This window comes from Carcharhinus amblyrhynchos, chromosome 1 (genome assembly GCF_965287045.1).
Source record: "Carcharhinus amblyrhynchos chromosome 1, sCarAmb.v2.hapA, whole genome shotgun sequence".
Taxonomy (NCBI): domain Eukaryota; kingdom Metazoa; phylum Chordata; class Chondrichthyes; order Carcharhiniformes; family Carcharhinidae; genus Carcharhinus; species Carcharhinus amblyrhynchos.
The window spans coordinates 172,177,421-172,310,682 of record NC_137324.1 but is presented as its reverse complement, the minus strand read 5'-3'; the positions used below and the strand labels follow the sequence as shown (position 1 = coordinate 172,310,682).

General features: G+C 44.7%; 1 protein-coding gene across 1 annotated transcript; it reads left to right on the top strand.

Moving 5' to 3' along the window:
* The first annotated feature begins 27,163 nt into the window (after positions 1–27,163).
* LOC145350834 (alpha-synuclein-like) lies at positions 27,164–125,407 on the top strand. The gene is made up of 6 exons (XM_080200191.1): positions 27,164–27,358; positions 27,457–27,593; positions 29,672–29,713; positions 50,165–50,310; positions 120,387–120,479; positions 124,771–125,407. Exons 2-6 carry the CDS (start codon positions 27,473–27,475, stop codon positions 124,801–124,803), a joined length of 435 nt encoding a protein of 144 aa, XP_080056317.1. The 5' UTR covers positions 27,164–27,358; positions 27,457–27,472; the 3' UTR covers positions 124,804–125,407.
* The last annotated feature ends 7,855 nt before the right edge of the window (positions 125,408–133,262 follow it).

Below are 133,262 nucleotides of genomic sequence, written 5' to 3'. Positions count from 1 at the left end.
TCTCCTTGATCTACTAATGGCTTGTACAGGGGATAACAATCTTAATAAAGCACATCTCCTTAAATTGTTATGTCTTTTCCTGTTCCTTTTTCCCATTCATTATGAATGTTGCCCTGCATGGAAAAGCACCTGGCCACCTAAGTTCAGCTGTCGCGTTGACATCTCTTTGGTTAGACAATTTTTGTAACAATTTGGGGGTGCTCACTGTAATAATGTGGATTTTTGAGAATATTTGAAAGGATTAGGCACTGCAAGAAAGTTTTTTGAAGTTTATTTATTAGTGTTACAAATAGGCTTACATTAACACTGCAATGAAGTTACTGTGAACATCCCCTAGTCGCCACATGCTGGCGCCTGTTCGGGTACACTGAGGGAGAATTTAGCATGGCCAATGCACCTAACCAGCATGTCTTTCGGACTGTGGGAGGAAACCGGAGCACCCAGAGGAAACCCACACGGACAACGTGTAAACTCCACACACACAGTGATCCAAGCCAGCATACAAACTCGGGTCCCTGGCTCTGTGAGGCAGCAGTGCTAACCACTGCCACCATACTGCCTCCAGAGTCAATAACCCTAAGCATTTTTTAAATTAGAACGCTAATTCTTCAAAATCCAAGACTTTCATAATCCCTGGGTCCCAATCACACACATGCCTTGATATGACTAAAATTCGCTGCATTATTGGTGTTACAAGAGAGAGAAAATGAGAAGAAGGTGAAATTCAGGGCTGTCTGTTTGGGAATGCACAAACCTTTGCAGTTGCTGAAATATAACTAACCAACAACTCCCTTTTATCTCCTTGCACTATTTGTCAACATTAAACACTGCTATATTGCAGGTTAGTTTTAAGATTGCAATGGGGTTTTAAATATATTTTAGATATATTTTAGATGTATTCCTCCATTAGGGAAAAGTATGTTAAATGTTCGTTTTATTCAAAGTTAGGGCGAGTGTTGTCCCCAGGATCCTAGGTTAGTTCTTCAACCATAAGAACTGAACACAAGCGCAGAGAAAGCTCGTGTTAAGGCTAAGAAGCAGATAAGAGGGGCTGAAGACCTGAGTCTGACCACTGAACTTGCTGCATCTTGGGGTGAGTGGGTGTTTCCCCAGTTCTGGATTTTGGGGTATAAGCCAGAGGTTAAGTCTCAGCAGTGTAGAACCGGGGAGGACAGATATAAACCAGTTTGTGTTTTTTTCATTCATTCGTGGGGCATGGGCGTCGCTGGCTGGCCACCATTTATTGCCCATCCCTAATTTCCCTTGAGGAGATGTGGTGAGCCACCTTCTTGAATCGCTGCACACCACGTGCTGTGGGTTGATCCACAATGACATTAGGGAGGGAATTCCAGCATTTTGACTCAGCAACTGCGAAGGAACTGCATTATATTTGCTAGCCAGGATGGTGAGAGGCTTGCAGGGGAACTTGCAGATGGTGGTGTTCCCATATATCCACTGCCCTCATCCTTTTAGATGGAAGTGGTTGTGAATTTGGAAGGTGCTGTCTTTGGTGAACTGTTGCAGTGCATCTTGTAGATAGTACACACTGCTGCTACTGAGCGTCAGTGGTGGAGGGAGTGGATGTTTGTGGATATGGTGCCAATCAAGCAGGCTGCTTTGTCCTGGATGGGGTCCAGCTTCTTGAGTGTTTTTGGAGCTGCACATATCCAGGCAAGTGGGGAATATTTCATCACACTCCTGACTTGTGTCTTATAGATGATGGATAGGCTTTGGGGAGTCAGTAGATGAGTTACTTGCCACAGTATTCCTAGCTTCTGATCTGCTCTTGTAGCCACTGTGTTCATGTGGCAAGTCCAGTTGAGTTTCTGGTCAATGGTAACACCAAGAATGTTGACAGTGGGGGATTCAGTGATGGTTACACCATTGAATGCCATGGGGCGGTGGTTGGAATGTCTCTTATTGGTGATGGTCATTGCCTGGCATTTGTGTGGAATGAATATTACTTACTACTTGCCACTCCAAGCCTGGATATTGTACAGATCTTGTTGCATTTGAACATGGACTGCTTCGGTATCTGAGGAGTTGCAAATGGTGCTAAATATTGCGATATCATTGGTAAACATCCCCATTTCTGACCTTATGATGGAGGGAAGGTCATTGATAAAGTAGCTGAAGATGGTTGGGCCTAGGACACTATCCTGAGGGATTCCTGCAGAGATGTCCTGAGCTGAGATGACTGACCATCCACAACCACAACCATCTTCCTATGAACCAGGAATGACTGCAACCAGTGGAGAGTTTACCCCCCCGATACCCATTGATTCCAGTTTTGCTATGGCACCTTGATGTCACACTTGGCCGAATGCTGCCTTGATGTCAAGGACTGCTACTCTTACATCACCTCTGGAATTCAACCCTTTCGTCCATGTTTGAACCAAGGCTGTAATGAGGTCAGGAGTTGAGTGACCCTGGCGAAAACCAAACTGGGCATCACTGAGCAGGTGCTGCTTGATAGCTCTGTTGATGACCTTTCCATCACTTTACTGATGATCAAGAGTACACTGGGCAATAATTTGTCGGGTTGGATTTGTCCTGCTTTTTGTGTACAGGACATACCAAGGCAATGTTGTAACTGTACTGGAAGAGCTTGGTTTGAGAAGCGGCAAGTTCTGGAACACAAGTCTTCAACACTATTGCCAGAACGTTACTAGGCCCATTGCCTTTGCAGCACCCAGAGCCTCCAACCATTTCTGATATCATGCGGGGTGAATTGAATTAGCTGGAGACTGGCATCTGAGATGCTGGGGACCACTGGAGGAGGGCAAGATGAATCATCACTTGGCATTTTTGGCTGAAGGTTGCTGTGAATGCTTCAGACTTATGTTTTGCACTGATGTGCTGGGCTCCTCCATCATTGAGGTTGGGGATATTTGTGAAGCCTCTTCCTCCAGTGAGTTGTTTAATTGTCCACCACCAATCACAACTGGATGTGGCAGGATTACAGAGTTTAGATCTGATCCTTTGGCTGTGGGATCGCTTAGCTCTGTCTAGCACTTGCTGTTTGTGCTGTTTGACATGCAAGTAGTCCTGTTTGGTAGCTTCACTAGGTTGACACCTCATTTTTAGGTATGCCTAGTGCAGCTCCTGTCATGCCCTCCTGCATTCTCAGGGTTGATCCCCTGGCTTGATGGTAATAGTTGAGTGGGAGATATGCCGGGCCAAGAGGTTGCAGATTGTGCTGGAGTACAATTCCACTGATGTTGATGGCCCACAGAGCCTCATGGATGCCCAGCCTTGAGTTGCTAAATCTGTTCGAAATCTGTCTCATTTAGTACAGTGATAGTGCCATACAACGCGATGAAGGTTATTCTCAATGTGAAGGTGGGACTTTGTCTCCACAAGAATTGTGCGATAGCCTCTCTTACTGGTACTGTCATGGACAGATGCATCCGCAGCCAGCAGGTTGGTAAGGATGACATCAAGTATGCTTTTTCCTCTTGTTGGTTCCTTCACCATCTGCCGCAGACCCAGTCTGGCAGTTATATCCATTAGAACTCAACCAGCTCGATCAGTATTGCTGCTGCCAAGCCACTCTTGGTGGTGGACATTGAAATCCTCTCCCTGAGTATTTTTTTGTGTCCTAGCCACCCTCAGTGCTTCCTCCAAGTGTTGTTCAGCATAGAGGAATGCTGATTCATCAGTCGAAGGAGAACGGTACATGGTAACCAATAAGAGGTTTCCTTCCCCCTGTTTAACCTGAAGCCATGAGAATTCTTGGGTCTGGAGTTGATGTTACAAGGCAATTCCCTCCCTACTGTATACCAGTCTGCCAGTACCTCTGCTGAGTCTATCGTGCCGGTGGGAAGGGACATATCCAGAGATGATAATGGTGGTGTCGGGGGTGTTATCTGTGAGGTATGATTCCGTGAGAATAACTACATCAGGCTGTTGCTTGACTAGCCTGTGAGACAGCTCTCCCAATTTTGGCACTAGCCCCCAGATGTTAATAAGGAAGACTTTGCAGGGTCAACAGGGTTATTTGCTTTGCCGTTGTCTTTTCTGGTGTCTAAGTCGATACCAGGTGGTCCATATCGTTTCATTTCTTTGTTGAGACTTTGCAGTGATTGATACAACTGAGTTGCTTGCCACACCATTTCAGAGGGCAGTTGAGAGTCAACCACATTGCTGTGGCTCTGGAGTCATATGTAGGCCAGACAGGTAAGAACAGCAGATTTCCTTCCCTAATGGGCATTAGTGAGCTAAATGGGTTCTTCAGACAACGGTTTCATGGTCATCAGTAGATTCTTAATTCCAGATTTGTTTATTGAATTCAAATTCCATTCAAATTCCACCAGCTGCCATGGTGAGATTTGAACCCAGGCCCCCAGAACATAAGCTGAGATTCTGGATTAATAGTCTAGCCATAATACCACTAGGCCATCGCCTCCCCTCTTTGATTTGATTTGGTTGATTATTGTCACATACATTGGTATATTGTGAAACATATTGCTTCTTGCATGCTATACGGATGAAGCATACCATTCATAGAGTACACAGGTAAGAAGGAAAGGAGACAGTGTGCTATGCAGACAAGGCAGACCGTACATAGAGAAGGAAAGGAGAGGGTTCAGAGTATAGTGTTGCAGTTATATCTAGGGTGTAGAGAAAGATCAACTAAATATAAGGCAGGCCCACTCAAAAGTCTGATGGTAGCAGGGAAGAAGCTGTTCTTGAGTCAGTTGGTACGTAACCTCAGACGTTTGTCTCTTTTTCCCAACAGAAGAAAGTGGAAGAGAGTATGGCAGGGGTGCACGGGATCCTTGATTATGCTGGCTGCTTTTCCAAGGCAGCAGGAAGTGTTGACAGATTCAATGGATGGGAGGCAGGTTTGAGTGATGGACTGGACTAAATTTACAACCCTTTGTAGTTTCTTTGTGGTCTTGGTCAGAACAGGAGCCATCCCAAGCTGTGACACATCCAGAAAGGATGCATTCTATGTTGCATCTGTAAAAAATTGGTGAGAGTGGGAAGAAGGGAAGAGGAATGTGTCTCCTGCCTACTGCCCAATGGAAAATAAGGGGTCATATAATTCTCCATCCTTCTTCAAACCGCTGTTTGGACACTGCAATATATTAAATCTCACTTATGCAGGAATACAATCATAACTCACCAATGTGAGGTCAGCTTTGAATCATTGAACGCGCAGTAAAAAAGGGACATCAATTAGTTTTCTTACATGGGATTAAAGTTAGTTCTGCTGCTTCACCTTAATTGACAGGAGATACTTTAGTTTGCCCTGCCCGCATTTCCACAGCTAAACTTTATGTAATTAATCTCTGGGCTGTGCAAAGCTCAGGGCTTTTTGTCAGGTTTGATTGCTTATCAGACATCTACTTAAGCACTGTTTGAAGACGAATGGTGCAATCTTGACATTTGTGGCAGGATTACTGTCTGATTCTCCCACAAATTGGAGTGAAATAAGCTGTGGGATGTAATAGATGACCTGCTGTTACTTCATGGAACTGAAGCTGGGATCGTGCAAGTAATTTTAATAGGAAATGAGATTGCCAACGACCTTTTGGAGATCTCTTCTGAACCTGGGAATTGATTCATCTGAGACTGAATCTGACTCAGTGTCACGTGCTCTCTCCTTTGGTTGTGTCAGGGTACAACTGGGACAACAACAATTTGTCTGAATGTGAAAGCGCCTGTCATCTCATGTTTATCATTCACCAAGCGTCCGATTTTCACAGAATCATCTTGACTTGGCCAAACCTCCAGGAGGGTAGGTGGGGATCTGGATGTGGAAACCCTAAAGCCATTTTTGCCGGAGGCAGGGGAAAAGAGAGCAAGGTCTGAACCAAACACGAGGGAAAACTGAACTCAACAGGGCCATTTGAATTCAGCGCTGAGTTCAGGCAGACCCCACTTTGGCTGTTTGGCTTTAACAAGAGTTACATATTTATGCAATGGGCATAAAAATTTGTGAAGCGTGGATCCAATCTGTATAACAGATATAAAGTTTTTAAATGTTCTGCTCTTTAAATTTCAAAAAAATACAGACTGCTGGTGTCAGTGAGAAGTAAAAAAAACTCTGCTTCAGTTGCAGTTTGTTTAAATTTTCCTAAAAGGTCATTATGAATGCTTGGCAGGTTTCCAAATGTTGTTTTTATCTCAACAGAGGCACTTTAAATGTACAGTTTGATGACAGCTCAATTAAGCAATTAAATTATTATCTGTTTTTGCTCTGGAGTTATGAATATAAGTTTATTTTTGCAAGAGGTTAGCCACTTGAGGTTTTAAATGGGTTTTCATAAATGGGAGTTCTTTTATTGTAGTGAAGGCTGAATTACAGTTTTATAACTTGATCTTATTTCACCTCAACATGGCTCCTGAGGTCTACCTATGATGAATACTGGGTGAATTGACATAGAGTGTGTCAAAGCCAAGTGTTGTGGTGGGTTGGCATGATTTTGCAGTGGGGCTATCATGGGCCATGAGGATGGATGGGGGCATAAATTGTCATTGAATTTGCATGGGGGCATGGAGACTGAATGAGCTGTTGATGGGATGTGAGGGATGAGTGAAAGTGGGCCTAAAATTTACCCAAACAAGTCCCAGAGAACCAAGGTGAGCCCCTTAACCAGCAATCAGCCAATCCTGCGACCGCTTCCAGGGACTGGCGAGCCTGGCTGTATCCTGACCCCGGCCAATCCAACACCACCCCCCCTTCGGTAGGAGTGACAATTGGGTCTGATGGAGCACTTTCTGTTGCAATGGGTCCGCTGAGTTGGTAATGAAAATCCACCCCTGCGTGTTTTATTTCCACAGCTTTCACTGACTGTGGGATCAGTTGTTGCTTACTATCTCTCCAACAACAGGGATGGTATCAGCCTCAAAACATGCAGGAATGGAGGTTAGCTACCCCTGGCGCAGTCCAGATGAAAGGGCACCTATAAAAAGTCTGTAAGTGTTCCTGCATCTAAGAAAATAGAATTGCTGCTTTCAAACCATGTTTAAAGTTTATTTTTATTAGTGTCACAAGTAGGCTTACATTAACACTGCAGCTAAGTTACCGTGAAAATCGACAGTTCGCCCATAGTCTGCCACTTGTTTGTGTACACTGACGGAGAATTTAGCATGGCCAATGCACCTAACCAGCACGTCTTTCGGACTGTGAGAGTAAACTGGAACACCCGGAGGAAACCCACACAGACACAGGGAGAACTTGCAGATTCTGCACAGACAGTGACCCAAGACTGGGAATTGAACCTGTATCCAATGACACTGTGAAGCAGCAGTGCTAACCACTGGCATGTCAGCCAATCAGTAACATGAAGAGTTTTCTTGATAAACTCCGTCCCACGCTATTTTGGACAAGAACAGGGGAGTAATCCTCATTATCCTGATCATATTTATCCACAATTATTAGGCACCACTTAAAGCAGATTACCTGGCCATTCTCACAATGTTGTTTGAAATTGTACACACAAATTGTCTTCCATGTTTCCTTTCATTACAGTAAGAAGTCTCACAACATCAGGTTAAAGTCCAATTTTGCTTTCTTTGGTTTCTGGTTGGACTTTAACCTGGTGTTGTGAGACTTCTTATTGTGTTTACCCCAGTCCAACGCCGGCACCTCCACATCCTTTCATTTCAACAGTGACCACACTTCTTTCTGAGGCCATGAAGCACTTAGGAACAGTCTGGACATACGGTCAGGCACTATATAAATGCAAAATATTCTTTTCCTCTATCTGATCAGTAAAAAGACCTTAGGACAGTAGTGTAAAAATCTGTAAAGTTGTCAACATAGTGTTTAGCTAGATTAAGGGAGTCAGTGAGCTATAGTATGCCACATGAAAGTAGTGGACAGGATTGTTGAATTAATTAAACCATATCAGTTTTAAGACAAGGTAAATTTCACTAGCAAATGTCACAGAGGAAGTGGGCATTATGTTAGATCTGATTTACTCATTGAGCTCAGAGGGGTCTGAGCTAATTTGACCATGTTCCAATTAGTTAAATAATGGGCCAATCCTTGAGACAATGATTAAACGTTGGTACTTTTCCCTTCAGCTGAGGAGGTAGTAAATATGAGTTTAAAACATTCGAAGAGGCAGAGAATTCTTTCTTTCAAAGTAAATGCCAAACAGTTCAATGATACTGATTATGAAAGTGAAGGTGGGTCCACATTAAGGTCAAAGTTTGCATTATTTAATATTTTTTAAGTTACAACGAAAATGTATTAAAATGTATTTTTGTCAGAGGTGCTTTAGCCATGCTAAATTCTCCCTCAGTGTACTTGAACAGGCACCTGAGTGTGACAACTAGGGGATTTTCACAGTAACTTCATTGCAATGTTAATGTAAGCCTATTTGTGACATGAGTAAATAAACTAAACTGGCATGGAAATTAACAATTTATGTAGATACTAGTTGTGTATGTGTAAAATAAATTTTCTCAAACCCGGTTACATAATTGAAGGTAGAGTCATAGAATCCTAGAATCCCTACAGGGCAGAAAGAGGCCATTCAGCCCATCAAGTCTGCACTGACCACAATCCCTCCCAGGCCCCATTCCCATAATCCCACACAATTACCCTGCTAATCCCCGACACTAGGGTCAATTTAGCATAGCCAATCAACCTAACCCGCACATCTTAGGTATTTCTAAACATGGGAATAAAATAAATCAGCATTTATTACTGACGTGCCATTTTAATCAACTCTTGTTGTGAAGCTGGAAGTTTAACATTTCCAATAACTTCAGTTGAAGTCCCAGAATTATTTGAAAGACTGAACGGTAAATGTTAAAGCCGGATGTTAGCGGGAACATTCAGCCCTATTGCAGCACCAGTGTAATTTGTCTCATTCAGTGGGTTGGATTATGGCTCATGGGTGGGATTCTCCTTTCCCGCTGCTGTGAGTGGAGAGTTCGTTGAAAGCCAATTTCTCCAGTCTCACTGGCAGCGGTGATGGGGCGTACGTAGACAGGAGAACTTCAGCTACTGTCAGTACAGGTTAACCTTCAAATCTCCATAATTTATCAAATTTTCTGGTTTAAAGTTTCAGCTGCAGGCTCTCTGTCTCTGTAAAAGAACTTTGAAATTGTATTTCCGCTATGCCTGTCATGCTAAGTGCCAGTACTTGAGCTATCCTGTCAACTTTGGAAGTCTCATTATCCAGGTTGATGAAGCCAGTCGACAACTTAAGTGAAAGAGGATGTACTTCCTTATCATTGCCATTTAGCTTAAGGCCCCCAATGTTAAAATGTAGTTATGCCTTTGTGTCAAGCTATGGATCAGAAACTTATGAATTATCAAAATCATTGAGATTATGACTGAGGACTCAGTTGCTTATAGCATGATGAAGATGAAGAAGGGAATTTTCAGGAAGCGTCGGATGTTCCCAATGGTGGGGGGTGTCCAGAACCAGGGGTCACAGTCTGAGGATACAGGGTAGGCCATTTAGGATGGAGATGAAGAGACATTTCTTCACCCAAAGAAGGGTGAGCCTGTGGAATTCATTACCACAGGGAGTTGTTGATGCCAAAACATTCAATGTATTTGAGAAGCAGCTGGATATAGCAAACAGGATCAAAGGTTATTGGGAGAAGGCAGGATTAGGCTACTGAATTGGATGATCAGCCATGATTGTGATGAATGGTAGAGCAGGCTTGAAGGGCCGAATGGCCTCCTTCTCCTATGTTTCTATGAGTAAACCAAACCAACGAGGGATTCTTGAATGACAAAAGATTATTCAGCAGTCTGAACCTCTCCTTCTGTGGAATCAGCCAATTCCAACTTTAAACCGTCCAACATTTTGCTAGCCTCTGGCATGCAATTAATAAAGCTGCCTCAGTTAGTTAGAAATAAAGCCATTACCACGTTACGAGTGAAACAAAGAATGTGTGCTCTCATTAGGAAGTCTTGTGATTACACCCCAAACAGCTTCTGTCTCTTCAGCGAACTTTCTCAATGTTCTTAACGGACCCTATTTTGAAACAAAGGTTGTTATCAGAATCGATTCTCAGTCTGAGTAATGTGGTTTCTTTCTATTATTTTCAAAGCCAAAATGCGTGAAGGCTAAAGGATCGAAAGGAATATCTGTTGAATTTCTAATTCAGCTCATTACCAGTGGGCTATGTGTACTGCAGTTGATTTATATTACAATTGACCTTGAAGGACTTGATTCCAAATGGATGAGCATTTCATTGCAAATCAGCCAGGCCCGTCACCCCATATACACACAGAAAATGCTAATCAGTGAAATTCATAAATCAACAGGGAGTTTATATTACATGATGCATTTCATTGTACCATGGACTGCAGAGTTCCGAGAGCTTTCATTGTATTGTTTCTTTGGATGTAGGTGACAGCATTTACTGACCATCTCCAACCGCCCTCGAGAAGGTGGTGGTGGGTTGCTGTGAGTTTGACTCGCTGCAATCCATGTGGTGTAGGTACACCCACGGTGCTATCAGGGAGGGAACTCCAGGGTCTTAATCCAGCAACAGTGAAGGAACGTTGCTTGTCCAAGGCAGAATGATGTGTGGCTTGGAGGGGAACTTTAAAGCGATGTTGTTTCTTTGCATCTTCTGTCCTTTTCTGGCTAAGGACAAACGTTGGGGATTTGTTGAAAGAGGTTTGGTGAGTGTTGCAATGCTTTTAATAGATGTTACACACTGCTGCTACTGAGCAGTGGTAAGACAGGAAGTGAATGTTGAAGGTAGTGCAGGAGGTGTCAGTCGAGTGGGGCTGCTTTGCCCTGGATGATGTTAAACTTCTTAAGTGGAGCCACACTAATCCAGGCAAGTGCAGAAAATTCCATCTCACTCCTTACTTCTGCCTTGTAGATGGTGGAAAGTCATAAAGTGAGTTACTCACTGCAGATTTCCCTGCTTCAGACTTGATCTTGCAACCACAACATTTCTATGACTAAACCAGTTAAGTCAATGGTAGCCCCATGTTGTAGATGGTGAGGACTTCAGCAAAAGCTGTTGAATGCCAAAGGGTGATGTTTAATTGTGGTAATGTGGACCCTTTAAGGGGAGGCGACCCTCTGAGAGTCACATGATCAGGCCAGATCCTATGGAGAGGCCACACAGGAAGCCGAGCCAATTGGGAGCCAGGGTGAGCGTCCTGGGTTGGGTAGGAAACTCACTTGGAGCCAGGAGAAGAAGAGAGCAGATGTGTACTGCAGTTCTGTAAGACTCTTCTATATATATTATTCTTAATAAATCAATTAATACATGAAGCTACAATAAGTCACCTTTGACTTTGCTATATTTAGATTCTCTCTTTTTTAGACGTGGTACTTGTGTGGCGTGAATGTTACCTACCATTTATCAGCTGAAGCCTGAATGTTGTCCAGGTCTTGCTGTGTATAGTAATTGAATGCTTCAGTATCTGAAGAGTTGCAAATAGTGCTAAACATTGTACAATCTGCAGTGGCCACCCAAATTTCGGACCTTATGATGGAAAGGTCATTGATGAGGCAGACTAAGATCTTTGTGTCCAGGGACACTACGCAAAGGAACTCCTGAAGAGGTCCTGGGGCTAAAATGATCTTTCCTCGTGATGCTGGTTGGACAAGCAAACTTTCTCCATATTCCCATTGGCTTCAGGAGATTGGAATGTTGATGCCACACTTGTAAAATGTTGCTTTGGTGTCAAGGGTATTCACTCTCAACTCACCTTCAGAAACAAGCATTTTTGTCCATATTTATGTCAAGTTTGTGTCTGGAGTTATAGATGATCTGGAGGAGGGAACCGAGTGTAGAGTGTCGAAATTTGCTGATGACACCAAGATTGGGGGAACGGCAAATTGTGCGGAGGGTGTGGAGAGTCTGCAGAAGGATCTAGATAGGCTGGGCGAATGGGCCAGGAAATGGCAAATGGAATTTAATGTTGGCAAGTGTGAGGTGGTCCACTTTGGTAGGAAGAATGGTAGGAAGGACTATTACTTACAGGGCGAAAAACTGCAACAGGCAACGGTGCAGAGGGACCTCGGGGTCCTTGTGCATGAGTCGCAAAAACCCAGCTTGCAGGTGCAGCAGGTGGTCAGGAAGGCGAATGGGATGCTGGCCTTCATAGCGAAGGGGATTGAATATAAAAGTATGGAGGTCTTGCTGCAGCTGTATAGGGCATTGGTCAGGCCGCAGCTGGAGTACTGTGTGCAGTTTTGGGCGCCGCACCTGCGCAAAGATATTTTGGCCTTGGAGGGAGTGCAGAGGAGGTTTACTAGGCTGATACCGGAGTTGAGGGGGTTGAGCTATGAGGAGAGGCTGAATAAACTGGGCTTGTACTCGTTAGAGTTTAGAAGAATGAGGGGAGATCTCATTGAGACGTATAAGATGATGAATGGGATGGATAGGATAGAGGTGGAAAGACTCTTCCCGCTCAAAAAAGACAGTAGGACTAGGGGGCACAGCCTCAAGATAAAAGGGGGGCGGTTTAGAACGGAGTTGAGGAGGAACTTCTTCACTCAAAGGGTGGTGAATCTCTGGAATTCTCTGCCCGTTGAAGTGGTGGAGGCTGCCTCGCTAAATATTTTTAAGACGTGGGTTGATGGGTTTTTGATAGGAGAGGGGATTAAGGGTTATGGGGAGAGGGCGGGAAAGTGGAACTGAGCAGCGACAGATCAGCCATGATCTTATTGAATGGCGGGGCAGGCTCGAAGGGCTGGATGGCCTACTCCTCCTATTTCTTATGTTCTTATGAGTTGAATTCCCTGACAAAACCCAATCTGAGCGTCAGTGTGGAGCTCTGACAAAGGGCCAACCAGACTTGAATCATAGAATCCATACAGTACAGGAGACCATTCCGCTCATACAGTCTGTACTATCCACAATCCCACCCAGGCCCCATTCCCGTAACCCCCCCCCCCCACTTTTACCTTGCTAATCTCCCTGACGCTAGGGTCAAGGTTGCATCGTTAATCAACCTTACCCGCACGTCTTTGGACTGTGGGATGAAACCAGAGCACCTGGGGAAAATCCATGCAGACACAGTGCAAACTCTACACCGACAGTGACCAGAGGCCAGAATCGAACCTGGGTCCCTGGTGCTGTGAGGCAACAGTGCTAACCACTGTGCCACCGTGCCACCCATTGGCTTTACTCTCTCTCTCTGGCCACACAGATGCTGTCAGAACTGCTGAGATTTTCCAGCATTTTTTGTTTTTGTTTCAAATTCCAGCATCCACGGTCATTTGCTTTTTTATCAGTGTACAGTTTATTGCTGGGTAAATGCTGCTTGATAGCTCTCTTGACAACATCTCAGTTTGCCAATGATTGAGAGTGCTGATAGATGTGGGGGAGAGGTGGTAATGGCTGGATTGGATTAGATTTTTTTTGGAGGTTTCAATATAAACTTTATTTTCTCAAAGAAAAAAGGATCTGATAACTACAAGTTGCAACTTATTTCAACCATCAAAATATTTAAAAGATTGATTGGAAAGGCCAAGATTCCACAGAAGCATATTCGCATTTGAGTCAACACATTTTGACTAAACATTTAATATTTGTAATACCTGTCTAGCTTAATTAGTTTAGCATATTACATTCTGAATCAAAAAGATCTATGCCCTTTCAAGAGCATCAAACATTTCCAATTTAAACAGCTAAAACAAATATCTATCTTTATATTTACTGAATCTTTAAAGAAAATATTAGATTACAGTCCTATTTCTCTCAATTTCTCCCAAAGAAATTGAACAAAATGGATGAATTTTTTTTTACAAGTAATTCAGAGATTTTAAACTGAATACAAAAGTGAAAAAATTAAATGCTAAAGTTAAGCTGTTGACAAGAAGCACATATGAGGCAAAATACATTCCATAGGATGTACAGTATGGCGAGGCAGCATGGTGGCATAGTGGTTGGCATTGCAGCCTCACAGTGCCAGCGATCTTGGTTCCGTTCTGGCCTCAGGTCGTTGTCTGTGTGGAGTTTGCACATTCTCCCCATGTCTGCGCGGGTTTCCTTTGGGCACTCCGGTTTCCTCCTACAGTCCAAACGTGCAGGATAGGGTGATGGGCCATGCTAAATTGCCTCTTAGTGTCTCAAGATGTGTCGGGGGATTAATGGGGTAAATATGTGGGGTTACAGAAATAGGGTCTGGGTAAATTGCCCTATCAGAGAGTTGGTGCAGACTCAACAGGCTAAATGGCCTCCTTCTGTACTGTAGTGATTCTATGAATTGAACTGGGCATGGTTATTTCTGGAGCACAAGTCTTCAGTACAATCACTGGGATTTTAGCAAAAACCATAGCATTTTCTTGTATTCAGTGCATTCAGTCAGTTCTTGACATCACAATATACAAGAAATTCACCGCTGCAAATAAAAAGACCATTGCTCAACCAGGTTTAATAGATACCTTTATCCCTGATTTCCTTCTTTGTTTTAATGATTAGATATTTTCAAACTTCACTGAGGCAAGGTGTAATGGAAGCAACACTTTTTATGGATCAAATTGAGAAAATTGTTAAATTGTGCTAAATCTATGAGTCAATGTTGAGAAATCACTTTCTCAGATTTAGCTCTAGATAGTTTATGACTCCAGCCACTTAATAGAAGGGTTTGGGATATAATGGGGGTTATTTTCAATGTTACTGCCTAGGGCCTAACCGTGAGTCTTCCCACTGTGGAGCTCGACTCTTATTCCGTCCATAGAAACATAGAAGATAGGAGCAGGAGGAGGCCATTTGGCCCTTCGAGCCTGTTCCTCCATTCATTATGATCTTGGCTGATCATCCAATGATCTCAAAGCCAAGGCAGACCGAGTGTTGTTCTAACCAGTGAGATTGTTGGGAGTTGCATGGTCATTCCAAATTCATGGAACTTGTTATGAGCAATCACTGAAATTATCAATGATTATCATAGAATCGTAGAATTCCTGCAGTGCGGAAGATTGATACAAGAAAGAGAAGTTTATTTATTAGTGTCACAAGTAGGCTTACATTAACACTGCAATAAAATTACTGTGAAAATCCCCTAGTCGCCACACTCTGGCACCTGTTCAAGTACACTGAAGGAGAATTTAGCATGGCCAATTCATCTTACCTGCATTTTTTTTCAGGCTTTGGGAGGAAACTGGAACACCCAGAGGAAACCCACACAGAAACGGAGAGAACGTGCAAACTCCCCTCTAATAGGGAATGGGCAGCTCAACCCCACAGGAGGGAAGAGAAGCCATTGACTACCCCCCCTCCGGCAAAGACCCAAACTGGGAATCGAACTTGAGGCAGAAATGCTAACCACCATGCCACCGTTCCATCCAGTATCAGAGGTAGTCTGGGTGCTTGTACACTTGAGAGTCGTAATATCTTTGGTTTCTTCATTCATTGGACAAATGTCGAGCCTATTTGATTTTGTTAAGTGCAAAAGGAGTAGGAGTTTTCGATTCATTGGGGTTTGAGGCCATTTTGAGGCAGGGTCTGTTTGTAACAAGTAAAGCTTATCAAGGGACAAGCTGGGTTGTAAAACCCAATTCACTGCAGCTAACCCTGATGTTCCAAATGGTAACATTATGCAGAAGTAAAAAGGTGACCAAAGTCAGGGAGCCAGACTGTCTGGAACCGGTGAATTTGATACCTTTATTCTGAGCGCAAGAGAGGCTTGTGAAGTGACAGCAAGTCACCTGCTGTATATAGAGATCAAGATGGTGCAAGTTGATCAGGACGAGTAAAGGCCAAACATACTGACCTGCACATTAGCATTGAGGTTACACTCTGATTACATCAGGATCATTTTATCTTGTGTGTTAATTTGGTTTGTTGTGAAAAAGAGAGAGAAAAGAAGACATGCATTTATATAGAATTTATCATGACCATAAGGTCATGACCATAAGGTGTCCAAAAACACGTCACAGAAATTAAGTGCTTTCTGAAGTTTAGTCACTGTTTTAACATCTGAGATGTGGCAGCCACTTTGTGCGCAGCAAGCTCCCATAAACAGCAATGCGATAATGACAAGATAATACGTTTTGCGAGTTGATTGGGGCAACATGGTGGCGTAGTGGTTAGCACTGCTGTCTCACAGCGCTAGGGGCCTGGGTTTGATTCCTGACTGTCTGTGTGGAATTTGCACATTCTCCCCATGTCTGCGTGGGTTTCCTCCGGGTGCTCCGATTTCCTCCCACAGTCCAAAGATGTGCAGGTTAGGTTGATTGGTCATGCTAAATTGCCCCTTAGTGTATTGAAATGTGTAGGTTAGAGGGATTAGTGGGGTAAATGTGTGGGGATAGAGCTTGGGGTGCGATTGTTGTCAGTGCAGGCTAGATGGCTGAATGGCACTGTAGGGTTTATATGATTCTATAAAAATAAAGATAGTAGAGCCAAGTCCCCTGCTCTTCCTCAGAATAGTGTCATGGGATCTGCTGTGTCCATTTGCGTTGGCCTCCTTCTGCACTTTAGGAATTCTATGATTCTATAAAAATAAAAATATTAGGGTTAAATCCCCTGCTCTTCTTCAGAATAGTGTTATGGGATCTGGTGTGTCCATTTGCAATTCCTGGCTTGGGTTGCTGGCTGTGCGGAGTTTGCATGTTCTCCCTGTGTCTGCGTGGGTTTCCTCCGGGTGCTTCGGTTTCCTCCCACAGTTCAAGGAGGTTGACTGGTCATGCTAAAAATTGACCCTTAGTGTCCGGGGATGTGTAGGTTAGAGAGATTAGCAAAGTAAATGTGTGAGGTTGTGGGGATAGGGCTTGGGATGGGATTGTTGTCAATACAGACTTGATGGGCTTTTCTGCACTGTAGGATTTCTATGATTCTATGAAAAATGAAGATAGTTGGTTTAAGTCCCCTGCACTTTGTCAGAATAGTGTCACGGAATCTGCTGTGTCCATTTGCGAGGGAAAAGGGGGCTTTGGTTTAACGTCACATCTGAATGGCAGCTGCGTTAACAGTGCAGCATTCCTTAAATGCTGTGTTGGAATGTCAACTTTGATTATTGTCCTGGAGTATGATTTGATCTCCCACACTCCTAACTCAAGAGACAAGAGTATGGCCAGCTGAATCACAGCTGCTGCTTTCAAGGTCAAAAAGAAGAAATAATACATTTCATACACATGATAAGTTGGAAATCTAACCTGCTTTTCAGTGACACACCAGGAGCAAAGGTTGGCTGGTGGCAACACCTGAAACAATGTTGTTCTGTGGGCAGAAATCTCCAGTTCTAGTGGTGGGTGTCTCCATTGGCATTTTTCCCGTTGGCCAGAATAGTGAGATCCCACACCAGATTCTGCACTTGGATCCTCATTAATTATGCACAGGTACATTCCTCTCCAAACCAACTTGGAGGCCAAGGGCAAAGAGGACAGTGGGAATGTGCCGGAGAATCAAAATGACCAGAAGATCAGGGTTACGCTGTTTAAAAATGTATTCATTCATGGGATGTGGGCCTCGCTAGCTAGATCAGCATTGATCGAGCACCGCTAACTGCCCTTGAGAAGGTGGTAGCGAGCCACTTTCTTGAACTGCTGCAATCCACGTGGTGTAATTCACCCACAGTGGTGTGAGGGAGGGAGTTCCAGGACTTTAACCTGTTGAGTTTGCACTGATGAGGGATTGGGATGGGATTGTTGTGGAGTTGCTTTAAGACAAGAGTCAGCTGGAAGATCTCAGAGTGTTGGCTGAGCAAAAGTGAGGAAGAAGATATGCAATAATAAAAAATTATATTTTTGAAGCATTATTGGTTCAAACCTGTGGTCGAAACAATTGCAGTGATGCGCACTTACTGAATATTTCATTTGTCTGGCGATTTCCGAGAATTATGTTTTGTCCACATTTTCTGCTTTTAATAACTTCAATAAACCATCAAGCTTAGCACAACAAATAAAAGCGGTCAAGTCAAACAACAATTCTTTTGATATTTACAAGCATAATTCCTGTTGATGTCCAAGCAATTAACACAGAGCTCTGAGACCTCTGTTTAATAATTCCATCCATAGAAATGCATGTGATGGATTGCAGGACAGAGAAGGCATAGCCATTTTGCCTTCAGGCAATGATGACTAATAGCTTGTATTCTGATAAAGCAATAATGTTTTTTTTCTCACCCGAAGAAGGGGATTATTGCATTCTGAGGTGCCTGCTAAAGTATTAAATGATCCCTGTGACGATGCCAAAGAAACTGACCAGAGATTTGGGCCTCAGGCAGTCAGTGAGCATGACGGATCCATTGCAGTGCCAGAGAAAGAGATACAGAATTATCACATGGCTTGAATTGATAATGATGCATTTCTGTGCTTCAGTATGAAATGTTAAAAAAAATTACAGAGCGATGTAGGTTGTGGATTCTGATAACCTTTCGTAACTTTTCGTTTTAGATGTGAAACGATTCTTGAAAAATCCGAATTTTTCATTTAGAGTAAAGTTTATTTATTTGTCACAAGTAAGGCTTACATTAACACTGCAATGAAGTTACTGTGAAACTGTTCGGGTACAGTGAGGGAGAATTTAGCACGGCCAATGCACCTAACCGGCACATCTTTCAGACGTGGGAGGAAACCCACACAGACATGGGGAGAATGTGCAAACTCCACACAGACAGTGACCCAAGCCAGGAATTGAACCTGGGTCCCTGGCACTGTGAAGCAGCAGTGCTAACCACTGTGCTATTGTGCCACCCATAATTCTAATTCTAATCTGATATTACTGGGATTGTCGGGTGTTATGGTGGAAACGATGGTCCAGCTGTCAGTTTTCACTGCCATCACTCTGCAAAAACTGACAGCAACATTGGGGGATGAATTATCCGCTTCTGGGTGGAGGTGAGGGTAGGGGTAGGGGCAGTGGCGGGAGTGGGATTGGGGGTAAGTGACTCTGCAAGATGCTGGAAGAAGTGTCTTGCCACCAGTTAATAGCCATCCGGCAAGTAGCTGGATGACTGCAGAGTGAAATTCAGGACAGTGCATCCAACTGGGGCTGAAAGCTGGGGGACATCCAGGAGTAGGCTCAATGGGCCAAATGGCCTCCTTCTGCATTGTAGGGATTCTGAGCAGAAGGGGCAAGGTAAAAACCAAAAGTCGGTCATGGTCACCTATTTAAAGGTGACCACAGTGCCACTGTGCATTGGCCTCCTAGTTTAAGGGAAAGTGTAAATGCGTTGAAGCAGCTCAGAGAATGTCTACTGGACTATACCTAGAATGGAGTGTTGTCTTGTGAGGAAAAGTTGAGGGGTTGGGTTTGTATCCACTGGGGATTAGAAGAGTACAATGTGAGCTGATAATAAGGTCCTAAGGGACGTGGATGTAGAGAAGATGCTTCTTGTGCGTGGGGGAATCCAGAACTAAAGGTTGTTGTTGAGATATAAGTGGTCGTCCATTTAAGACAGAGATGAGGTGAAAGTGAGTCTCTGGAACTCCCTTCATCAAAATGAAGTGGAAGCAGAGTCTGAACATTTTAAGGCAGAGGTAGATACATTCTTGATAAGCAAAGTTGCAGATAAAATTATCTTGGTTTAGAACAGCAGTAGCAGTGTAAAACCAGAATAAATGTTCCTGGCTCAGTTGCGAGCAGAAGATTATTCAGAACCCTTGCCAGGGAGAAAGGAATTTTCAACACTCCTGTCCCATTCCCCTTACAAATAGCAAGCATGTAGGAAAAGACCCAAATTACATCCTTTAAATCTTCTTGTCTCTTCACAGACAGCCAAGAGAACAGAGCCACCGCTGCTTAGGGGCCCAGACCAAGAATGGCCACACAGTTTGATGATAATTGCTTGGGTAATTATCCAGGATGCATATGATTGACAGGAGGTCATTACGCCTGCAGGCAGGAAGAGGAGACATCCCAGCCTAATCAAAGCAGTCTGGGGGAAGTGGTGGCACAGAGGAGGTCAGCAGCCATGGTGTTGTCCAAAGAACTTGGTTGTCGTCACTTAATAGGCTGAGTGCCAGAGTGAGTGTGAAGCCATTTTGAAGACAGATCTACATGGAAGGATGTGATACGGGCCAAGTGGGTGCCCCGGTTTCCTTCCACAGTTCAAGCATGTGCAAATTAAGTTGATTGGCTATGCTAAAATTGACCCTTGGTGTCAGGAGGATTAGCAGGGTAAATGTATAGGGTTGCGGGAATCGAATCTGAGTGGGATTATGGTCGTCACAGACTTGATTGCCCAAATGGCCTCGTTCTGTACTGTAGGGATTCTATGGAAGCTTGTGATTGCCAAGTGTTTTGCCCAAGTGTACAGGGCAGTATGAAGCAGGTGTGCCACTCCATGTGGTATTGGAGGATTTGATGTGGGGGGTATGTTGGATGTTTGGGGGGTGGGGGGCGGGTGGTCTTATGGACTATAACATCAGCAAGAAGCATTGAGAAATGTTGAAGGCCAACAAAAGGCATGGTGAAAGCACAATCGTAGCCTCGCACATTCACTACAATGTCCCTTTTAATTTGCAAGGGAAGAGGGCTCAGAATCACCAAGAAAGAGCCAGGAACGGAGACCATTTTCACCATGTTACAGGGGAAATGCAATTACTGTCTGCCAATCAATGGAGTCATACCATTGGGCCAGGTGAAGTTGGGGGAAGGCCCCTGTATGTTGAGATTACGAAGGTGCAAAACTCTGTCCATTAACAGTGCTGATGTGATGGGGTGGAGTGAGGTTGGAACTGCGACATGTAGCTGGGAGGTAGCATTGATGGCTTTTGAAGGCTTGTAGAATTCAGGGAAGATTGTGTTTCTCAATGTTGCAGGGTCTAAAGTCAAACCCTAGTTACCATCTCCCAAGATTGTGAGCGTGTGTTTTTAAGAAATCACCTCAAATGATGATGCCCTTCAACCTCATTTTTTTCTCCCCCACAGGGTAAATAAGGGCAGTTACAGCCATTAGCCCTGAGGGATCCCCGAGGAGAAAGAAGGAGCCTCAGTTGGTACAATAACAGGTTCCTGCTCTGCACCCAGCACCAGGGCAGATACAGGAACCTCAGCTCAGAGGGATCCACACATCAGTGCAAACTACACCAGCTGTCAGAGACTGAGAGATAGTAGGCCTCTGGTACTCAGGGAAGTGTCTGAGGAAATCTAGATGCAAACCCCCAGTAATTGTCTGTTAAGTGGCAGGTGCTGGACTTACAGCTAGACATGGGGTGATATAGCAGAGATTCCAGAAGGGCTACGTGTGCTGGCACAGACAGTGGAGGAGTCCATGCACATAATGTGCCCATGATCACCCAGTCTGCAGAATGCATGTCTTCCTTTCGTGAAAGACTGGAGACCATCCTGGAGATCCCAACATAGCAGCAGCTCATTGATGGGATATTGGGTACACATTCTGACTTGCACTTATCTCTGAGCTTGTTAGACTTCTCTTAAGTAACAACAATCTAAAGGCACTCAGTTGACTCCTTACACAAACAATGCTGGACACAATGCATCCAATGTAAGGTCTTTAGTTACTTGTGCACAAGGAGAACTCTCTACGGCCAAATCAGATTGACCAGAACAGTTCTGAGGTTACAGAGAAACAGCTCAGTAGTTATAGTCAATCACAGCAAATCAGGAACAAGAGATTTTTCACATGTTTCATTGACATTCATATCCACCAATCATAGCATAGCCTTTTGCCCTTTCTTAGCCAATTGAAAACCAATCCTCCATTAGTATGATATGTTCCAATATCTTGCTACTTGGTAATCACCATGGTAACTTGTTCCTTTTTTTCATCCTGTTGTCCTACTCTAGAATGCAGTGTTTATGGAGCAAGGTTTTAGTTGTATTTGCTTTATCCTGCGTACATCAGTGTTGGCCTTACTGAAGCACATGTTTAGCGAATAATCATTTTCCATTACTTCACAGAGTTATTTTTTTACAATTATGGAACTTTAATTTTCACAACTGTTGTAACCTAACTTTCACAAGCTCAGGAGCCCAGAGCTAGGACGAGAGGGGGACAAAAAAAGCTGGAGTCACATCCAGGGCCTGGTCCCTCTCAGGAAATCAGGGAGGGCTGAATGGTCCTCACAGTGATGGATGATCTGCTGCTGCTGCCATTGGAGATGGGCACTTCTCCGGGCACTTTGTACGAGGAGGGTATTGCTTCAGCCCTCTGCCATTGGCTCAAAGGCCTGAGTGCCACAGTGACAGATGAGCCTCCTGTTACTGTGCAGGAGGCCCCCCCAACACTGAGGGTCCTCATGGCTTCAGGTAGCTGGAGGACACCTAGGAAAAGGGACAGAAATGGTTAACAGCCTGTCTCCAGCACGGCTGGGAGCAAGGGAGGAACACCATATCCTGGCACTTACGAACATGTTTAAAACCACCATACTAGTCACCAATGAGTTCATAAGGGTAAATGTTTCCTTGTGCTAGGTGTGAGATAAATAATTGTTCTTTGCGTTTGTGGCTCTGGTTGTATCAGTGTTTCGTATTTGTGATATGTTGGTTTTCATCTGGATTGCTTGCATGCTGTGACCCTCTTCTGGGAGTTTGTGCCCACGTGGGTCTGGATGATTGGCCTCATTTGCATATGCATACACTGGCCTTGTGCTGATGACTGCATGATACTGAAAGAGGGTAAGGGTGACCAGGATGGTCTCATAAAGCAATGTGCAAATTTCAAACTCTTATTTTGCATGACTTCCCCCAAATACTTTGATTTGATTTATTATTGTCATATGTATTAGTATACAGTGAAAAGTATTGCTTGTTGCATGCTATACCATTCATAGAGAAGGCAAGGGGAGAGTGCAGAATGTAGTGTTACAACCATTGACAGGGTTTGAGAAAGGGTAACTTAATACGAGGTAGGTCCATTCAAAAGTCTAATGACATCAGTGAAGTCATGGTATGTGACCACAGACTTTTGTATCTTTTTCTTGATGGAAGAAGGTAGAAGAGAGAACATCCAGGGTGCGTGGGGTCCTTGGTTATGCTGGCTGCTTTTCTGAGGCAGCAGGATGTATGGACAGAGTCAGTGGATGTGAGGCTGGTTTGAGTGATGGACTGGGCTTCGTTCATGATCCTTTGTAGTTTCTTGCAGTCTTGGACAGAACAGGAGCCATACCAAGCTGTAATACAACCAGGAAAGAATGTTTTCATGGTGCATCTGTAAAAGTTGCTGAGAGTTGTAAAGGACATGCTGAATTTCTTTTGCCTCTTGAGAAAGAGGTGTTGGTGGGCTGTCTTAGCTATAGCATCGACGTGGCAAGACCAGGACAGGCTGTTGGCAATCTGGACACCGAGAAACCTAAAGCTCTCAACCATTTCCACTTTGTCTCTGTTGAGGTTGACAGGGGCATGTCCCCCCACTATGCTTCCTGACGTTGATGACTATCTCTGTTGTTTTGTTGACATAAATATTTGTAAGACTCTTTGTCTAAACTTATTATTGATCAACCTCATAGTTTTAGCAATGGAACCCTAGCCTTTGATGTACTCTTTCATGTGGAATGTGTTCAACACAGCTTGTTATGACCAGGTGAGGAAGGGTCCTTTGACTCCCCTCTTTGTTCTCTCATTTGACAATAATAGATTTTTTTATTTGAAAAAGATATACCTGCAAATTCAATAAGGACTTAACTATTTACACATTGTGACCATAAAAGAACCAACAGGACAGGTTATCTTGAGTTCAACAAAGAAAGCAGTTAGCTTTATTATACCAATATATTATATTAGTTTATTAACGAATCAAAGTAGCACACGCAGACACACCACACATACCAACAGATACACAAACACGCGCACGTACTACACACCACAGATACAAACATACACACACCACACATACCAACATACACAGAAGCACATACACACCGCACATACCAATATACACACACGCACAAAACACCACACATACCATCGTACACACACACCACATGTACCAACACACACAAAAACATACACACACCACACAAACCAACATACACTTCATTGTCCATGTATTCCAAAGGTGATTTCATTAGACTTTGGGCATCATCTTATGGTTTTGCTCAACTCGAGACTGGAAAATCCTGCCTGAGGTCAATGGACCTTCCCATTGTCTGCTCCTCACCTGCTCTGATTCATGCGATGGGCAGGACAGTAGAATTCCGGTGTATGTTTGGAAGATAACTTGTTCATCGTCCCATTGTCCAAACAATTAGTCTTAATGGCCGGTCTCCAACAGATGAATACCCCAGGTGATTATCCTAGATGAATAACCAACGAGATAAGAGATATGAGGCCTTCACACTCCCCTGAAGTAATTGTCCTTAATGGAGTTTTGTAGACAGACTGAATCCATGCCAACAAATTGGAACGTGGAATGTATAGTGATGCAAATTGAGGTTTGCTATCTTGGACTGGTAGTTCAAATCCCTTTAGCCTTTGTGCTTTGAAAAAGCCTGTTTTTAAAAATTCATTTAAGTTTCCAGATGGTGAATTAAAAATCATTATTTGGCACAAAACATATCTTTGTAACATTAATCTACGATGCATACACCTCCCACTGCAGCTTAATTTCATCTGCTGTTTTTTCAAACATTTGACCTGAGTTATGTTCCTTTCCTCGCCTTTTAGATGAGTTAGTTTCCAACCCAATGCCTCTCCTTATCACCAAGAAAGAAGAGGATGATGGAAGAGGCCATTCGACCCATCGGGTCTGTACCAACCACAATCTCACCCAGACTCTATTCTTGTAATGCCATGTATTTGCCCTGCTGGTCTCCCTGACGCTAAGGAGCAATTTTGCATGGCCAATCAACCTATCTCCACATCTTGAGTGTGGGAGGAAACCGGAGCACCCAGAGAAAACCCACAAACACATGGGGAGAATGTACAAAACTGGAATTGAACCCACATCCCTGGCGCTATGAGGCAGCACTGCTAACCATTGTGCCACCACGCTGTCCGTGTCAAGTAGTCATTGTCCATAACGTGGAAATCTGCAACTCCCTCTTTCTCTCAAAAAGCTCCATGGAGTTTCCATATAAGTCAACCATGATTTAATGAGTGGGGGAACTGGCTAGAGGGGTTGATGGCCTTCTCTGGTTCCTATGGGCAGCATTATGGCACAGTGCTGCTTCACAGCACCAGAGATCTGTGTCCAATTCGGGCCTTGGATGACTGCCTGTGTGGAGTCTGCACATTCTCCTTGTATCTGTGTGGGTTTCTTCCAGGTGATTTGATTTATTATTGTCACATGTATTACTAATATACAGTGAAAAGTATTGTTTCTTGCACGCTTTTCAGAGAAGGCATACCATCCATAGAGAAGGAACGGAGAGAGTGCAGAATGTAGTGTTGCAGTCATAACCAGGGTGTAGAGAACAATCAACTTAGTGCGAGGTAGGTCCATTCAAAAGTCTGCTGGCAGGTGTTCTGGTTTCCTCCCACAGACCGAAGGGCGAGCTTGTTAGGTGGATTGGCCGTGCTAAATTCTCCCTCAGTGTACACGAACAGGCACTGGAATGTGGCGACGAGGGGATTTTCACAGCAATTTCATTGCAGTATAGGGGTGGCATGTTGGCACAGTGGTTAGCACTGTTGCTGCACAGAGCCAGGGACTCCAGTTCAATTCCTAGGTCACTGTCTGTATGCAGTTTGCGCGTTCTCCCTGTGTCTGCGTGGGTTTCCTCCAAGTGCTCTGTTTTCTCCCAAAGTCTGAAAGATTTGCTGTTTAGGTACATTGACCCAAACAGGCACCAGAGTGTGGCAACTAGGGGAATTTCACAGTAACTTCATTGCAGTGTTAATGTAAGCCTTATCTATGACCGAAAAATAAACTTTTAACGTAAGCCAACTTGTGACATTAATAAATAATATTAATGACTCAGCATGACTAATCCACTTAACCAGTTTGCCCTTTGGACTGGGAGGAAACCAACTGCTGCCATTAGACTTTTGAATGGACCTATCTCGCACTAAGTTGTTCTTTCTCTGCATCCTACCTGTGACTGCAATGCTACACTCTGCACTCTCTTCTTTCCTTCTCTATGAACAGTATGCCTTCTCTGTATCGTGTGCCAGAAACAATACTTTTCACTGTACACTAATACATGTGACAATAATAAATCAAATCAAACTCAAAAGTGGAGAGAATTCCCTCAGCAAGTGTTATTAAATTGTATGATCATTTACAGGCTTCACTATAGAGAATGGTTGCTTTTGACCAATGCAATCTCACTGTATCTTGCTTTACATAGACTTTTGTTACAGAATGAAAAACAAATTCAACTGGGGGCTATTTTTTTTTTCTGCTCTATTTCAGCATTTAGACTTTCACCAGATGGCAAAATTTGCCTTCGTTTGTGAGGCTTCTTGCAACATGTTAAAATAAAAAATACCATCAAAATAATGCAGGAACATAGAACATTACAGTGCAGTACAGGCCCTTCGGCCCTTGATGTTGTGCCAACCAGTGGAACCAATCTAATGACCCTCTAACCTAAACTATTCCAATGCTATCCATATGCCTATCCACTGACCATTTGAACGCCCTTAAAGTTGGCGAGTCCACAACTGCTGCAGGCAGGGCATTCCAGGCCCTTACTACCCTCTGAGTAAAGAACCTACCTCTGACATCCCTCCTATAATTACCACCCCTTAATTTAAAGCTATGTCCCCTCGTGTTAGCCATCACCATCCGAGGGAAAAAGGCTCTCACTATCCACTATGTACAGAATACAATTATCAAGAAGCAGTTTGTTTCAATGTTGGCCACACATGGCATCACCCAATCTGGTATGACAGACGCAAAATAAAACCAACCAGTAATTTAAATTCCACAGAAATGTCCATGTTCACCTTATGTTCTCTTGTTCATTAATGTGAAGGGGGTCAAACTGAATCCTTGAAACCCTTCACACTGACAGAAGGATTCTTCATAGTATTTCGCTCATACAAATAGCAAAACGCTCATACAAAAAGGTGGTGTTTAAATGTATGAAGCTCTGTGTTCCTTTTTGATGCGAAATACAGTCGAGCCCATCATCTCCAATGTGTGATGGAAGGGGCAAACCTTTCCACCGGTAAAAAACATGTCAGAGTGCCGAAGATTGTGAAGCATTCCACTCAACAGCTGATATGAGGCGTTGATTGAGAGTGATGTATTTTGTATAAATGTTGGGGGCGAGGAGAGAGAGAGGGGGAAAGAGAGAGAGAGAAGCTGATTCTCCCACAGGGAAGGGGGTGGGGTGGAAGGGGGGGGGCTGCTGATGAAGCCGAGAGATGAAAGTATTTCACACTAACAAATCAGGAGGCACGTCTGCTCGCCGAAGATAGGGACGCAGGAGAGTAGCTCAGCATCTCAGCCGGAGTCATAGCAATCTGTTCAAAGAACATTCAACACTTTCAGCTCTGGGCTACGTTCAGTTCTGCCCTCTAAACCAAAGGCTGGATGCAGCAGTGATGCACTGAAAGACTGAAGGATTATTTTCCCCCCCTTTTTTTGTTGCCAGTTGAATAAACGGTAAACTTATGTTTGCATTTGCGTTTTTTTAAAAACAAAAATCATTGTGTGGAGGCTACTTTTTTTATTGTCTGATCGCTCTCCCTTCTCTCCCTCAGTGACCAAAGAATAAACATGGATGTTTTCATGAAAGGACTCTCCAAAGCCAAGGATGGGGTGGTAGCAGCTGCCGAGAAAACCAAGCAGGGAGTGGCAGAGGCAGCAGGGAAGACAAAGGATGGAGTGCTCTATGTGGGTACGTGGGAGATCATTGCTTCTATGGCCGTCTCTCGTCCTCGTTAAAAAAATGAATCATATGGGAAGAGTGCGCCATCCATCCATTCATTCTTAGACTTGGTTGAGGAGAGGAGGTGGGGGAGGGTAGTGTGTGTGTGTGTGTGTGTGTGTGCATCTACTGAAATCCTCTTCCCACTGGTGAAGAGAAGGGACGAGTGCTCCCAGGACAGTGGGGGTGATAGTTTGGGATATGCGTGGAAGAAGGAATGTTAAGTTCTAGCCCGTGGACATGACCGCCAGAGAGCATCAAGTGTTTGGAGCCGGGAGGAGCAGAGAACCTTATTTTTTTAAAAAAATTAGAGTTGCGACTTGTAATTACAAAATCTTGAGCGATGAAAAAGAAATACTTTTTGGGAGGAGAGAAGGAGGCTAATAAAAAAAATGTAGCATTTGATTCTTGTCTTTAAAGCTTACATTGGCGAGTAAGGGGTGTGAAGTGAGTCTCAAGGTCATTTTAGCTTCAATCGTGAATATATTTTTCACGTTAAGGGGATGTGGAATAGTATTAGGTGCACAGTAGGTATTGACAAGCACAGAGCATTTTGGGCAATTTTTGTAACATGTATATTAATATATGCTGTGGGGGGAAATAATGTAATTGGTGTCAAACAAATGTATATTTTCTGGGGTCTTATCTTTGTACTAATCTGACTGTGTGCTGCCATATGATGTGGGTATGCCGGCGTTGGACTGGCATAAACACAGTAAAAAGTCTGACAACACCAGGTTTTAGTCCAACCGATTTATTTGATAATAGACTCACAAGCTTTCGAGGTTTCCCTCTTCGTCAGGTGAATGGAGAGTTCTGGCCTCAGACAGAGCATATAAAGCACAGACAGTGACCTCAGCCTCTGACCTTTGGGTAAGCATTCTCCAAGGCGGCCTTCACGACACACGACAGCGCGGAGTCGCTGAACAGAGACTGATAGCCAAGTTCCGCACACATGAGGACGGTCTCAACAGGGATCTTGGGTTCGTGTCGCACTATCTGTAACCCCCGTGACTTGCCTGGGTTTGCAAAACCTCACTTACTGTACTGTCTGGAGACAATACACATCTCTGTAACCTGTGATCAGTGCTCCTTCCACTCACATTGTCAGCCACTTCAGGTCTTGAACAGCAGGTTAGGTGTAAGGATTCGCATTCTAATCAGTAATCTCTAAACTGTCTGTGCTTTATATGCTCTGTCTGAGGCCAGAACTCTCCATTCACCTGACGAAGAGGGAAACCTCGCAAGCTTGTGAGTCTATTATTAAATAAATCGGTTGGACTAAAATCTGCTGCCATATGAACATTACATCTAGTCAAAACACTCATGCTTTTCATACTTCTTGCTGTCTGCTGTTTACCAAAAATAGTATGTTATTTCAAAATCTGAAAATATTAATAAATACTTTTTGAAAAGCTTTTTTAAAAAAGCAACCAGTTGTTATTAGTCAATAACCTCGATGTGGGAAAAAGTCCATTAAAATTTAACATTTTTGAAATTATAAAACAATCCTGAATTTGGATGCAAAAGTTTTCTTTGCTAATTCTGACCCCCCCCCCCCTCTTTCCCCACATTCTTTTCTGAGCTGTGAAATCTGTATGTGTGTGTGTTTTTAACATGTTGCCAATTATCTCGGGTCATTTGGAATGGTAGGTGTGAGATGGGTGCAGGGTTGGGGGGGGGGTGTGGAGAGAGGATTATTATGGGGGGGTGAAATTCTGAGTGAGTGGAACAATGGTGCCATTAACCCTTTCCTGAATTGGATGAAAGCTCATCCCTATTACTCTCCCCTCCAGAGTGCTTGCTCTGCTCTGCCCCTTTTTGCCAATATCGTGTCAAATTTCACTTCGATCGGTTTTCCTTCCTTTGATTGTTGTAACACCCTGCCTGCTCCTCATTGCTTAATTGGCCAGAGCCCTCCTGAGTTGTGAAAGGGAATTTACCGCTGTGATTTGTGACATTGTCCCAAAGCAGGAACATTGTTAACAGAGTTTTCTTTTTCTCTCCCCCACCCTCCCTCCACCACCCCCATATATCCTTATCTCTAGGCTCCAGGACTAAAGAAGGCGTGTTTCATGGAGTATCTTCAGGTACCAGTGGTTAATAGAATCCTGCATCTCGATGTTTGTCTGTGCTGGTCTCTGTCCGCGTGTGCGTGTGTGTGTGTCTGTCTTGTCTATACATCAGCAACATGGAAGCGGGAAGAAGGCTATTCTGCCCCTCCAGCCTGTTCTGCCATTCAGTTAGATCCTGGCTGATCTATAAGTGAACTCACTTCCATAACATTCAATACCCTTGCTGAATGAAAATTCAAATCTCAGTTTTGAAATATTAGTTGACACCCCCACCCTCCGCAGCCTCAACAGTTTTATTGGGGGGAGGGGGGGTGGGGAGGAGGGCATATTCCTGATTTCTGTTACCCCTTTTGTGTGACAAGGTACTTCCTCTTTGTGTTCCTGATATCACCTGACAAGACCCCAGTCTAATTTTAAGGCCATGCCTTCCTTGTTTGGATCTCTCTGGCTAGATGAAAAAAAATAGCTTGTGTTAGTCTCCGACTCTCTCTCTCTGTCTTACCAAGTCTAGTCAGGTCACCCCTTAATCTTCTCCGTGAAGGGTAATACAAGCCTAGTCTACATAATTAAACTTATCTTCATAATTAAACCCTGATCAAACCCATGTTCAAGCAGCCAGGAGTGGTGCAAATTTTTATTTTCCTGCAGAGTTGGTTTGAGCTTTGCTTTGGTGCAGGATCTGAGGTGAGGAAATGTCCACACCGACTGCTACAGCGGGAGGCGTGAGAACATCTTACACTTACCTTGCTGCAGCAGGTGAGAAATGAGGTGTTTGAAATTAGGGTTGACCACCATACAACATGTCAGAAGTCATTTTTGAACTGCTGCGCAGTTGGCAGAGTCTCCCATGTTTCACTGGATCTTCACTTGTTGTGTGTCACCAATGAATTAAATGACATTTGACAGGTCAATATCCTGAAACTCCACAACAATTCTCTGGGTGCATTTCCATCGCATGGCCTGCAGTGATGCAAGAGGGTATCTCACTACCACCTTCTCAAAGGCAAATGGGGCAGCATGCTGGCACAGTGGTTAGCACTGCTGCCTCACAGCACCAGGGACCTGGGTTCAATTCTGGCCTTGGCCTTGACTGTCTGTGTGGAGTTTGCATGTTCTCCCTCTGTCTGCATGGGTTTTCTCCGGGTGCTCCGGTTTCCTCCCACAGTCCAAAGATGTGCAGGTTAGGTGGTTTGACCATGGCAAATTGTCCCTTAGTTTCCAAGATCTGTAGGTTGGGTGGATTAGCCGTGGTAAATGGGTGGCAGGGATAGGATGGGCGGTGGGCCTGGGTCCACTTATTCTCTGTCAGAGAGGTGTTATAGACTTGATGGGCCAAAAGGCCTCTGTCTGCACTGTAAGGATTCTATGATTCTGTAAGTCAGGGATAGGTAATAAATGTTGGCCTAGCCAGTCATACTCACATCCCTTGAACAAATGAAAAAAAAAAGTAAAATGGAAGGAGGTGCATGTGATACTTGAACATCTTATGGGCTGAATGGCCTTCATGTGTGTGATAAATTTCTATATAAAAAGGCCACCATTAAAATTGATAAGATGAGAAGAAAGTGCAATGTAGATCATGTTGTGGTATGGTGAGCTTTAAGATGGGAGAGAGCAGTTTGGAGCTAGCAGTATAACTCCACAGAGCTTGTGCAGGGACCAATGTTAAATCAGTATTTACAGCACCTTCAATGTTGCATCTTGCTTTTTGCTATTTATATTCCATGTATTAAGTCTCTAAGCCAATTCCTTTACAAAGTAAATAATGACAAATCAGTAAAAGGCAAGCTCAAACACCAACAGTGTTTAATTTGTTTGATTTAGCTTCAGATGGTGAGCAGAATAATTTAATAGAGCTATCAGAGAGGTGGTTAGATACTAGGTTATTGTGACAGAATGAGCTACGTCAGGGTGTCTCATATTTGCGAAATGTGATCTTTATGGCAAAATTGTTTGGAACACAGTTGGGTGGAATTTTACTGTTCTGCCTGCCTGGGGAATTGTAGTGGATGGGACACAGACCGTGCAGAGATCCATTGACCTGGAGTGGGGTGAGTATGTCTGGAAAATCCTGCCCAGTTGTGTTCATGTGGACTAAAAAACTTAATAAGGAAAGACATGTTAAAGTACAAGAGAAAACTCATTTGAAATATAAAGACAGAGAGTGAGAGTTTCTATAAATACTTAGAAAACAGAGTTAACAACATAAGCATTGGTCCTATAGAAAGAGTCTGGAGAATAAATAATGGAAAATAAAGTTTATTTATTAGTCACAAGTAGGCACTGCAATGATATTATTGTGAAAAACCCCCAGTTGCCACACATCAGCATCTATTCGGGTGCACCGAGGCAGAATTTAGCATGCACGTAACCAGCACGTCTTTTGGACTGTGGGAAGAAAGTGGAGCATCCGTAGGGAACCCACGCAGACATGGGGAGAACTTACAGACTCTGCACAGACAGTGACTCAAGCCAGGAATCGAACCTGGGTCCCTGGCGCTATGAGGCAGCAGTGCTAACCATTGTGCCGCCCCAAGATTAAATATAAAGGAGATGGTAGATGAATTAATCAGATATGTTTCATTGCTCCTCATTATGGAAAGTACAAGTAACATGGCAAAAATAGCTGCAAATCAGGAAATGGAAGGGAGGAAAGAATTTTTAAAAATTAGTCACCAGGGAAGTGGTACTCAGTAAATTGTTGGAGCTGCGCGCTGACAGATCCCTGGACCCTGATCAACTTCATCCTCGGGTTTTAAAAGAAGTGACAAGTGGCATTGTTGATGCATTGGATTTTAGCAAAATTTCCTTTATTCAGGAAGGGAGGGAGACAGAAAGCTGGAAACTGCAAGGCTTAAGATCCTATCATAGGAAAAATGTTCGAATCTGTTGTTAATGACACTGCAGTGGGGCATTTGATAAATTCAGAGTAATCAGCAAGAGTCAACATGGTTTAGTGAAAGGGAAATCATGTCCACTCAATTTATTGGAGTCCTTTGAAGAAACAACATGTGTTGTGGTTAAGAGGAAAACGATGTATGTACTGTACTTAGATTTGTAGATTTATTTCTAGATTTGATAAGGTGACAGATCAAAGATCATCTGTGGAAAATAAAACCTCAGTGTAGGGGTAGCATGATGGCATGGACTGAAGATTGGCTAGTTAACAGGAAACAGAGAGTAGGCATAAATTGGTAATTTTCTGGTTGGCAACATGTAACAAGCGATGTGCCACAGGAATGTTCGAGCCTCAATTTTTTAATAATTTACATAAATTATTTGAATGAAGGGTTGCTAAGTTTGTTGGTGACAGAAAGATAGGTAGGAAAGTAAGTTGCGAAGAGGACTTAAGAAAGCTACAGCAGATTGGTTATGTGAGTGGCCAAAGATCTGGCAAAAGGAGTATAATGTGGGAAAATGTGAAATTGTCTGTTTTGGCAGGAAGAATAAATAAAAACTATTTAAATATGAAGGATTAAAGAACTTTGAAATGCTGGGGACCCGGGGATCCTGGTGCATGAATTGTAAAAGGTTGGTATGCAGGGATAGCAAGTAGTTAGGAAAGTTATCATTTGTTGCAAGGAGAATTGATTATAAAAGTCCGAAGTTATGCTCCAGTTATACAGGGCATTTGTGCGACCATATCTGAAGTGCTCTGTACAGTATTGGTCTCCTTATTTAAGGAAAGATGTAATTCCACTGAAAGCATTTCAGAGAATGTTTACTAGATTGAAATCTGGAATGGGAATGTTGTCTGATGAGGAAAGGCTGGACGGGTTAGACATGTATCTGCTGCAGTTTAGAGGAGTAAAAGGTGACTTGATTGAAAGATATAAGACCCTGAGAGGTCTTCATGGGATCCCTATAGTGCAAAGGAAGCCATTTAGCCCATTGAGTCTGTACTGATCACAATCCCACCCAGGCCCTATTCCCGTAACCCCACACATTTACCCTGCTAACACCCCCCAACACTAGGGTCAATTTAGCATGGCCAATCAACCTAATCTGCACATCTTTGAACTGTGGGAGGAAACCAGAGTACCCAGAGAAAACCCACACCGACATGGGGAGAGCATGCAAACTCCACACAGACAGTGACCCAAAGCTGGGAATTGAACCCAGGTCCCTGGCGCTGTGAGACAGCAGTGCTAACCACTGTGCCACCATGCCTTAACAAGGCTGGATGTGGAAAGGATATTTCTTTTTGCGGGATAATCTAGAACGAGGGATCACTGTTTCAAAATAAGCAGTTGACCATGTAAGGCAGAAGTGAGGAGAATTTCTTTTCTTTGAAGATCATTAATCTTTGGAAATTTCTTGGTGGTGAAATCAGAGTCTTTGAATATTCTTAAGGCAGAGGTAGGTAGATTTATGATAAGCAAGGGGTGAAAACTTTGACAAGCGAGGGTTATCGGGGGGATATGAAGAATTTAGGGATGAGTTTACAAACAGGTGAGCCATGATATTGAATGGTGAAACAGGCTGGTGGGGCTGCTTGGCCTACTCCTCCTAATTGGTGTGTATATTTGTATGAACCTATGTATGTACCATAACTTGTAAAAATGTACCCTAAACAGCAAAATGATTAGACTTTTAGTGTAGAGGATTTGGCCTGTTGTTTTGTGTCAAGTGGGCTACAGGGGTCTTACTTTCCCCCTTCATGTTTTCAGTTTGACTTTTGCTCCATATTTCCCTTTGTGTTATAGTATCAAAGGCTGCAACAGACCTTATTCAGCAGACTACTTATTTTGCTCTTGGACACTGAATGTTGATGGTTAAGCCAAGTGGACACACACTCCTTTATTAATAGCTGTCAATGGATGGCACTCAAGGTAGAATCCTTGAACAGTGATTTCTTGACATGGGGTATTGGGGCAACACTAAAGGTCCTCTCGTCGATGTTGATCAGACTTTTCATAGAATCGTAGAGTCCCTACAGTGCAGAAGGAGGCCACTCGGCCCATTGAGTCTACACCGATCACAATCCCATCCAGGCCCTACCCCAACAATCCCACATATTTACCCTACTAATCCCTCTGTCACTAGAGTCAATTTAGCATGTCAGATCACCCTAACCTGAACATCTTTGGACTGTGGGAGGAAACTGGAGCACCCAGAGGAAACCCATGCAGATACGGGGAGAATGTGCAAACTCCACACAGTGACCTGAAGCCAGAATTGAACCCGGGTCCCTTGCGCTGTGAGGCAGCAGTGCTAACCACTGTGTCACCATGCTGACTGCTCCCTCCCTGCCACCCCTTCCAGCCATTCATCCTTTTTCCTGTTGCTGTTGGTCTGTTGCTACTTGTAGCAGCCCCTGATTGCTATTACCTGACTGCACTTACCTCTCTTTCCCCCAAATTGGAAGTGTCTGTGTTGATGTTTGGAGAGGCTGGCGTGCTTGTGATGAAGGTTCTTCTCCTTCCAGTGCCCACATGTCCACCCATGGCCACTTTGGTTACGTAACCAGTTGCTTTGCAGAGCAACGGGGCCAATCTTCGTGGCACAGGGGCAGAGGTGGCAGCCTGTGTTTTAGGGATTTTGCCGCGGACAGGCAGATAAAGTTGAAGCGATGACTGGCTGTGGGGTTGATAGCAGCAAGCTCTTGCCTAACCACAAACCCTTAATGGCCTCCGGTGCAATCACATAGACGGCCAAATTGGTTTAAGAGGTGGAGGTTAGGCGGTCCAACTCTAGTTTAACTTCACTCATGAATGGATGTATGCGTTCTCCATTAGTCACATAGCAAACAGATAATTTTATTACATTTGACACGCTAAGCTCAATCTGTGTTCCACCTGCAGTGACAGGAACAGTGGGAACATACAGGAAGTATAAAAAGTCAGAAAAGAATTAGCTTAAGTGGGTAAAGAGACAGAAAACGTTTGCTGGGGTAAAAGGAATATCTTTGCTCTTGATTTCCACCATTGCCCAAAGATGTCTAGGTTAGGGGATTAGCGGGGTAATTACATGGGGTTATGGGGAACAGGTCTGGGTGGGATTGCCCCCTTATTGTCAGGGAGATTACGTTGGGTTACAAGGATAGGGCATGGGTGAGTTTGTTGTCAGTGCAGACCCAATGGGCCAAATGGTTTCATCCTGCACTGTAGGGATTCTATGATTTGAAATCGCAATTTAAGTTGCAACTTTTCATTTCACACGTAGAGTGCAGAAGGCGGCCATTCAGCTCATTGAGTCTGTACTGACAACAATCCCACCCAGGCCCTATCCCTGTAACTCCACATATTTACCCTGCTAATCCCCTCAACATTGAGGGGCAATTTATCAAGGCTAATCAACCTAACCCACGCATCTTTGGAGCGTGGGAGGAAGTCGGAGCACCCGAAGGAAACCCGCACAGACAGGGGGAGAACATACAGACTCTGCACAGACAATGACGCAAGGCTGGAATTGAACCCGGGTGCTGTGAGGCAGCAGTGCTAACCACTGTGCCACCATGCTGCCCCCTTTAGCGGGCCACCATGAGGGAGGGGATGGCGATGGGAGGGTTGTGGTGTGGGAGGCAGGGCGGGGAGGATGTGTTTGCAGTCTACGTGAGGGATAATGCCAAACATTTTATAGTGTACAGTTGATGCAGCAGCTGGTCGTTGGCTGAGTGAGCTGGCAAGAGCAGTGTGGCAAAAAAACAAAACACCTCTGTCTTATTTTGATCTGGTAGCTGTCCCCGTAAATCATGGAGAAGTGTATGAGATTGTCAAGAAAAGCAAACTGCCTCAACCCATTTTATTATCTGTGCTTTTATGAAATTTGTTCCGAAGGCTCTGCAGGGGGCAGCGTACTGGCACGGTGGTTAGCACTGCTGCCTCACAGCGCCAGGGACACGGGTTCTATTCTGGCCTTGGGTCACTGTCTGTGTGGAGTTTGCACATTCTCTCCGTGTGTGTTTTTCCTCTGGGTGCTCTGGTTTCCTCCCACAGTCCAAAGATGTGCTGGTTAGGTGGATTGGCCATGTTAAGTTGATCCTTAGTGTCAGGGGGATTAGCTAGGGCAAATGCATGGAGTTATGGAGATATGGTGGGATTGTGGTTGGCTCGGACTCGATGGGCCAAATAGTTCTCCTTCTGCACTGTAGGATTCTATGGTTGTACACAGTTGTGAGGCCATCTAATTCTTGTTACGCAAGGGAATCAAGGAGGTAGATGGGAGCATGAAACTCGAAACGCTAACGTGTCGGCCATGTTTTTATTGAATGGCATGGAGTCGGCTCAATAGGCCAAATGACCTACTCCTGCTTCTGTTTTGTGTGTAATACCAGACTCTCAGACAGATTTTTGGATGAGTTGAATACTTATGATTATGGCAACCTGTTATTTGTTTGTCAATGAGGTTGTCAGTTATGGGTTTATATTAAGCTTTGGCAACAGGTCAGGAGATATAAAGAGGAGCAAACTAATTATCTTAACTGCAGTGAATCAGGCAAACAAATTTGGATTGCTCCCTCAAATAGGAGAAAGAACTAAATGTTTTAGTCTTGAGAAGATGCAAATTAACATTAGATTTGAAACCTTTTGTTATTTTCCCTTTCAAGGAGCTAAATTGTACAATCTCTGCAGTAAATATTTACCTCCCCCTGTGAAGGTAGGCAGAGGTAATGTTTTCGCCCCTTGTTTGTTAATCTGTTTGTCTGTAAACAACACATCTCAAAAAGTAATGGGCAAATTCCACCTGGTCCACAGGTGGGATGTGGTCCAAGGAAGAAATGATTCATTCTTGGCAAAAATGCGGACCCAGATCACCATTCGCATCGTGATGTAGGGCAGCTTGTCTTTCATTTTGACAGTGGTGTTTCTGTTTCAATTTGAATGCTGTTGTTTCAGGATATTGTGGATTGCTTCAGCTGCTTTGAGAATTCCATAGAATCATAGAAACCCTTCAGTGCAGAAAGAGGCCATTTAACCTACTGAGTCTGCACCGACCACAATCCCACCCAGGCCCTATTCCCATATCCCTGTATATTTTACCAGCTAATCCCTCTAATCTATGTATCTCAAGACACTAAGGGGCAATTTTTAGCATGGCCAATCTACCTAATCTGCATATCTTTGGACTGTGGGAGGAAACCGGAGTACCTGGAGGAAACCCACGTAGACACAAGGAAAATGTGCAAACTCCATACAGACAGTGACCTGAGCCAGGAATTGAACCTAGGAACCTGGAGCTGTGAACAAGCAGTGCTAACCACTGTGCTACAGTGCTGCCCATTGGGATTTTGTCAGAATGTGAGCAGAGTTTTGACAGCAGGTTGTTGGATGTACATTGTCTTGAAGCCTCCTCAGTGACGTGAAAGCTCTTTTTCAGTTTTGTGGTCACGGAGCATCAACAAGGCTGGGGAATCCTCGAGGGAGAACTGCGTAATTGTAACAACTTTTGATTAGCACAGCATGGTGGAGATATGCACTCTACTGAGTGCTCTCTTAGAGTCATAGAAACCCTACAGTGCAGAAGGAGGCCATTTGCCCCATTGAGTCTGCATCAACTCTCTGACAGAGCAACTTGCCCAGACCCTCTCCCCACCCTACCTCGGTAATCACACACATTTCCCATGGCTAATCCATCTAACCTAGACATCTTGGGACACTAAGGGACAATTTAACATGGCCAATCCACCTAACTTGTCTTTCTTTGAACTGTGGAGGAATCCAGAGCTCCCAGAGAAAACCCAAGCATACATGGGGAGAATGTGCAAACTCCATACAGACAGTCATCCAAGGCTGATGTTGAACCCGGTCCCTATGCCACTGTGCCACCCTGCCCTCCATCTAGTATATAATTGCTTGTTTATTGTTAAATTTGCTTACAACCTTAACATTAGACCTAGATCTAATTTAATGTTCTATCACTTGGCCAAGAATAATTTCCGTTGCATGAAAATAACTAAGAGACCAAGATCTCCTGCTTGATCCATGCATGTTACCATCATCTACTGTAGATGTACCTCGTATCAGGCCAGAGATCTCAGCCTTGACTAGGAGAGTAAGTTAGGGTAGAGAGCCAAAACACCGAGGTTAAAGAGGTTAGAAGAGTTTGAAAGACAGATGGCATTTATTGATGTGTACTCTTGGTCCTGAGAAACTCTTGTTCATTTGCTTAAGTGGTCACGTGGGACTGAACTGCTTCTTAGCCACTTCCTGACAAAGCAGCTTCATGTTGCATGGAATAGCCACTTCCCTACATGGCACAATCTTGGGCTGCACCGTTTGCATTCTCCCAGTTAAGGGGGAACATCTCAATAGGGTTATAGAGGTTTTTGGCATGGAAACAAGCTCTTCGGCCCGACTTGTCCATGCAGCCCGATTTTTACCCCTAAGCTAATCCCAATTGCCCGCATTTGGCCCATATCCCTCTATACCCATCTTACCCATGTAACTGTCTAAATGCATTTTAAAAGACAAGATTGTATCTGTCTCTACTAGTGCCTCTGGCATCTCGTTTCAGACACTCACCACCCTCTGAGTGAAAAAATTGCCCCTCTGGATCCTTTTGTATCTCTCCCCTCTCACCTAAACCTATAGCCTCTGTTTAGACTCGCCTACCTTTGGGAAAAGATGTTGACTATCTAACTGAATCTACGCCCCTCATTATTTTATAGACCTCTAGAAGATTAACCCTTAGCCTCCTACGCTCCAGGGGAAAAAAGATTCCCAGTCTATCCAGCCTCTCCTTATAACTCAAACCATCAAGTCCTGTAAGCATCCAAGTAAATCTCTTCTGCACTCTTTTCAGTTTAACAATATCCTTTTTTTAATAGGGTGACCAGAACTGTGCACAGTGCCAGAGGCAGATTTCATCAGGAAGGCAGTTATGCAGCTGCTTCAGCCCATTTTTATCTTTGCAGAGATTCAACACTCCTGTAAGTGCAGCAGCCCTTTAAGAGCTGCTGCTCTTTGGATTCCGTGATCCCACCACCCCGTCATATTTTTTGAACCACTGCAGAACGTTATTTTCCTAAAATGTTGAACAGTTTCCCAAGTTACTGAACAAATGCTGACATGATGTTGTCACAAATGTCACCATTAGCACAATGTTACTGTTGGCACAGTGGCACAGTGGTTAGCACTGCTGCCTCACAGCGTCAGGGACCAGAAGTTGATTCCCGCTTGGAACTCCGTGTCTGCGTGGGTTTCCTCCAGGTGCTCCAGTTTCCTCCCACAACCTGAAAGACGTGCTGGTTAGGTGCATTGGCTGTGCTAAATTCTCCCTCAGTGTACCCGAACAGATGCCAGAGTGTGGTGACTAGAGGACTTTCACAGTAACTTCACTGCAGTGTTAATGTAAGCCTACTTGTGACACTAATAAATAAATACCGCAGAGCTCAACACAAGGGCACAAATATAATGAAATTAAGTCGCTCTATAATAAAGAAGAGGGAATCTCTTTCACTCGTAAAAAAACGGGTAGTTTCCATGTTCATTGATGCGGTTCTGAACATGAAGTAACCTCTATACCACAGCCTTTGAGATATTATCCTTCATTTAGATATAGCATTTCTCATCCATCCTGAAGGTCAATCTTACCATAACCAATCCACCTTAACCTGCATATCTTTGGCGAGGAAACCCACAGAGACATGGGCAGGATGTGCAGACCCCACACCCAAGGCCAAAATCAAACCCAGCTCCCTGGCGCTATGAGGCAGTAGTACTAACAACTGTGCCATTGTGCTGCCCTAATTTAGGAAGAAGACATTAACAATGGCAGCAGTGGGGCTGGAATTTCTGCCTTCTGTCTAATTTTAGTGAAAAAAATTGATATGAATTAAAAATAGCAATCATTTTTCAAATCACATCGACTTTCTTTCGCTGGAATCAACATGGGCATGTGCTTTAGCCCCCATGAGTGGTTATGCTGTCTGCTTTACAGGGAGGTAAGTTTCCAAATCATCGCAAAGGATAATCCAGTAAATGGTTAGCTGTACATAATGCGGAGTTAGGTTGCTGGCTTTGTTGAGGAAAAGTTGAAGCTATGCAAGCTTATCTAGTTTTTGACCATCAAGAAACAAGAGATGCAGTCAACCCAGGTTAGTGTTGCACTGTGTCACTACGAAGAGATATAAGGCTAGTGTTAAAAAGTTATGAAGAAGGGCTAGAGAAAGTAGGCTTTTCTGCCTTGCAAGGGAGAGATCCAAGAGGCATTTTACACAGGCGTGCCAAACCACCTTATTTGATTTGATTTTGATTTGATTTGATTTATTATTGTCACATATATTAGCTTGCGGTGAAAAGTATTGTTGCTTGCGTGCTATACAGACAAAGCATACCATTCATAAAGAAAGAAACGAGAGTGAATAAAGTTTTAGAAGCATAGAACAAGAGTAAAAGACAGAATTAGAAGGTATGCTGGGCACAGCTTGCAAGGAGTCTCCTCACTCTGGCGCCATCTTGAGATAATGTAGGGTTCATGTGAAGTGTGGATTGCACGTAGTGGATACTGGGAGTGGGTGGCACAGTGGTCAGCACTGTTGCCTCACAGCGCCAGGGACCTGGGTTCAATTCCCAGCTTGGGTCACAATCTGTGTGGAGTTTGCACATTCTCCCTGTGTCTGCATGGGTTTTCTCTGGGTGCTCCGATTTCCTCCCATGGTTCAAAAGACATGCAGGTTAGGTGAATTAGCCATTATAAATTTTCCCTCAGCGTACCCAAATAAGCACCGGAGTGTGACAACTAGGGGATTTTCACAGTAACTTCAATGCTGTGTTCTCTCTTCCACTTTCTTCTGAACATGAGAAATAGGAGCAGGAGTAGGCCATCTAGCCCTTCGAACCTGCCCCGCCATTCAGTAAGATCATGGCTGATCTGAAGTGGATCAGTTCCACTTTCCCGCTTTCTCCCCATAACCCTTAATTCTGTCGGGAAAAAGATGCAAAAGTCTGAGGTCACATCCCAATAGACTCAAGAACAGCTTCTTCCCTGCTGCTGTCAGACTTTTGAATGGACTTACCTTGCACTAAGTTGATCTTTCTCTACACCCTAGCTATGACTGTAACACTGCATTCTGCACTCTCTCGTTTCCTTCTCTATGAACGGTATGCTTTGTCTGTATAGTATACAGGAAGCAATATTTTTCACTGTACACGAATATGTTCGACAAAAATAAATCAAATCAACACGTAAGCCTATTTGTGACATTAATAAATAAACTCAGAGCTTTAGCAGAACACTAGAACAAGGGAGGAATAGTTAAAACTGGCAAGAGGGAAGCATCAAAAAGCGTTTCTTCTTATTCGGAGTAACCAACACTTCCTTTCAAAAAACCATTCCGAGAATGTGGGCATCACCAGGTGAGCCAGCGTTTGTTGCCCATCTCTAATTGCCCCTTGGAGTTGATGGTGGTAAACCTTCTTCTTGAAATGCTGCAGTCCTTGCGGTGTAGGTGCACCCATAGGCCTGCTGGGATACTTAGAATATTCTCTGAGTAAAGGTGGAAGCTTAGAACTTGTTCAAGAAACTGCTAGTCATTTGGACTGTGGCTACTTTATTCTGGATGGGTGAGTGAGCTGATGGTGGAGACAGTATCTTGCCAGTTTGTAACACCACTTGTTGAGATCTAATGCAAAGTATTCGCCTGTTGTGCTTGTCTTCTTGCTTCTTTTAATGATCTAATTTACGATGATAGATCTATACTTGGAGTCATAAAATGATACAGCGCAGGAGGAAGTCATTCAGTTCATCATGCTGGCTCCTTGAAAGATCGAACCAATTAGTCTTTCTCCCCTGCTTTTTCTCCAGAGCCTTGAAATTTTTTCCCCTTCACGTATTTTATTTATCCAATTTCTCTCTTAAAAGTTATTATTAAAATTGTTTTGGGCACCCTTTCAAAGACTACATTCCAGATTATAACAACATGCTCTGAAATTTTCTCCCCTTCTGTCACCTAGGGCTCTTTTTTCTCATTATTTTTGAGTCTATACTCGATGGCAAGTGATTCTTTATCCACTGGCTCCTCCTCTATCAAAACCCTTCCTGATTTTAAACACCTCGATCAAACCTCCCTTTAATTTTCTCCTCTCCCAGGACAATAACCCCAGAATCTCTCATCTCTTGTCATAGCTCGTAGAATCATAGAATCGTAGAATCCCCACGGTGCAGAAGGAGGCCATTCGGCCCATTGAACCTGAACCAACAACAAACCCACACAGCCCCTATCCCAGTAACCCCACATAATTACCCTGCTGATCCCCCTGACGCTAAGGGGCAATTTAGCATGACCAATCAACCTAACCTGCACATGTTTGGAACGTGGGAGGAAACTGAAGTATCCAGAGGAAACCCACACAGATATGGGGGGAATGTGCAAACTCCACCAGTACTTGGCCCATACCCTTGAATGTTACAACATGCCAAGTGCTCATCTCATCCAGGTACTTCTTAAAGGATGTGAGGCAACTTATCTCTACCACCCTCCCAGGCAGTGCATTCCAGATCATCACCACCCTCTAGATAAAAATGTTTTCCTCACATCCCCTCTAAACCTTGTGCCACTTTACCTTGAACATGCATCCCCTTGTGACTGACCCTTCAACTAAGGGAAGCACAGACAGTCACCCAAGGCTGGAATTGAACCTGGGTCCATGACGCTGTGAGGCAGCAGTGCTAACCACTATGCCACCCCTAGTTGAAACCCTTCAACCCTGAAACCATCCTAATGAATCTCCCCTGAATACTTGTTAAGGCCTTGACATTCCTTCTTATGCTCAGATCTGGACATATCATTCAAGCTGAAGCAAAACAAGTGTTTTATAAATTTTTTGCATGCCCTCCTTGGTTTTGTTATGACAGAACACCCTATTTAAGATAATCAGCCCATCTCATACATTTATGTTTGTCAGAAGTGACATGCATTCATATGGGGGGGGACCCATTTTTTGCAAAAAAAGTAACATGATCAAGCTTTGCATTTTTTTCCTGGAGCTGAGGGAGCCTATAGTTCTCCATTGCTTTCTCCATGTGAATGCCTCAGCCACGTGTGAGGTTTGGGAGCAGTAATTTAACAAGGAAGTTTTCAATGAGCAGTATAACACGAGGAAGTTCTGTAGAACAAAGGGATGTTGGCATGATTGTCCATAGATCTCTGAAGACAGGAGGGCATGCTAGTAGAATGTTTACATGTGGGACACTTGTCTTTATCAATCAAGGCATAGATTATAAAAGTGGGGAAGTCATGTTGGAGTTGTATTTGTGAGGCCACAGCTAGAGTACTGTGTGCAGCTCTGGGAGAGGGTGCAGAGAGAATTCAGCAGGATCCTGTCTGGGATGGAACATTTAAGTTATGAAGGGAAGTTGAGTCGGCTTGGGTTGTTTCCGTTGGAGCAGAGAAGACTGAGGTGTGACCTGACCAAGGTGTACAAGATTGTGAAGGACATGGACAGGTTGGATAAGGAACAGCTATTCTCCTCAGTTGAAGGGTCAGTCACGTGGGGGACACAAGTTCAAGGTGAGGGGCAGGAGGTTTAGGGGGGATGTGAGGAAAACATTTTTACTCAGAGGGTGGTGACCGTTCGGAACATGCTGCCTGGGAACGTGGATTGCCTCACATCCTTTCAAAGTACCTGGATGAGCACTTGGCACGTCGTAACATTCAAGGCAGTGGGCCAAGTGTGGGTCAATGGGATTAGGTGGGAGGTCAGGTGTTTCTCATGTGTTGGTGCTGACTCGATGGGCTGAAGAGCCTCTTCTGCATTGTATGATTCTATGATTCAATCAGGGTTGACTTGTCAACCAATCAACCCTTTCCTCCTGTTGTATAAATTGTTGCAATTGTTTGAAATTTGGAATTCTTGGATTTATCCTGATGAGTGCAGGGCACAATGTTTCAGTGACATGTCTCCCTTTACACCAGTATTCCAGGTTTTGTATTGTATTGTCCCTATTGATAAAGCCAAGGATTCCATTTGCCATTTTAACTTAATTTACACAGGGGATTTCAAAGCTCCTGCCTTCTCCCTGCTAGAATCATATTTAGCCATCTGAATGCAAGAAAACAGGAATACTTTTCAGTTTCCAAAGCACTTCCCAGCCACAGAATTATTTTTAGAAGTAGCCAGTGTTGTTGTGTCGGATTTGTGCTGAGCAATGTTGTGAAAGTGATGTGTTAAACGTTTGCTTTTCTTATTCCGGATTCATTTGAAATTAATGGCTTTGATACAGAAATTTCAAACCCGGTTATTTTTAATTCCTGTTCATAAAAAGGCTCATCTGAACTATTTCTTGAAAGGCACTTTTTCTAAATATATAATTTACAGACAGATGAAATAAGCCAGCAGGATGTTCATTTTAATTCATGTGGGTGTCTATTTCAAACAAAAAAGCCAGATTATTGAACCGTGGGCTAGTGTGTTCATCTAGTCTTGGCTAACAATGCAAAAGAGATGGCATGGTGGCACAGTGGTTGGCACTGCTGCCTCTTAGCACCAGGGGCCTGGGTTCAATTCCAGCCTCTGGTAACTGTCTGTGTGGACTTTGCATACTCTTCCTGTATCTACAAGAGTTTACTCTGGGTCCTCTGGTTTCCTCCCACACTCCAAAGATATGTGGGTTAGGTTTGTTGGCCATGCTGAATTGACCCCAGTGTCAGGGGATTAACAGGGTAAATGTATGGGGTTACGGGATAGGGGTTGGGTGGGATTATGGGCGGTACAGACTCAATGGACCGAATGGCCTCCTTCTGCACTGTAGGGATTCTATGATATAAAACAAAATTCTTTTGCAATGAAAAAAACAGTGATGGTGAACCATCAGTTAATATAAAATGCATTTTTTTTCCTTTTGATCTCTGATGTCGGTAGTGTAGGAGAAGGGAGGCAAGGAGCTAAGAGCATTGGGGAGGGCAACTTTACAGAACCACAGTTAGATTCTCTTGGGCAGCTGTTTTTGGCAATGGTTGTGGGAGAGATATCCCACAGTATAATGCCTCAGATGCGCTTGTCAGGATTCAAGTCCAGATTCCTTTACACAACCTGCTGACATTTAATAAGTTTTTTAAACTTTACTCTGTGCCAATTATCTGGGGCCCTGGTTTCATCGAATGAATCTTAATTAAAAATGAAATACCATTCACTGAAATATTGCAAAAGCAACTTAGTGCAGTAGCAACCTCCTTTTCAATTCCCTTTGAAAAAGCATTTGAGACATGTTGGCCGGCACAAAGGCACACTCTTCTTCATCTCAGGTTATCTCTCGGGATGGAGGATGACTTGCTCCCACCCCAGTTCTGAAAGGGCTGATAAATCCAGTGTCCGATCTGTAGACTCTGAATTGGATCAATTTGCAGTGGCTCCAATTTTCCTTTTATTATGGAACAGAGTAGAATAGAATCTCTACAGTGCAGAAAGAGGCCATTCGGCCCTTTGAGCCTGCAGTGACAACGCCTCCCCCCCCCCCCCCCCCACCGCCCCCAGGCCCTATCTTTGTAACCACACATATATACAGTGCTAGGCCCCTGATAGTAAGGGGCAATTTAGTATGGACAATCAACCTAACCTGCATCTCTTTGGAGTATGGGAGGAAACCAGAATATACGGAGGAAACCCATGCGAGCGTGGGAACAAAGTGCAAACTCAATACAGTTACCCAAGGCCGGAATTGAGCCTGGGTCCCTGGCACTGGGGGGCAGCAGTGCTTGCCACTGTGCCGCCCTTACAAAGCTATGAGGAATTAAACATGGCTGCTCTTTCAAAAAGCCACCCACAGTCCAGACTGAATGATCTTTCATTTCCACTCCAGTGTCAACAGGCTTTCATCTGTCTCTTCAGACCAAAGGGTTGCAGACTTAACCCGTGTGGGGCAGGTGGTGCTTGAAGGTTTGGATGGATGGGTTATTTGGAGATCAACATGCTCCCTCCAATGCCTCAAAATCATCTCCACAAATGCCCCTCTCAATATGGTCAGTGCCTTCCCAATGAACCCTTCTCCATTTGGTCAGTCTCAGGTAAAGGTCTCCCATGAGTTAATGAGGATGTTTGATTTCTTTGGGGATATTTTGAGGAGAAAAGTATTCCACCTGTGCCCTTTTCATCAATTCGTAGAGTCTCTACGATGCAGGAGAGGCCATTTGGCCCATCAAGTCTCCACCAACTCTCTGAAAGAGCATGTTATCCAGGCCATCACTCCCGTCCTATCTCCATAACCCCACAAATTTCCCATGGCAAATCCATCTAAGTTACACATCTTTTGGACACTAAGGGGCAATTTTCCATGGTCGATGCACCTTCCCTCCACATCTTTGGACTGTGTGTGCAAACTGGAACAGCCAGAGGAAACCCATGCAGTCACAGGGAGAATGTACAAACTCCACACAGTCATCTAAGAATTTGTTCCCTGGAGCTGTGAGGCAGCAGTGTTAACCATTGTGCTACCATGCCGCCCGTATCATGACCAAGTTCTGAGTTGAGCAATTGCTTTGTGAGTCTGGTATCAGGCATTCAAGGAACATGTCCCACGCAGTGGAGCTGGTTTTGTGTGATTAACACCTTGATGTTAAGCAAATTGGCATGAGCAAGGATGCTGCTGTTGGACCAGCTATCCTGTCACTGGATTTGGAGGATCATGCTAAGGTACCACTGTGCACAAGGGAATGAGGAAAGGAAATGTGTCAAGAGGTAGTCAAATGGGTGCATGGTAGCACGATGGTTAACACTACTGTCTCACAGCGTCGGGGACTCAGATTCGATTCCCATCTTGGGTCACTGTCTATGTGGAATTTGCACATTCTCCCTGCTTCTGCATGGGTTTCGTCCAGTGCTCTGGGTTCCTCCCAGAGTCCAAAGATGTGCAGGTAAGGTGGATTGGTCATGCTAAATTGCCCCTTAGTGTCAGGGGGACTAACTAGAGTAAATACATGGGGCTATGGGGATAGGGCTGGGTGGGATTGTGGTTGGTGCAAACTCAATGTGTCGAATGGCCTCCTTCTGAACTGTTGAATTATATGGATTATGTGAAAAGATTAAGACTCACCCAGCACTGACAGTGTTGAGCGACACACAATTATTGTCTCGATGACATAAGTTTTTTTTTTATCCACTTGTAGGCGATGCTGGCTAGCCAGTATTTCTTACCTATCCCTAGTTGCCCTTTGACAGCAGTTGAGAGTCAGCCACATTGCTGTGGCTCTGGAGTCACATGTAGGCCAGACCAGGTAAGGACGGCAGATTTCCTTCCCTAAAGGACATTAGTGAACCAGATGGGTTTTCCGACAATCGACAATGGTTTCATGGTCATCAGTAGATTCTAAATTCCAGATATTGTTAAATTCAAATTCCACCATCTGCCGTGGTGGGATTCGAACCGGGGTCCCCAGAACATTAGCTGAGTTTCTGATTAATCATCTACCGATAATACCAGTAAGCTATCAGCTCCCAAATAGTTTCCAGTAGCAGAGAAGTTGGTAATCTACACTAGTTTTCCCTTATTCATAAACTATTAGAGGGATTTTGACTCCTGATAATGCAAATTCTCCAGTTTTGATTAACTACCAAAGAATACATATATAATGATGAAGGTCAAATCATTTTCTCTCTTACACTCACAACCCTTTTAAGGTCCTATAACCACTGAATTTTGTGTTGGTCAGGCTTGCGTGGATGAAGTTCCGCAAACCAGTTTCTGTGATTGCCATGGCTCAACAAAGCTCTCCCTTTGCGGAGGCTGGATTGGGGACCCCAGGAAACTGGCAGCCAATACATCCAGCTCATCATTTCTTTAAAACAAAAATGTAAAATTGGCTGCCCTCTGTGGGGCAGGCAGTAATCTTGGCCTAAGCTGCTGAGACTTGTGGCCATCTGTTCAACTTGCTGCGAGTTGGGGATAAGAAGTAGCAAAGGGATGTATTCCAAGCTGGTATCAATTTAGCTTGACTTCTTGCCCCATCTTACTGTTACAAAGGGAGGAAGAGCTTGCATTCGTGTTGGCTCTTTCACAAGCTCAGTGCATCCAAAAGCACTTCATCAAAGCACCTTGGGGAATGTGGTAACAAAGCAGCACACAGTGGCTACAAGAGCAGGTCAGACGCTAGGACCACTGCAGCGAGTAACTCACTTCCTGACTCCCCAAAGCCTATCCACCATCTTTATATATTTATTAGTCATAAGTAGCTTACATTCACACTGTAATGAAGATACTGTGAAAATCTCCTAGGTGCCACACTCCAGCACTGTTCAGGAGGGAGAATTTAGCATGGCCAATCCACCTAATCCACACAACTTTGGAATATGGGAGGAAACTGGAGCACCCGGAGGAAACCCACACAGACATGGGGAGAACGTGCAAACTCCACACAGACAGTGACCCAAGCCGGGAATTGAACCCAGGTACCTGGCGCTGTGAGGCAGCAATGTCTGCGCCACCATGCCATCCCAAGGCACAAGACAGAAGTGTGATGCAGTACTCCCAACTTGCCTGGATGTGCGCAGCTCCAACAACATTCAAGAAGCTTGACACTGTCCAGGACAAAGCAGCCCACTTGATTAACACCGCATCTGCAAACAACCACTCCCTCCATCACTGACGCTCAGGAGCAGCAGTGTGTGCTACATACAAGATGCACTGCAGCAACTCACCAAGGATCTTTAGACAGCACCTTCCAAACCCAGGACCACTTCCATCTAAAAGGGCAAGGGCAGCAGATACATGGGAACACCGCCACCACCTGCAAGTTCCCCTCCAAACCACTCACCACCCTGACATAGAAATATATCACTGTTTCTTCACAGTCGCTGGGTCAAAATCCTGGAATTCTCTCCCAGGTTAACTTTTTGAGGTCGGCTGAGGGATAAATGTCGACTAAGATGATCCTTTGTCAGGCAGGAATAATAAGAGTACTCTTGATAAATGGAATGGCATTGGTGATGACACAAAGCTTGGTGGGAGGGTGAGTTCTGAGGTGGACGCAGAGATGCTTCGGTGTGACTTGGACAAGTTGAGTGAGTGTGCAAGTGCATGGGGGGGAAAGCAGGATCAGACTATTGAGTTGGTGATCAGCCATGATCATAACAAATGGTGGAGTAGGCTCAAAGGGCCAAATGGTCTCTTCCAGCTCCTATTTTCCATTTTTCTATGTGACTGTGCCTTTGGCTACCTAGGCCCTTTGCTCTGGAGTTCTCTGCTGAAAACTCTCCCTTCTCCCTCTAGGATTCTCCTTAAAACGTAACCATGTAGGAGCTTCAGGTCACTTCTCCTCGCATGCTTACATATGGCTCAGTGATGAAGAACCTTAGGGCTTGGGGGTTTATTATGTTAAAGGCACTGTATAAATGCAAGTCGTTGTTGACTGGTGTTCTAATAAATTCTTCTCATCTGCAAATTGCAAAACTTTTAAAAATGGATGTAAAAAAATTGACGGATTTGTGGCTGGTACTGTTTCTGTGGCATTTCTGTGCATGGCTGGGAAGGATGACCCTGCTGGAACTGTGAGTTTTTAATCAGACAGACTATTTCCTCTGGTTATTTTCTCAGTGGCTGAGAAGACCAAAGAGCAGGCGTCTCTTGTAGGAGGAGCCGTGGTGACAGGAATGTCTACAGTTGCTCAGAAAACAGTGGAAGGAGCTGGGAACATTGCAGCTGCTACCGGACTGGTGAAGAAAGATCAATTGGTGAAACAGGTTCGCTTTTTAACATTCATTTCAATTTATATTCTCCCCCACCTTGGCCGGGGTAATATCCACAATATTCCCACCTCCCTCAAATCTCGTTGGTCTGGACATTATTGAATGTTGTACTCCTTTTACATGGCAGTGAGCTTTCAGTGTTTGACGTCACCATCATCTGAACATAATCTTTTATTTCTTGGGAGACGTGAATGGCCAAAGGCTTCATAGGATTACTCAAGCATGGCATGGTTATGTTAAGAACCATTTCTCAATCATGATAGAGAACAGGAGCTAAGCAAAGCTGATAATAGCAACACAAAACATTCAGGATGGGCTTGATTATGCAGTGGTTAGCACTGCTGCTTCACAGCGCCAGAGAACCAGGTTTGATTCCCGGCTCTGTGCAGAGTTTGCATGTTCTTCCAGTGTCTGCATGGGTTTCCTCCAGTTTCCTTGCACAGTCCGAAAGATGTGCTGTTTAATGCATTGGCCATGTGAAATTCTCCCTCAGTGTACCCAAACAGGTGTGGCAACTCAGGGATTTTCACAGTAACTTTACTGCAGTGTTAATGTAAGCCTACTTGTGACACTAATAAATGTTAATCTTTAAAAACTTTAACTTATTTTAGACATCGGCATCACAGTGAACCATCTCTCATGGGAATATTTAACTCCCTGTTCTGGCATTAGTTAGCAGGCAGTATTTGAGCAGTAGTTTGCATTCTTCAGATTGATGCACACCTAGGAGTTGGGAAAACATCTGATAGTGGAAAATACTCACCCTTAGCGCTGTGTAGTAAAAACATCATGTGTGCTTTGAAAAAAGGTTAATTAGAGCCAGAGAAGATATGTGACACAGCATCAGTAGGTCACGTTTCATGGTAAGACTATTGAGATGAGCTTCAAAACCAAATTCAGAGCTTAGAGCAGCTTATATTCAGTGGTTTTTGGTAAATATGTCAGCACCTGGATAAGATTTAAGTTTATTTATATTAGCCTTACAAGTAGGCTTACATTAACACACCAATGAAATTACTGTGAAAATCTTCCAGCCGCCACACTCCGGCTCCTGTTCGGTACACTGAGGGAGAATTCAGCATGGCCAAAGCATCTAATTAGTGCAGATTTTCAACTGTTCGAGGAAAAGGGAGCACCCAGAGACAACACACACAGTCACAGGGCGAACATGCAAACTCAGCACAAACAGTGACTCAAGCTGAAAATCGAACCCAGATCCCTTGCGCTGTGAAGTAGCAGTGTTAACCATTGTGCCACCATGGCTCCCACAATTGGTTTATGCAACATTGCCTGTTTTGAAGCTTGGGAGAATCCTATGCGAGTATTTTTTTTAAAGAAGAGCACCCAGGATCTTTGGTTTTATTAACAGAAGAATAGAATCCATACGGTGATGTTTCAGAGGAAATTGGATAAATGTTTGAAGGAAAAAAAATGACAGGGTTCTGGTGAAAGAGTAGGATTAGTTGGATAGCTCAACCATAGAGCCAGCACAGACATCTGGGGGGTGTGGTGGCAAATAGCCTCCTGCTGTGTTGTATCATTCCAGAATTCCAATCCTATGACATGTTGTGTTCCTTGCGTTTGAAGGAGAGAGCCTCCCTGAAACATGCATAAATCCTTCACTTCTTCAATACTTGCTTCCATTAGCTGGCCACTGGTGTCTTGGTACCTGCAGGAAGTGTTTGATGAGATGTCTCACTGAGGATATAGTAGCTCAGCTGCCTCTTTAACAGAATCAATTCTGATGTTGTGTTGCAGGGTGACATTTCATACTTGCAACAGAACTGAGTAATATCTGGGGGCTGAACAAGCCGGCGTTCAATCTCAATACAACAATGTTCAAAAACCTAAAGCTACCCCCTGAATATTTTCAGAAATACCCTATCTCTGCGGTTAATATTTGAGCCATAGCACTTGACAAACTGGCAGTGAAATAAGCAGCTTAAAGATAAGTGCACCATTTTCCTGTAATCGATGAATGGAGCACCCGTCAGCAATTATTCACCACGGAGGATCATACTGTAATTTGAGGTTGGTGTTGGAATGCATTTAAAAACAAAAGGGCTTTTCCCTTCACCTCTTCTACAATAGTAATGCCGTTGTAGAGAGCCACAAGGGAGGCCCTTTACACCTGTGATTCTGCTAACTCTGACGAACGTACAAATTAGGATTAGGAGCAGGAGCCAGCCACAAGCCCCACTCCAGCCTGTTCCACCACTCGGTAAGATCATGGCTAATCCGACTGTGGTCTCAATTCCATATTCCCATCTACCTCTAATAACCTTTGACTCCCTTGTTAGTCAAGATCTATCTATCTCTGCCTTTAAAAACACCCAGTTACCATGGTGGCATGGTAGCACAGTGGTTAACACTGCTGCTTCACAGCGCCAGGGATCCGGGTTTGATTACTGGGCTTGGCTCACTGTCTGTATGGAGTCTGCACATTCTCCCCGTGTCTGTGTGGGTTTCCTCTGGGTGCTCTGGTTTCCTCCCACACTCCAAAAATGTGTGGGTTACTTAGGTGGCTATGCTAAATTGCCCCTTAGCGTCTGGGGGACTAGCTAGGGTAAATGCATGGGGTTAGGAGGATAGGGCCTGGTTGGGATTGAGGTCGGTGCAGACTTGATGGGCTGAATGCTCTCCTCCTGCACTGTAGGAGTCTATGATTCTACCCCTCATCATACTATACACCTCAGTCAGATCCCTCCCTCAGCATTCTCTGCGCTCAAGAAAACAACCCAAGCCTATCCAGCTTCTCAATGAATTCATTACCACAGGAATTGGTTGATGCCAAAACTCTGAATGTATTCAAGTGGCAGCTGGATATAACACTTGGGGTGAATGGGATCAAAGGTTATGGGGAGAAAGCAGGATTAGACTATTGAGTTGGACGATTAGCCATGATCGTAATGAATGACGGACTAGGCTCGAAGGGGCAAACGGCCTCTTCCTGCTCCTATCTTCTATGTTTCGATATTTCTCCTCGTAGTTCCATTCTATGTCATACCAGTCTTCAGAAAATTTGGACACAGATATTAAATATTCTGTCAGTATTACCAGGAAGGTTAATAGAACCCGGGTCCCTGGTGCTGTGAAGCAGCAGTGCTAACCATTGTCATTGTGGAAATGTTCTGAATCCACGTGTGTAGCACTTTATAAATTTTTGTCAGACTCCTAGCAAGTTGGAAGTGTGAACCTGTACCTGTCTGTCAGGTGAGTAGCTCGAGATTTCAGGTCACTAACTGTCAACTTGTTCCACAGCGGCTGCTCAATTGAACGCAACTCAGATACTAAAGCAGTCCGTGTTCAAATGCAGTAAGAAGTGGACAGTATCCAGACTTGCGCTGACAAGTGCCGAGTAACATACGTGCCACACAAATGCCAGGCAATGACCATCACCAGTAAGAAACACTCTAACCACCGCCCCTTGACATTCAATGGTGTAACCATCACTGAATCCCCCACTGTCAACATCCTGGGGTTACTATTGGCCAGAAACTCAACTGGACTCGCCACGTAAGCACGGTGGCTCCTAGAGCAGATCAGAGGTTAGGAATTCTGTGGTGAATAACTCACCTCTGAACTCCCAAGAGCCTGTCCACCATTTACAAGGCACAAGTCAGGAATGTGATGGAGTATTCCCCACTTGCCTGGATATGTGCAGCTCCAACAACATTCAAAAAGCTGGACAGCATCCAGGACAAAGCAGCCCACTTGATTGGCATCACATCTACCAACATTCACTCCCTCCACCACCGATGCTCAGTATCAGCAATGTGTACTATCTACAAGATGCACTGCAGCAATTCACCAAAGATCCTTAGACAGCATTTCCCAAATCCACAACCATTTCCATCTAGAAAGAACAAAGGCAGCAGATAAATGGGAACACCACCATCTGCAAGTTCCCCTCCAAGCTACTCACCATCCTGACTTTGAAATATTTTGGCCGTTCTTTCTCTGTCACTGGGTCAAAATCCTGGAATTCCCTCCCTAACAGCGTTGTGGGTCAACCCATAGCAGACGGACAGCAGCGATTCAAGAAGGCAGCTCACCACCACCTTCTCAAGGGCAACTAGGGATGAGCAATAAATGCTGAAAGAAGTCTCACAACACCAGGTCAAAGTCCACATTTGGCTTGTGCTGCCAAATAAACCTGTTGGACTTTAACCTGGTGTTGTGAGACTTCTTTCTGTGCTTACCCCAGTCCAACGCCGACATCTCCACATAATGAATGCTGGCCAGCCAGCGATGCCCATGTCCTACGAATGAATTAAAAAAAACTTGTTCCACAGATAACTTCTCAACCAGGTGAAACCTTCAGTTCTCACACTGCCTCACGTAGAAAAGCGTACTTCAATAGAGCACACATTCAAGCTGCAATTTACAGTTGCCACATTCAAGTTGAAGCGCTTTGAGGTCGCTGAGTGATTCCTAGAATGGTCTTCATCCTCTTCCCCCACCACCCTTCACCTTTTGAGGTTTGGACAGATGTGTCATTCTATGAGTGAAGAGAAGATGAAAGCAATGTTCATGCTGAGAAACGCATTAATCATCTGTTCGATAAATGTGCGTGACCAGTAATTTAGTCGGCATTCCAGTGCTAACAGAACGAATCACAGGCATTATAGCTGAGAATAAAGGTAACTCTAAAAACCACCAACGATGTTATCCCTGTGTTTCAAGTTGCCCTTGCCACAGATGGCAAAATCTATGCCACTGACTGACTGACTGACTGCCTGCAGAGCCTGTCTTTGGCTGGTAGGTTTACAAAGGTCTGCGCATATGGTCTGATGCTTGATATTGTTCTTGGCAGGTCATCTCAACTAGAAATACTAGATCTGAGGCACTTCAAAAACAGTTAAATTTTTTTTAAAAAATAAGCGCTGAGTTAAATATAAAGTGAAAATGGAAGATGATACAAATAAATTAAATTTTGTAGTTTATTCTAAAAAAATTGCTATTAAGCACTGCAAAAAAAATTTTAAAAGCTACTTGAAGACCTCCTTCACTCATGGGGCATTGGGATGGGAACAAGGTGGAAAGAATGGTACCAGCAAAATTGTGCTCGGTGTTCATTCTTCAGTATTTTTGCATTAAATTCTAGGCTCAGGCTACGGTACAAAAAGGACATAAGCCTCTCCACCTGCAAAACACAGCAGATTGTACAGCCCAGCAGGATATTGGCACAAGAGCAGCCCTTCCAATTCTGCATCATTCCCAGTGAGCTTTCCTGAGCCAATTCTGTTTTTTTTTGTTTGCTTTGTTCTCTGAAATACGAGGCAGATAAGAGGATTTTTAATTAAGTCTAGACGCACTGGCATTGTCTTTCCTAGTACTTAGCCCCAAGCCAACATGAAAAGAACAGAGGACAAAGAAAATTACAGCACAGGAACAGACCCTTCGGCCCACCAAACCTGCACCGACCATGCTGCCCGTCCGAACTAAAACCCCCTGCTCTTCCGGGCACCATATCCCTCCATTCCCATCCTATTCATGTATTTGTCCAGGTGCCCCGTAAAAGTCACCGTTGTATCTGCTTCCACTACCTCCCCTGGCAGCAAGTTCCATACCTCCACCACCCTCTGTGTAAAAAAAAACTTGCCTCGTACATCTCCTTTAAACCTTGCCCTTCGCACCTTAGCTTATGTCCCCTAGTAATTGACTCTTCCACCCTGGGGAAAAAGCTTCTGACTATCCAAAAGGACAAACTGTTTGGCCATTATCGCATTGCTGTTTGTGGGAGTGACTTGGGTTCCATTCAAATTGGCTGCATCACACCAGTGACTACACTTCAAAGTGGTTCATTGGCTGGGAAGAGTTTGGGCTATCTCATATAGTGAGGAAAGGCGCTATCTAAATGCAGATTTTTTTTATTCCTTTCACACTGGCTGAGATAACAAACAGGACGGGTGAGATTCTCCGGCCTCTAACCACGTGTTTCCCATCAACGGGAGTTGGCGCGTTGTTTGCTAGCGGCGGGACTCTGCAGTCCCGCCACCCCACGTCAGTGGGAAACCCACAAGCAGGGGTGCACAGCCGGCGGGACTGGAGAATCCCACCAGCGTGAACGGCCAGAGATTTCCAGCTGACACATCGTGGGTTGAACCTGGAATTATCCAGGTCCCTGTGGCTCAGAGACACTGGAGCTATGTCTGGCTGAGTCCTGGATAAACGTGTGAATTGATCATTCAGATAAGAGCAAAATATTGCAGATGCTGGAATCTGAAAGACAAAGTGCTGGAAAATCTCAGCAGGTCTGACAGCATCTGTGGAGAGATAGAATGGAGCCAATCTTTAGAGTCTGGATGACCCTCCATCATTATTCATGTTCAGTTCTGTTTGCGGGTGACACAGTATTAGAAGTGGCTACTTTTCGAGATGCAGCCCTTTAGATGCCTGGCAGCCAAATAAAATATGATTGAAAGTAAAATTACACCATGTGCTAAGCCCTTTGATTTTTTCAAAAAATTGAATTACCGAGAGAAAAATAGGATACCTGGGAATAATTACAATGGTTTAATGCAATCGGAAAGTTTGGATAAATCCACAAAATGTGCAGGGGAAGTTAAATCCATTTACAAACTCTGCCTCACTCTCAATGCTTTCTTAATATCAATCAAGATCAATGATTTTTGTGCTTTTTCCTCTTTTTATAAAGTAATCTTTGAGGGTTTAATTTGGTTCAGTTAGATTGAATTCTGTGCAGGCAGCAGCTATCAGTGCATACAGCGATGGTGCGTGATGTGTACTGAATGCGAATGGGATTGTGTTCCAGTTCAGAGGTTGTTACAGTGAACTAGCCGAGGGAAGATCAGGGGTGGGAGTTTGCGTCCTCGCTCGAGCTGAGATCGGAAAATCCCGCCCAATGTCAACGGATCTTCCCATTGTCTGCCCCTCACCTGTTCCAATTCCTGTAGCGGGCGTGGCAGCAGAATTCCAGAGTCGGGGGTCACAATTTGAAGTTTTATAAGGTCAGATCTGGAATTGAAGGGTATTTTCCCATCCCCATCCACCATGTGAATCGTAGTGGATGGCCGGATGAGGGTGCAGGGGGTGGGGGGGAGCAAACCATGCAAATGTCTGTTGACCTTGGGTGGGATTTTTCAGTTTTATGGTGAACATAGCCATGCGGTGTTTTATTTTTCCAAAGAATGGAAGTTCTCTGGAACAGATTGCCAAATTGTGTGGTGGGCATTAATTTTCTGAACTTCATCAAACAAGACCTGGGCTTATTGCCATCTGGATTGGCAATTACTTTCTACAAAGGGTATATTACCACAATTAACTCAGGCTAGAGTAAGCTCCTGGATGCTTGGGAGAAGGGATTTAGGGCAGAGTTTCCTAGATTTCTTTTTCCCCAAGATTTTATTGGTCTCACCAAACTGATCACATGACTTTTGGAAAAGTGTGAGGGATATAAATATTCTGAGATATAAGATATGGCAACTGTATTGGACAAGCTGGATGGACTGGCATCTCTCTCACATTTGTACTGAAAGGATTCAAGATTGCAATACCATTGGTGGATCATTAATAAGTGGTCTGTTTCAGGGTTGGGTTTTCTATGTACTTCCCTTTCTTGATAAATCTCGAGTTGTCCCCTTGAACTTTGGTTAGATAAAAGGGTTTTTAACCAAGCCTTGGTGCACTGGCATTGTTCACTGGCAAATAGGAGGCAGCATAGTGTATTCTCCCTGGATTAGTAATCCAGAGACCCAGGGCAATGCTCTGGGCACCCGGGTTTGAATCCCACCACGGCAGATATTGAAATTTGAATTTAGTAGAAATCTGGAATTAAAAGTCTAATGATGACCAAGAAACAATTGTAGAAACCTACCTGGTTCACTAATGTCCTTTAGAGAAAAGTTTTGGACGTTTATTTATTAGGGTCACAAATAGCTTACGTTAACGCTGCAATGAAGTTACTGTGAAAATCCGCTAGTCGTCACGCTGCAGCACCTGTTTGGGTACACTAACGGAAATTTCAGCATGACCAATGCACCTAACAATAAGGAAGGAAATCTGCTGCCCTTATTTGATCTATATGTGACTTCAGACTCACAGCAATGTGGTTAACTCTTAAACACCCCCTTAAATGGCCTGGCAAACCACTCAGTTGAAAAGCAAATGGTTGAAAGCAATAAAAATGTTGGCCTAGCCAGCAATGTCCGCATTCCATTTATCGCTTAATCAGTGATATCGTTGCCATTTGTACTTTCCTACATCAGTGATTACACTTCACAAGTACCTTATTGGCTGAGCAATGCTGCGTAATACATGGCAAGGGATTTTGGGATGTGAAAGGCACTACATAAATGCAAGTTTGTCATTTTCTTTGTGTTCCTTCTTTTGCATTGCATTCCATGCACCATCTGTTACGATTTGATTTGATTTATTGTTGTCACATGTATTAGTATACAGTGAAAAGTATTGTTTCTTGCGCGCTATACAGACAAAACATACTGCTCATAGAGAAGGGAAGGAGAGAGTGCAGAATGTATTGTTACGATCATAGCTAGGGTGTAGAGAAAGATCAGCTTAGAGTGAAGTCCATCCAAGAGTCTGATGGCAGCAGAAAAGAAGCTGTTCTTGAGTCGGTTGGTATGTAACCTTAGACTTTTGTATCTTTTTCCTGACGGAAGAAGGTGGAAGAGAGAATGTCTGGGGTGCGTAGGGTCCTTAATTATGCTGGCTGCTTTTCCAAAGCAGTGGGAATTGCAGACAGAGCCAGTGAATGGGAGGCTGATTTGCGTGATGGATTGGGCTACATTCACGACCTTTTGTAGTTCCTTGCGGTCTTGGGCAGAGCAGGAGCCATACCAAGTTGTGATACAACCAGAAAGAATGCATCTGGAAAAGTTGGCGAGAGTCGTAACTGACATGCCAAATTTCCTTAGTCTTCTGAGAAAGTAGAGGCGTTGGTGGGCTTTCTTAACTATTGTGTCAGGATGGGGGGATCAGGACAGGTTGTTGGTGATCTGGACACCTAAAAACTTAAAGCTCTCGACACTTTCTACTTTGTCCCCATTGATGTGGACAGGCGCATGTTTTCCGCTACGCTTTCTGAAGTCGATGACCATCTCCTTTATTTTGTTGACATTGAGGGAAGTATTATTGTCATCGCATCAGTACACCAGATTCTCTCTTTGCTGTGCTCTGTCTCATTATTATTTGAGATCTGACCTACCAGGGTGCTATCGTCAGCAAACTTAAAAATCGATTTGGAGGGGAATTTGGCCGCACGGTCACAGCTGTACGGAGAGCAAGGAGAATAGGGGAAGTTGAAAACGGTGATGACTTCATTGAGACAGAGCAAGCATCAGAACTCAGGCAGTGAGAGGAAGGAAGGGGAACCTTCTGGGGGAGCAGAAATTCTCCGTATCCTGTTTTTCAAAATGATTCCCTAATGAAAAACAAGGTCGAAAGACAATATTCCTGTACACCCCTGCCTCCTCCAGTAACTACAGGTTACCTTGATCAGTAATGTGCCAGTCTTGTTGAAAGGAGATGAGTCACAGTGTGGGGGGTGCGGTGGGGGCGGGGGAGAGTGGGTGGTGGGGGGAAGGATAAGAGAGTTCCTGTAATTATGGGTCATGTACTTGATTAGCTGTTCAGATGCTTATAATTTGTATATTGATTCTTGAAGGTTATACTTTCAGCCTTCGCTTTCTCTGTTACCTCATCTTAAATCTGTGCACCATGTGGAATTCTGGGTTCTCCAAGTTATGAATTAAGCTTACAATTTGTCCAACACAAAACAACCACTTCATTGTTAATTGTTGTGAGGATAAATGCATTTAATGAGTCAATTTGTTTTATTTAAATACCTCATGAGGGACGAATGTTGGTCAAGACATCAGGAGCAGTGCCATGGGATCTTTCATATCCATCTTGATTTGATTTATTGTTATCACGTGTATTAACATACAGTGAAAAGTATTGTTTCTTGTGTGCTATATGGCCAGAGCTTACCGTTCATAGAGAAGGAAAGGAGAAAGCGCAGAATGTAGTGTTACAGTCATAGCTAGGGTGTAGAGAAAGATCAACTTAATGCGAGGTAGGTCCATTCAAAAGTCTGACAGCAGCAGGGAAGAAGCTGTTCTTTTTGTTTGTTTTTATTCCAGTTCAATCCAACCTAGTCCAATTCAGAGTCTCAACAAGTTTGGAGCAGCACGATAGCACAGTGGTTAGCACTGCTGCTTCACAGCTCCAGGGACCTGGGTTCAATCCCTGGCTTGGGTCACTGTGTGGAGTTTGCACATTCTCCTCGTGTCTGCGTGGGTTTCCTCTGGGTGCTCTGGTTTCCTCCCACAGTCCAGAGATGTGTGGGTTAGGTTGATTGGCCATGCTAAAATTGCCCCTTAGTGTCTTGGGATGTGTAGGTTAGAGGGATTAGCAGGTAAATGTGTAGGGATATAGGGATAGGGCCTGGGTGGGATTGTGTCGATGAGCCGGCCTGTTTCTGCATTGTAGGGTTTTATGTTCTATTCCCGATCCAAGCTGATAAGACAGGGTTCTCACCTCCTGTCTTGGGCTTGATCTACATGGTCCAAGGTGATTGAACTCCTCCTCCAAGCCTTGATCTCATTTGCATCTTAGCCAAAAGGCTGAGATGCTGCTTTTAAAACTTGCTTCAAATTAAGCTAAAATGTAACCTAATGGCTTCAACCACGTACAGCTTGTCGACACTACACTTGATCTTCGCCAAGAAGTGTGTCCTCAGACTTTTGCATCTTTTTGTATCTCAGGCTTTTGTTTCAATGCAGACAGATTAAAGTTTAAAATATATTCAGAAAGTGTGAAAAATGCAGCACATCTGGCAGCATCTGTGGAGATGAGTTATGACTCATCTTCGAAACAATTTCTTCAGTTGGGGCAGCAGAGTGGCACAATGATCAGCACTGCTGCCTCACAGCAGAACCACTGTGCTAACTGCTGGGCTGCCGTGCTGCTAAGTTGTCCCTTCGTGTCACAGACGTGGGGCTACGGGCATAGGGCGGAATGGGGGATGGGGTTCTGGTTAAGACTCTGTTGGAGAGTCAGTGAAGACTCGATGGGCCGAATGGCCTCCTCCTCCACCGCAGGGAATGCTATGAATACTATGCGATGATTGAAGCGAAAAGTCTGTTTCTGTGCTGTAAATGTGTAGCCTGTAATTGTGATGACAGCCCCCTCCAACACAGCAGTACTCCCACAGTGCTGCATCGAGTTGCTTATCTGCAGAGGTTCTGGACTGGGGCATGAATCCACAACCCTTTGAATTGAGAATGATACTCAGTGAGCCAAGGTGATATTGTGGGTCAAAGTGATCAGGTCTGTCATTCTGGCACAAGTGACTGAGGTTCCTTTTTCAGCTGGTTATTCTGCAGGCCACAGTATTCCCACTGCCACATTCGTCACTGTAGCTGATTTGAATTAATTTTGATTTGATTTATTTTTGTCCCATGTGTACTGTGAAACGTATTGCTTCTTGCGCTATGCAGGCAAAGCATACCGTTCATGGAGAAGGAAACAAGAGAATGCAGAATGCAGTGTTCCAGTCATAGCTAGGACATAGAGAAAGATCAACTTAATGCCAGGTAAGTCCATTCAAAAGTCTGACAGCAGCAGGGAAACAGCTGTTCTTGAGTCGGTTGGTACGTGACCTCAGACTTTTGTATCTTTTTTCCCAATGGGAGAGGGACGTCTTCAAACAAAGGGTTGTGAATCTGTGGAATCCCTGCCCAGTGAAGGAGTTGAGGCTACCTCATTGAATGTTTTTAAGACAAGGGTAGATGAATTTTTGAACAGTAAAGGAATTAAGGGTTATGGTAAGCGGGTGGGTAAGTGGCGTTGAGTCCACAAAAAGAACAGCCATGATCTTATTGAAGGGTGGAGCAGGCTAGAGGGGGCCAGATGGCCTAAATCTGCTCCTAGTTCTTATGTTCTTAAGAAGTGAAAGAGAGAATGTCTGGGCTGTGTGGGGTCCTTAATTACGCTGGCTGATTTGCCGAGGCAGTAGGAAGTGTAGGCAGAGTCAGTGGTTGGTTTGCGTGATGGATTGGGCTGCATCCACAACCTTTTGTAGTGCCTTGCGGTCTTGGGCAGAGCAGGAGCTGTATGTAATTAAATGGAGATCTAACCTTGGATTCCTTGCCTTCGGCTTTTTGGAAGCTGGCATTTCTCGGGGCTGAGATAAACAATCTAGAGAACTCCCTCATTGCAAAATCTACGGTTCAGCTAACTGCTCACAAATCATCACGCTATATCCTTTTTCTCTCTTTCCCTCACTTCCTTCACAAGGCTGTCAGCTGTGACTGCGTTCTCTGAATCCAATCTGTTTGTTCGAGAGTTCTCTCACTTTGCAGTCAACTGGCAGTCAATTTGTTTAAATGCAGTCTGCTTCGCTCAGGAGATATCGCTTTTCCTTCCCGTCTGAATTTCTAATTCCACAAACGATCCAACTCCTGAAGGAAGGTTTCTCTTATTCCGGGGAATGGGGAGAAGCTGCCATTTTGTGACTGGAACTGAAGCATTTCGGTGCTAAAACGGATATTGCATTTCCCTTTCTGATTGTAAAATATCCCAAGGTGCTGCAAAGGATCAGACAATATTTGGCACCAGGCCACATGAAATAACATTAGGAGAGGCGACTAGAAGCTTGGACAAAGAAATGGGTTTTTAAAGAGTATCTTTAAAGAGCATTTTTCGCTGCGTTCAGGTCGCAGTCTCCTCTGGAGGCATGGGTTCAAATCCCACTCCTGACATTGATTATTTGTTCACTAGGCTGATAACGGAGATGAGGGGGTTGGACTATGAAGAGAGACTAAATAGACTGGGTCTGTACTCGTTGGAGTTTAGAAGGATGAGGGGGGATCTTATAGAGATGTATAAGATAATGAAAGGGATGGATAGGGTAGAGGTAGAGAGATTCTTCCCGCACAAAAAGGACAGCAGGACTAGAGGGCACAGCCCCAAGATAAGGGGGGAGCAGTTTAGAACGGAGTTGAGGAGGAACTTCTTCACTCAAAGGGTGGTGAATCTCTGGAATTCTCTGCCTGTTGAAGTGGTGGAGGCTACCTCGTTAAATATATTTAAGTCACGGATAGATAGGTTTTTGACAGACAAGGGAGTTAAGAGTTATGGGGAGAAAGCGGGAAAGATCAGCCATGATCTTATTGAATAGTGGGGCAGGCTCGAAGGGCTAGATGGCCTACTCCTGCTCCTATTTCTTATGTTCTTATGTTATTATGTTCTTGAAAGAGGATTGTGAGGCACAAGGCTTTTGGGATTTCATAGAGTCTAAGTTGCCAGTGATGGAAAGATTGAAATTGGGAATGCACGAGGGACCGGAATTGCAGGAATGCAGAGGCCTGGAAAGGTTAACAGGGTTTCAGAGATAGAGGGAGCAAGGTCCTCGGAGGCAATTGAGCGTGGCTGGGAATTTTAAATTCAATGTGTTGGTGCATTGGCAGCCAGTGTAGGTCAACCACCCAGGGGGAAATGGGCTGATGGGATCTCGTGGCAGCAGGCAGCACAGTGTTTAGCATCAGGGATCCAGGTTCAACTCCAGCCTTGGGTGAATGTCTGTGTGGAGTTTGCATGTTCTCCCCGTGTCTGTGTGGGTTTCCTCTGGGTGCTCTGGTTTCCTCCAGACATGTGGGTTAGCTGCACTGGCCCTGGTAAATGTGTGCAGTTATGGGGATAAGGCAGGGGGGAGGGCCTGGGTGAGATACTTCATCAGAAAGTCAAACTCAAAGGCCAAATGACCATTTCTGCACTGTAGAGATTTTATGATTCGATGACAGTCGACTCCCAAGCGGACAAGCAAAACACTTAGGTGTGTTACCCATGGTACATGTGCAGGGTTAAGAGATAGGGCAGGGCATGAGCCTGGGTAAGATGCCCTTTCAGGGAGTCAGTGTAGATTCGATGGGCCAAATGGCCTCCTGCGCTGTAGGGATTCAATGAATTCTATAGTGTGAGTAAGCATCCAGGCATAGTGGAGTTTAGGATGGGCTGAACTTTATGGAGCTTGAGAGGCCAGCCAGCACAGCATTGGAGTAGTCAGTCTGGAGGTTATAAAAGCACAAATGATGAGGGGTTTGGAGGGAGTGGTGTTGGGGAGTCAGTTTCAGAAGTTGACGAGTTGGGTCAGGGTTGGATTCAGAATGATATAGACCTGGAGGAGGCTAATCAGCATCTGAAAAGAGGAAAGGAGTGGCCCTTTCATATACAGACCAGTGCCAGAACCTGTGTCGAGGTCACCAAGCTGCTGTGCCTTTAGTTTAGGGTGGCACAGCGGCCTAGTGGTTAGCACTGCTGCCTCACAGCGCCAGGGACAGGGGTTCGATTCCTGGCTTGGGTCAGTGTCTGTGTGGAGTTTGCACGTTCTTCCCGTGTCTGCGTGGGTTTCCTCCGGGTGCTCCAGTTTCCTCCTGCAATCTGAAAGATGTGCTGGTTAGGTACATTGAGCCGAACAGACGCCAGAGTGCGGCAACTAGGGGAATTTCACAGTGACTTCATTGCAGTGTTAATGTAAGCCTTACATGTGACTGATAAATAAATTTTAACTTCACTTCTGACTCTTCGAATCTTCCAGCATATTGTGAGTCCATTCAGCTCTTCATGCCTCTGCTAGCTCTTTGTTATAATGTTTCTATTTTGTCTTTCTCCGTGTGTCTGTTTTGGAACATCCTGAGAAGCTGAAAGATGCGATAGAAATGAAATTTCTTTCATTGGATTCCTGCCAGGAGGGCTAACCATCAGGAAATTGAAGCACGGCACATTTTCAGGCTTCAAGCAACAGTGTAGAACACCAGCACCACTCACACAGTACTCCAATGTATGCTCACGGCAGACAAGGCTTTCGCTGGGGGGGTCAAAATTATTCCTTGGGTGGAATCTTATGAGAATTTGGCAGATCATCATCTCTGAAGAGAAAACTGGCGTGGAATTCTGCAACTGCGCTGGCCAGTTTTCCCTCAAAGTACTGTTTATTTAACCGCCAAAAATAATGGACGTGGTTTGCGCCATCACTGTGGTGAGACGGGGTCTATTGGAACTGGGACCAGCTCCACTGAGATCATGTGGCCCTGATCCCTGAGACAAAAATTAATCCCTCCTTCCCCTCCACGCCCCTCATTCACTCCACCACGGGGGCATCTGTGGTCTTCCCCCATCCCAATATAGGCCCCCTCTACCCCGCCCTGATCCTCGCCAGCATCCCCATCGCCCATAGAGTCTGCTACCACAACCGCCCCCCCTCCCCGCACCCCCACCACAAATAAATCAGTCCCCGCACGTGAGGCTCCCCCTAGGGTCTGCCCCGGCACTGATCCTACGGCACATAACCTATGCCAGGGGACGGAGCCAGGAGAGTTAGTTCCAGGGTGCTACCTGGCGATGCCCCTCTCCCCCAGGGGCAAGAGTGACCTTTGCACCCCAGGGTGGATCCCCTCGACAGGTTTATGTCTGAGTGAACCGTCAGCCAGGTTGACAATCTAGTGTGGGGGGAAGATCATAGAATCTCTATAGTACAGAAGGAGGCCATTCGGCCCATTGAGTCTGTACCAACTAACTCGTGACCCGGGATGCATAGCTTAGAGGGTTAATTATGTGGTGTAATGGGGTTAGGGCCTAGCTGGGATTGTTGTCAGTGCAGGCTCGATGGGACAAATGGCCTCCTTATGTGCTGTAGGGATTCTATGACTCTTCTACTAGGGTAGTAAGGGCATGGATTGCCCTGCCTGCAGCAGTTGTGGACTCGTCAACTTTCAGGGCGTTCAAATTGTCGTTGGATAGGCATATGGATAACATTGGAATAGTTTAGGTTAGAGGGTCATTAGATTCATTCCACTGGTCGGTGCAACATCGAGGGCCGAAGGGCCTGTACTGCGCTGTTATGTTCTATGTTCTATAACCACAATCCCACTAGCTCCTATTCTCGCAACCCTCATTTACCCCGCTAATCCGCCTGACCCTAGGGCCAATTTAGCATGGCCAAACAACCTAACCTACACACCTTTGGACTGTGGGAGAAAACTGGAGCACCCGGAGGAAACCCACACAGACCCGGAGAGAACATGACACACAGACAGTGACCCGAGGCCGGAATCGAACCCAGATCCCTGGCGCTGTGAGGCAGCAATGCTAACCACTGTGCCACCGTGCCGCTCCCTCAAGCTAAGATCTAGCTAAGGGAGGGGGCCTTTAATTAGATTAGAATCTATTGAAATGGATATAAATCGGGTTCTTGCCCATTACGGGTTTTAACCTGATTACGCCGCCGGTCAGGGGTGGCAAAAAAACCAGAGATTGCGACCTCACTGGCAAGATTTGAGGTTTCCGAATTTGGTCATCTACTGAGCTCCTGGCAGCGGTCTCATGGACAGAGAGCACAGGCTCAAGATCGAACCCAATGCTTTGAAACTCTCGTTCCTCGTCTTCATGTGGCGGCAGCTGCCTTTTCCAAGACTCTTTTTTTTTTGCTTGATCTCCACGCATCTGCTCTTGTGGTTTTACAATTGACGCTTGCTGTCTCCTACATCACTGTGCTCTTTTCCTTGGCGTTGCCATGGCATTTTGGCCTGGGTTTTTACTGCTCAGCTACGTTCGATTTCGCAGTGCTTTAACAACCAGAACCAATGCAAAATGGTACGAAGCAAGCAACAAATCCAAACCACTTCCCTTCCCCCTACAATCCTCAACCTGCCACCAACCCAGCCCACCTCCCATGTTATGTGAGTCAGCAACGCCCCAGTGCCATGTATCCATTTAGAATAGGCAGGTAATATTGTGCTTGGAGGCGAGATATTGTTTCTATTTGTTCACAGGATGTGGGTGTTGTTGAATGGGTCAGCATTTATTCCATTTCAGAGGACGCGTAAGAGTCAACGTTGAGGTGGATCTGGAGTTACATGTAAGCCAAAGGTGGTAAGGACAGCAGGTTTCCTTCCCCCTAAAGACATTAGTGAACCACATGGGTTTTCCCCAGTTGACAATGGTTTCGTGGTCATCAGCAGATCCTTAATTCCAAACATGTTTTCTTGAATTCAAATTTGATTTGATTCATTACTGTCACGTGTTAGTATATAGTGAAAAGTATTATTTCTTGCGCGCTCTGCAGACAAAGAATGCTGTTCATAGAGAAGGAAAGGAGAGAGTGCAGAATGTAGTGTTACAGTCATAGCTAGGTTGCAGAGAAAGATCAGCTTAATACGCGGTAGGTCCATTCAAAAGTCTGATGGCAGCAGGGAAGAAGCTATTCTTGAGCTGGTTGGTACGTGATCTCAGATTTTTGTATCTTTTTCCCAACAGAAGAAGTGGAAGACAGAATGTTTGGGATGCCTGGGGTTCTTAACTGTGCTGGCTGCTTTGCCAAGGCAGCGGGAAGTGTAGACAGAGTCAATGGATGGGAGGCTGGTTTGCGCGATGGATTGAGCTACAGTCATGACCTGTTCCCCCAGCTGCCATGGCAGGATTCGAACCCAGGTCTCTTACATTGGGTCTCTGGATTACTAGTTCAGTGACAATACCATGAATGGTGGAGAAGAGTGTGATGGTTTTGTTGCTGCCTGAACCTACCTCTTAATACAGCATAAAAGCAAATTACTGCAGACGCTGGAATCTGAAACCAAAAGAGAAAATGCTGGAGAACCTCAGCAGGTCTGGCAGCATCTGTGAGGAGAGAAAAGAGATGAGGTTTCAAGCCCAGGTGACTCTTTGACAAAGCTAAAAGGCAGAGAAAGTGGGAGATATTTGTACACAGTAAGAAGTCTCACAACCTTCATGAAACTTCTTACTGTGCTTACCCCAGTCCAACGCCAGCATCTCCATATCGCAGATATTTATACTGCAGGGTGGGGGAGTGAAAGATGAGTCATAGCCACAAAAACAAGGGGAAAGGCAGTATGTAGATAGAATAAAGAACCTAGAAGGTTCACACTTTGGAAGATTAGAAGTGTGAACCTTCTATTCTCTCTATTCTGCCATTAGCACCTTTTAGCTTTTCTCCTTGTTTTTGTGGCTGTGACTCACAGAGAGTGAAGAACAGCAAAGAAAATTACAGCACAGGAACAGGCCCTTCATCCCTCCAAGCCTGACTATGCTGCCTGACTGAACTGAAACCCCTTACCCTTCCAGGGGCCATATCCTTCTATTCCCATCCTATTCATGTATTTGTCAAGATGCCCCTTAAAAGTCACTATCATAATTGCTTCCACTACCTCCCTTGGCAGCGAGTTCCAGGCATCTACCGTCCTCTGTGTATAAAAAACTTGCCTCGTACATCACCTTTCATTCCTTCACTCTACAGTATATATGTATCTCCCACTTTCTATGCCATTTAGCTTTGTCAAAGAGTCATCTGGGCACGAAACGTCAGCTCTTTTCTCTCCTTACAGATACTGCCAGACCTGCTGAGATTTTCCAGCATTTTCTCTTTTGGTTTCAGGTCTGACAAACGGTTAAGAAGGCAAATGGCATTTTGGCCTTTATTGCACAGGGGTTGGAGTTTAAAAATAGGGAGGTATTGTTAAAATTGTACAGGGTGTTGCTGAGGCCTCACCTGGAAAACTGTGTATAGTTTTGATCCCCTTACCTAAAATATTGTTCCTCAAGGATGGGCTTGATGGACCAGCTGGTCTTTTCCTATCTGTCGTTTCGTTGGAATGGTAACATACTTTTCTGAGGAAGGATGTTTTTGCTTTCAGAGGTGGGGAGGGGTGTGTGGGGGGGTGCAGTGAAGGTTTACCAGGCTGATTCCGGGGATGGTGGGACTGATGTATGGGGAGAAATTGGCTAAGTTAGGATAGTTTTGCTGGAGTTCAGATGAATGAGGAGAGTTCTCAATATCACTTATAAAATTCTAACAGGACTAGACAGGGTAGATGCAGTGAGGATATTCCTGATGGTGGGGGAGTCCAGAACCAGGGGTCACAGTCTGAGGATTCAGGGTAGACCATTTAGGACGGAGATGAGGAGACATTTCTTCACCCAAAGACTTTGACAACAGGCCATCTGGACTCGAAACATCAGCTCTTTTCTCTCCTCACAGATGCTGCCAGATCTGCTGAGATTTTCCAGCATTTTCTCTTTTGGTTTCTTTGATTATTGCCTTGGTTTGTTTTCAGTTTTTCAGAGTCAGCACACTCAATGGGGAAAAGAACAGGAGTGAGACTAATTGAATAACACTTTCTAAAGCCCAGTGGCCCCATTGATTCTTCTTTTTCCGTGTAGTAATTTGTCTCGCTGCGTACGTGGTTGACAAGTTGAGAGACTTTGTGAAGAGTGCAGTGCTGACACAGGCAGGCCACACTCGAATGGACAGTAATGTGAATCAATGTGGTACCAATTCGGCTGTCACATTGCGCTTGGAATCCAGCCTGAATGATTTATGTCTGACAGCTGTAAAGATCATTTGGGTGAAGTGAATTTTACCAGTCATGGTTTATTACCCAATGGGCAGCATAGTGGCACAGTGGTTAACACTACTGCCTCACAAGGCCAGGGATCCAGGTTCGATTCCAGCCTCTGGTCACTGTCGTGTGGAGTTTGCACATTCTCCCCGTGTCTGCATGAGTTTCCTCCAAGTACTCCAGTTTCCTCCCATACTCCAAAGATGTGTGGGTTAGGTTAATAGGCCATGTAAATTGCCCCTTAGTGTCAGGGCGATTAGCAGTGTACATACATGGTGTTACGGGGATATGGCCTGGATGGAATTGTTGTCGGTGCAGACTTGATGGGCCGAATGGTCTCCATCTGCCCTATAAGGATTCTATCATTCTATGAATGGATCTGAATCAGAGGAAGTAGCTATAATTCTGCTCCAAATAGTGACCACTCTGCATATCAATTCTTAATAATGTCGTTCCATTTTTACATACTTAAAATATATCATGGCTTAGTGGCGTTATTGCTAGATTATTCATCAGAAACTCAGCTAATGCTCTGGAGTCTCGGGTTCAAATCCGATGGTGGAATTTGAATTTAATAAAAAAAATCTGGAATTAAGAATCTACTGGTGACCATGAAACCATTGTCGGTTATTGGAAAAACCCGTCTGGTTCACTAAAGTCCTTCAGTGAAGGAAATCTGCCGTCCTTACCTGGTCTGGCCTACATGTGACTCCAGAGCCAAAGCAGTGTGGTTGACTCTCAAATGCCCTCTGAAATAGCCTAGTAAACCACTCAATTGTATTAGCATTTCAAGAAGGCAGCTCACCGCCATCTTTTTAAAGGTAACTAGAGATGGGCAGTAAATGAAGGCCCCCCCCAGGTGATGCCTAGCATTGGGCTATTAGTGGGCCAGCAGCAGTTTGTTAATCCAGAAGCCCAAACTAATGCTCTGGGGACAAATCCCATCACAGCAGCTGGTGGAATTTAAATTCAGTCGACAGTATCTCAAATTGAAAGCTGATCTCAGAAATGGTGACCATGAAACTACCATCGATTGTCGAAAAAGGAACTGGTTCATGAGTATCCTTTAGGGAGGGAAATCCGCCATTCATGCACGGTCTGGCCTACATGTGACTCCAGACCCACAGTAATCAACTTGCAAGCCACTCAGTTCAAGGGCAATTAGTCATGGACAACAAATGCTGGCGGTGCAAACATTGCCCACGTTTTATCACTGAATAAACAAATGAACATCTTATCAGCCTATATAAAGTTGCTTTGTTGAAATTGTGATTTGATTTGATTTATCATTGTCACATGTATTAGTATACAGTGAAAAGTATTGTTTCTTGTGCAGACAAAGCATACCATTCATAGAGTACATAGCGAGAGGGAAAGGAGAGGGTTTAGAATGTAGTGTTGTAGTTACGGATCTGGAGAAGTGAAAGATCAGCTTAATACAAGGCAAGACCATTCAAAAGCATTAGTTTGGGCTTCTGATGGCAGCAGGGAAGCTTGGAATCCAGCCTGAATGATTTATGTCTGACATTATGTCTGACAGATTTATATCTGACCCACTAGTGTGGGGGGTTGGGGGGGGCAGGGGACAAGGTAAGGAGGCCAGTTGTATCTCTGTGGGGTGGGGGGGGGGAAGGGCGGTCAGATGTATCTGTGGTGGGGGTGTGGGGAGGAGGAGAAGGGCCAGGTCGTTCTCTGACGGAGGGAGAGGACAAGAGCCAGGTCGCTCTCTGGCAGGAGCAGTGGGGGGGTCCACTGCCACTCTGTGTGCGATCGATGGCGGGGGGCGGAAGGAGGGGTCTGCTGCCACTCTGCGGGCGGTCGGTGGGAGGGTAGGGGGACAGAGAGTCGCGATCAGTCTGGTAGCGGGAACGGGGTGGGGGAGGGGTGCGTACCGAGGGTGGATAAGGGGGACAGTTATTTTTTGGGAGTGGAGTGATGTTTCTGGGGGCCATTGCTCCCGGGCTGCTTTATGTGCTTTTTGCAGTCTGGGTGTGATGTGGCAGGGAACATTTTTTAACATTTTGCATGCGCAGTTCAAAGCTCTGATTGGAGCAGCAAAGTTTCGGGTGCGATAAGCCCCACACACAGCACAATTCACATTTGCTGCTTTGTTTTCAGGCTGAGTGCATGTAGGGGCGCTCGAGAACAGGGTTTACAAGTCGGATCTGAATCACACCTAGATTCAGCACTTAGGACCCAATTTTACCATTTTGATTCTAAGTGGCAATTTAGCACGGCCAATCCTCCTAACCTCCTCATCTTTGGATGTGTAGTCAAACTGACTATGGTTGGTACGATGAAACATGTAGGTTAGCATTTGCTGCCTCGTTGCACCAGGGACCCGGGTTCAATTGCCAGCTTGAGTCATTCTCTGTGCAGAGTCCACATGTTGTCCCCAGATTTGCATGCATTTCCTCTGAATGCTCCAGTTTCGTCCCACAGTCCAAAAGAAGTGCCAGTTAGGTGCATTGGACTGTACTAAATTCTCCGAGGTGTACCTGAACAGGCACTGGAGAGTGGCGACTGGGGGATTTTCACACTAACTTCATTGCTGTGTTAACGTAACCCTATTTGTGACCAGTAAATAAACTTATAGATCATACACACCGCGATACAAATCGATGCCACCTCTGGGCAAGCTCTTTGTTGTTATGTTACTTAATAATCTTCCGCATATCATTTATATTTCATCACTTTTGATGGTTATGAATAGAAATACAGACAATCTGGGCATTCTTCCTTGAAGCATTAATCTATAATTAAAGACAGAGTGAGTGAGCACTTAGAGAAATTTGAACTGGTGGTTGAGAGCCAAGATGGATTTGTGAAGGGTAGGTCATGTGTAACGAGCCTTCATTACAACTTTGGAAGAAGTACCCAGTGTGATCGTCTGGGAATTGACTATGGAAATGGAAATCCGGAAGACACGTAATAGACTATTAGCTTTCTAATTCTTTCACAAGATATGGATGTTGCTAGCTAGGCCAGAGTTTATTGCTCATCCCTAATTGCCCTTGAGAAGGTGGTGGTGAACCGCTGCAGTTCGTGTGCTGCAGAAACATCAACAGTGATGTTAGGAGAGGAGCTCCAGGATTTTGACCCAGCAACAGTGAAGGAACAGTGGTATAGTTCAAAATCAGGATAGTGCGTGGCTTGGTGGCATTCCTATGCATCTGCTGCCCTTATCCTTCTAAGTATAAGAGGTGGTGTGCTTGGAAGGTGCCATTGGCAAGTGACTGGTGGATTTTAATGGAAGTAAAGATGAGGTCTCCATTTTGGACCAAAAAGGTGGTGGTTCAAATATTATTTAAAGGATCAAAAGCTTTGATGTTATGTTTCAATTATACAGGGCATTGATGAGACTATGGGCAGATTTCTTCTGTCCCGTCCACAATGGGAATCGCAGTGGGTGAGGCAGGACTATGCAAAGGTCTGTTGACCTCAGGCAGGATTTTTCGATCTTGCAGCAAATGCAGCTGGAAAATCCCACCCCATGTCTTGAAAACTGTGTGCTCTTTTGGTATCTTCACATAAGCAATCTGTAAATGCATTGGTTACAGTTCATAGAATCATAGAATCCCTTCAGTGCAGAAGGAGGTCAATCAGCCCATTGAGTCCGCACCGACAACAATCCCACTCAGGCCTTATCCCCTTAACCCCACATATTTACCCTTCTAATCCATCTGACACCAAGGGGCAATTTAACATGACCAATTAATCAAACCTCTACATCCTTGGGCTGTGGGTGGAAACCTGATCATCCAGAATAAACCCATGCAGATACAGGGAGAATGTGCAAACTCCACACAGACAGTGACCTGGACCGGACTTGAACCCAGATCACTGGTGCTGAGAGGCAGCAGTGCTAATCACTGTTCAGAGAAGGTTTACTAGATTTTTACCTGGAGTGAGAAGGTTGGCTTTAGGGAAAGGCTGGACAGACTGGACTTATTTCCACTGGAGTTTAGAAGAATTAGGGATTGTTTGATTGAAGTATATAAGATCCTGAATGGTCCTGACAGGGTGGACATGGAATGGATATTTCCTCTTGTGGGTAAGCCCGGAACTAGGGGGCACTGTTTTAATATTAGGGGTTAGGATTGAGATGGGCAGAAATTTTTTCTCTCAGAGTTGTGCGACTTTGGAACTCTTTGCCTCAGAAAGCAGTGGAGGCGAGTGCTTGAATATTTTTATGGCAGAAGTGGATAGATTCTTGTCAGGCAAGGGGATTCAAAGGGTATCGGGGTAGGTGGGAATGTGGACCTCAAAAGACTAGCTCACCAGCCAAGATCTTATTGAATTGCAGAGCAAGCTCAAGGGGCCGAATGGCCTACTTCTCCTATTTTGTATGTTCATATGTTTGTATGCGCAGTGAAACCTCAAAGAGATTTCGGGATCCAGATACACAGATAATAGAAACGTAAAAGACAGAAGTAGGAGGAGGCCATTTGGCCCTTCAAGCCTGCTCCTCCTTTCATCACGATCATAATAAAATGTTGCAGTCAGGTACAAAAAAAAACCATCACAAAGGAAGGGTGAACTTTGAGCAAGAGTATAAAGTGAGCATATTTAGCTACAGTTTGGGTTTTGAAGTATTGATCTTGGAAGAAGCGCTATACAGATTGGCCAGAATTTTGCCATGGCTTTAAGGCTATGAGGAAATGTTGCATAAACTAGTGCAATATCGAAGGGTTATGGAGTGATTTGATTGATGTTCATTAGGATTTTTGAAAAGAACTGATTAAAATAGATGGAACTGTGGGTGAGGGAGAATAAGAAGAAATAACCTTAAAATCCGATCCTTGTTATTCAGGATGGAAATTAGAAGAAGAGTGATGGAAGTGTGGAAGTCTATCCTAGAACAGGCTGTAGATGTCAGCTCAATTAATCATTTTAATTCCCAGGGCAATAGACTTTTGCGAGGCAAGGATATTAACCAACATGGAACCCAGGCCGATGAGTTACGATTCACAAAAGCTATGGAATTTTGAAGATTTGATTTAATTCATTGTTGTCACATGCATTGGGATACAGTGAAAAGTATTGCTTCTTGCGAGCTATACAGACAAAACATACTGTTCATAGAGTACATAGGGGAGAAGGAAAGGAGAGGGTGCGGAATGTAGTGTTGCAGTTACACATAGAGTGTAGAGAAAGATCAACTTAGTGCGAGGTAGGTCCATTCAAAAGTCTGATGGCAGCAGGGAAGAAGCTGTTCTTGAGGCAATTGGCACTCAGACTTTTTCCTGACGGAAGGAGGTGAAAGAGAGTACGTTCGGGATCATTGATAATGCTGGCTGCTCTCCAGAGGCAGTAATTTGAGTTGGGGAATGGGTTGAGGGGCTGACTGGCCAACTGCTGCGGCAGTGTTCCCATTATACACTGGTGAGCCCTGGGGGAAAAGAGAAATGCTGATTAATCCTGGCTCTTATTATACACCTCTGGTTTATTTTAATAGAGCAAGTTCTACCAGAGAGACAGTGCGAAGCAGGGGAAATGTGATCTCGCATTAATGAGACAGGCCTTGACCTTTTCGAGGCTAACATGAGAGTTGTCTCTCCACTTGACTGAAGTACATTCTGAATATGAAGCCATCTGAATGTTTGCCTGTTTCTAAAAGGTTACTGAAAGTATCTTCTGCCTGGAGAATAAACCTTGGAAGTGTAAGACAGGATAAAGAATTCAGTTGGGTTCCAATAAATGTTAACTTATAATGAGAAGGGTTTCTCAGCCTTATTCTGCTGCTGTGCAGTGTTTGTTACTGCTGGCTTCCTGCTTCTGCATGATGAGTTTTCTGTGGCTACGCTGGGAAGATTTTGCTCTGTGTTATGCTTATCGTGGTTGGTTCCTCGCTGCTTCCCATCCTGTTCCCTTGCTGCGGTGTTATCTCTGTTTTATTGCTTTGCACTCACTTCCCGTGGTTCCTGACTCCACTCATCCCTCTGAATTCCTCTGCCACTCTTCGCTGCTCTAAGTTGGACCGGTTCCTCGAGCTCCTGCTGCTGCTCTCAACCCTCCTGGGACCAATTCCCTCATCCGCAGGCATCCTGTGCATTTAACTTATCACTTTCCCCTGGCTCCACATGCCTCAGCGTTCTGTGGCTTTTGTTTCACTCCCACTGCTTCAGGTTTCTCCGTTAGAGCAGATTCAGTGGTGCGCACTGCTAGCACCTGAGGCCTTCTCCACCTTTGCTAGTCCTTTAGTTAATTTCCTCTGGCTCTTACTCAGCTGTCTCCTCTTCTCAGCTTCATCTACACTGGGCAGCTGTTAGCAATGCCAATATTGAATTTCTGCCCCTTGAATCGCATTCACTCCCATATTGGGGCTTACAGCAGAGAAAAAGGCCCTTCAGCCTGCTATGTCTGTACTGGCCATCAAGTACCTATCTATTCTAGTCCCATTTTTCCAGCACTTGGTCTGTAGTCTTGTACATCAGGGCATTTCAAGCACTCAGCTAAATTCTCTTAACTGTCGTGAGGCCTGCTACTACTCTTTCCGCCAATGACTTCCAGATTCCCATCATCTTCTGGGTAAAAGCTTTGACAAAGGGTCATTGGACTCAATGTCAGCTCTTTTCTCTCCTTACAAATGCTGCCAGGCCTGCTGAGATTTTCCAGCATTTTCTCTTTTGGTTCTGGATGAAACTGTTTCTTCTCTAATCACCTCTAAATCTTTTGCTTCTTATCTTAAATCTCTGCCCCTTAGTTATTGACCCCTCTACTAAATGGAAAAGTTTCTTCCTATCTACCCTATTTATAGCACTCATAATTTTGTACCACTCGATAAGACACCCCCCCCTCAGCCTCCACTCTCTAAGGAGAACAGCTCCAGCCCAGTCCGGGCAGCATCCTGGTGAGCCTCCTCTGCACACACACACAAGCACACACACATGCACGCACACACACACACACGCACACGCATAAGCACTCATGCACACATACACAAACACGCATACACATAAGCGCGCACACACACATAAGCACGCACGCACATACACACACACATAAGCACGCACATACACACGTGCACACACACATAAGCATGCACGCACACACATTCAAACACACACACATAAGCACGCATGCACATACACACACACATAAGCACGCACGCACATACACACACACAAGCACACGCAACACGTGCACACACACGCACGTGCATGCACACGCACACACATAAGCACGCATGTACACACACACAAATGCACATACACACACACACACACATGGTGAGACCAATTTGTGTGCCCAACTTTGCCCAGGCTGTGAAGGTTGGACAATACGTTTCTACACTTTCAACTCTTCTGTCTCATTTTTGCTTAATAACAACCAGTGGAAAGTACACCGGATGGCATGCACGTTAGGAGCCTTGCTGCTCAATCTGGCTGAATGTAACAGCACATGGTGCAAACTCACACTGAGCTGCTGGGGACAACTGCTGTTGCTTTATTTTATTGTGAATGTATATTTGATGCCTATTTCCCAGCTGTTGCATTCAAAGCGACTGAGAGGAAGCAGTTACAATCTTCATATTAACTTTAGTCTTGCTAGTAGAAGATTGGCAATATCAACATTGACTTTGGTTGGCTGACGCGCATTTTGCTACAAGTTTTCTTTCCTTCAGCAGAATGTCCTGAGGATTAACATCTCCAAGGACATATCAATACAGATTGACCGCAGATGCATAGGTTAGAGAGAATTAGTGGGTAAAATATGTACAGATTGGGGGTAGAGCCTGGGTGGGATTGTGGTTGGTGCAGACTCGATGGGCCGAAGAGCCTCTTTCTGTACTGTAGGGATTCTATGATTCTATGATCTGTACCGATGTGCCCTGCAGCTGAATGGGTTGACTGACAAGTAAGTCAGTTGGGATAAAGCCTTGATAAGATGTATGGGAAGCCTTGATGATCTTGAAACTCAGGAAGTGAATAACGTGAGGTAGCACTTTGAGACACGTGGACCCTCAAATAGCCTGAGCAAGAGAAAAGGTGTGAAAAGAGAGGAGTTGGAACAGATACTCCAGAATTGGACCAGGTTTAACAAGTCAGTTCCCTTGAGTATTGTAGCGGATGAAATCTCTGGCAATCTTGCAATCACAAGTATAATTATTAATAACAGCACAATTTTAGGCTTAATTCCATTGAAAGTCAGTAAGAGCCTTTGAATACTAGTACAACAGAAATTTAGAACGAAGATCTTAGGTTCCATAACACCAGACTGATGTGGGCTTTCGATGTTACTGCTTTGTCACCTCACATTAGCGCACTAAGATCCATATCGCACCCTTTGCTCACCAACAGCAAGGCAATTCAACTGATGGCCACATTTCGAATGTATTGTGAAATACCATGTTGTAGAAAACTTTGGCAAGTAAATTGTCGGATATCATGGAGTTATGAAATATCTGTTTGATTTGATTTGAATTATTATTGTCACATATACTATACAGTGAAAAGTATTGTTTCTTGTGCCCTATACAAAGTATACCATTCATAGAGAAGAAAAGGTGAGGGTACAGAATGTAGTGTGACAGTCATAGCTAGGGTGTAGAGAAAGGTCAGATTAGTGCGAGGTTGGTCCATTCAAAAGTTTGATGGCAGCAGGAAGGAAGCTGTTCTTCAGTTGGTTGGTACATGATCTCAGACTTTTGTGTGGGACAGAGTATGTCTAAGGTGCCTGGGATCCTTAACAACGCTAGCTGCTTTTCCGAGGCAGCGCAAAGTGTAGACAGAGTCAATGGATGAGAGGCTGGTTTGCGTGATGGACTGGGATACATTCATGACTCTTTGTATTTGCCTGTGGTCTTTGGCAGAGCAGGAGCCATACCAAGCTGTGATACAACCAGAAAGAATGCTTTCTATGGTGCATCTGTAAAAGTTGGTGAGAATTGTAGCTGACATGCCAAATTTCCTTAGTCTTCTGAGAAAGTAGAGGCATTGGTGGGCTTTCTTAACTATAGTGCCAACGTGGGGGGACCAGGACAGGTGATCTGGACACCTAAAAACGTAAAGCACTCAACCATTTCTACTTTGTCCGCATTGATGAAGACAGGGGCATGTTCTCCAATACTCTTTCTGAAGTTGATGACTATCTCTTTTGTTTTGTTGACATTGAGGGAGAGATTATTATTGTTGCACCAGTTCACTAGATTCTCTATCGCTATATCTCACCGGGATGGTGTTTGCGGGAATTGTATTGCTGATTCAAAATGTCAAAGCACAGTATCATCTCCTAGGACCACTGCAAGAACAGTACATTCGATTCAATCAGACCGTCCTGGGGGAGAGAAAGATTTGCCATTTGAACCCCACCTGCCATCCAAAACAAATCTTCTTCAGTCTGTGTTACTTTGAATGCCTGTGATCCACATACACAGGAGCATGATGAAGTTTGCAGTGCTTCTGGTGGTCACCTTGTTCATATGCATTATGTGCCTGGCCTACTAATGGTGCATCTCAGGCCTTTGCACAGCATAAAGCATCAAACAATTGGGATTCTTGCCATGACTGGGGCCAATGGTTGAGGTTAAATTGTACAAGGGCTTCCTTCTGTAACAAAACTATTTTACACCGACAAAAATGTTCAGTTCCTCCCCCTTACAATCCCTCTGTTCTACCCTGGAGAGCTGGGAGTGAAGGATTTTTTGATGATACGAAAATGAGGAGTTTAAGTTTATTTATTATTGTCACGAGTAGCCTTACATTAACGCTGCAATGAAGTTACTGTGAAAATCCCCGAGTCGCCACACTCTGGCGCTTGTTTGGATTCACTGAGGGAGAATTTAGCATGGCCAATGCACCTAGCCAGTACATTTTTCAGACCATGGGAGGAAACCTGAGCACCCGGAGGAAATCCATGCAGATATGAAGGGGATGTGCAGACTCTGCACAGATGGTGATCCAAACTGGGAATCGAACCTGGATCCCTGGTGCTGTGAGGCAGCAGCGCTAACCATTGTGTCATCGTGCCACCTGGACTCTACAAACATAAGGACATAAGAAATAGGAGCAGGAGTAGGCCATCTAGCCCTTCGAGCCTGCTCCGCCATTCAATAAGATCATGGCTGATCTGAAGTGGATCAGTTCCACTTTCCCGCTTTCTCCCCATAACCCTTAATCCCCTTGTCTATCAAAAACCTATCTACCCGTGACTTAAATATATTTAGCGAGGTAGCCTCCACCACTTCAACGGGCAGAGAATTCCAGGGATTCACCACCCTTTGAGTGAAGAAGTTCCTCCTCAATTCTGTTCTAAACTGCCCCCCCCCCTTATTTTGAGGCTGTGCCCTCTAGTCCTGCTATCCTTTCTAAGCGGGAAGAATATCTCTACCTCTACCCTATCCATTCCTTTCATTATCTTATACATCTCTATAAGATCCCCCCCATCCTTCTAAACTCTAACGAATACAGACCCAGTCTATTCAGTCTCTCTTCATAGTCCAACTCCCTCATCTCCGGTATCAGCCCAGTGAACCTCCTCTGCACTCCCTCCAAGGCCAAAATATCCTTGCGCAAGTGCGGCGACCAAAACTGCACACAGTACTCCAGCTGCGGCCGCACCAGTACCCTGTACAGTTGCAGCAAGACCTCCCTACTTTTACATTCTATCCCCCTCGCTATTAAGACTAGCATACAGAGGTCAGGACTCACCTGCACAATGCTTGGGACTACCTCTGGAGCTCAGCTTGGAGACTATCAGCAACTCTGGACCCCAGAACGCCACAACAATGGATGGGAAGCATCTACACATAGATTTTCCAGACTCAGTGTTAATTGAGGAGGTCCATCTTCCAGTGCTCCTGGAGATTCTTTTTTTTCTTCAATGGTTGGCCAATGATGTTGATGTCTTTTCAATCTGACGCTGTTAGGCTGCTGGACCTGAACCCCAACTTATATTTGTAAGCCAGATAAGACCCCAACTTTTTTTTATTTTAGCATAAATGTGAGCCTAGGATATTTCTTTACAGGAGTAATTCCACTGACAAAGTCAGGATCTTTTATAGTAAAACAAACTTTACTTCATAATACAGTTTAAATATAACTCTAACATATGAAGCAACTTAACTATTAATAATTGAACAATCTATAACAATGAAAAAAACTTTAATTCTAACTTATCACTGTTTCAATTCCAAATAAGCAACATTCCTCTTACAGACTTAAATGTCACTTTAAATACAGTTAGCAGCCATAAATATACTTGCTATATTGAGTGTACACAGTCTTGAAGCTTTCAAAGAGAGATAAAGTTCCAGGAGCCTGCCAAGTCCTCCTAACTTCATCCAGACTTCAGCTGCAACTAACTGCTTTCTGCAAAATCTTTTTTTCTCTCTGCTACAGGCTCAGCTCTGCACATTAACCACATCACATGACCCTGTCAATCACTCTAATCCGAAATCCCTTGGTTCTATTTAACGTAACCTCTTGCAAGGTTGAAATGAGAAGTTATCCATCACTCTCAAATTCTGAGCTGCATTCCCACCAGACATACTAACTGTCTGTAACATAAAGCTGAATTTTTAAATACAAAATATATGTATTATATATATATTTCCACATCAATTGCAATACTATCATCACAGGCTTCCACATATAATGCCAAGCCTCATACCATCAGGCTCACCCCATTATGGAATACGGTGCTAAACCCCCAGGTATATAATTAGTGGGGTTGGGGCCAGATGATATGACCTGATTTCCTTCCAGCCTCCACAGTGGGACACACTCCCCTTTCCCACCCCTGCCATGGGACTTATGGGAGAATTCTGCCCATAGTTCCAAGTCAGAATGTATGTGTGTGGCTTGGAGAAGAAATTGCAAGTGGTGGTGTTCCCATCAGGTAGTAAAGGTCACAGTTTGGAAGCTACTGAAGAATGAGCCAAGGTGAGTTGCTGCAGTGCAACTTGTAGGTGTACACTGCTGCAGCTATGTGGTGCAGGGTGTGAATGTTTGTAGACGAGGTGCCAATCAAACTGACTGCTTTGTTCTGGATGGTCATTGAGTCAGAGAAAAAGACCCTTCAGCCCATTGCACCTGTGCCAGTCAAAGACTAGCCTATTCTAATCCCATGTTCTAGCACTTTGCCTACAGCCTTATATGCCTTGGCATCACAAGTGCACATCTGAATACTTCTTAAATACTATGAGGATTTCTGCCTCCCCTTTAGGCAGTGAGCTCCAGACTTCCACCACCCTTTGGGTGAAAAACCTTTTCCTCAGATCTCCTCCAAACCTTACCTTAAATCTATGCCTCTAGTGTTGAACTTCTTGAGTGTTGTTGGAGCTGCACCCATCCAGGCAAGTGCAGAGTATTCTGTCACACTCCTAACTTGTGCCTTGTAGATGGTGGATAGGCTTTAGGGAGTCAGGTGGTGAGTGAATTCAAACCCAACAACCCCATTTTCAGTCTGTTCCTATTTGTAGGAGAATACGTGAATCCCCAATTAATGCCTCCCCTCCCTCATCTGCACACAATTAAACACATTTCATACACAATTAACATAGGCCATGATCCCTTGAGAAGGGGCCCACAATACATTCTCTCGTCACTGGCCTCCCCTCCTCCTCTCCCCCCCTCCACACACACACACACACACACTTTCTGTCCCACCTGGAACATGGGACCTTCCAATATAAAGGGATTTTTCTGGCTACGCTAGCCCCAGAATTAGAAAATCCCACCCGAGGGAATGTATGGTCCGCACTCCACGCACCCCCACTCCCCTCACCTGCTACGATTTCCGTGGCAGGCAGAACAGGAAGATTCTTCCCCCCAGACAGTTTGTAACCCGACTTCTCCAAAGCCAGGGTTGAAACGGGATTGAATTGAATTGAGTAAGTTTGTTCTCTACTCCAATCCTTCTCTATCTGTCTCTCACCCTCATCATCTAAAGTGGATGCCAGGCGGATAACTCAGTGGCCTTGCAACACTTTAGAGGGTGTTCATCTTCTACAATGTGTGGGATTCTATAATTCTATCAAAGTGTGCCGGAGAGGGGGTGCCCGATCTCTGATGTTCTGTTTATGTCCACCTTTCTAACTCTAACCTCCATTAAAATGGACCTTAAGATCGACCTCCGTGCCCAGCTGACCAATATCACCTTGGATAGCTTGGCGTCTAAATTCTTTGGATAATGCTTCCATGGAGCACCTTGGGAAATTTTGCTGTGTTAAAAGTGCCATGTAACTACAAGCTGTCATGCTAGTTTGCAGCTTACTCATCACTCAATCCATTTCACATTTCATGGAGTATTGGTAATAATGGGAATTCCTAATCGGAAATGCCACACTGACAATCACAGTATTTCTTGCTAATTAGTTGGTAGCAACCTCCAGTTTTTAGTACTGCTTGTACAATCCTATCCTTCATCTTTTTGATCTGAAAAGCTGTTTGATCACTGTCCAGAAGGATACATGCACCAAAAGGGAACGGCTGTCTTTATGATTCAGGCTGGCTTTGTAAATTATGATGATGTGGGTATGCCTAGGAATGACAGAACATCAAGACAATGTTATCGCACAATAGCATCAACAATTTTCTCCCAGTGCCACACTTCGTATTTCCTCATGGTGAAGGCCAATATAATAATTATTCGGTATATTCATATCCGAAATGTTAGTACGGAAGCAGTTCCACCAAGTACATTACTTGCTGATAATGCATAGAGTCCTATAATGCAGAAGAAGGCCATTTGGTTCATCGTGTCTGCACCATTCACAATCCCACCGACTCTATCCCCCCATAACTCCATGCATTTGCCCTAGCTAGTCCCCCTGACACTAAGGTGCAATTTAGCACGGCCAATTCATCTAACTCGCACATCTTTGGAGCTTGAGAGGGAACTTGAGCACCCGGAAGAAACCCACGCTGATACGTGCCAACTCCACACAGACAGCCACCCAAGACGGGGATCGAATCTGGATTCCTGGCGCTGCGAGGCAGTGCTAACCTCTGTGCCAACATGCTGTCCCATGTTAGCTGATCAGTATTTGAAGTGGATTCACCCAACTACCCCTTCCCCCTCCAACCCCGCCCCAACAGTAAAGAATACACATCTTGAACGAGCTTCAACGAAAGGAAGATTTGCACTTACGGAGCACTATCCCTGACTCTCTAAAGCACTTTATCACCAATTAATTACTTTTATAGTCATGATTGTAACATTGGAGACCAGGCAGATAATTAGCAGGCGGCAAGGTGCCCAGTGACCAGATGGTCTAGTTTTAGTGATGTTGATTGAGGAATTAGCCATGACACTTTAGGACGGTACGGTGGCACAGTGGTTAGCACTGCTGCCTCTCAGTGCCAGGGACCCAGGTTCAATTCCAGACTCGGGACACTGTCTGTGTGGAGATTACACTTTTTCTCTGTGTCTGCGTGGGGTTTCCTCCGGGTACTCCGGTTTCCTCCCACAGTCCAAAGATGTGCAGGTTAGGTTGATGGGCCAGGCGAAATTGACCCCAATCTGGTGGATTAGGAGGGTAAATATGTGGGGTTACGGGAATAAGGCCTGGGTGGGATTGTGGTCAGTATAGATTGGATGGGCCAAATGGTCTCCTTCTGCACTGTAGGGATTCTATGATCTATTCTACTTGGAAAAAAAACTCTTCTTCAAGATACGATCTGCATCTGAGAGAGCAATTGGGCCATTGGTTTATGGACTCGTCTAAAAGACAGCACCTTTGACAGTATAACACGCTCTTACTACTGGAGTGTCAACCTATATCTTTGCCCACGGATCACTGGAGTCGAACCCACAATTTGCCAGATGTTGACAAGAGCCATCAGAGGTGTGACTGACACCATAGATGACTGGGTGGTACATGATGGATGTTTTTATATCTGCTCATACAATTGGCCGGAGCTGTCTTTGGCTGGTGCTGGACCACGCCATCATAGAACCTTCAAATGTGCAAAGCAGCCATATTGTCAACACGGTGAGGCAACAACACATTCTGCAGGACGGCAGGGTTCAGTGAGCAGGGGTGGGGGGCAGGGAAAGGAAATTTGAGGTAAGGATTTTATGAATCTGGCCTGAATTGATCCAAATTCTCCTCGTTAAAGTCTGCACAATATGGCCCATGTTACAGGCTGAATTCTTTCAAGACCCCATTAACCTGTTTGAAGGTGACACAGTGGAAGAGTATGGTGGGAGGGGGAGGACCTGAGATCAGTTTTTCACTAGGGCTCAAATTTACAGCGGGATCTTCTGCTGCTGGAAACTCCACCAGAGGATGCATGAATCTCACTTGCCTCCCGTCACTGGGAAGGTGATGGATACTGACCCTCCGTTCTGTATTCTCCACAATGCCAGTGGGGAGAAGACGATGGCGTGAAACACATGCGTACAGAACCAGGGGTCAAAAGTCTGAGGATTCAGGGTAGACCATTTAGGATGAAGGTGAGGAGACATTTCTTCACCCAGAGAGTGGTGAGCCTGTGGAATTCATTACCACAGGAAGTAGTTGATGCCAAAACATTGAATGTATTCAGAGGCAGTTTGATATAGCACTGGGGGTGAACAAAATCAAAGGTTATGGGGAGAAAGCAGGATTAGGCTATTGAGTTGGATGATCAGCCATGATCGTGATGAATGGCACAACAGGCCTCGAAGGGCTGAATGGCCTCCTTCTGCTCCTATCTTCTATGTTTCTACAGCACGGCATGCCGGAGTTGAGGGGGTTGAGCTATGAGGAGAGGCTGAATAAACCAGGCTTGTACTCGTTAGAGCTTAGAAGAATGAGGGAAGATCTCATTGAGACGTATAAGATGATGAATGGGATGGATAGGATAGAGGTGGAGAGACTCTTCCAGCTCAGAAAGGATAGTAGGACTAGGGGGCACAGCCTCAAGATAAAGGGGGGTGCGGTTTAGAACGGAGTTGAGGAGGAACTTCTTCACTCAAAGGGTGGTGAATCTCTGGAATTCTCTGCCCGTTGAAGTGGTGGAGGCTGCCTCGCTAAATATTTTTAAGAAGCGGGTTGATGGGTTTTTGATAAGAGAGGGGATTAAGGGTTATGGGGAGAAAGCGGGAATGTGGAAATGAGCCACGACAGATCAGCCATGATGTTATTGAATGGCGGGGCAGGCTCGAAGGGCTAGATGGCCTACTCCTGCTCCTATTTCTTATGTTCTTATGTTTCTTATGTCGGGACTTAGCTGAACAATACCTGGGGCTGTCTCTGGAGTTTGGGACAGAGGCCTGGAACCCCACAGCACTGGGTTGGGGGAGCATCTGCAAATGCACTTTCCAGATCAGACGGCCTAGGGGTGGGGGGATGGGGGGGGTTCCCTCTTCCAGCCACAACGTTCCCAGAGATCCATTTTCATTCTCAGGAGGCACATCTTCTACCTTTTTTAAATTAATTCATGGGACATGGGTGTCGCTGGCTGGCCAGCATTTCTTGCCCATGCAGAATTGCCCTTGTTCAGAGGATAGTTGAGAGTCAACCACATTGCTGTGGCTCTGGATTCACATGTAGGCCAGACCAAGTAAGGACAGCAGATTTCCTTCGCAAAGGAGATTAGTGAACCAGATAAGGTTTTTCGACAATCGACAATGGCCATCAGTAGATTCTTAACTCCAGATATTATTTTGTCCTGAATTCAAATTCCATCAGTGGGATTTGAACCCGGATCCCCAGAACATTAGCTGAGTTTCTGGATTAATATTCTAGCAATAATACCACTAGGCCATCACCTCCTCAATGGTGGGTCAGTGAATTTGGGCACGATGACACAGTGCAGCTGCATCACGGCAACAGGGACCTGGGTTCAATTCCCAGCTTGGGTGACTATCCAGCATTTGCACATTCTCCCTGTGTCTACATGGGTTTCCTCTGGGTGTTCAAGTTTCCTCCCACAGTCTGAAAGATGTGCTGGTTAGGTGCATTGGCCTTGCTAAATTCTCTCTCAGTGTACCAGAACAGATGCCGGAGTGTGGCGATTAGGGGATTTTCACAGTAACTTCACTGCACTGTTAATGTAAACCTACTTGTGACACTAATAAATAAATAAATATCTGTGGGGGATCTCCAAAGACATTCTAGAACCTCTGGAATCCACAGGGTAAGACAGTGCAGTATGTGCGAGAAACTGAGCCTATTACTGGAGAGGAATGTTTTTAATTCGTTCTATAATTCTGGAGACATCAAATAAACATTCAATCTTCCAACACTTGTGGAGCTTAAACCTTCATCACATATTCATTCCTCTGCTATATTGACCATATAAGTCATCTAATTTGTAACACAGTTATGTTGTGCCAAACATAAATGGTTTGCGATTTCCTAATCCTGTCAAATTTATTTGCCATCTCATTTCCTCAACTGGTTCTTATGAGTATAAGTGCCTAAGAGAATAAATATTGAAATCGTGAATCCAAATGGTGGATGGTGATGTTCATTTGGAATTACAGCCACTCACAGTGGCTGAATAGAGAGTGAAGTTGCAAGAGTTAATACTTTGCAAGTGTTAGGGGAATTTTCTGGGGGCTTCCCTCTGGGGGCCCTGCATTCAGCCGAAGCTAATATAAAACTTGTGAGTGCAGTATACAGTCAAAGTCAAAGATGTTCTTTATTTGACCAATACGCATTGGGAGAGAGAATCCAGATGGATTCCCACTTCTCTCTAAAATTACATCACATGAACACATCTGATATACTATTGTTAAAGATCCGTATTCTCCACCCAATCTATCATACAAACTGGATGGTCCAATTACATTAATATGCATTATCTACCTTGGCCAACAGCATTCTACCCTCTGGCATAATTAGGAATACATTGGCTATTTAAAGTTTATTTATTAGTGACAAGTTGGCTTACATTAACACTGCAATGAAAATCCCCCAGTCGTCACACTCCGGCACCTGTTCACGTACATTGAGGGAGAATTTAGCAAGGCCAATACACCTAACCAGCATGTCTTTCAGACTGTGGGAGGAAACTGGAGCACCTGAAGAAAACCCATGCAGATATGGGGAGAACGTGCAGACTACATACAGTGACCCAAGCAGGAACTGAACCTGGGTCCCTGGCTTGTGAGGCAGCAGTGCTAACCACTGTGCTACTGTGCCGCCCATTGTTGGATCCAAAAGTCTTTCTTTGATTGCTTAGCAACCTGCTTGTACATGTCTGACAGGTTCAAGGTTTGCTGCCGCCACCTTTATGCTGTGAACTAAAAGGGAGTCATCCTGTCGAATTAGCTATACCTTGTCAGGCCAACTAAGGAGCAGAATGCTCCTATTCATTTTAATTAGCAATCGAATCCTTCTATTCATTCCATTCCCAAGTACTTCACATCTTCCAAATCCTCTCACTGACTAAGTTCGATACTCTATTGTTCCATTTGAATGTGGCCTATTTGGTTCTGCTTTTTCCCATTAGGCTGTGGGCAGCTACTTTTGGCTGAAGTTCACAAACAGCTTAAAAACTGCATATCAAAGTTACAATACTTGTTAAAAATTCATTACTGTTGATTATATATGTGGTTAAGGCAATACCTTCATACAATATATAAAGGAGGCATATCGGGATATCTTTGGTGTATATAAGGCACATTATGGTCCCTATGTTAGGTGAGTCCACTTCGTTTTAAAAGCCCCTTAATAATCAGAGGTTTCAGCATCCCCTACTACAGCCAGTAACTTATTCACTCTCATTGGTCACACGAAGGAATTTCCTTCTTTCCATTCAGGGTTTACGTGATTTTATTTAATTTCCTATTGGCTCGAATGAGTGCCTTTGAAGGAGAGAGATGTGTCTCACTGGTGTAGTCATTTAAAATCTGTGCAGTGCAGCGTTAGGAGTGTGGGCCTAGAAATACAACAGCAACACGTATTAGTATAGCATCTTTAACATTTTGATTTGATTTATTATTCACATGTATTAGCATACAGTGAAAAGTATTGTTTCTTGCATGCTATACAAACAAACCATACCAATCATAAAGAAGGAAATGAGAGAGTGCAGAATGTCATGTTACAGTCTTAGCTAGGGTGTAGAGAAAGATCAACTTAATGCAAATTAAGTACATTCAAAAGTCTGACAGCAGCAGGGAAGAAGCTGTTCTTGAGTCTGTTGGTACATGACCTCAGACTTTTTTCCAAAGGAAGAAGGTGGAAGAGAGAATGTCCGGGATGCGTGAGGTCCTTGATTATGCTGGCTGCTTTGCCGAGGCAGCAAGAAGTGTAGACAGAGTCAATGGATGGGAGACTGGTTTGTTTGATGGATTGGGCTACATTCACAACCTTTTGTAGTTTCTTGCAGTCTTGAGCAGAGCAGGAACAGCACCAAGCTGTGATACACCCAGAAAGGATGCTTTCTATGGTGCATCTGTAAAAGTTGGTGAGAGTCGTAGCTGACATGCCAAATTTCCTGAGTCTCCTGAGAAAGTAGAGGCATTGGTGGACTTTCCTATCTAATGTTGGCATGGGGGAGGGCCAAGGACAGGTTGTTGATGAACATAAGACAAGACATAAGATTTTAAACAAAATTTATTTCCAAGCCAAGTACGAGATATCAGGGCAGATGACCCAAAGCTTGATCAAAGAAGCAACTTTTGAAGCATGTATTAAAAGAGGAAAGCGAAGTCAAGAGCAAGAGGAATTCCAGGACTTGAGGGCCAAGGATGCAAATGGTTAGAGGGGTTAAAACGGGGATGTTGAAGAGACCAGAACGAGAGGAATATTGGGGGGCTGGAGGAGATTACAGTGAAATAGAGGGGTGGGACCATTGAAGGATTCAAGGTGTTAATAACTGGTCAGCAAGCACAGGGGTGATGACTGAACGGGAATTGGTGCAAGTTAGCATGGTGGAGTCTGAATCATTGAATGGTTTCAAGAAGGAGATAAATATATTTCTAATTGAAAAAGGGATATGGGGTACAGGTGGGGAGGTGGACTTGAGACCAGGGAGAGATCAGCCGTGATCTGATTGAATGGCGGAGCAGGCTCGAAGAGCTGAGTTTGCCTACTTCTGCTCCTAATTTCTATGCTCCTATGTCCTATGTTCCTATGAGTTAGTGTCATCCCTATGCCAGTGTGCCTAGGCCCAGGTCACACCCGATATTGGGCCTGAGGCCTCGTTTACATGAGCCTGGCAAAGCAGCAGGACACCTCAGGACTTCTGTAAGAAGTTCCTCAGCAAAGAGGACTTAAACATGGGCTGCTACAACAACCCTCACGTAAGTCCTGGGAGAGGGAGCGGTACAAGAGACAGAAATGGTTTTGGATACACTCCTTCGTCCAGAAGGATCATTCCTGCACCATCAATCTCCACATTCAGATCAGTAGGTTCTTAAACAACATACGTTCTAGGCAGCGATCTGTTGAAGGACATTTGGTTGGGCTGAATGTAGACCACATCAACTGAGTTCAAGATAACCCAAAAAAGGAGCGGGCCTCCTATTTTCAGAAGTTTTTACATCTACTTGTCTTGATGAATCTGCCCCATTTGTTCATTTTCTATATAAACTGAGCTTAACAATCAATATACTGATTTCCTTGACAGTTCTTGAGAGACATCCCCACAATGCTTGCTGTTGTTACTTTACTTACATGTACTGATTGCATTCAGAACGAATCCAGTCTCTGGCTCAGTTCCAGTGTTCGCTGCATGCTATTATATCCCTTAAGCGGTTTCAAATATAGAACCTACAGTGCAGAAGGAGGCCATTTGACCCACTGAGTCTGCGCCGGCAACAATCTCATCCAGGTACTGTCCCATCCCGCGATCCCACATACTTACCCTCCTGATCCCCCTGACATTAAGGGGCAATTTATCATGACCAATCCACCTAATCTGCACATCTTTGGACTGTGGGAGGAAACCGGAGCACCCAGAGGAAACCCATGCAGACACAGGGAGAACGTGCAAGATCCACACAGACAGTCAACCGAGGCCTGAATTGAACCACCTTGCCGCCCGGAAAAGTAATCATGCGTTCAGCTGACAGCTATTTATTGAGGGGAGTGTGTTAAGTATCTCTGGCTCATACTTACAAGCAATTCAATGATTTGTTTTTAGCCAGGAATACACTTACATGATCAACAACCTTACAGAAATCTGAGGTTGATTGACAGAATAACTTTCAGTACAAGAGGATTTCTACCCTTTTAAAATGTTAGCGCTTCAATCTGCGGGAAGGATCCCTCAAGAACACGAGCAATTTAATTAGCAGGGTCATTAGTCTCCAATTTTCGTTTGACCCAGTGGTAATTTTTCAAAGGGAGTTGTCTATATATTAGACGTGGAATCATTTGAAAATCAATGGAGAGAGAGCCGGGCGGTGAATCCTTCTTTCAGGGCCACTGCCACAGGCACAATGGGCTGAATGGCCTTTTGCCTTTGCGGAAAGAGTCTCTGATTGTATCAACACCAATACGGATTCTTCATCAAGTTATGAGTCTCTGTTGTAAATTGTCTTGCAAGTAAATGCTTTCAGAACTCAAAGAGAATTGCCCAACTTGAAGCTGGCCTCACCCACCTCTCTAACTCCCCCCAGGTCCACCGTTTGGCCTGAGTGGATTTATTATTGTCACATGTATTGGGATAGAATAAAACATATTGTTTCTTGTGCACTATACAGACAAAAGCATACCGTTCATAGAATATATAAGGGAGAAGGAAAGGAGAGAGTGCAGAATGTAGTGTTACAGTCGTAGCTGGAATGTAGAGAAAGATCAACTTAAGGTAGGTCCATTCAAAAGTCTGATGGCAGCAGGGAAGAAGTTGTTTTTGAGCCGGTTGGTACATGTTCTCAGACTTTTGTATCTTTTCTTGGAAGAGAGTATGACCGGGGTGCAGCAGGGAGTATAGACGGAGTCAATGGGAAGCTGGTTTGCTTGATGGACTGGGCTTTGTTCACGACCCCTTTGTGCGGTATTGCTCAGAGCAGGAACCATACCAAGCTGTGATACATCTGGATAGGATGCTTTCTACGGTGCATCTGTAAAAATTGGTGAGACCCATGGCAGACATACCAAATTTCCTTAGCCTCCCGAGAAAGTAGAAGCATTGGTGGGATTTCTTAACTGTAGCATCAGTGTGGAGGGACCAGAACAGGTAGCGATGCACTTTCAGTGACTTCATTTGCGAACATTAAGGATTTCTTTACAAGGGTTTACAAGACCATCAGTATATCCACATGGAGTTCTGGAATGCCTCTGCCCTCGGAGAACTCCTTTCCCTGGTGTGATCCCCCGAGTCTTAGTCCCGATTGGTCACCCAGGCCAGCTGACTCTTATTCTGCCTTAAAGGGACAATCACCACATCTACAAACTTCTGAGATCTCTGCACTCCTCCAATTCTGGCTTCTTGCTCGTCCTTGATTTCCAGATTGCCCCAGTTAGTAACCATCCTTTCAAGTTTATTTGTTAGTCACAAGTAAGGCTGACGTTAATACTGCAATGAAGTTACTGTGAAATTCTCCTAGTCGCCACAGTCCGATGCCTGTTCGGGTCAATGAACCGAACCAGCGCGTCCCTCAGACTGTGGGGGGAAACCAGAGCACCCAGAGGAAACCCATGCAGACACGGGGAGAACATGCAAACTGCACACAGACAGTGGCTCAAGCCGGGTATTAAACCCAGGTCCCTGATGCTGTGAGGCAGCAGTGCTAACCACTGTGCCACCCCTCCTTTCAACCGCCTCAACCCGAACGTCTGAAATTCCCTCTCGTAATCTCTTTGAGTATCTCTAGATCTCTCCTTTTTCAAGATGCTCCATAAAATCTACCTCTTTGAGCAGGCTTTTGGTTGCCTTTCCTGACAGCTCTGCACGTTGTCAAATTCTGTCAGACGCCACTACTTTGAAACACCTTGGGACATTTAACGGTGATAAAGGCACTACACAAATGCAGGTTTTTGATGAAAAGGCGAGCTGAATTCTGCCTGTAATCTTCTGACTATGGCTGGAATTCTCCAACCTCCCCTCAACTGGAATTCTCCCCCATGACTGGGATTCTCCGACCTCCCACGCGACTGGAATTCTCCAATCTCCCCCATGGCTGGGATTCTCCGATCTCCCCCGTGACTGGGATTCTCCAGTCCCGCTGCGGTGAATGGGGTTTTGGCTGAGCGCCAAATTCTCCATTCTCGCTGGCAGCAATGGCAGGAGCGTGCGAGATTGGAGAATCCCGGCTTACACCTTTCAGCTGATTTCTTTTGTGTCCCGATTGTAAAGATGGCACGCGCCCCACTTCCACCGCTGCTCGCTAATGGTCGGAAGCGAGGTGAGTTAAAGCACTCTGCCTTCTCCACCCAGCTGGAGGGAGCCTGCCACATTTAAACAAACAAAACTGCTCTTAACTTTGACTTTAATTGGAGCCACTTGGACAGTCACGCTTAAGGGGGCCATAAGGACACAGGGTAACTGATGGAGTGTCATGCAAAGCACACTCGATGCAGCTCATTTAAGGTTGCACCATGTTGTTAGGGTGCTGGGTGGTCTTATTGAATAGGACACCATGTCACTGACACTACATTTACAAGGACTTTTGTACCAGCATCAAAGGCTATAAAACATAAATGATGTATGGTTGTTATTTGCTGAGAGAAGAACACCAACTGTGCTGCAATTGTGAGTTAGTGTTCGGGTTATCTCATGGTGACACTTGGAGAAGTGCCCAGGTTTGGTCTCACCAGGGAATATAGCCTTACGCATAATAAAACATATTCATTAAGTAATAAAACAACAACATCCCGTCTCATTTTGTCATGCAAATTGTTATTTTCCTTCTGCTGCTGATCCAGAACAACTTTTCTCTCCGTTGATCCAGTCGAAGTACACAAAGCGATTAGGATAAGGGGAAAGTCGCCGTAGCCCCAGATGACCATAGGCTGCTCTTCCCTTTGAGGGCGAGGGCTAACTGGTGGTGATTTTAACCTGAAGATCACCACACCACAGGAGAGGGGCAAGGTTGAGAAGGTGGGCCGGATATAGACAAGGTGAGGGCATGATCTTCGAGTTTGGCCACTTAGGAATGAAACCAGGAAGTGTTTTTTTTCACTCGGAAGTTGCAAATCCAAAGCCCTCTCCCCCAAAGTATGTGGATCACAAGCTCATAAGGAAGAGGTGTAGGCCATTCAGCCCTTTGGGCCTGCTTCCTCATTCAGTAAGATCATGGTTCATTGTGCGCCCTTAACTCTGCTTGCCTGCCTATGCCCTGAGCCTTGAATATATTCAATAACCCGCTGCCCCCACTGCTCACTGGGACTGCTGGATCAATGGAAAATTAATAAATGTTGTGTGTAAGGGTATGGGGAGGATATGGAACAAAGAGGATGAATGGACTTGGGACAGAGGTCAGCTATGACTAGATTGAATGGGTGAACAGAACAAAAGGGTTTAATAAGATGAGGAGAAACTACTTCTCTCAGAGGGTTGTAAATCTGTGGAATTTACTGCCCCAGAGTACAGTGGAGACAGAATCGATCAACAGATTCAAGAAAAAGTTAGATATATTTCTGGGATGAGGGGCTATGGAGAGCATGCGGGAAAGTAGAGTTGAGACCAGGATAAGATCATCCATGATCATGTTAAAGGGAGAATGGGACCAAAATGTTGAATTGCTTACTCTTCTCCTAATTCCTATATTCCTTTTGTAATGACTTACCACTGATTGTATGTTTCATTCTGTATCACTGGGCAAGACCCCGGTGAGCGCAGGTCTTGCCTGATGACCAGAGAGCTGGTGTTGTCACTTTTGGGTAAGGTTGCCAAACCACAAGCCAGTCAGGCAGTTGAAAGACCACTGGTAGGTCTTTCCCAGCTTGAGGACCCTGAGGATGGGAAGCCACGCCCACCAAGAGTTGCAGGTCAATCAGAGGCAGCCAACTCTTGTGCTTAAAGGTGCTACTGTAGTGACAGTGGTAGCGGGCGACGGGAAAAGTTATCAGAGGTCCAGGATCAAAGAGTAATCTAGGTCAGAGGTAAGTAATGGCAGGCAGGGTCTCGTGGTGTTGGGGGGTGGGGGGCTGTGAGGAGGGTGGAGGTGTACAACCCCCCCACGTAGTCTGCACAGGCCTTGTTGTTGTGTTCACCAATTGGTGACAGGCCCACCTGGTTTAATACCAGCAGCAGTGGGAAGGAGCCATTGTGGGAATGTTCCCAATGGGGGGTGGGGTGGGGGGGGCGGTTCCAGAACTAGAAGTCATAGTTTGAGGACAAGGGGTAAACCTTTTAGAACTGAGGTGAGGAGAAATTTCTTCACCCAGAAGGTGGTGCATGTGTGGAATTCACTACCACAGGACGTAGTTGAGGCCAAAACATTATGTGATTTCAAGAAGAAATTAGACATAGCTCTTGGAGCCAAAGGGATCAAGAGATTCGGGGGAAAGGCATTTCAGAATATTGAATTTGATGATCAGCCATGATCATAATGAATGGCCCCTTCCTGCTTGTATTTTCTTTGTTTCTATATAAGAGGTCATTGTTTGTTCATTTAATTTGATTTAATTTGATTTATTATTGTCACATGTATTAGTATACAGTGAAAAGTATTGTTTCCTGTACACTATACAGACAAAGCATGCCGTACATAGGGAAGGAAAGGAGAGACTGCAGAATGTAGTGTTACAGTCATAGCTAGGGTATAGAGAAAGATCAACTTTACATAAGGTAGGTTTATTCAAAAGTCTGGTGGCAGGAGGGAAGAAGCTGTTTTTGAGTCAGTTGGTACGTGACCTCAGATTTTTGTATTTTTTTCCCAACGGAAGAAGATGGAAGAGAGAATGCCCTGGGTACGTGAGGTCCTTAATTATGCTGGCTGCTTTTCCAAGGCAGCAGGAAGTGTAGACAGTGTCAATGGATGGGAGGCTGGTTTGAGTAATGGACTGGGCTACATTCATGACCTTTTGTAGTTTCTTGCAGTCTTGGGCAGAGCAGGAGACATACCAGGCTGTGATACAACCAGAAAGAATGCTTTCTATGGTGCATCTGTAAAAGTTGGTGAGAGTTGTAGCTGACATGCCAAATTAAGGGCGTCGATTGGCAGGAGGAGGTCTGACCACAGACCTTCCTGTCTTGGAATTCTTTTGGCACTGGTGAAAACGCAGCAGGTTACTCATCCGCCACTCCTCTGATTAATTTCCTGTCCTGCTTCCAGGCACCCTCGAGCGGGCAGAATGTTCTGCCCAGCATGTTTATTTATGCGTCCCCAAAAAGCCTCATTCTTTTATTTATCTCTTTATTGACCTGCTCTGGTTTATGAGTATTATTGCTAGAGCTGAGAGGGAAATGTGCATCTGCAACCATTAATCATCACAGGAACACACAAACAGTTGCCTTGGTTATGCCAGCATGAGGATAAACACTTATTTGTGATAATTTAAGACCCGCAGAAGAAGATGTCTCTCTTTGCCCACAACAAATTCTACCATAAATTTCTGACCTTTTTGAACATCAGGGAAGAAGAATTTATATTTGTGCGGCACCTATCACCACCTTAGGATGTTTGAAAGCACTTCTCAGTCAATGAAGTGTTTTTGAATGTAGTCAATGCTTTTTTTTATTCATCCATGGGATCACTGGCTAAATCAGCATTTATTGCCTATCCCTAATCATCCTTGAGAAGGTGGTGGTGGAGAAAGTGGTTCATAGAATCACAGAATAGAATCATAAAATTGCTATAGTGCAAAAGGAGACCATTTGGCCCATCGAGTCTGCACCGGCCACAATCCCAGTAACCAGACCCTGTCCCGTGACCACACATATCTATCCTGCTAGCCCCCCTAACACTAAGGGGCAATTTTCCATGGCCAATCAATCTAAACCACACAAAGAATGGGAAGAAACTTGAGCACCTGGACGTAACCAAGTAGACACGGGGAGAATGTGCAAACTCCATACCGACAACCACCCGAGGCTGGAATTGAACCTGGGTTCCTCGTGCTGTGAGGAGCAGTGCCATCCACTGTGCCACCATGCCGTCCCAGTTATCAGAAAGTAGCCAATTTGCAGAGTAAGCTCCAACAAACGGCAATGTGACAATAATCAGATATTCAGTTTTTAGATGCGTTAAGGGACACCGTTTGTCCAGGACCCCTGTCTCATCATCGAGCAGACCCATGGTATGCCTTCACCATCTCCCTTAGATGAGAGAGGGTGCCTTGAATTTACATTCTGTTGGACCTTAGAGTGGGGCTTGATACTGCGACTGAAGCAACTGTGCCAGTGTTCAGCCCAGGCATGAGATTCCTATTCTTTCCCCTATCCAACTCATTGGATGGAATTCAATCCAGGTGATGGGAATGTCGGAGCCCAATGAGGGTGGATGGGGGCATTGGTTTCATTGGCATCTATAGCATGGGGTGTTAATCCGGCATTAAGGATACATCAGTTACAATCAATAAAAGGACTAACTATAGTAAGTAAATCAAAGAAAAAGGTTTAAAAACGAAATTTCAATACTCCAGCACTTGGGGCCACACCTTAAGCCATACAAACTCCCCACAATTCCCATCTGCTTTTTGTTTATACCTAGTCAGCTGACCACTACTTCATTTTACCATTGGTTACATTGTCTACTGGGTCAGCTGAGTAGCTGACTCTCACAACCTGTTACCATTGGTTACATTATAACCAATGCAATGTTATCATTGGTTACATTATAACATGGAGAATGTGTGGGGCATGAGGGGTGAGGGCTAAAGGATCGAATATTGGGATTGAATCCCACATAACTGAGGCATGCATTTTATGTGGAGATGCCGGCGTTAGACTGGGGTAAGCACAGTAAGAAGTCTCACAGCATCAGGTTAAAGTCCAACAGTTTTATTTGGTAGCACGAGCTTTCGGAGCACTGCTCCTTCATCAGGTGAGTGAAGAGTTGTGTCCCTCTTCACACACCTGAGGAAGGAGCAACATGCGGAAAGCTCGTGCTTCCAAATAAACCTGTTGGACTTTAAACCTGGTGTTGTGAGACTTCTTAGCATGCATTTTAACCAGCCCACCTCAGCATTCATCAGTTCCATGGCCGCTTCTTCATAGAATCCATATACAGTGCAGAAGGAGGCCATTTGGCCCATCAGGTCAACACTGACTCTCTGACAGAGCATCCCACCCAGAACCTATCCCCGTTACCCATGTATTTACCTTGCTAATCTCCCAACCTACACTTTTTGGGGCAATTTAGCATGACCAATCCATCTAACCTGCACTTCTTTGGGAGGAAACCGGAGCACCTGGAGGAAATCTATACAGACACAGGGAGAATGTGCAAACCACACAATCACCCTAGGCTGGAATGTACCCGGGTCCCTAGCACTGTGAGGCTGGAGTGCCAACCACTGTGCCACCATGCCACATTGATCAGAATCAAGAGCAAGTGGACCACTGCAGCTCCCCACGAATGAGAAGTGTGCCATTCAGAGTTCTTCCCCCGAGGTGAATGACCAAGCTGGGAAATTTCCCAACTTAAGCTACCTGCCTTGGAAGTGAAGATCTGGCCTAAGTGAGTGGGCAACAAGGTGGCACAAGGGCTATAATATTATGGAAAGTGTGAGGTGATTCACTTTGATTGTAAGAAAGAAAAGTGCCAACCTTGCAAATGTTGATCTACAAAGGATCTTGAACAGCGAAGATTTGTTCAGGTGGTCCCAGGAAAGAGAGCGTTGTCCAATGACGAGAGGCTGAGTTGATAAACTGGAAGAATAAGAGGCCATCTCATTGAAATATACAAAATGCTGAAGGCGTTGGATAGAGTACACACAGAGGTTGCTTCCCCGGGTTGGAGGAGTGCCCGTTGAAGTGGTGGAGGCTGCCTCGCTAAATATTTTTAAGAAGCGGGTTGATGGGTTTTTGATAAGAGAGGGGATTAAGGGTTATGGGGAGAGGGCGGGAATGTGGAACTGAGCCACGACAGATCAGCCATGATCTTGTTGGGTGGTGGGGCAGGCTCGATGGGCCGGATGGCCTACTCCTGCTCCTATTTCTTATGTTCTTATGTTATGTAAGAAAGCATTGGTTCCGGGTAAGGGGCAGACCATTTAGGAGTGCAGTGAAGAGAATTTTCTTCACTCAAAATGTTGTGAATCTTTGGAATTCTCTACCCAAAAGGTTGTGACTACTCCATCATTGAACATATTTAAGGCTGAGATAGACAGAATTTAGCGTCTTGGGAAATTAAGGGATATGTGAAGAGGGTGGAAAAATGGAGTTGAATCCAAAAGTCGTGTTGAATGGCAGTGCAGGCTTGATGGGCCAAATGGCATTCTTCTTCCATTTCTTATGTTTTTAGGACTGTAATTTGCCAATTATTGTCCTTGAGCACTTTAGAAATGATGTCTTGAATGTTTTTAATGAGTTGTAAAATATTTCCTTGTAACTGTCTAAATATGTCAGAAGATCAGAGCATCTTATGACTACGATTTTGATTAGTGTTATTAAAACGTTTGATGTTTAGTTTATTAGAAATTTTTATTTATTAGTGTTACAAGTAGGCTTACATTAACACTGCAATGAAATTATTGTGAAAATCTCCTCGTTGCCACACTCCGGTACTTAAGGTACACTGAAGGAGAATTTAGCACGATCAGTGCACCTAACCAGCACGTCTTTTGGACTGTGAGAGGAAACCGGAGCACCCGGAGGAAACCCACGCAGACACGGGGAGAATGTGCACTCAGAGGGTGACCCAAGCTGGGAATCGAACCCGGGTCGCTGGCACTGTGAGGCAGCAGTGCTAACCACTGTGCCACTGCACCATTCTAATTATGTAAATTCAAAGTTGAATTCCAACCGAACTGGAGTGACACTCTGATCTCCGGAGGTGGGGAGCTGATGAATAGGGCATCTCTCTCACTGACAGTGATCTCAATCCCCAGTCAGAATCTTCAATCCCGACTTGAAGACTTGAGTGAATGATCTGGGCTGACACTTCTGACGAGTGTGACATGGCAAGAGGTGCCATCAATTGTACGAAGTGTTTAACCATGGCCTTGTCTATCTGCTCAGGTGTGAGTAAGTGAAAAATGAAACAGAGAATTCTTGTCAAATCAGAGTGGTCAAGCAGGAAAGCATATCTGAGAGTCTCACTCAGAGGGCCAACAGAGTTTGGTGTAAGAAATGAGGATTTGAAAAATTTATAACTATTTGACTTCATAGAATCACAGAATCCCTCCAATGCACAGGGCGGCCATTTGGCCCAGTGAGGCTGCGCTGACAGCAATCCCGCCCTGTCCCTATACCTGCATATACTTACCGTACTAATCCCCCTGACATTAAAGGGCAATTTAGCCAATACACCTAACCTGCACATCTTTGGAGTGTGGGAGGACACTGGAGCAGCCGGAGGAAACTCACGCAGACACAGGGAGAACATAGAACATAGAACATTACAACGCAGAACAGGCCCTTCGGCCCATGATGTTGCGCCGACCAGTTAAAAAACAATGACCCACTAACCTAAACCAATCCCTTTTCATCCATAAACCTATCCACAGATCTCTTAAACGCCCCCAAACTAGGCGCATTTACAACTGCAGCAGGCAGGGCATTCCAATCCCTCACCACCCTCTGGGTAAAGAACCTACCCCTGACATCCGTCCTATAACTACCCCCCCTTAATTTAAAGCCATGCCCCCTCGTGCTAGCTTTCTCCATCCGAGGAAAAAGGCTATCACTATCCACCCTATCTAAACCTCTAATCATCTTATATGTTTCAATAAGATCCCCTCTTAGCCGCCTTCTTTCTAGCAAAAACAACCCCAAATCCCTCAGTCTCTCCTCATAGGACCTCCCCTCCATACCAGGCAACATCCTGGTAAACCTCCTCTGCACCCTCTCCAAAGCCTCCACATCCTTCCTATAATGTGGGGACCAGAACTGCACACAATACTCCAAGTGCGGCCTCACCAGAGTTGTGTACAGTTGCATCATGACGCTGCGACTCCTAAATTCAATCCCCCTACCAATAAACGCCAAGACACCGTATGCCTTCTTAACAACCTTATCTACTTGATTCCCTACTTTCAGGGATCTATGTACACATAGATAGAACGTGCAAACTCCACACAGACCGTGACCTAAGGCTGGATCTGAACACGGGTCTCTGGTGGCACAGTGTGCCACCGACTGATATCGAATTGAGAACATGGACACAGGCCATTCGGCCCAACACCTCTATGCTAGTGTTTATGTTCCAAACGTCCAACCTCCTTTGTCTCACCAATCAGAAAGCCTTGTCTTCCTCACTCCATTTTTTACTTCGAAAACATAAAATGCTGGAAAATTGACAGCATCTGTAGCGAGATAATAGATCCAATGTTTTGAGCCTGCTTGACCCTTCGTCAGAGCTAAAGTTGAGGGAAATCGGACAAGATTTATACAATGAGAGTTGGTGGGGGGTGATGGTTGGGACTGTAATTTATAGGAATGGAATAGATAATAAGAGAAAGGGAATATAAATGATGGTGATAAAGGCTGAGGATGGTGCTAAAAGCATCCATTAAGAGCGCGGAATGTGTAAATGGCAGAACAAATGTCCAGAGGAGTGCAGCAACTAGGTTTGTTGGGTGTGGGATGGAGGGTTGGATAGCAAAATGGAAAGCGAGATTTTACAGATGGGAAAACAAGAATATAAAGTAATAAAAATGGATAAATAAGAGGCAGCATGGTGGCAGAGTAGTTAGCACTGCTGCCTCACAGCGCCAGAGGCCCAGGTTCGATTCCCCGCTCGGGTCACTGTCTGTGGAGCCTGCACGTTCTTCCCCACGTCTGCTCCGGTTTTATCCCACAGTCTGAAAGACTTGCTGGTGAGGTGCATTGGCCATGCTAACTTCTCCCTCAGTGTACCCAAACAGGCACCGGAATGTGGCGACTAGGGGATTTTCACCGCAGCAAGCCGACATGTGACATAAATAAATAAATAAATAAAACACAAAAAGAAGAAACGAGATAAAATAAAAGGAGGTGGAGGGGAGAGTTCATGCTCTGAAGTTGTTGAACTCTATGTTCAGTCTGGAAGGCTGTAAAGTGCCCAATCAGAAAATGAGGTGCTGTTCCTCCATTTTTACTTCACTAACTATCCTTTAAATACATCTACACAATCGGTAGCAAGTCCCACAAATTTTACCAAGAAACAGCATTCTCCTGAATCCCCTATAGGATTTATGAGCAACCAGCCGATATCATGACCTCTAATCTTGCTATCCTCCCCGTATGGAAACCATTTTCTTCCTTATCAAACCACTTTATTACCCTGTGACCTATAAGTCTTTGTGGGGAAAAGAGCCTCTCACCTGTTCAGTGAAAGAGCGGTAATTGTAACTTCGGTAAAAGCAAACGGAAGAGATGTTTCATCCAGTTGTGGCGATTGTGGACACGATTCAGTTTTCCAGTACGGGCTCTCATTTTCGGCACGGTGGCACAGTGGTTAGCGCTGCTGCCTCACAGCGCCAGGGACCCGGGTTCGATTCCCAGCATGGGTCACTGTCTTTGCGGAGTCTGCACTATCTCCCCATGTCTGCGTGGGTTTGCTCCGGTTTCCTCCCACAGTCCAAAAGACGGACTGGTTAGGTGCATCGGCTGTGCTAAACTCTCCCTCGGTGTACCCAAACGGGTGCCAGAGTGTGGCAACTCAGGGATTTTCACAGTAACTTCATTGCAGTGTTAATGTAAGCCTACTTGTGACTAATAAATAAATTTTAACTTTAGGCAAAACATAGGAACTTTAATCACAGAGAAACTGCAAGACTGCAGTGACAATTAGAGAAATCTTTGGCTTTCTTTAAAAAAAAGTAGTGCTTTTTTTATCCTCTCTCAATTCCAATCTTTCCCAGAGAGAGTTAAATGTTGCGACATGCAGAAAATGAGGTCTCTGAATGTTGCTGAGGCCTCAGGCGTTTTGAATGGGGGAAGCAATGGTGTGTGTTACTGCTGCCTCGGGGGCACTATTTATTTTGAGGTTATGGGTTAATGAGTATGGGCGGTTTATTAAAAAAAAAATTATCTGTCAATATCGGAAGGCCTGAGCAGCTGTTTTGAGTGGTCCTGATGTTACTGGAATGGCACTTTTGTTTTAAGTCCACATCAAGTGGGACTAATTGAATCAGTGCATTGGTTGTGCAGCCTGTAAGCAATTCACCAGGCGTGACGGATTGTTACTTTCTGTGGCACTGGGGCTGATGCTATGCCTGGCAGCACGGAGTAACTGATGATTGCCACGGGGGCTAGTTGAGCATCGAAGTTGAGTCACATGCTTGGAAACATGACAGGATATTTTAATAATTCCCATGTTGAGGTGTGTTGAATGCCAAGAATGAGTGAAAGTTCAGGACTGCGTGGGCCAATTCAAATGCTATCATGGCAATTCTAAGCAAGAAGTAACTTAACGAAGCAGGAGCATGACCTATTTGAAGCTGCGTCTGACCTGGGGCGGCACAGCGGTTGGCACTGCTGCCTCGCAGTGCCAGGGCCAACCTCCACTTCGATTCCAACCTCAGGTGACTGTCCGGGTAGAGTTTGCACGTTCTCCCCGTGCCTGCGTGGGTTTCCTCCGGCTGCTCTCTGGTTTCCTCCCACAGTCCAGAGGTTGCAGAGGTTAGGTGGATTGGCCATTCTGAATTGCCCTTCAGTGCCCAAAGCTGTGCAGATTAGGCGGATTGGTCATGCTAAGTTGTCCCACAGTGTCAGGGGGATTAGCAGGGTAAATATGTGGGGTTACGGGGATAGGGTCTGGGTGGGATTGTTGTCAGTGCAGGCTCGATGGGTCAAATGGCCTCCTTCCGCACTGTCATGATTCTATGGTGCTGTACCTGAACATCAACAGCCTTTGCCTTTGCCAGGCTGAAGATTCAAGTGCCGCATTTGAGAGTGACGCCATCCATTTCCCCACTAAGTGAAGGAATTTTGAGCTTTCTATTCTTCAGTCTTGATGTTTGGGCGCTGGTGACTAGGCTGGCATTAATTACCTTGAGTCTTCCATAGTGTTTGACTGGTAACCTACTGGGGAGGCCCGTTAGATGTCTCCCCAATAACCAGGTCCAACATCCAATATTTGGGTGATACTGGTTTGCTGTCCACAGCTTCAAAGCCTGACAATGAGGCCCGAGGCCCAATAAAGCGTGCACTCTAGGCCTCACCATCCAGGTGCAGTTGCTGCTCACATTGCCAACCCCTCTGCTTGCCCCAAAATCAGGTTACTCACATTTCTAAGGAGTATATGTCTCCCATCTCAGAGTTTTACCACTATGACTCCACCTCAATGGTTTTTCTTCTGCACTGTCTCCACTTCATGAGCTTAAAATGGTACCTTTGTACAGTTACCGCAGAGAAGCAATAATTAGGTTTTAATTGAAAACCATCAAAAGTCACAGTTTGGACAGGTTTTTGTTATTCATGAAAACTTTTCAATTAGCCCCAAAGACTTGGATCTTATTGAAAATCCACAGTAAATTAACTTCCCTGGTTCTAAGTGGGACGATGTTGATGGAATTCGTGATCTAAGGGGGACACCCTAACAAGATAACAGGGAATTGTGGTAAGTTACACAGTTTTTGTGTGTTTATAAGATCTACTCTTGTGGAATGTGAGTGATGTTACTTGCCCACTGGCTGGAGAGCTGATGAGAGCCCTGCATCGCCTCTTTTAGCGCCAACACACCAAATTGAGTATCACTCGGGTACTTAGCGGAGAGCGGTGGACTTACCCTGAGATTGAGGACGATCTCTGGGAGGTGGGAGTCCCATCCACTGAGAACTATCATGAATCAGAGGTCAGGAACTGGAATGAATGACAGTGTCAACGGTGGCTACTGCTTGTAGTATCCCCAGACTAGAAGTGAGTAATGGTTTGGCGGAGAGAGAGGGTGTCACATCATGGGGATTGCAGGGGAGAGGGGTCAGTAGCAGAGGCATGGGGTTGGCACTTAGTGAGCACACTGAATGCCTTTGAATGAGGGACCCCACCCGTCTCAGACCATCAATGAAATTTCCCCTGGGTTTGCTTACCACGCTATCTACGGCTCTTCCTCCTTCCATGGGGTATTGCCAGCTGCAGCAGTGCTGTGGTGAGGCCCCATAAGCGCGCATTAATTGCCCACTTAATGGACCTACTTATTGATGGGGTGGGAATGTCACCCCAATCTGCTTCCACAGACTTAACCAGGTTGCAGGTGAATTGAATTGATTTATTATTGTCACATGTATTGGGATACAGTGAAAAGCATTGTTTCTTATCCGCTACACAGACAAAGCATATCGTTCATAAAGTACGCATAGAAGAAGGAAAAGAGAGGTTGCAGAATATAATATTTCAGTTAGAGATGGGGTGAGACTTTCCATTCAAAAGGCTGACAGCAGCAGGGAAGAAGCTGCTCTTGAGTCGGTTAGTACGTGACCTCAGACTTTTGCAGCTTTTTCCTGACGGAAGAAGGTGGAAGACAGTATGTCCGGGGTGCGTGGAGTCCTTGATTATGCTGGCTGCAGGAAGTGTAAACGGAGTCAATGAATGGGAGGCTGGTTTGAGTGATGGACCGGGCTTCATCCTTGACCCTTTGTAGTTTCTTGTGGTCTTGGTAAGGGCAGGAGCCATAACAAGTTGTGATACAACCAGAAAAGTGAGGAGGCAGTGGAATCTCCACTCTCTCCTGTTGAAGTACTCCCTAGTAACCAAATGCCACGGGGGAGGGAGTTATATTCTGCTGTGCACTTCAGTGACCAAGACACAGTGCTCCGAGTCTGCTGAAGCAGAAAATCAAAATTGAACTCAGTGACATTTCTCCTCCAAAAGAATAAATAAAATCCATTCCGTCTTCGATATTTTCCATCCCACTTCACCTCCAGAGGAACATTGAGTTTTTTTCTCTGTCCCTCAACGTGCAACACAAGGATATCTGTCAAATTGTATATCCCACATTTGACCTGACCATGGCTCCAATACCACAAGGAGTTAATCATACTTCAGACTGGATTCAACTTTACTTATCCTTGCAACCTTCAAACTCATTCTTCACTAGATATTCATGCTGTCCTCTCTATTTTATTAATGACGCAGTGTAAATGAACCCATTTTATTTATCAATTTGGATGCACTGGAGGGAAATGCTACTCTGAGAGTTTTGTTTACAACATTACACCATTTGTCAGCTTGTGTAGGATGCCCTTGTCAAATTAAGCAGATAATATCCGATTGAATGCCTTAGCAATTTGCCTCGAATCTTGGCCCGATTAAGACGAGAGTCAGTGGGCGAGATTCTCGGCCTCCCAGAGACCTGTTCCTTGACGGTGAAGGACATCATATCATTCGCTGGTGATGGGATTCTCTGATCCTGTTGCTGTCCATGCGATTTCCCTGTTGAAGCCACTCCATACCACCAGGAAACCCACGGGCAGGGATGCGCTGCCGGCGGGATCAGAGAACCCTGCTGGCGTTAACTGTCAGAGAATTCCACCCATAGAATGTTACAGCACAGGAGGAGGCTATTTGACCCATTGTGGCTGGGCCTCTTTTGATGAGCTATCAAGTCAATCCCACTCCCCCTTAGCCCGGTAAACGTTTCCTTCTCAGCTATATATATCCAGTTCCCTTTGGAAAGCTACTATTGAATCTGCTTCCACTATCCTTGCAGGCCGAGCTTTCCCGATTATAATAAGTTGCGCCAAGAAGCAAGTTCCTCTCACCTCCCTGTCAGTAGTTTGGCAATTGATCTTAAGTCCGCACCCTCTGGCTACACACCCAACATGTGGAGATGCCGGCATTGGACTGGGGTAAACACAGTAAGAAGTCTCACAACACAGGTTAAAGTCCAACTGGTTTATTTGGTAGCAAACGCCACTAGCTTTTGGGGCTTTGCCCCTTAGTCAGGTGAGTGGGGAGTTCTGATCACAAACAGGGCATATAAAGGTACACACTCAGTGGACTTAAACCTGGCGTTGTGAGATTTCTTACTTTACAGAGCCAACAGCCAGTGGAAACAGTTCCTGGTATTTAACTGATGATATTCAGTCAGCAACTCCAAAGGTATAAATCTAATTTAACACTTTAAAATCAATGAGATCTGCAGACTAATCAAGCTTATCAGTGACTTATTGATTTGCAAATGTTGCCTGGAGTAGTGAAGCAAACAGTTGTTATTTCAGATCTCGCTTTGTGTATGAGGCTCAGTTGTTAAATCCCGCTCAAGCCCGGAATGGAGGGATGAGGTAGGATGTGGAATTCCAGCCAGGTTAGAGATAAAGTGCATGGGAAAAGTGTGAAATTAAATAAAATAAAGAAAAAAATTTGTGGTGGCACAGTGGTTAGCACTGCCGCCTCATAGTGCCAGGGACCCAGGTTCAATTCCAACCTTGAGTGACTGTCTGTGTGGAGTTTGCACATTCTCCTCGTGTCTGCACGGGGTTTCCTCCAGGTGCTCCAGTTTGCTCCCACAGTCCAAAGGTGTGAGGGTCAGGTGGATTGGAAATGCTCCTTAGTGTCAGAGCAATTAAACATAGATAATAGGTGCAGGAGGAGGCCACTCGCCCCTTCGAGCCTATTCTGCACCACCATTCAATATGATCATGGCTAATCATGCATTTTCAGTATCCCACTCCCACTTTCTCGTCATTCCCCTTGATCCCTTTTGCCACAAGAGCCACATCTAGCTCCCTCTTGAACATATTTAACGATATGGCCCCAATAACTTTCTGTAGTAGAGAATTCTGCAGGTTCACAGCTCTCTGAGTGAAGAAGTTCTTCCTTATCTCAGTCCTGAATGGCTTACCCCTTATTCTTAGACTGTGACCCCTAGTTCTGCACTTTCCCAACATTGGGGACATTCTTTCTGCATCTAGCCTGTCCAGTCCCATCAGGATTTTATCTGTTTCTATGAGATCCCCTCTCATTCTTCTAAATTCCAGTGAGTACAAGCCCAGTCGATCCAGTCTCTCTTCATATATCAGTCCCACCACGCCACAAATCAGTCTGGTGAACCTTTGCTGGACTTGCTCAATAGCAAGAATATTGGGATTAGCAGGGTAAATAAGTGTGCTTACAGGGATGGGGCCTAGGTGTTGTTAGTGCAGGCTCAATGGGCCACATGGCCTCCTACTGTACTGTAGGCATTCTATGATTCTATCTAAATTGCAGAGCTTTGAGAGTCCTGGTGCATGAATCACAAAAGGCTTGTATTCAGGTACTGCCAATAATTACAAGAGTTAATATGACGTTATTATTTATTGTGAGGGGAATTGAATACAAGAGTAGTTATTGTTTATTGTGAGAGGAATTGAATACAAGAGCATGCTACAGTTATATAGGGCCTGTGTGAGACCACATCTGGAGTATTGTGTACAATATTAGTCTCCTTCTTAAACAAAGGATGTAAATGTGTTGGAAGCGATTCAGAGAAGGTCTATCAGGAATGGGCTGGTTGGGTGAGGAAAGATTGCATAAGTTATGCTTGTATCTACTGGAGTTTAGAAGAGTAAGAGCAACTTGATTGAACCATGTAAAACCCTGAGGGGCCTTGACAGGGTTGATATGGAGAAGATGTTTTGTGGGACAATCTAGCTTTAGGATCCATTGGTTAAAAATTAGGGATCTTCCACTTTTTTCCCTCAAGAGTGTTCTATGTCTTCCTCTAAAGGTGATGTCCAATTAAGCTTGTGGGTGGGCTCTCAAAGTTGGAAAACCAGTACCCTGACAGCGAAATCCAGAAGCCCACCAGGAAAATCCCACCTACTGTGTCCCTACAATGAACCTGAGATGTGCTTGTTGCATTAAATGCTCCATAATTCCAGCCAGTAGTGGCTTTAATGAGTGGGCCAACAAGATTTATGTTCATAAATCTTATTCAATACTATTTCTTCAAATCTTAATGAGGAAATTTATCTTAAGTGTCTCATTTGTGTATTTTTAATTGTTGGGTAAAGCACTCAAATTGAATAGATACTTAATTAAAAAGCTCCCCCGCTATCCACTAATCAGTGCTCCCTCTAGGCCAGAGGATAACAGGCTTTGTGTATTACAACTCTCTCTGGGACATACATAAGTAGATTGGGGCATGTTCACAGTTCAATTACTTCAGCAGTTTTGCTTTCAAATGCCATGAAGTCAATAACTGGAACAGGCTTGTGCAAAGTCTGATCCATGGAAGAAAGAGCTTGCAGTCATGTCGCGCCTTGTTCTCATCCTCAGAACGTCTCAAAGCACTTTGAAGTCCTTTGAGGAAAGAGCTTGCAGTCTAGTGTCATTACGTGGGCTAAACATAGCAGCACAGAACGATCCCACAAACAAGGACCAGATAAATTATCTGTTACTCAGTGTTGGTGATGATGCTTGAAAGATGAATGTTGACCACCACTGCCACATGTTCCCACTTCCCACTCCATCTCTTTGATGAAGGGGCAGCGCTCTGAAAGCTAGTGGCTCGTGTGCCAAATAAACCTGTTGGACTTTAACCTGGTGTTGTGAGACTTCTTACTGTGCCTTATCTCAGGGTGGACGAGCTTTGCCAGTTTGTTTAGGCCCCGTACCCACCCCCCCCCCCCCCCCCCCACCCCCCATCTGACAGTGTGAGATATGTCCCCTTAATTGTTTTTGGAAAAATGTCACAAGATCTGGAGAGAAAAAGCACCGGTTTTCTTGTTGGAAACAACACTTTGCCATTTTTTTGGTAAGATCTAGCCTACCATTTTGAATGACCCTCATATATTTCACTCTGCCTCATTCCCCGAGATGTTTTTATTCTAAAACCTGTTTTGAAGTTAATTCTTACCAATTAATATGTATTCTTGTGTACTAATTACAGTAGGTTTCCATGTTAATTTTTTGAGTATTATTTATTCAACATCAGTGAGGTTTTTTCTTTACCATCTCCCAAAGCTGAGAGTGTAAATATCTTCAATCATTCTGACAGTTTGAGGTAAATATTGTGCAGTTTTTTTTTACAGTGTGTAGGGGTGGCATGATAACATTGCTGCTTGATAGCGCAAGAGATCCACGTTCGATTTTAGGTTTGGGTCTCTGTCTTTGTCCACGTGGGTTTCCTCCAGGTGCTCTGGTTTCCTCCCACATTCTGAAAAATGCGCTGTTTAGGCGCCAGACTGTGACAACTAGGGAAATTTCACAATAACTTCATCGCAGTGTTAATGTAAGCTTTACTTGTGACTAAAAAAATAAACTTTTACTTTAGTGTGTATTGGTGTGGGTGTCAATAGTTGACTTTCTGTCCGTTCCTAATATTGTGAGGAGAATGCTTGCAGCAATGCATGATACATTGGAACAGCAATGTATGTTACATTGGAACAGCAACATGTGTTACTTTGAAGCAACAATGCATGTTACATTGAAACAGCAATGCGTGTTACATTGGAACAGCAATGTATGTTACATTGAAACAGCAATGTGTGTTACACTGAAACAGCAATGTGTGTTACACTGAAACAGCAATGTGTGTTACACTGAAACAGCAATGTGTGTTACACTGAAACAGCAATGTGTGTTACACTGAAACAGCAATGTGTGTTACATTGAAACAGCAATGTGTGTTACATTGAAACAGCAATGTGTGTTACATTGAAACAGCAATGTTTGTTACATTGAAACAACAATGCGTCTTACATTGAAACAGCGATACATCTTATATTGAAGTGGCAATGAGTGTTACATTAAAACAGCAATGCATGTTACATTGAATCAGCAACGCATGTTACATTAGAACAGCAATGCATGTTACATTGAATCAGCAACACATGTTACATTGAAACAGCAATATATCTTCATTATGACCCCACACAATGCTATTTGTTTAACTGGAGACTCTTAATAAAAGGCATGCTTCAGAAAATAAGCGACGCAAAGTTCACTTATAAAGGTGATTGTTGACAGTGAACCAGACAGTAAAGTTTAAAAGGAAAATATGTAAGTGCATAATTAAAATCGAGTGATTCAAGTAATGTCCTCGACCAGCTGTATGAAGCACAGCCTTCTTCATACAATTAGGCATTTATTGCTATTTACAACATTTCTATTATTAAGAGCTGTCAAACTAGAATATTCAATACTGCTGAGTGTCTACTGTTTATGTGAGGCACTTGATTCATTTGTACTGCAGAGAAGCCAAAATAATTGCAACATATTAGGTGGCACAGTGGTTAGCACCACTGCCTTGCAGCTCCAGGGACCTGGGTTCAATTCCGGCCTCGGGTCACTGTCTGTGTGGAGTTTGCACATTCTCACCGTGTCTGCATGGGTTATCTCCGGGTGCTCTGGTTTCCTCCCACAATCTAGTGATGTGCAGGTTAGGTTGATTGGCCATGTTAAATTGTCTCTTAGTGTCAGTGATTAACATGATAAATATGTGGAGTTACCCGGATATAGTGGGATTGTTGTTGGTGTAGGCTTGGTGGGCCAAATGGCCTCCTTCCGCACTGTACAGATTCTATTCTTTGATTCTATAGACTCTTGCAGGCAGTACTGGATTCTGTGATCTTTCACTTGCTTCCCCCATTTGTTGAAAGGCGGATCACAGTCGAAAGATGTACAGGTTAGGTGGATTGGCCATGCTAAATTGCCCCTATGTAACCAAAAATGTGTAGGTGAGGTGAATTAGTCATAGTAAATGCATGGGGTTATGGGAATGGAGGATGGGCCAAGGTAAGGTGCTCTTTCAGAGAGTCAGTGCAGATTTGATGGGCTGAATGGCCTCCTTCACTGTAGGGATTCTATGTAAGTGCTTAATCCAAGCACATTGAAGAGTAAAGGATACAATAATTTGAAGGCATTCACCTTGTGAAATGTTAATGCAGTGACCTGCGGATAACAGAACAATATTGGCCCTGCTGACGTTATTGTACCTTTACAGGTTATTAATGATGTCCTTGGGAACATGCTGTGATCTCTGCCAATTAAGGGAGCTTGCAGATTTTGTACTTAATTTTCACAGCAGCGTGCTTCACATCAACAGTGATTTAAAGCAATCCAAGCCTCTCTTTGTCATGTGATCTTGATAGCATATTCTCTCGCGCGGAGATCTCGTCTCCGTTCTATTGGGCTTTAATTTAGCTCCAGGCAGCTTGTGTTTGTATGAACAAGATGCCCTGTCTCAGTTGTTTATGGTTATAATTGAAATGGCATTGACTCTGAAAGATTAGGTTCGTTTACCCTTGATCATCTGCAAGAGACTCTTCGACAGAGAGACATTTCTTTCAACTGAGAATTTCAGTGCTCAGAAGCAGAGAATTTGCCCTTCAGTGTGAATTGCTTGTTCTTTATTGTACTGATGTGAAAGTATGAAATAGGCAAAGTCTTATAGAATTCCTACAGTGCAGGAGGAGGCCATTTGGCCCATTGAGTCTGCGCCAACTCTCCCACAGAGCATCTTAGCCAGACCCTATCCCCATAATTCCACGTATTTACTCCAGTGAGTCCCCTAACCCACACATCTTCGGACACAATTTAGAATGGCCCATCCAACTAACCTGCACATCATTGGTGTGTGAGAAGAAACCAGAGCACCCAAAGGAAACCAACGCAGACATGTGGAGAATGTGCAAACTCCACGCAGACGATCACCCAAAGACTAGAATTGAACCCACATCCCTGGCACCGTGAGGCAGCAGTTCTAACCACTGTGTCAACATGCGGGCCTTATAATGCCGCATTATGGACTATTTCATCCTCTAGTAAATACACTCTTCTATTTTAACAGCTCTAAAACTTTAGAGTTTGATTGTATGTTTTGGATATCCTGTAGATTTTCAGACCAAGGTCCAGAGATGAAAGGAGCTCTGTGAATGACTTCTGTGCATCATCAGACTTCTGTTTCTTCATCAAAATTTGGAGTTTTCCTTCATTTGTTGTCTTACAAGTCACGTACTCCTGGGAAAATAAAAGACAAATTGGGTTGCAAAGCAAAGGGATCTTGAGGTACAGATATCCAATTTACTGTAAGTAGCATCCCAGGTTAATAAATGAAAAATAAAACCTGGGGTGGGATTTTACAGCCTCACTCGAGTGAGGTAAGAAATTCCCACCCGAGGCCAACGGACAATTCTGTTACCCAACCCTCGCCCGCTCCAATTTCATGGCGGGTGAGGTGGTAGAATTCCAGCGCTGGTGTCTGTTTCCGGAGACATAGAATAGAATTGAAAGCAGAGAAGTTCTGCTAAACGGGTACCACACCCTAGTTTACAAAAAAGTTTATTTATTAGTCACAAGTAGGCTTACATTAACATTGCAATGACGTTACTGTGAAAATCCCCTACTCACCACACTCTGTTCGGGGACACTGAGGGAGAATGTAGCATGGCCAATCCACCTAACTAGCATTCCTTTTCGGACTGTGGGAAGAAACCAGAGCGCCTGGAAGAAATCCACACAAACACGGGGAGAACATGCAAATTCCACACAGTTATCCAAGGCCAGAATTGAACCCACATCCCTGGCACTGTGAGACAGCAGTGCTAACCACTGTGCCACCGTGCTGTCCAGTTAGGCCATGGTGGCACAGTGATTAGCACTGTTGCCTCACAATGCCAGGGACCCAGGTTCGACTCCTGGCTTGGGTCATTGTCTGTGTGGAACTTGCACACTCTCCCCGTGTCTGTGTGGGTTTCCTCTGGGTTCTCCAGTTTCCTCCCACAGTCCAAAGATGTACTGGTTAGGTGCATTGGCCATGCTAAATTCTCCATCAGTGTACCAAACAGGCGCCGGACTGTGGCAACTAGGGGATTTTCAGAGTAACTTCATTGCCATGTGAATATAAGCAGATTTGTGACTAATAAATAAACTTTAAAACTTTTAACTTGGAGTGCTGTGAAAAGTTCTGGTCTCCATATTATAAAAGGGTACAGAGATCCCTGGAGGCAATTCAGAAAATAATTATAAGATTCGGAAAAAAATTGCAAGGATGATTCAAGAACTGAAAGGTTATGACTGTCATGAAAGCTGAAAACGCTGTGTCTGTTTCCTGTAGAAAAGAGAAGACTGAGGAGCTTCTAAGATTATGTGGGGTTTAATAAAGTAAGATATTTAATAAGTGGAAAACATGTTTCCACCTGTGGAAGAGTCAAAGTTAGGAGCAATATGAATAAGATAACCAGTAGGAAATTGATGGACTAATATCTGTATCCAGAAACTGTCACAGTATGGAACTCACTACTATAAAGAATAGTTGAGGCTAATAGGAAAGATACATTTAAGAGTGTGCATATGAGACAGAAATAGCAAAATATGTTGATATAGCTGGATAAAACACGGTGAGAGGAGTTTGTGAGCAACATAAACTCTGGTACAGGTGAGCTGGATAGAATGGCTCATTTCTATGCTGTAAATTTGATGTTATTCACTGTTATATTGTTCACTTATCTGCCAGTTTGGTTAATAATAACACAAAGTGCTGGAAAAACAGGTGGCAGCACCTGTGGAGAGAGAAACAGAGTTGACGGGCAGGACTTCATGCCTTTGCTCATCCCACAAATGTAAAGCCCTGCCCAAGGTCTGCTCCTTGCCCGCTCCGATTCCCCTGGTGTGAGGGGGGATACAATTCCGGCCGATGGACGGACCTCATCCAGCTTGGAACAAAGTCCCATGGTGGGGAAGGGCATGTGGAGTTTTTCCCGCTGTGGTGGCTGGTGGTAAAACACACCAAATCCACCGGTCCCAACCTCATTAATTACACACCCTGGCGTTTTGCGCTGTATTTGATGGCAGGGCAGGCCTGAATGGCATGTAGTTCGTTGTCATACCTGGCACCGTCTTGAAAAGATGCCCAATGTCACTGACCCACTATTGAGTAAAGAAGATGAACCTCACAGAATTATCACAGAATCCCTGCAGTGCAGAAGGAGGCCATTCAGCCCATTGAGTCTGCACCGACCACAATCCCACCCGGGCCCCTAATCCTGTAACCCCGCATATTTGCCCTGCCAATCCCCCCAATACTAGTGTCATTTTAGCATAGCCAATCAACCTAACCTCCTGGAAATGAAGAGTGATTCCCAGGAGAAAGCTGAGGCCAGAAGGTGGACTTACTGGGAAAGAAGAGGGATCTCTGGAAACATTCTGAGGTTGCACCATGGACCCCCGAAATCTACGCCGACACGGGGTGAATGTGCAACCTCCTCACAGATAGTGACGCAAGGGGGAATTGAACACAGATCCCTAGCACTGTGTGAGGCAGCATTGCGAACCCCTGTGCCACCGTGCTCCCCAATTTTTCCTAAAATTTCACACCAGATTCTGTTCATGCAACAGTTTTACAAATGTGTACATCAAATGACTGCTGCAAAACTGTGAACCAGTAAATGACATTGGAGAAAGTAATCTCATCCTCCCCACTCCATTGTAATGATTATTGATTGTGTAAATTGCGCGTGAAATGGGCCAAGTGTTGCAGGAACGCACAGTATCACATAATGGATATTTCCTCTGGTACGTATGCTGTGAAAATTGTAGAACAATGAGGGTATGCAGTTGGTTTCCTAATGTTCTCCTTTTAAATCAGTAATTATTTTGATTTGATTTGATTTGATTTATTATTGTCACATGTATTAACATAGAGTGAAAAGTATTGTTTCTTGCACGCTTACACAGACAAAGCATACCGTTCATAGAAAAGGAAAGGGGAAGGGGCAGACTGTAGTGTTACAGTCATAGCTGGGGTGTAGAGAAAAATGGACTTAATAAATGCAGATTTTTAAAATTCATTCTAACGCACAAAGTGGGGGGAGGGGGGGGCACAAGATTTACTGAGGTAGCTTTGGACTGCCTTGCTTGTAGTGTAGGCATTTTGTTGGATGGAAAGGAAACAAAACTCAATGTACAGTCATAAATTATGAATTGGATGTCTTGCAACATGATTAATGCAGTTGAGACGATGACGAACAGGCAGATCATTCCTGGTCCATCCGTGTGCCAGTACCAGGCAACCTGCCAACTATGCTGCTTACTCATTAGCCAGTGTCAATTGACTGACATCTTGCCAACTTGCTCTTGCCATTCCGACTGCAACCCCATCATTTCACCATCCCTAACCAGAGTCTTGCTACTTAATGGACGGCTTGACAACTGATTTGTCAGCTCCTCAGTCCCCTGACAGTGCTACGACTGTGCATTTCGCCAGGAAAAAAGATTCTGTGAATAGCAAACAGCCACATGTGAAAAATAGCAAAGCCTAGGACGCCATTCAGCCTCTTAAGCCTATATCATATTGATTTAACTTATTGTCACGTAGAAACGTAGAAGATAGGAGCAGGAGGAGGCCATTTGACCCTTTGACCCTGCTCTACCATTTATCAAGATCATGGCTGATCATCCAACTCAATAGCCTAATCCTGCTTTCTCCCCATAATCTTTGATCCCATTCTCCCAAGTGCTATATCCAGTTGCCTCTTGAATGCATTCAATGTTTTGACATCAACTACTTCATGTGGTAATGAATTATACAGACTCACCGCTATTTGGGTGAAGAAATGTCTCCTCACCTCCATCCTAAGTGGCCTACCCTGAATCCTCAGACTGTGACCCTTGGTTCTGGACTCCTCTATCATCGGGAACACCCTTCCTGCATCTACCCTGTCTATCGTGTTGGAATTTTATAATCTCTCTGAGATCCCCCCTCATGTACTATACAGTGCAAATTGTTGGTTCTTGCATGCTATACAGACAAAGCATACCGTACATAGGGAAGGAAAGGAGAGAGTGCAGAATGTAGTGTTACAATCTCAACTAGGGTGTTGACAAAGAGCAACTTAATGTGAGATAGGTCCATTCAAAAGTCTAATGGCAGCAGAGAAGAAACTGTTCTTGAATCATTTGGTACATGATCGCAGAATTTGTATTTTTTTCCTGACAAAAGAAGGTGGATGAGAGAATGTCCGGGTGCGTGGGGTCCTTGATTATACTGGCTGCTTTTCTGAGGCAGCAGGAAATATAGACAGTGTCGGTGATGGGAGGCTGGTGTGCATGATGGACTGGGCTTCATTTGTGACCCTTTGTAGTTTCTTACAGTCTTGGGCAGAGCAGGAGCCATACCAAGCTGTGATACAACCAGAAAGGATGCTTTCAATAGTGCACCTGTAAAAGCTGATGAGAGTCACTATTCAATGTGTGACACTAGTTCACCTTTAAGAAATGTTTTTTTTAAATCATGTTCTCTGCAACTATAAGCAGCTTTGGTTTTTTTTTCATTGTTGCCACGCCGTCTGCTAGAAGTCCTTTTATTGCTGCTTCAATGGTTTAAATGGGGGATTTATTTTTACTCTGGGCCTCAGGTATTTTTTGAGATTGTTTTATGAACCTGTGATGTTTGAGGGAAGATTGGGTGGCGGGTCATGTGTTTTGGACAGTTTTTGTTTTCTTCATAGTGAATTCAATGTTTCACTTTCAGCTTGGCTGCTTGCTGCTGCTTGAGTTAGAAGTTGCCCCTGGTTGTTAAATGGCAGGCAGTTTTTCTCTCTCTGTCTCTCTGGTATTATAGATTCTGTTGGCTAGCTAGAAGCAGGTCTCCTGGCCTTCCTGGAATGAAAATTCTGCTGTTGGCGGGACCCCTGGAGCCCCTCTCTCTCCCTGATATTTTGGGAAGCTGTTCTGGCTTCAAGCTTGTGTATTTATCAAGGGAACTACAGCATCCAACAAAAGCACTAAGTTCCAGCATCACATGAATTTTCATGTTTTCTATGCTAAACCTGTGGCAAGTGTTTTGTTTGTGGGATTTGTTTGGTTGGAACCGAATTAGCTGTTAAGGTTTATACAATATCATGGTTGTTTTTCTTTCTTGTTTGTAACTGGTAAAGATTGTTGCTATATGTTAACTGTATTCTTAAATAAACTTTGATAAAAGCTCACTGTTACACAGAAGTTAAAAGCAGGGAGGTCATGCTGGAGTTGGTTAGGCCAGCCCATCATAGTAGGTTGAATCTCAAACAGTGACAGGACAGAGTACAGGAATGAGATAGAGAATCTGGTGAACTGGTGCAACAACAATAATCTCTCCCTCAATGTCAACAAAATGAAGGAAATTGTCGTCAACTTCAGGAAGTGTAAAGGAGAACATGCCCCTGTTTACATCAATGGGGATGAAGTAGAAAGGATTGAGAGCTTCACGTTTTTAGGTGTCCAGATCACCAACAAATTATCCTGGTCCCCCCATGCTGACAGTATAGTTAAGAAAGCCCACCAACACTTCGATTTTCTCAGAAGACTAAGGAAATTTGACATGTCAGCTACGACTCTCACCCAACTTTTACAGATGCACCATAGAAAGCATTCTTTCTGGTTGTATCACAGCTTGGTATGGGCTTCTGCTGTGACCAAGGCCGCAAGGAACTACAAAAGGTCGTGAACGTAGCCCAATCCATCACGCAAACCAGCCTCCCATCCACTGACTCTCTATACTTTCCGCTGCCTTGGAAAAGCAGCCAACATAATTAAGCACCCCATGCACCCTGGACATTCTCTCTTCCACCTTTTTTGGGAAAGGGATACAAAAGTCTGAGGTCACGTACCAACCGATTCAAGAACAGCTTCTTCCCTGCTGCTGTCAGACTTTTGAATGAACCTACCTCGCACTAAGTTGATCTTTCTCTACACCCTAGTTCCTTCTCTATGAACAGTATGCTTTATCTGCATAGCGCACAAGAAACAATACTTTTCACTGCATGTTAATACATGTGACAATAATAAATCAAATCAAATCGAATCAGCTGGAGTACCGTGTGCAGCTCTGGTCACCTCCCTATAGGAAGGATGTGTTTGCATTAGAGAGGGTACAGAGACAGTTCACCAGGATGTTGCCTGGGATTGAGCATTTGAGCTATAAGGAGAGACTGGGTAGGCTTAGATTGTTTTCTCTCGAGCAGAGAAGGCTAAGGGGGGAGAGATGTATAAAGACTATGAGGGGAATGGAGAGGGTGGATAGGAATCAGCGGTTCCCCTTGCTTGAGGGTTCACTCAAGAAGAGGCATAGCTTAAGAATGAGGGATAGGAGATTCAGAGGGGATTTGAGAAAACATTCTTTCACTCATAGGGTGGTGGGAATCTGGAATGCACTGCCTGGGAAGGTAATCAAGGCCGGAAACCTTTAAAAAATATTTGGATGAGTACTTGAAATACCACAACCGTTCAAGGAAATGGGATAAGTAAGAACATAAGAACATAAGAAATAGGAGCAGGAATAGGCCGTCTAGCCCTTTCAGCCTGCCCCGCCATTCAATAAGATCATGGCTGATCTGAAGTGGATCAGTTCCACTTTCCCGCTTTCTCTCCATAACCCTTAATTCCCTTGTCTGTCAAAAACCTATCTACCCGTGACTTAAATATATTTTGCGAGGCAGCCTCCACCACTTCAACAGGCAGAGAATTCCAGAGATTCACCACCCTTTGAGTGAAGAAGTTCCTCCTCAACTCCGTTCTAAACTGCACCCCCCCCTTTTCTTGAGGCTGTGCCCTCTAGTCCTGCTGTCCTTTCTAAGCAGGAAGAATCTCTCTACCTCTACCCTATCCAACCCTTTCATTATCTTATACGTCTCTATAAGATCTCCCCTCATCCTTCTAAACTCCAACGAGTACAGACCCAGTCTATTTAGTCTCTCTTCATAGTCCAACCCCCTCATCTCCGGTATCAGCCTAGTGAACCTCCTCTGCACTCCATCCAAGGCCAAAATATCCTTGCGCAAGTGCGGCGACCAAAACTGCACACAGTACTCCAGCTGCGGTCTCACCAGTGCCCTGTACAGTTGCAGCAAGACCTCCCTGCTTTTATATTCTATCCCCCTCGCTATAAAGGCCAGCATCCCATTCGCCTTCTTGATCACCTGCTGCACCTGCAGAATGGGTTTTTGCGACTCGTGCACAAGGACCCCGAGGTCCCTCTGCACCGTAGCATGCTGCAGCTTTTTGCCCTTTAAATAGTAATCCCTCCTACTATTATTTCTGCCAAAGTGGATAACCTCACACTTGCTAACATTGTACTCCATCTGCCAGTTCCTCGCCCACTCGCTCAGCCTATCCAGATCCCTCTGCAGACTTTCCACACCCTCCACGCAATTTTCTTTTCCACTCATCTTCATGTCATCAGCAAATTTTGTCACCCTTCACTCAACCCCCTCCTCCAGATCATCTATATAAATGGTAAATAGTTGAGGCCCCAGTACCGATCCCTGCGGCACTCCACTAGTCACCAATCAGAATAGCAGCCATTGATACCAACTCTCTGCCTCCTATGAGACAACCAATCCTCTATCCACGCTAACACCTTACCCCCAAACTCCATGCACCCTAACCTTCTGAAGCAACCTTTTGTGAGGCACCTTATCAAACGCCTTTTGAAAATCGAGAAACACCACATCTACCGGTTCCCCTCTGTCTACCGCACTAGTCACGTCCTCATAGAAATCCAATGAATTCGTCAAACACGAATTTATGCAGGAAAATGGATTAGTGCAACTTTGGTGGTAGTTATTGCCGGTGCAGACTTGATGAGCCAAAGGGCACTTTCTCCACTGGATGACTCTCTGAATCATCTTCAGATCTGTTGGGGTGTGCCTGTGACTCAGGCTGGGCGTTAGTTCTGCGAGCAACGGGAGCTTAAGAATACTGGACCTGAGAGTACTGGTATAGGAACAGTGCTGAGGTGCACTGAAACTCAGAACTGTCTGGTACAAAACCAGATGCCACCCTACACGAGTACTGCTGATAGCTCAGTATTGGATGAATCAGTATTGATGCTGACTTATTCTCTTGACAGGATGAAGACCTTTTCCCTCAGGAAGGTATGATGGATAATACAGAAGCACTGCAGATAGATCCTGACGCTGAGGCCTTTGGAGCCGCCCCCGGGGTGAGTTCACGAAATTCCTCTTATTGTGGGTAATATAGAATGGAGGAGTTCAAAAGAGTTTCTCGTGTCTCCTGGGAAGGATCTCTTCAAATGCAGACAATAAAAATGTAACAAAACTTACTCCAACTTATAAATCAGAGAAAGGGTTTAATAAAGAAACTTCATTACTCCAAACTTGGGGCCTCACCCTTAGCCAATCCAAGCTCCCCACAATTCCCAACAGGTTGTTACTTATAGTGAATCAGCTGACCATCACATCATTCGATAATTGGTTCCATGGTTTACTGGGTCAGCTGACCCTTACACCTTGTTACCATTGGTCACATTACACCCAATAGAAAGTTGTCACCAGTTACATTCCAACATCTCGAAGAGACTAATGCAAACTTGAACAGATTTAAACCAATGTAAGATAGATTTCTGAATTACATGTCAGGATTCCAACGCTGAGGTTACAAATGGCACCATCAGCTGCAGAACTAAAGTTCTAGTGATTGTGATGCATGACTGCATATTCCTGAGGGAAACTTCAGAGAGCTCTCAAATGCACTTTCTCTTGACGGTTCAAGGAGCAATGATGAGACCAGAGAGCGAACATTAAGAAATCCCATGCAGTGACTTCAATTTTCTTTTAATTCTTGCAGTTACTTTTCACAATACATGTTCCCCCACCCCCTCTTATCAATTTAGGTACAATTCCAAAGACAGAGACAGCCCAAGAACATTTTGCCCGAGAGATCATTCTTTGCATGAGACTGCGTAGGGAATAGAGGCATGGTGTTACAATTCCTGTCGTGACCGATAACTTTTAAAAAGAAATTTCCACTCCCAGTGACCAATTTAACGCAATTGCTCAGGAAGATTTAATGTTTTAAGACTTTTACTGTAACATACAATCTTAAAGCAATGTTGACAAAACACTATTTAAGTTAGCACTTATACTCTAAATTACAGAAAAGATCCATTGTTTAATATTTCAGGTGATTAAAAATCTTCCTATATGGTTATTTTTGTCCTTCAAATGGACATCTAGTTTTATAGGGCCCAGTCCAAAGTGATTCTAAGATTTTTCCTTTCCTGGTCGGGTAAATTTTCAAACTGATTTACTTGCTGTAAATTATCCTGGAGAACACTCCCTTTGGCCAAAGCTCAGCAAATCTTTCATCTTTGTTTAAACACTTATCACCTTGCTCTCTTCAATCCAAATGTGAGACCCACCCGCATTCTAGCATGCTGCATCATAGAGACTGACTACCTCTGTCTCTCAGCTGTCTCTAACAGACTCTTGAAGACTGACCTGTCTGTGACAGTCAGTGATATTTTAAGGGAAACATGTTACTTGATCCTATAATGGCCCCCTATAGACTCTTATTCTCTCAAAGCTCATCTACCTGGCAATGTGAATCATGTAGGCCTTGTATCCAGGTAGAAATGCTAATAAGCTATCCTTTAGAGTCTCAAGTTCATTCTATCTTGAAAATAAATAGACAATTTGACATATACCTATTTACAAAACTGGACATTTTCAGTGTCAGTACAAATGCTTTTGTCATTGTCTACAGGCCTGTACTTTCCTTTCTGTAAAGTAACCTGAACTCCCTTTTCATCTTTAACAACCAAGTAACCCAGTTTTGCTGCCATCAAAATTCAGAACAGATCACGTGACCTTTCATTCCTCCATTTTACCCTAAATTATAGACTCAGTCCTGAAACATAACAATCCGATGTGATCTCACATTTGTAACAATAGTGACTTGATAAGGCAGATGCTAAGACATTTTATTCCACTCGTGGATGAATTCAGAATGAGGGAGAATGTATGTAAGATAGCAACTAACAAATTAATGAGAGGTTTTAGGAAGAATTTCTTTCCACAGTGTGCTAAAGAGCTGGACACTGATTGCAACATGGAATGTTTGAAAATGATAACACCAATGCAATTTAGCAGAGGCTTGATAAAAACATGAGAGACAGCAGGGAATAAAGGGATAACAGGGTCGGTGAAGGAGAAATAATTAAAATGGGAGTAGACTTGCCCAGAATATAGGGGTGGCACAGTGGTTAGCACTGCTGCTCTCATAGCGTCAGGGACCAGTGTTCAATTCTGGCCTCAGGTCATTGTCTGTGTGGAGTTTACACATTCTCCCCATGTCTGTGTGGGTTTCCCCTGGGTGCTCCAGTTTCCTCCCTTTCTAAAGATGTGTAGGTTAGGTTGATTGGCCATGTTAAATTGGTGTCAGGGAATTAGCAGGGTAGATAATGTAGGGCATTGGGAATAAGGCCTGGGTGGGATTGTGGTCAGTGCAGACTCGATGGGCCAAATGATCTCCTTCTGCATGGTAGGGATTCTGTGATTCTGTGATAAACATCGGCATAGAACTGTTGTTCTAAGTGGCCTATTCCTCTGCTGTAAATTCTATGTAATCCTTTGAGGTTGTAGAGTCCAGATGGTGCCAGGTTCAATTATCCAGTCTGTGTTAAGTCAGCTGAACCGAGACAAGCAGTAGCTGCTATTTGATAATTGGACTGGCACTAAAGATTAAAAATCCACCAGGTTGCCAGTTCTGGTTGCGAGCTGGTGATGCCTGCTAGGAAGTTGGGATCAAGGGTCAAGCTAAATGTTGACGTCCACTTCTCAATTTCTAAGCTCCTACATGGTCACTTAAGTGAGGAACAGGAGGCACCAATGAACATTGTGACTACAACAGCAAGGCAGAGGGTGGGAATTCTGTGGCGAGTAATTCATCTCCTGATTCCCCAAAGCCTGTCCATTGTCAACAAGTCAGACGTGTGTTGGAATAATCTCCAAAAGAGTGAATGAGTGCAGCTCCAACAACATTCAGGAAGTTTGATATCATCCAGGACAAAGCAACTGGCTTGATCAATCAAGCACCTTAAATGTTCACTGCTGCGAACACACGGGGCAACAATGTGCACTATCGACAAGATGCACTGCAGCAACTCATCAAGGTTCCTTCAACAGCACCTTCCAGACTGCGAACGCTACCAACTAGTCGGAGAAGGGTAGCAACACCACTAGCTACAACTTCCACTCCAAGCAGTATACCATCGCGACTTGGAACTATATCACTGTTCCTCCACTGTAACTGCATCAAAATCCTGGAACTCCCTTCCTAACAGCACTGTGGGTGCACCTACTACACGTACTGCAGTGGTTCAAGAAGGCAGCTCACCACCATCTTATCAAGGGCAAACAAGAATGTGCAACAAATTCTGGTCTTGCTACTAATGCCCACTTCCCAAGTAACAAATACAAGAAACAAATCTGTACTCCACAAAAGGAGTAGGAAACACTGTTAGCAAATTGTCATCCAATAGCTCAGCAGCAGTGAAGTGGAAATTGTTCAGTTTGAGGTCTCAAATTGCCAAGTGTTCACATATTATCCCTAGACTAGTCTAATTAAGTTGCAAGTACCAAATATTTGTTTGTTCATGGAATATGGGTGTCACTGGTTGGGCCAGCATTCATTATCCCTCATTAGCTTGCGAGGCCATTTCAGAGGCATTTAAGAGTCAACCACATTGCTGTGAGTTTGGAGTCACATGTAGGTCAGACGAGGTAAGGGTTTCCCTAAAGGAAATCAGTGAACCAGATGGATTTTTACGATAATTGACAAAAGTTTCATGGTCATCATTACGGTGGTACAGTGGTTAGCACTGCTGTCTCACAGTGCCAGGGACATGGGTTCAGTTCCAGCATTGGGTCACTGTCTGTATGGAGTCTGCACATTCTCCTTGTGTCTGTGCGGGTTTCCTCCAGGTGCTGCAGTTTCCTCCCACACTCCAAAGATGTGTCGGTTAGGTTGATTGGCCATGCTAAATTGACCTTAGTTTCAGGGGGATTAGCAGGGTAAATATGTGGGGTTATGGGGACAGGGTGGGATTGTCGTTGGTGCAGCCTTGATGGGCTGAGTGGCCTCCTTCTGCACTGTAGGGATTCTATGATTGCACTTTCAATTCCAGATTTTTTTTTTACTGAATTCAAATTTTACCATCTGCCACGGTGGGATTTGAACCTAGGTCCCCAGAGTGTTACCCCCAGTCCAGTGACAATACCACTACACCACCACGATCCTCTAAGTCAATGAATTGCAAGGGGATGATACTTGGAGAGCTGGGACCAACCCAGAGAAAAACCACATTTCTGGGTATGGCTGTTTACCGAGCAGAGGGGCTATCTTTCGGGCACATCCCAAGGCAGAAGGAGATGATCAGAAAGCTCTTCTTGTACGTTGAAACTAATATTTCTCTCTGTTCCCACTTTTCACAGGATGAATACCAAGATTACGAGCCCGAAGCGTGAGTATCAACAGACAAAGGGCGCAGTGACCAAGAAACTCTCTTTTATTTTTCCTCCTCTCTTTTTGTATGTGAATGTACTTTGAATTCAGATATGGCTAGTTGTAAAATTCTCCCCTTAAGTGTGTGTTTTTTTTACAGTGTACTTTGAAGTCTTCCATCAGCTGTACTCAAGAGTGTTGTGGCTTTGACCAGGCCTCATTGCAGTGATTCCCTCCCACTGAAATGAGGGCCTGGAAGCAGGACTCTGTTCTGCAGACATTGTGTTTGAGGTTCAACAGTACAAAACTGCCTATCTGTCTATTGCTTTCCCGTGTATGTGTAAAAATGAAAGGTTTTGTGCGCGCGTGTCTAATGTGTCTGTGTGTGTGCGTGCGTGTGTGAGCGTGTGTGTGTGTGTAATTTGGTGTTACCTATTTACTGCTATGTTTTCTATGTACGGTGGTTTTGTTTGCTGAGGATGTTGTGTGTACAGTGTATGCAATGGTTAGCATGGAGCTATGCACATTACAATTATCTACTGTGATACTGAAAATCAGTTTGTGCCGGTGGCTTTTTTGACGAGTGTATGTAAATATCTGGTGTTTCTGTGAAACCAATTAAACTGAATATGCAAAACTCTCGCTGCCGTTGTGTCTGTTTCGTGAGGGATGTTGCAGCAGTGTCTGGGACAGAACCGCAATGCACTAACCCTGGCAACACGGTAAGTAGGAATTCCATTACGTTGTGCTGTGCACAGATTTGCACCCATGGTTTTCACAGTGCGAAGATCCTATCTCATTCACACTCCCCTCACGGTGAAGCCTATGACACCAGACACTTTACCAGAGGTGAGGAGAGCGAGGGAGCACGGGCTGAATTTGACCTAGAGGCCCCACTTCTTGGTTTAAAGATCGGGGGTGGGGTGGTGGGGGGTGGGGGTGGGGGGGAGGTGTGGGGGTGGGGTGGTGGGGGGGTGGGGGGATGGGGGGGTGGGGGCGGGGGGGGTGGGGTGGGGGTGGGGTGGGGGGAGGGGGCGAACCCACCTCTGTGTGGCTGTGTAGCCCCAGAACCAACTTTATGACTGTCAGCCTGTTAATTGGCTCAGGACAAGACCTCCGCACCCATTGAGGAGGAAGTCCCGCCTTCAAAAGTTACCAGCCAATCAAATTGTTGGCAGCGCTCTCATCCCAGCAGTTTTACTGGGATTAGAGGCCACTGATGGGACAGCAGGCAGTCCCCAACATAGAGGGACCACGTTGCTGGACACCCAGTTAAGGCCAGTGTTTTGCTGGGACCAGGCTGGTTTGCAGGCAAGTAACCAACGGCAACAGGTAATTGATGGGCACGGTGTCAAGCCATAATGCCTAACTTTGCCCCCAGTCCTTGGCAGCCCACTCCAAGGGGACGGTGGGAAATTGTAAGAGTCCACCCTCTACCTGAGTGACTAACTGACTCCATAATTAAATTGACAGGGTCTTGGGAACATATTGCCCAGATACCCTGAAATGTAAGGATATGGCAAATGCAAATGTATGAAAAAGGGAGGTAACTGCTTCATGGTGGTACATTAGCACTGCTGCCTCACAGCAACAGGGACATGGATTCAGTCCCCGGCTTGGGTTAATGTGTGGAGTCTGTATGTTCTGCCCGTGTCTGTGGGGTTTCCTCCGGGTGCCCTGGTTTTGTCCCAAGGTCCGAAAGACATGCTGATTAGATGCATTGGCCATGCTCAGTGTACCCAAACAGGCGCCGGAATGTGGCAGCTAGGGGATTTTCCCAGTAACATCATTGCTGTGTGGATGTAAGCCTACTTATGAAACCAATAAATGAACTTTAAACTTGTGGGCCGTGCTTAAAATAATGAATGATGTGGAGTTGCCAGCATTGGACTGAGGTAGGCACAGTAAGTAGTCTCACAACACCAGGTTAAAGTCCAACAGGTTTATTTGGTAGCAAATAAACCTGTAGGATTTTAACCTAGTGTTGTGAGGGTGCTTACTAAAATGATGAATGGAATTTGTGAGGCAAGATGTTCCTTTAATCTTTCTTAGAGACTTTACTCGACGAAAACAATTTAATGCTCTAAAAACAGAGGCATGCTGCCCAAGCATTTTGTTCATTAGGACAAACACAAGAATGCCAAATTTCAAAAGGAGCAACAATTTATACTGCACGAGAACAGGGTACTGATTGATTAGCAGGTTGACTCTGCTCCAGGCATTGCCATGGAAAATGCACAAGGGAATGGCTACCCACCATGCTTTTGTTCAATTCCAAAAAAGATGCAATGCCTGGACATATTCTTTTTGCCTTCAGAGGGCGATCCCTGCATTTGAATATAAGAAGCTTCGAGCAAGTGTAAGTGAGCTACTGGTGTGTGACTTATAGCTTACTTGTTTGCAATAGAACACATTAAATAGAAATATTTCACTATATGAAGGTACTGCGGCCTTTGGGAACAAGGGTCAAAGTAAGAGCAGCGATTTACACAAACCACGGTTGTATTCTCTGGAATTGAGAAGGTTAAAGAGTAATTTTATCGATGCTTTCAAAATATTAAGGGAATTAAGGGAATCAGAATTCTCCAGCCATTCCTGCTGCCACTGCTGCCAGTGAAGACAGAAAATTTGACGCTTTGCTGATTCTCTGTTCACTGCAGCGGGACTGGAGAATCCCACTGGTGTGAACGGCTGGAGAATCCCGCCCAGGGTAGATAAAGAGAAACTGGGGATGGGGAGGAGCTGAGGGCTGTAAAAATCTGGTGTTTGGGCTGTTGCTGTAACTTGTCAACTGGTTTGAATTAAGAACATAAGAAATAGGAGCAGGAGTAGGCCATCTAGCCCTTCGAGCCTGCCCCGCCATTCAATAAGATCATGGCTGATCTGTCGTGGCTCAGTTCCACTTTCCCGCCCTCTCCCCATAACCCTTAATCCCCTCGCTTATCAAAAACCCATCAACCCGCATCTTAAAAATATTTAGCGAGGCAGCCTTCACCACTTCAACGGGCAGAGAATTCCAGAGATTCACCACCCTTTGAGTGAAGAAGTTCCTCCTCAACTCTGTTCTAATCCGTCCCCCCCTTTATCTTGAGACTGTGCCCCCTAGTCCAACTGTCCTTTCTGAGCGGGAAGAGTCTCTCCACCTCTATCCTATCCATCCCATTCATCATCATATATGTCTCAATGAGATCTCCCCTCATTCTTCTAAACTCTAACGAGTACAAGCCTAGTTTATTCAGCCTCTCCTCATAGCTCAACCCCCTCAACTCCGGCATCAGCCTAGTAAACCTCCTCTGCACTCCCTCCAAGGCCAAAATATCCTTGCATAAGTGCGGCGACCAAAACTGCACACGGTACTCCAGCTGCGGCCTCACCAGTGCCCTATACAGCTGCAGCAAGACCTCCCTACTTTTATATTCAATCCCCCTCGCTATGAAGGCCAGCATCCCATTAGCCTTCCTGACCACCTGCTGCACCTGCAGGCTGGGTTTTTGCGACTCATGCACAAGGACCCCGAGGTCCCTCTGCACCGTCGCCTGCTGCAGTTTTCCGCCACATAAGTAATAGTCCTTCCTACCATTATTCCTACCAAAGTGGACCACCTCGCACTTGCCAACATTAAATTCCATTTGCCAGTTCCTGGCCCATTCGCCCAGCCTATCTAGATCCTTCTGTAGACTCTCCACACCCTCCGCGCAATTTGCCGTTCCACCAATCTTGGTGTCATCAGCAAATTTCGACACCATACACTCGGTTCCCTCCTCCAGATCATCTATATAAATGGTAAATAGCTGAGGCCCCAGCACCGATCCCTGGGGCACTCCACTAGTCACCAACCGCCAATCCGAATAGCACCCATTGACCCCCACTCTCTGCCTCCTATTTGACAACCAATCCTCTATCCATGCTAACCCCCTACCCCCAACTCCATGTCCCCTGACCTTCTGCAATAACCTCTTGTGAGGTACCTTGTCAAACGCCTTCTGAAAATCAAGAAAGCCCACATCCACCGGCTCTCCTCTATCCACCGCCCTAGACACATCCTCATAGAACTCCAATAAATTTGTCAGACACGACTTCCCTTTAACGAAACCGTGCTGCGTCTGCTCTATCAAGCAATTCCCCTCAAGATGCCTCGCTATTTCCTCCTTGATGACGGATTCTAACATTTTACCTACAACAGACGTTAAACTAACCAGCCTATAATTCCCTGCCTTTTGCCTGGCACCCTTCTTAAACAACAGCGTAACATTAGCCATGTGAAGTGTATTGGGGCAGCATGCTGGCACGGCAGTTAGCCCTGCTGCTTCACAGCACCAGGGACCTGGGTTCAATTCCAGCCTGAGGTCACTGTGTGGAGTTTGCACATTCTTCTTGTATCTGCGTGGGTTTCCTTCCAGTGGTCCGGTTTCCTCCCACAGTCCAAAGATGTGTAGATTAGAGTCCTAGAGGGTTACAGGCGCAACTTGACCATGCTGCCTTTTTTTAACGATTAAGTTAGTCCCAATTGCCCGTGCTTAACTTATATCCCTCTATACCCATCTTATCCATGTAACTGTCTACACACTCTTTAAAAGACAAAATTATACCTGCCTCTACTACTGCCTCTGGCAGCTTGTTCCAGACACTCGCCACCCTCTGTGTGAAAACAATTGCCCCTTTGGACCTTTTTGTACCTCTTAGGTGGATTGGCCATGCTATATTGCCCATTAGTGTTCTGAGACCCTGCCTCAGGTCACTGTCTGTGTGGAGTTTGTACATTCTCTCCGTGTCTGCATGGGTTTCCTCCAGCTGCTCCAACTTCCTCCCACATTCCAAAGATGAGCAGGTTAGGTGCATTGGCCATGCTGAATTCTCCCTCAGTGTACCCGAACAAGCGCCAGAGTGTGGCGACTTGGGGATTTTCACAGTAACTTCATTGCAGTGTTAATGTAAGCCTACTTGTGTCTAACAAATAAACTTTACTTTAACTTTAAGATGTGTAGGTTAGATGGATTAGCCATGGTAAATGCACAGGGTTATGGGGATTGGGCAGGGGTGAGGGCCAGGGTAAGATACTCTGTCAGAGAGAGTCAGTGCAGACTCAGTGGGCCGAGTGGCCTATTGCTGCACTGTAGGGATTCTAAGATTGGGGCATTTTACTGCACAAAGGGTGCTACATTAATGCAGGTTGTAACATCTAGAGACACTGCGGAAGGTCAACAGTGACACACTGTGAGTTAGGGGCAGTTCACATTGAAACAAGAGAAAATACTGTATGGATGCTGGAAATCCAGGTTAAAAATAGGAAATGCTGGCAGGCACTCAGCAGTGAGGCATGATCTGTGGGGAGAGAAACGGAGTTAGTGTTTCAGGTCCATGGCCTTCTGTGAAAATTGGAAAGATGTTCCAGGTTTGTAAGCAAGTGCAGAGCAGGAGGGGAAGTGGGGCAGGAAATGTGCAAGAGGCAAAAGCCTCAAACACAGAGAAGCCCAGCAGTGATTCAACGACAAGCAGGGATGTTAGGCTGGGCTCCATTAGAGGTGTAAATGGCGACAGCTGAAGAGGAGGGAAACAGGGAAAACCTGGATAAGGGAAGATTACCAAGGTCCAAGAACATACAGTAAACAGTCTCACAATACCAGGTCCAACAGATTTATTTGGTAGCATCTGCTTTCGGAGTGCTGCCCCTTTATCAGGTGAGTGGGAGTTCTGTTCACAAACAGGGCATATATAGACACAAACTCAATCACAAGATAATGGTTGGAACGCAAGTCTCGCTCGACAATCACCAGGCAGGAGTGTTCCCTTCCTGTCGGGGAACACTTCAGCAGTCAAGGGCATTCAGCCTCTGATCTTCGAGTAAGCCTTCTCCAAGACGGCCTTCAAGATATACGACACTGCAGAATCGCGGAGCAGAAACTGATAGCCAAGTTCTGCACACATAAGGACGGCCTCAACCAGGATCTTGGGTTCATGTCACACTGTGTGTAACTCCCACAACTTGCCTGGGCTTGCAAGATCTCACTAACTGTCCTGGCTTGAGACAATTCACAACTCTTTAACCTGTGCTTAACCCTCTCTCCACTCGCATTGTCTGCACCTGTAAAGACCTGATTACCTGTTAAGATTTGCATTCCAACCGTTATGTTGTAATAGTTTGTGCCTATATATGCCCTATTTGTGAAGACAACTGCCACTCACCTGATGAAGTCGCAGCACTCCGAAAGCTCATGCTACCAAATAAACCTGTTGGACTTTAACCTGGTGTTGTGAGACTTCTTACTGTGCCCACCCCAGTCCAACGCTGACAACTCCACACCAAGAATGTAGGAAGGCCAGGCAGTGGAATTATCACTTGATTAGTAATCTAGAGACCCAGGGTAATGCTCTGGGGACCCGAGTTCGAATCCCACCATGGTGAAATTTGAATTCAAAAAACATCTGGAATCAAGAATCTACTGAAGACCATGAAACCATTGTTGATTGTTGGGAAAATCCATCTGGTTCAATAATGTCCCTTAGGGAAAGAAAGCTGCCGTCCTTACTTAGTCTGGCCTACATGTGACTCCAGAGCCACAGCAATGTGGTCGATCCTCCAATACCCTCTGAAATGGAGGGCAGTTAGGGATGGGCAATAAATGCTGGGCCCAGCCAGCGATGACCACGTCCTGTATAACTGAAGGAAAAAGAAGGCAGGGAATGCCAGGGGGTGCAGACCACCCACAGTCAGTCACGGTAGTTCGGCAAAAGCAGCTACTTTGCATCCTGAGGAGAGTTTAGTTAACCATGCAACTACTGAAAACTGATGGTTGACTCTGTTCATATACTTGGTTGGCAATCAAAACCAATCATTTGCTTTCAGATACACTCCCAAGGGCACTCTCTGACAATGTCAATCATTTGATTTTGATTTGATTTATTATTGTCACATATACTAACATGAAAAGTATTGTTTCTTGCGCGCTACACAGACGAAACATACCGATCATAGAGAAGGAAACAAGGGAGTGCAAAATGTAGTATTACAGTCACAACCATGGTGTAGAGAAAGATCAACTTAATGCAAGGTAAGGCCATTCAAAAGTCTGACAGCAGCAGGGAAGAAGCTGTTCATGAGTTGATTGGTACGTGACCTCAGACTTTTGTATCACTTTCCTGAAGGAAGAAGGTGGAAGAGAGAATGTCTGGGATGCATGGGGTCCTTAATTATGCTGGATGCTTTGCTGAGGCAGTGGGAAGTGTAGATATACTCAATGGTTGGGAGGCTGGTTTGTGTGATGGACTGGGCTACATTCATGGCCTGTTGTAGTTTCTTGCGGTCTTGGGCAGTGCAGGAACCATACCAAGCTGTGATACAACCGGAAAGAATGTTTTCTATGGTGCATCTGTAAAAGTTTGAGGCTGAGGTGAAAGAAAGTTTCTTCACTCAAAGGTTTGTGAATCTTTGAAATTCTCTGTGCCAGAATGTTAGGAATTCTGCAATGTTGAGTGCGCTTCAGACTGAAATGGATGGAAATTTGGTCTCGGGGAATGAAAAAAGATGAAGATGTGAGCAAGAAAGTGGCGTGGAGATCGTATTGAATGGCAGACCAGGCTGGCAGGTCTGTATGAATCGCCCCTCCTGCTTCTTGTGTGTTCCTGGGAATAAGTTGTTTCAAGAATACACAGCAGACAATGTTGCTTTCCTCGCTTTGTCATAAATGTTTCAATCATAGAATCCCTACAGAGCAGGAAGAGGCCATTCAGCCTATTAAGCCTGCACCAGCAACTATCCCACCCAGGCTGTATCCCCATAAGCACACATATTTACCCTGCTAATCTCCCTGACACTAAGGGGCAACTTACCATGACCAATCAACCTAACATGCACATAGAATCCCTACAGTGCAGAAGGAGGCTATTCAGCCCATTGAGCCTGCACCAGCAACTATCCCACCAAGGCCCTATTCCCCTAACCCCACATATTTACCCTGCTAATCCTCCTGACACTAATAGACAATTTACCATGGCCAATCCACCTAACCTGCACATCCAAAGATATGCGGGTTAGGTGGATTGGCCCTTGCTAAATTGCCTCTTAGTGTCCAAGGATGCGTAGGTTAGAGGGAGTTGGAGGGTAAATATGTGGGGTTATGGGGATAGGGCTTGGATGGGATTGTTGTTGGTGCAGACTCAATGGGCCAAATGGCCTCCTTTTGCACTCTAGGGTTTCTATAATTCTATCTTTCAGATTGTGGGGGGAAACCGGAGCACCCGGAGGAAACCCAAGCAGACACGCGGAAAAACGTGCAGACTCCACACAGACAGTCTCCCAAGGCTGCAATTTCACCTGGGTCCCTGGTGCTGCAAGACAGCAGCGCTAACCGCTATGCCACCGTGCTACTCAATATGACACAGTTTGGTAAAATAATAATTTGAGCGCTTCATTTGAAGACAAGGCTATGTACAGATCAAGTTAATTTGAAGATTATGTATAGTACATCTGGATTTGAACTTCCGC

Excerpts from the sequence above, each read along its gene's own strand:
- LOC145350834 (XM_080200191.1), top strand. The coding sequence starts at position 27,473 with ATGGATGTTTTCATGAAAGGACTCTCCAAAGCCAAGGATGGGGTGGTA. Across the intron at positions 27,594-29,671 it reads GGATGGAGTGCTCTATGTGG|GCTCCAGGACTAAAGAAGGC; the intron begins GTACGTGGGAGA and ends CCTTATCTCTAG. Across the intron at positions 29,714-50,164 it reads GTTTCATGGAGTATCTTCAG|TGGCTGAGAAGACCAAAGAG; the intron begins GTACCAGTGGTT and ends TTATTTTCTCAG.